The following is a 144,179-nucleotide window of genomic DNA, read 5'->3' as shown; positions in this document are numbered from 1 at the left end:
GATCTTGGGTTAGAGAAAGGTCATTTAGGCATGATACTAGATGTATAATATGAAAGGAAAGACATATGAGAAATGAATTTTACTGCATTTAAAACTGAAGTCTGAAGCAGGAATCATTAGAAGGTCTTATTAATAAGAGCAAACCTGGAGCCAGGTATTTGGGTGAACTGGAAGATCACAGAGAGAGAACAAGCCACAGCTAACCTCACCTGGCCAACTTCTTAGCTGATCTTGTTTCTTCAGACTGGAAGCCTCTGTGTCCTCATATCCGAATGGCTCTCAGCTGAACTGTGCTGCTCAAAACCTAAAAGCTTAACCAGCCAAATGCTTAACTAGCCAAATGCTTCTAGTTCCTGGTCCTCACACCTTATATATCTTTCTGCCTTCTACCATCACTCCCTGGGATTAAAGGCTCACTCCCTGCAATTAAAGGCGTGTGTCACCACGCCTGGCTGTTTCCAGTGTGGCCTTGAACTCACAGAGATCCCAGATGGATTTCTGCCTCTGGAATGCTAGGATTAAAGGTGTGAGTGCCAACATTTTCTAGCCTAAGTATCTAGTGGCTTTTCTGTTCTCTGATCTCCGATAAGTTTATTAGGGTACACAGTATTTTGGGGAACATAATACCACCACAGAAGTCCTACAGAAAACATTATTCAGCAAGTGAAAAGATAAACATGAGCCTAAGATGAAAATACTTGAAAAGCAAAGGGTTATTGTCTAGGATGCATGAAAAAATTCCAAACTTGACAAGAGAAAAGAAATAACTGATTTAAAATAGACAAAAGAGCTGATGAAATACTTCAAAGAAAGTACACAGCTTGCACATAAACCTATGAAAATATTTGACATATTGGTCATTGGAGGAATGAAGTAAAAAACCACTATGAGTTAGCAACACATACTCAGTCCAGCACCTACAAGGAGAGGAAGAAATCTGGCCATATGAGGTAATTGTGGGGTTGTAAAGGAACAGGGAGTCTTACAGGTTCCTAGTGAGAATAACCACTTTCGAAAACAGCCTGTTCTTCTCTTAAAAAGTTAAAGAGTCAGCTATTCATCTCCTAGGTACTTATCTAAATCTATTTAACTATGTATTTATCTATGTATCTATCTATATTCAAATATCGAGAGAAGATTTCTGAATAAATGCTTACAGAAAATCTATTTGTCCTAGGAACAACTTACATTCCTATCAATATGGAATCACATTCATAAGTTCTGTTATGTCCATGAAATGAGTTTATACTGAACAGTGAAAAATAGGACACTGTTGGTACATGCAGCGGCAGCAGCGATAAAGTCACTCTGTTGAGGGAAATGACACAGGGGAGATACATTGTATGTTAAATGATTTTATTTATCTAGATCCTGGGAATGCAAACTAGAGACCAGAGCAAGCAAGGCTGTCCTCACCTGGGAAGAAGTGGGCAAGGCTGATGGAAGGGATTCAAAGGAAGAAGTGACCCTTGTGGGCGATGGTCTCACTTGATGCTGAGAGTTTAATGGATGTACATGCATGCTAAAGTATGTCATGATGTGTACTTTAAACTTTAGTAAGGCAGTTTTTTAATGAATATATAGAGGAAGGAAGGAGAGAAGAGGAGAAGGAAGTAAAAAAAGGAGAAAATATCTAGAATATTTTAAAAGCCAAGAAAGAATCATGTTGCTTACAAAGGTAGATAAATTGATGATATATATAGATGACATGAGATGATGTCTATGTCATATAATAGATGACGGAGAATAGATAACAGACAATAGATTAATAGGTATTATATGATATATAGACAATAGGTGAATATGTATATGATTGATAAGTAAACAGATGTATAGATAGATGACAGATAGACAAACCAACAGATACATACATACATGCATACATAAATACATACACACATACATACATACACAGCTAAGTAGACAAGCCAGAAAAGGGATAGCTAAAACAAAGTGTCTGTCTTCTCTCTTGATGACTGTCAGCTGTCATAATAAACTTGAAGATCCAGGGAAGTCCTCTATCTCAAAGCAGACTAAGACATGGTGGCGGGTAAGGTCCTGCCTGAGGTTATAAGGCTCCAGGAAAGTTGAGCCCCTTTCTTATTATTTCTTCAGCCTGTGGTACACTTACAAAGGGCTGAAAAAGGATTCCTTCAGACCCTTTATGCCCAGGGCTTAGTCATCCCCCAAAGACACATAACGACAGCGCCATATTTCTCACTTAACCCCATACAGACTCAACCATGGCTGCTCAGGATTGTAACATGAATTTGTTGAAAGTTCAGAATGTTCTGGGCATATGATACAGCAACTCTGCAGGGAGATTTTAGTTCATTCTGTGGCACTTCTGTTGATCTAACAAGATATACAATGGCTCGGAGCTACTCAACAGATGATTTCCAGGAACAAAGCACTCTTCAGATCTATTAGGAAGTCACAAGGTCAATGCCATGAGCTTCTGTAGCTGGGCTGTGGGTCTTGCAGTTTTCCATTCTGGCCAGACTCTACAGGGAAGAATGAGGCTTTTAGTTTAGGGAAGGGGTGAGAAGAAATAGTTATAAAATCTCATAAAGGGCAAATGGCCTTTATCTTATGCTATTAAGCCTCCAGTTCTCTTGTCACTGAATCTCACACTTGCCTTTGAAAGGCAAGAATAAACAACTGGACAGCATATCCTTTTAAAAGTCAAATTTAACCAAAACTGAAAACAAAGGCCTGGAGAACAGAGAGAGTTTGTTACCTTTCAAATGCTATGACGAAACACAAACAGGTACAGGGAGGAAAGTTTGATTCCCAGTTTTGGAGGTTTGTAATCTGTGGCTCAGTTGCTTGTGGTCCCATGATGGGCTAAATATCATGACCTGCAGAAGTGATGTGGACAACTACTCTCTTCTAAGAGCTAGAAAGCCAAAACAGAATGGCAGGGTCAGGGTTCCACAGGGCACTCCAAGAGCACCCCACCAATGATGTAACTTTCTCCCACCCACGGGGCAGGCCCTGCTTCTCAAGGATTCAGTGACTTCCCAGTAGGTCCACACGCTGTTTACTACACCTTTAACAAAAGGGCCTTTGGAGAATGCTTAAGATCCAAACCAGTATAGGCTCCAAAGATGTAAACTGCCCAACACTCAATTCTTCCTTGGAAAAAGCAGGAAAATAAGAAAGTGAGTTAATTGTGCTTATTGGAATTTTGAATAATATATATATATATATATAAAATTTATATTGTATAATTATTTGTATTATACTATTATATAGTATGTAATATAGTAATTATAAATATTTATATTGTATTATAATTTATTATAAAATATATTCATATTACATATATTAAAATATATATTGAAAAGTTTGTTTAATTACTAGTTATTTTGTGTATGGTTTTGTTTTGTTTTCCTGCATGCATGTCTGTGCACCACTTGTGTGCCTGGTGTCAGAGGAGGTAAGAAGAGAGTCAGATCCCCCAAAGTGGCATTGTAGATGGTTGTGAGTTGCCATGTGGGTGCTGGGAATTGAACCCATATTTGCTGGAAAAACCACCAGTGCTCCTAACCTCTGAGCCATTACCCCAGCTCCCAAAGTGTATTTAACTATAAGAAGTACCAGTTAACAGGAAGGATTTTTTGTTGTCGTCTTTTTCTACTTTCTCCGCTTAGGTCTTTATACAAGGTAATAGCTCACCACTGAATTCTGAATTGTTCCGATGTATAACGATGAACAATTAAAATTATATTTAATTATAAACAATCAAGAAGTCACACATAATATAATAAAATTGAAAACATCTTACATTTTATCCCATCTCTCTTAAGATTGTTGAATTGTCAAGTTAAAAGTCAGCCAGAAGTCATTTCTCTCCATTAAAAAAGAACAATAACAACAAAACAAAAACCAACAACAAAGCCAGATTTGGAGACACTCTAACAATTAAGTTTCTAACAATGAAGTACAGATCTGGGAGTCAGGGATGTGCTTTTGAACCTTCTCTTCTTTCATTTTTAAGCTAGAGCATGCGCTAAGCATGCTCCCCTCCACAGACTCCCCTCCATAGACTCCTCCTTTCTCACTATCCCCCCCCCCCCCCCCGCTTTGTCCCCTAGATGGTTGTACTTTATTTCATGTCAGCCTATATCCATGACCTTATATATCTATGTAAAATCTAGGAATTACAAATGAAAGAAAAATACATTGTTGGTCTTTCAGAGATTGACTTACTTTATTTAATAAGATGGTCTCCAGTGGCTTTCATCTTCCCCCAATCATGATGATTTTATTCTTCTTTATGACAAATAAACAATATATATATATCCAATGACTAATGATTTCTCCATGTAACTGGGGCAAGTCTGTCTGCCTCATCCATAGATGCTCACACTCACTGTTTGCTTCCAAATGTAACACCTTAAGGCATCATTCTCAGGTATTCCAGTAACTTCTGCCATGAAATCATTAAAAAGCTACAAATCCATCCCACAGGTCCTTGATTTTATTATGTTCAAAAAATCTAGAACTACCATTATCTATGACTTTACCTAAGTCCACTAAGTTATTTATATATTCATTATCTTCTACCATTAGTATGATTCCCATGGTTCCTAATATGAACTTGCTCATGAATAATTAAGACATGAGGTAAGTCCTTTAATTTAAGATCTCAGTTAATTTTCACAGTAACTGTACAGTAGGTCTACTACTGTCTACTTTGTACAGTTAAACCTGAGACATTTAGGATAAGGGAATGCCCCAGGTTTAAGCATCCAGTTGACACTGGGATTACAGCCTGGACCCTGAGGTAGTGATTTTTCATGGGCAGCATGCTTCTTCCTTATCCTGTAATTCAGAAATAATTTCTCTGCACTGGCCTTCTTAAACCCAAAGAAATTTGTGCATCAATTATCATTATTTTACGAAAAAAAGTTAGATCCTTACTAAGAATGGTTAAAAAAATAGCTCAAGGGGCTTGTCAGCAATTTCAAGCACTTGCAGAGCAACCATGAGGTTTAGAGTTCAAATCCCAGGACCCACACAAGCAGTCTGGAATCCTGCAAACCCCTGTAACTCTGGCTCCAAGGGATTCAACTCCCTCCTCTGTTCTCTGAGCAGACACAGATGAACATACCCCCAAACATATATCTTCACCCCCCCCACACACACACACACAAAAAAAAAAATCATGTTTTAAAAAGATTAAAGGATTGCTCGTTCTCCTAAACAAATTATTTCTAGATGCAAATCTGACTTTTGAAAATTAAGCTATTTTTCCCATTTTCAGGTGCACGTAAGTATCATAATGAATTAGCATATGCAGCAGCTGCCACAGTAATGGCCTCACTGCCATTCCTGGTTTCATTCAAAACTTTGAAGTTCTGATAAACATTGTTGAAGTTTCACCAGCTCTGTTATTTTTGCCCATGCTTGGTTTGCCTCCCAGTTTCAATAGAACTTGAAATAAAAACATATTCCTTCAACTGTAACTATTGATAAAACTGGTAGAAATGACAAAAAAAGAAATCCTTGGAATATCTGTTGGATGAAGTGGCCTTGTCTGTAAAGATTCTGCTCTCGTACCTGAGACTGCTCGTGTCTCCTGGTTTCACTGTCTCCAGTTACACAATGATATCCACCCTTAGCAGGCTTCAGATCAGCAAATCGATGTGTGTGGTTCAATGGCTCCTCAAACTGTTTACAGAAAGTAACAATACTTTTCCCTGTGCATTGTAAGTGCAGACCTGAAATGGATGTAGTACCGTTGCATTTAATTGGAAGATTTAGTCAGGCAGGCAAGAAAATCCCCTAACCAGAAATAGCGACATGTGGGCTGGTATTCTAGCCACCAGTAATTGCTTAATGGTACAGAGAATCCCAGCGAAAAGCACAGGAGATACTCTTACTATTAGTGTAGACCAAATTCAAAGCTTCGGTTTGCTTGCTGGGGTATTACATGCACTTATGAGATTAGATTAATAATAGTTCAAATGGATTCTGTTATGGCAAGTACAGTTATAATGTCTCGTGGCTTTAACCATATTATTTCCGTGAGTCCTAGGTCTTAAATGAACCTCATTATTACAACTTAAGTGACTTTGAATGACTTCAAACCCATAACAAGATATGTCTGTCTCCTCTTCCATTTCCTCCCTTTTCCCCCATGATTCTCTATAACCCTACCCCTGACTCAGAACTTTGAAGTACTTGTTTCTCATTGTAAAGGCATGGGTACCGCTCCTCTCAGGACTTCTCAGGATCTGTTCAGATACTGTCTTCCCCATCATCATCCACATCTGGAGACCTGTTTGAGGTTTGGTTGACAGAGACTGGAAGCCAGCCATTAGGCACGTAAGATACCAGATTCCTGCACTTCCATAGGCTCATCAAACAGTGTACATATTTTCCCTCATTGGTGGTAAAGTATCTTAGTGATTCAACTGTTCCTGCCTTCAAATTGGAACCTATCAGCTTGTCTAATTAAGCAATTGACTTCAGATTCTGCCATTACCTGCTTATTTTGCACCACCACCTGAGTCATGGATCCTTATCCACTGTGATCCTGTAATGACGCTGCCCAATAGTGTCCATGCAACCTCTTTGGTCCTAACCTTCATGTCCCATAGTTGGAGAGCATCCTGTGCATCACTGAGTCCCACCTGATCCTGTTCTCATCTCCCTTGTCATTTGCACACACGCCTGTTGTGTCCATTTGATGTCAACCTACACCACAGTCCACACATCGCTCTAGTCCAGCAGTTTTCAACCTGTGGGTCATGACCCCTTTGGCAAACCTCCATCTCCAAAAATATTTACACAACAATTCATAGCAGTAGCAAAGTTACAGTTCTGAAGTAGCAATTAAAATGATTTTATGGTTGGGGGTCACCACAACACGAGTAATTATATTAAGGGGTATCAGCATTAAGAAGGTTGAGAACCTATAGTTCTCTCTGGTGGCTTTTCAGACCCATTTCTCCTTTATTTGTTTGTGGCTGCAAATCCAATCTTCCTTAGACAAGCAAACAAAAAAAAAAACCTGTTTTGAGCATTCAGGTTTTGTTGTATTATCTAAAATTAGTATATATATATATATATATATATATATATATATATATATATATGCAACTTTATCGTGTGTGTGTGTGTGTGTGTGTGTGTGTGTGTGTGTGTGTGTGTGTATACATGTGAGTGAAGCACATTTACATACACGCATACATACATGCCATCGATGTGGAGGTCAGAAAAACAGCTTCCACCAATCAATTCTCTTCATCTACTATGTGAGCCCCAAGGATAGAACCCAAGTTGTCAGCCTTGGTGGTAAGAGTCCTTATCCAGTGAGTCATGCCACCAGCCCTCACATTGTTTTAGAAAGCAGTTCTTCTCTATATGCAATGTGTGGCCAGGAGACCCATTGCCCACCATAGGGCACAGCCATTAGGAATAAAAGGATGCTATATGGATCAAAACAAGAGGCAAATACATTGTCACATGGTGTCTACACATGGCTACCTCCATATTGCATTTCTGTTTTCAGAAAGGCACAGCCTCATCAATAAGGTAATCTCTAGGCCAGATGCTTATAACTGTGTCTCACGCCCATGGAAAAAATAAAGCTTGGCATACTTGTCCATCAACGATAAACTTACCAAAATAAATAGTATCCCAACAGTGAGTCAGCAGAGTGAGCCATGGAAGATGACTTATTATCATGAAGAAACAGTCACGAAAGGATGCTTAGAAATGGATCTCATGCAGCTTGGAGTTACCACTCAGCATTGTCTGGGCACTTCGTCACTTCACCTACAAGCGCTTTCTAAATGGTCAGACCAAAACTAGATACAAAACTGTTCAAAGCTGGGCATGTTGGACTTGTTTGCCATTTTCCTAAACTTGGTGAATAAGCAGAGTTAGTATTTCAGAAAATATATTATTTTTTAAAAGCTAAGTAGTAATTCAAGCCCAAACATGACTAGGCATCTCATTTATATCTTGTCACTGCAATCTTTCAAGAGCCCTTAAAGGACGATGAATCACTTGTTATTCATTTGTCCACTTCACTAGAATTCATGCCCTTTATTAAAATGTGAGTTTCTCAGGGGAAGAGGTGAGTTCGTGTTTTAACACAACACTGAGCGTGATAAGCCCTCACAGAACATCCCTGGTAAGGACAAATTATTGCAGGCTGTCATGATTGGAAAAGGCTATATCTTTTAAATTTCTACAATGACCCTTTAACCCCACTGGTAGGCAGGGGGAACAAATCTGCTTCTTAATAAAAAAAAAAAGTAGTTTTCAGTGTGAGCTATGAAGAAGAAAACAGCCCAGTGTGCCTTGTGTCTCCATAAGCTAAATATTTTCAATATTGATGGTAATGATTAATATGAAAGAATGCAGAGGCATGATCAGAAAACCCAGGATGTCCAAAAGAAAAAGGTGGAAGACTCTCCATCAGCAGAGGCCAACAGATGTCACATGCAACCTGCACACATCATTTCTTAGGAACTTTGTGCACTCGTGAAGATATCAGCTCATTCAATCCAAAGGGATAAGTATATATCTGCGTGCTTCTATGGGAGACATAAGTGTGAATCTGTAGGCATAGTCAAGGAAAAATATGATGCACACATTAGAAAAAGAAATCATGTTATATATGCCATGGTGGGCTTGACATATTTTTTAATCATGTAACATACCGAAGAATCAGTTCTGTGTAGTTCATCCTGATTTGTTTACTCAAGTGCTAGAGTTCAAAGCTAGAGTTTTGCGTAGCCTAAGGAAACATTCTCTCATTGAGCTACATCCCTTTCCTTTGTTTCACTGAGGCAGAGTCTCACTATATAGCCCAGGCTAGACTCACACTCATCCCTCTCCCATCTCATCCTCCCAAACCCTGAGGTTACAGGTGTATGCCACCTAGCCCAGCTAAATTTATCATAACTATCATTTCTATATTCACAGATACTTTACTGCCATTAATATTTTATGTTTTTGTGAAAGAGTATATGAAAACATATATATATATATATATATATATATATATATATATATATATATATATATGAATGTTGTTTTTGTCTGTGTTTGGAACTGTAGAACTAGTGACTGATTCATTTTGAGCTGGAAATGCATCAGTCACTTGCTCTCTAGAACCTTTGAGTAGGTGACAAGCCACTTTCTCCTGCTTTGACTCTGAAGAAAAATCTACCTTGGCATTTATTTGGTCAGAGAGATGAAAAATGGGAAGGTACTGTTTTTCATTTGCACATTTTAAAAATTGTGAGCAAAGCTCTGAAACTAAATGTATTTATTGGGCATTTTTATTTATGTCTTTGAAAACTGTTAGTGTTCCATTTTTATTGATTTGTCAGAACTTTTATTAACTGAACAATAGACATTTGTCAAATTTCCCCTAGGTTAGCTTAGGTTTAGATTTCTAAACACTATTAGCACTTGTGGTTAGTAAGAATATTTTCAACCAAATACATGTAACATTTTCTTATACTATGTAAATCTTTTTTTTTTTTTTTTGTATTTTGGAGAACATTGGTCTGTTCCAAGATGATAAAAGGGTGTACTTACTCTTTCTTCCAAACATTATTTATTAACACACCTGGACTATTTTTCATGTTCTTCCATAGAATTAGTCATTCTTCATTCCCTGTACCCACACAAGTTACCTACACCTTTCCCTAAAATTACAGCTGGAAGGATGGGTTTTTTTTTTTTTGTAGCCGATGGATTAGATCAGGAATTTTCACATGGTCTAGGTGGTTCCTCCTGGGATCTGTGCTGCTTTCTTTATTGTTTGATGCCAAGCTTGGCTTCCTGGGGACATGTCTTACTCCTGTTGGAGGTACACTATGGAACCCTGAGATGATCTTGCTTGAGTGATATCATAGATAGTCATTTTCCTCCTCCTTTTTACTCCTCATTAACTGGAGAAACAAGGAATGTTGGCTCCCTCCATGCCTCAGGGAGCAGGTAGGAACATACTGGGATTTCCCAGGCTGAGTTTCTACTTCTCCCCAATCAGCAGGGCACAGGCTGAGCTCTGGGGCGAGCGGGGAGGGAAAATTCTGCTGCCTCTGCTTCACATTCTAGGTTGGTAGAGTCTCCTGGCCACAGTCCTTGCTGTGGTCTGAGTCATGCTGAAGTAATTCTGTCTTTGCTTGTTTGTTTGTGTTCTTCTCATGGAGAGACGTGGGTGGGTGGGAGTGGGAAGTGGTGGAGATCTGGCTTTACACCTCTCTCTATCTTAAATAACAGGAAGCCTAAACTCTCCTAATCATTTTTAAATCATCCTCCGGCATGGGAAAAAGCTTAAATAAATAGCTCACAGCATCCACTTCTGTTACAAAAATTACGGCTCTTGAGAAAAAAAGAAAAAACATTGAAATTCAAGGGAAATTTCAAGAGAAAATTTCTCTTCTGTGATACTGATTGATTCAGACTAACCTAGAGGAATTTCTTTATTAGGATTTTGGGAATAAACATTTTTATCAAGTTATCAACAGGCACTTATATCTGCAAAAGTCTAATGTTAATTCCTTCTTCTATGCGCCTTCTCCTGTCTCCATCCCAAAGGCTCTGTGAGAAACATCAGTGTCAGGAAACTAGGATCCTGATCCAGCAATGGAATCCAGGGATTGCTGTCCTCTCTCTACCCCCCCCCATGGACACTCAACAGTTCGTCCTCAGGTACCAAACACATCTTACCACTAACACTAACATAGTCAATGAATAACTAAATGCACAATTTACATTCTTCATTATGAGCTTTCTGTCCCAAATTAGATTTTAAGTTTATTTGAACAACTATTAAATAAATACAAAAGATTTAAATAAATATTTTCTTAAAATGGTACTGTTTGGGTGGGAGAGATGGGTCAGTGGTTAAGAGCATGGGTTGTTCTTCCAGAGGACCTAGGTTCAATTCCCAGAACCCACATGGCAGCTCCCACCATCTGTAACTCCATTTCCAAGGGCTCTGATACCATCTTCTGGTCTCCATGGGAACCAGGCACTTAAATAATGACACAAACATACACTCAAATAATAACACAAAAAAACAAGCAGACAAAACACTGGTACACATTAAAATTACACTGTTTCAAGAATGGTTTGAAAATATAGAATTTGCATGCCTTAGCATTTCCACAGCAAAGTCAAATCCAAATAACTAGGATTGGAGTTCATGACCTCTCTCCTTTCTCAGAACCGTTTCATCGATTTGTCTTCACTTTCAGAAGAATCACATTTTCATGAAGTGGAAGTACTGTGGTTCCTTTTTTGATTTTCTTTTTTTGAAACAGATGTATGGTCAACACTTGGGCCATGACTCCACATGAGTTTTGTGTATTTCACTCATACAAGGCCTATGGAGGATGCCCTCCAGGACAAATTTTCTTCTGTGCTTCCAAAGATGAAAGACTCCCTACCGAAAGGAATGAAATTTGCCTCCAGCTTTCAAAATGTGATATCCAAGTTCATTACTTGTGCTCCATTTCAGTCGACTGGAGTCAGATCCAGGGAGCAGAATCACCGCCGGAGACCTTGTCTGCCATTTAGAAAATGACTTCCCAAACCACAGAGGGTTAATTTGGAGCACACCTATCTATCCACTGCTTGTGTTTTCCTCTCCAAAGAGTCCACACCAGTCATAAGCAGGGTAATATCTTGCTGAACACTCATCTTTCTGCTGTCAAAAACAAAAACAAAAACAAAACCAAACAAACAACAACAAAAAAGAAAAACAGTGTTTTTTTCCCCCCAGCCTTCCATATAAGGTCCTAACTGCAGCCCTGAGCCTGTGGGTTCCTCAGAAGCAACCAGATTGTGCAATGTACTATCACCGAATGTCATATTAGAGTCCTGCCACAGTCCCATCCAATAATCTGGCATGAAGAAAAGTTAACTGAATTAGTGGCCAATTGGGACACTTTGTGACCTACTCTTTAGGAACCAAGTCCCCTGAACTTTTCCATTCCACATTGCCTTCATCCTTTAATAGGGACCGAATCCTCATTAACAATTGAGCAGCGACAATAAGTGCCATCAGGAAGAGGAAATTCAATTTTCGTGGGGGATGACAGCCTTACCTTTCCGCGCTTAATTGGCCGTATTGTCTCCAAAAGTTAATTGGTTACTTAGTCCAGGTAGTTAGTAAAATGTTTAGCTGCGTCAAAAAGCTCAGGCTCCCACTGTTAATGGGGCATGAAATGGAATGTTTGATACTGCAAATAAAATCAGTGATATTCAAGGATGTTATGGTAGGTAATGCGTTGAAACTGCCATTTAATGGGTCCTGGAAGATTAGGGTAGTGTCAGCCGGAACCGCCCGGTCTCTTTTCTGACATTGTTAGTTGCCTCTTCATTTACTTAACGGCTGTCTGCACTGATTACATAGGCATAAAACTCCCTACAAAAAAACAACAGAGACACGCTCTATTAGCAGTCCAATTAGAACTATTTGCATATTACAGTTCATTTCTGCTTAAGTGAATCCCTAATACAACTTCAGGAAAAAAAAATTCTATTGTGTCATTTGAAAGAAAGAGGAAAGAAAAGCCTTAAAGGTGATCTTCTCTTCCGTTCTTGTTCATCCCTCCTCCCTCTCTCTCTCCCTCCTCTTCTCCTCTCCCCCTGGATCTATCTCACGCTCATCCTCACTCTCACTTTCACTCTCCATTGTCCATCTCACATAATATTAGCTATGAAATTAACTTCAGACCTGGAGACATATCTTTGAGATATGTAAAGAGGAGGAGGACATCCTAGGGATGACTCAGCCGCTCTCTGACCAGCCAATGTTGGCCACTGTTCTCACACCTATATCCAGAGTAAGTGGCTTCTTTTTTTTGGATGTTCTCAGTTTTATTTAGATAAGCTTTGATATAGCATTTTAAGCAAAGAAGTTAATGTCTGCACCAACATCTCCAGTGAAGTAAAGAGCTCTTGACAGGATGTCACTTACCTACATGATTACTGAGAGCAGGAGACTGGGTCCTGGTGCCTGCCTCTGTGGGTCTGCAGGGGCTGACTACATACATCTGGGGGCAGTTGACTGCACATATTAACATGTATGAAGGCGGTTCCTTTTCAGACACCTGCCAGTGGGGGCTTAGGAAGTTAGGTAAGCTTAGTGTGCTCTTTATTTTCTCGCTAGATTTCTGAATCCTTAGAAGTCCACAAAAATAGCATCATTCTGCCTATTTACAAGGACACTAGGGATCTTTCCCTTACACTGTGTTTTATAGTCACCACATTGATGACACAGAAATCAATGGTCCTCTTGATGAAGCCAGAAAGAAGAGTTGCATAGCCCCAATCCATATGTATCTACATGAAGAAGCATCATGGTCTCTTACCCCATGCTCTAAGAATGCATGGGGTACTTTAAAATACACTCTTACCTTTTTATTTGTGTGTGTGTGTGTGTGTGTGTGTGTGTGTGTGTGTGTGTGTGTGTGTATGTGTTGTGATGTGTGGGTGCTGGTGCCAGAATGTAGATGTAGATGTCAGAGGACAAATTTTTGGAGATATTTCTCTTGCTCCAACTTTACTTTGATTTCTTGGCTTGTGAGGAGAATGTCTTTTCCTGCTGGGTCATCTGCCCAGCCCCACATAGAATGCTGTAAGATGCCAAGTGCAGTTGCTAACAGATGTTTTCATGATGCTGGAAAGATTTTTGTGTTATTTCTGAGTTTTCCTGAGTCCTGTAAATCTATGGGAGGTTGAGAGGTGTTGAAAGAATTCTTAAGCGGTCAGGGAGACCTTCTACTCTAAAGAAGGAATATATTGCACATCTATGAGCTCCTTCAGGTAAGAGAATGAGAATTGTGATGAGGCCTGGGTGTGATGGAAAAGTCCATTGGCCAGACTAGAAGGTGGCCTATATAAGCAATGGATGAAGAAGCCAGCCTGGAAGATACCTGTTTTCAGAATCTAATACCTGTCACTATTGCTTATTAGTGATGGCTTTTCATCTAATACTGAACATTTTTATTCATGGTAAAGAGTTTACAATTTCAAGTAAACAAATCCAGAGGAAACAGTGTTATAAATGGTCTTGAAGTACCAGGATTGGGTGAGAGAAAATTCAGGATGCTGGGGGAAGGGTATTTTCATTTCAAGGATTACTGTGATGTGAGCCTTGTGAGCAAAACCTGTGGTGGTACCCAACCTAGAACCCAGGAAAACCTCCACACCTAATACTGGATTGGTCCTCCCTCTAAGTTGGCCTGTGTGAATATGGTTGAACTGTAGGTATTTGCTGCCATTTGATGGGTACTTGGAATAGTCACCTTTGAGGGTCCAGGGCCACTCTGGTGTCTGTCTGCATGCCTTCACATGCACTGAATATTTGCAAAGCTAACACCACCCAGCTCCTCTTTTACCGGCCGGCTAGCCTACCCACCTCCACATTATCCAGATTTGCTGATTGCTAGATTCAGATGTCAACCCAGAAAAAGAGGGGGATAAAGTAGGGGGTTATTAAAGGTGACAGATGAACGATTCAGGAAACGTGAATGATTCTTCCCTGTCCCTCTTTCCTTTCCATGTCTAATCCATTATTTTATGGGAGATGCGTACATGATTGTAAGAAAAGCCAGAAGAGGCAATGAAGGCATTCACAGCCTCAGAACCTCAAAGCAGTGTAAACAAACCAAAGTACAACAAAAAAAGCCCAACAGAGGGAAAGGTAAAGCCCCCAGCCTGTCATTTTCAATTCTGTTCACCACATGAGCAGATCTCAGTGTGAAACGTGTTGGCTCTGCCTGCCACACGCACTGTTTGGATGCCCCGTCGGGTCCTTTGTGCCCTGCCTCCTGCTTTTACCAGACTCTCATTAACACCACGGCCAGATGAGCACCGTCAGAGACAGAGGCTGCCATGCCAGCCCATTGCCTCGGCGCCGTGGCCCTGTCAGGGATGGTTAGACAGGGCCAGGGATGGTGAGCGAGACAGCCTCGAGACACGCACTTTGCCCCTGGAAGCAGTCTTTGCACCCTGCCAGGAAAACAGCTCTCTGGAAAAGCATTGCCTGCTAGTAAAATGGACTGAATCAGTAAACAATGATTAAGGCTCTGGTTCTGCTGTCGCCACAGCAGACACATGGCTTTGCTTCTCTACACACATACATACACACACACACACACACACACACACACACACACACAGAGAGAGAGAGAGAGAGAGAGAGAGAGAGAGAGAGAGAGAGAGAGAGAGAGAGAAACAGAGAGACAGAGAAGCAGAGAGAGATGACATGGAGAGAGAGAGAGAGAGAGAGAGAGAGAGAGAGAGAGAGAGAGAGAGAGAGAGAGAGAGAGAGAGAGAGAGAGAGGAGTTGGGTATGGAGTTAGAAAGGAAAGTGAATTCATGTTCTCTGAAAGTGAGAGGCCCTGTTCTCAGGAAAAATAAAATAGGTATTTCGGGATGCTCATTTCCCTCCGTTTTATGTTTTGTGGATGTGTGGCAAGAGTTGCCTTTCCTAATAAAACTTCAAGCTGGGGATATAAGCAGTGGTTTCTTTAAGCCAACACGGACTCCTGTTTTTCAGGCTCAGTAATGTGTGTGACACAGTCTAAGGCCTGGAGCCTCCATGGGGTGAATCAGCAGGAGCAGGGCCAGCTGTGATGCAAGCTATTTGGTGGATACATGTCACTTCATCAAATGTCTTTCTTTTTTTTTATCAAGGAATTTTTATTCATTTTACATACCAACCACAGATCCCCCCCTCTTCCTTCCTCCCACCCCACCAGCCTTTCCTCTGCCCCAACACACCCCTATTCCCTCCTCCAACAAGGTATGGCCTCTCATGGGGAGTCAGTAGAGCCTGGTACATTCAGTAGAGGCAGGTCCAAGCCCCTCTCCCTGCATCAAAGCTGTGTAAGGTGTCCCACCATAGGCATTGAGCTCCAAAAAGCAGCTCATGCACCAGGGATGGATCCTGATCCTACTGCCAAGGGATTCCTTAGGCAGATCAAACTCACAACTGTCTCACTATGCAGAGGACCTAGTCCAGTCCCAATGAGGCTCCACAGTTGCTGATCTAAAGTTCATGAGTTCCCACTAGTTTGGTTTGGTTGCCTCTGTAGGTTTCCCATCATGGTCTTGATGCCTCTTGCTCATAGAAACCTTCTTCTTTCTCTTCGACTGGACTCCTGGAGCTCGGCCTGGTACTTGGCTATGGATCTCTGCATCCATCTGCTTCTATCATTTACTAGATGAGCTCTATGATAACAGTTAGGGTATTCACCAATCTGATTGCTAGGGTAAGCCAGTTCAGGCACTCTCTCCACTATTGCTAGAAGTCTTAGGCTAGGGTCATCCTTGTGGATTCCTGGGAACTTCTCTAGCACCCAGTTCCTCCCTATCCCCATGATGTCTCCCTCTATCATGGTATCTCTTTCATTGCTCTCACACTCCATCCCTGTTCCAGCTCGACCATCCCGTTCCCTTATTATGTTCTCATCCCCTATCCCCTACCTTCCATTGCCCACCTCTCATCCCCAATTTACTCATGGAGATCTCATCTATTTCTCCTTCCTAGGGTGGTCCATGCATACCTCTTAGCATCCTCCTTGTTAGCTAGCTTCTCTGGAGCTGTGGGTTGTAGTCTGGTTATCCTTTGCTTTACATATATTATCCACTTATGAGTGAGTACGTACCATGTTTGTCCTTCTGAGTCTGGACTGTCTCACTCAGGATCGTATTTTCTAGTTCTATCCGTTTGCCTGCAAATTTCATGATGCTGTTGTTTTATACTGCTGAGTAGTACTCCATTGTGTATATGTACCACATTTTCTTTATCCATTCTTCAGTTGAGAGGCATCTAGGTTGTTTCCAGGTTCTGGCTATTGTGAATAATGCTGCTAAATATTTTTCTTAATCAGAACAAATCTCTCCACAAATGTCTATACTCAATTTCCCTCTGCCCACCTATTTACAGATACAACAGACACCGAATAAATAAATAAATAAATAAATAAATGTATGTATAAATATATTTGTGTGTATGTATATATGTATATATGCATCAATTCTTTCTTTGATCTCTTATTATAGTTATGGTATTATTGTTATTAATATAACACTATAATTGGGTCCTTTAAAATAAAATGCTTTGACACTGAGGATATTCATATGCCTGTGCTTTGAACCAAACAGAGAAGGCTAACTGGAACTCCAGAGTCCAGGAATATAATTCAGGCAGCCTGACACCTTGGAGAAATTGTCAGAAAAAAGCAGAATGAGGTCTTCAGAGTGCAGGGTCACACACCATAGAAGAAGGAAAAAAAGGCATGCACTCCACAAATATGGAATCCAGGGCTCACGGCTGCTGACAAGTGGGTCATGAATCAGAAGTGTGGCCCCATGACTAGTAGATTCATGAGAAGTCAATGCAGAGTTGGGTCCTAAGGTTACCCAATTTGAGCCTGGGTCCTAGAGGAGCGTTTCAAGGCTGCTTACAATAGCCAAGATAGTAGAAATTATTCATTAAAGGGGGGAGCTAAAAACTGTAATATCTCACTCAGGTTGAGGATGAATCTTAATGAAAATTACCAAATATTTGTATAGATTATTTTCTTGTTATTACAGCTTATGTGAAACAAGTTAGTGTTAAGGAAGCTGTCAGCATGTACAAGGCACCTTCTTCACCCATGGTCCCAGTACCAGAAGGAGCATTGTTAAGAGATGACACCCAAGGATGGAAATAAGACATGTGAAGAGAAAGAGGGAATGAGGAGAGGGGAATGTGAACAGCAACTCAAAATGGGGGAGAAAAAGCAAAAGAAGGGGTAGGGGATACACAGTGGGGGGGACATGTAGATAGTAGGTACAAATTACTGTAGGGACCTTGATTCTTGCTATTTGGTTCAGAACTATTAGTGAGTGGTCATTATATAGTAAGGGTAGACAATGGTCACAGAAATGGAAAAAAAATGTTAACTGTCATTGTTGTCTCTACTTTAGCCATGAGGAAACCCAGTACTAGCGAGGCATCTAACTGACCAGTTAATCCTCTGTGTCCTGAGATTTTCACCCTCACTGAGTCTCTTCAATGTTAAGATCATATGGGATAAGGGAACTCTGTACACATAGGCCAACCACAGACAACTACAAGGTTTACTATTCCTTGGTCTCACTTGGTGTTTATAACAGGAGGGGTAGCCATCAGAACATGTACAGTTTCAGAGGCCCAGGGTTTTAGTCAGTGCTTGATGGAAGTCTCAGTGTGAGTATGCATGCTAATAGTGATGACATCGTTTGCAGGGCTCAGTGAACATTCTTAAATTGGAGTTTACCTGAGGATTTAAAAGTCCTCAAAAGGGTTGGGTGCTCTCACTCACAGAGGCCAACTCCCCAACTCCACTTTTACATTCAGTAGATTGAAATCTCTCTGCAAACCAAACTGGCTATCTAGCTTGATCCTTGAAAAGTTTTCCCCCAGAGTGCATCATGAAATTGCCCAAACATGCAAAAAAGGTTTGCATTTTTTCTGCCCTCAAGAAACATCCAGGCATGCACTTACCATAACTTAACCTAAATCTATACAACAATAATGTACAGGAGCTATGGGACAATTACAGAGGAGTATGACATCCTGTGGGCAAATCCCCATAAAGCTATGTGCGTGTTATAAAGAACCTGTCTTAGGAATTTAATTGTATTATTTTTTACACAAATTCAACATTGCACAATTGTCCCAGTAAATGCTATTCTAAACATCAGCTTCTCACAAGGCCAGAAATTATTTTGAGCAATACTTGAAGTAGTTCACGGCTGCCTCTATCATCCACATATAGAAGGCATATGATAGTTTCATTTTAGAAAGTCATAGCTTTAATTTACAGACACCATTGGTATTATGTATATGATAACTATATGTTTTAAGTGAACTATATAAGTGTTGAATTATAATTCCCTGTCATTCCCAAGAAAGAAACTTGCATTTCTTAGGAGAGGACTGTTCATTAATAGACACCACATTCCCTACCATTATTATAGACAAACCATTATTAGACACAACATGTTCCATTAAGATCATATGTTTGAGAAATGATAAATAATACTCAGGCTATCCTAAGGTAATAATTTAATGTGATAGAACAGCTTCAAATAGTCTTTACTCTAATCTGACTTCCCCATTACTCATGGGCAATCACAGACATGACTTTCTGTTTAGTTGGGTTTTTTTTTTTTTTTTGAACTAGGGAATTATTTTGCTTTTGGTAATACTTACGTGGAAATCTAGAATGCTACCTCAACTTAAAAGGAGGTTTCTTTTGTACAAAACTTCATATAAAACCTGTTCACAGACAGTCCTAGGAGGAGAGATAGATTTGAACTGCGGGTCACTCTTGCTTTCTCCACGGTCATGGTCTTCTCCATAAAGGTAGGTCCAGGCAGAGTATGACCAATATAGGAAGCTTCCTTCAAGAGGTTTCCTGCAGCCGGACGGTGGTGGCGCACGCCTTTAATCCCAGCACTCAGGAGGCAGAGCCAGGCGGATCTCTGTGAGTTCGAGGCCAGCCTGGGCTACCAAGTGAGTTCCAGGAAAGGCGCAAAGCTACACAGAGAAACCCTGTCTTGAAAAACCAAAAAAAAAAAAAAGAGGTTTCCTGCAACCTTGACACATAATCTATATGGGTCCATTCCACATAAATGAAATTTCAAAGGGATTTCCTTCCAATGACTGCCACTCTAGCCTCCTTATACACAGAGTTCCCCCCCCACATTATCTCCAGGTCATATATTCTTAGACCCCTAGTCAATATCCAAAACCCTAAATATACTGTAGTTCCCCTTACATGCATAGCTGTGATCAAGTTTAATTTGCAAATTAAACACAAAACATTTAACTAGATCAATTATGAAAATGTGTTATTTTATTATTATAGTATTATAGTATACTTACAGTAAGAGTTCTTTGATATATAGGGAGTTTTCTTTCCAGAATCTTCCATGTGATATTTTCAGATGGTAAGTGAGCAGGAGTAAGTCATAGAAGGTGAAATTACAGGTGATGGGATCACTGTAGACATCTAGAGTGACCTTGCTTCCTCAACTCCAGCAGCTGCTTCTAGTGTTAGAAGAGCAAACTCCTGCCTAATGACTCCTCATCCTCTGTCCCGACCTTAAGTATCAGCCAGGAAAATGAACACAGTGTTCACCCCTTCTTTAAACTTCTATTTAACCTAAATATCCATCTAATAGTCTTGTGCAAAGAGGTGTCTATGGGATCAGGCTCTCTGGTCGCCAAAGGTAATCTGATCAGAATTTTACTTTTGCAAGAGGAACTTCTTTTCGAAAGTACCCAACTGTAGCAGGAATCTTAACAGGTCTTATTAATAAAATCAAACCTGAAGCAGGTATTGGAGTGAACGCTGGAAGATCAGAGAAGCAGAACAAGCCACAGCCACCTCACCTCGCCAATTCCTCAGCTGATCCTGTTTCCTCAGATTGGAAGCCTCTGAGTCCTCATGTCCAAATGGATCTCAGCTGAACTGCTGCTAGAAGCCTAAAAGCTTAACCAGCCAAATGCTTCTAGTTTCTGGTCCTCACGCCTTATATATCTTTCTGCTTTCTGCAATCACTCCCTGGGATTAAAGGCGTGAGTCACCATGCTTGTCTGTATCCTTGAACACACAGAGATCCAGAGAGATTTCTGCCTCTGGAATGCTAGGATTAAAGGTGTGTGCTACCACTGCCTAACCTCTATGTTTAATATTGTGGCTGTTCTCTTCTCTGACCCCAGATAAGTTTATTAGCATGTACAATATTTTGGGGAACACAATACCACCACACCCGACAATTGCTAGTGTCATCAACAAGGCTCTGTACCATCTTGAAGGTGGCCAGGATGTGAACTTAGAGGTGGAGCTTGACCTCCCAGAGCCTCAAAATCTTCAGTCTAAGTCAGAAGTGCTAGATCACAGTGAAAAGTGAGATAACCTGTGTCTGCCATGCCTGATACATCTTTTTTTTAAGGACTTTTCAATATATGTAGCACAAAACAATTTTGCTGCATTTTGCTATGATCCACATCTTGGGGACTTGGAGAAGGACTGAATTTTGCAAATCTGTTGTCTATACAAAATGACATTCAGAGAAAGAGGAAAGGGGGTGCTAATGAGACATCCTGATCTAAGCTATAAACAACAAATATGCAGTTGAGGTCTCCTTCAGCTTAGAGATGAGAGGAATGTAAAAAAGAATGAAAATTAAAATGAGAAAGTAGAATTGACTTTTTGATCTGTCTGGTTCCAGTCCATTCCCACTCTTTAATTATCCCACCATAGATAGGATGACAGCGTTCTTCAGTATACTGCTTCCACAAAGAATGCATCCATCCCAGTTGGAAATATGGCTAGATATAACTTCAAGTCCTATATGCATCCCCGGTACCAAGGACATTCAATTCCTAGGATGGAGCATCAGAAAAGAATCTGGGTGGTGTGGTTGGAGACCTTAATAGGAACAGTAGTCTGAAATGGTAGCAAAGGATCTTAGAGTGAAATGCAAATCAAATACATGAATACACCCATGTACATTCCTGTCCTCCTTTCATCATTGATTAAGCAGCCACATGACCTTTGCAGTAAGAGAAATAATTGGCAGTTTTAACAAACGAAAAATTGATCCCATTACTCAGGATAGAATTTTCCACTTTTTTTATATTAAAGATGCTTATTAAAGAGGTCAGTTCCCTTTTTTTTGGTGTCTCAGTCGGGGTCATGCATATGTAAGTAAGCATGGTTATTAGGTGACATCTATGGAGAATGGACAGGCGAGCCATAAACACAAACATTCACACACGGCCAGGTCTGCAGTGCTTCTGCTCGCCAATTACGGTAATGCTGATGGCATATCTCCTTTAATGCACATGGCATTAAAGGAGTCCCCCCTTTTCTAGGAAAATCTAATTACACCAAACCCAAGCACTCAATCAAACCTGTTATTCTGTGGCTAAACAGCCTGGCGTTAATGCAATTTGAGGAGATCCAGGCCGTGACTGGAAACGTCATGGATTAACAATATCTAATGGGGGCTCCCGTAGGTAAATGAATACGCTAACAACCAAGATCACTGCTAAATCTAATATCTTTAAGCTGTTTAATTCCAAACAGTCCCTTAATAAATCAATTGACCGGGAGAGCTGATGCCCCTATCAATTATTCAAGAGGGCAAATAAATATTTCAGATGATTTGATAGGAAGGCTAGGGCTGGTCTTACGGAAAGCTTTGCATTTCATTAGCTTCTTGCTAAAAGTTTTATAATGAGCACAACACAGGTGGCATTCCCACTGCAGAAATGGGAAAGCGGGAAAAGGAGAGATTGGAGAGTGAGTCTCCTTTCGTCTCCACTTTATTCCATTAGCCGTACTTTACTTTCATAATGTGAAAATTGGAGTCAAGTCCCCCAAAGGATTGCCATTCTCTGCAATCACAAAGGAAATTAAAATGATCAAAAGTATGTCATATTGCATGAGTCTTAACTGTAATTCCTATTGGAAATGCAATTATCAGATACTGATATCAGGCATATAATTTATGCAGTACCACATCCAAATAGGCCTTCGCCAAATATTTAATATTATCTATTCCACTTTCAAGAGGAAGAAACTGAGTTCCATATTCATTTATAAAGTGCTGACTAGGTCACCTGTGTTTGAAAGAAAGCGCTCTCCCCTCCCTTCGTTGGAGACCATTATTGGAAGCATATGCTCCTGTTTAACATGATATCTGCCTTATGAATAATCTACATCCCCAGGTTCTGAGTGTATGGGGTGGGGAAGGAGGAAGAGCATTAAAGTGATTAGTGTCCTTTTTCTTCCTTTGGTGCATGTGCTTGATGTATGGTGTGTGTGTGTGTGTGTGTGTGTGTGTGTGTGTGTGTGTGTAAGGGGCTGTCTGTGCCTGTGTCAGTACAGGCATATGTGTCCTGTGTATTGCCTACATGTGGGTGTCAGAAGACACTCAGACACTGGCCCTAACCTTCTACTTTTTTTAAGATCGAGTCACTTATTTGATTGGCACCATGTATGTTGGAATAAATGTGTTGAGAGCTTCCGGTGACTCTCCTGTCTGAGCCTCCCTTCTCCTTTTTGGAGCACTGTGATTAAATATATGCACACTATTGTGTCCAGATTTATGTGAGCTCCGGGGATCTGAACTTGGGTCCTCACACTTGTATGGCAAAGCAGCCACCTCCCTAGTGCATATATCCATCTACTTTATGCACACGTTAATGTTTGTTTATGTGTTTGAATGTTTAAATGGACTTAGTGGAGAAAGACTGGAGAGAAAATTATGGATGAGGGTTATGGAAGTAGTTGTATTAGTGTGCTTACCGGACTTGGCAGAACCCTTGCTTTGATCCCTAACACTACAGAAAAATCAAAATAAAAAAAAAAATCACAATCATAAGGTAGCTGCTCCCGAACAATAGACAAACTGATGAACTATCATTTCTTGCTCTGTGTTGTTAAACTGGTGACCTAGACAGTCTTGGAAGTGCCTGACAACCAAGGAACCTAAGCTTAAAGACGCCGATCCCCGCAGTCTGTGCAATGAAGGTATGTGTCTGTTTTGTCTTGTGCTCTGGAACTGATCAAAGAGCAGCTTTATCAAATCTTGAGATTGCAGACTGTGAAACTAAAATGGCGTGTCATCTCTTAACAGCCTTTTACCGTTTACAAATGTAAAACCCCTGTTAAATTACTGTAAGCATCATTGTTATGAGAGGTACCTGCAGGAGAGAAAAGGAATTTAGATTATCTGAAAAATAAAACTTAATTGTCAGAAGGTTTGAATATAAAAACAGTTGATGACTATTCTTCTAAATAAAAAGATCCATATAAAAACCACTGAATGAAGATTTTTCTGCACAGGCGGTTATACTCTACAAAATACTCAATGAGCTATGAAGAGACATATCAGCTACAGAAAATCATAATTTAAATGTTAGGTTTGTTCATTTTCAGCTTCATGAATCAATAGAATAAATCCTTTACATTACTCTGTAAGTAAAATCCAGTCATGTTTAAAATCAGATTTGGAAACTTCTCACCAGAAGTATTTGTGTGTGTGTGTGTGTGTGTGTGTGTGTGTGTGTGTGTGTATCCGTTAAATTAAGTCTTTATTTATTTAATATTCAAAGCCCAATAGAAACCATAAATGAGTTGAAAAGGGTCAATGAATATGTGCAGCACAGCCTTACTCTACCTTGCCCCCAAATACCTAACTTCTACTGGAAGAAGCATCTCAAGATAGGCACAGGAATATGTGCCACAAATCCCAGCACTTAGAAATGTCAGACAGGAGTGTGAAGTCTAAGTTAGTCTAGGCAACCTTAAGAACTAATCTTATGTGGCATATTAAGGAGAACTAATATTACATTCAAAATCACACAGAATGCTTCTCCTACAGTTGGAAGTCACATGGCATTGGGCTAAAGAAGATGACAGCCACAAATCTATCAGTATAATGATCTCCTGGGCTATTCCCAGAAGAAGTAGCAGAAAGGCCACCTCTGGTAGTGATACTTTGGAAATTCTTTGTGGATGATTTTATCAGTCAAGTCTTCCATGGCTCTCTTTCACAAAGTGTAATGAAGTGGAGTACAATGATACCATCTTGGAATGAATGTCCCCACACTCAAGAGGTAAAACGTTGATTTCCTATGAGAAAGCTATTAATACATTCTGCATGTTTCCACCCATTTCTGGACATGGCATTTTTATTTGTTTAATATTCAAAGCCCCATAGAAATCATAAAAAATTGAAAAAGGGTTAATGGTACATGTGAAGCACAGTTCTCTCTCTACCTTATCCCCAAATACCTAACTATTAGGTGACTAAACATGCACATAACCCAAAGCACACACAAGATGTCAAAGACAAGAATGACACCTATATACACACACAGAGTTCACTTTAGAAAGCAGAATTCATGGAGAAAAATAGATCAACATGCTGAAATGAACAAAGTTAAAACCCTAGGAAGGATCAAAGGTGCTATGAAGACCACTAAAATGCAATTAACATTTTTTTGAAATAAAAATTATGATCACAAAGTATTATTGATATTCCTGAGAAGAAATAGTAATACATTTTTTACTTCAATGGGAAAAAAGCATAGTAAGTACAACAGAAGACCCATGACATAAATTAGAGAACTGCCTAACATTTATGTGGGTGGCTGACTGAACAGTCAATGAGAAATTCATCTATTGAGTATTACCAAAGGGTGCCCACAGATCTGAGACATTACGGAATAGTGGTTGATGACACAGATTAGCCGTCACTCTCCTGCTCTGGATGCCCAAGTTCTAGTCCCAAGTTAAATTAATTGCTGGACCACAGGTATGAGGGCAATAACATCTTCACTTTCTCAAGTAATGCCTTTGACCAGTTGAGATGTGACATCACACTGCCAGCTTTTGCAGTAGGATACTCTAGGAAATGTCCTCTGAAGGACTTCTTGGTGCTTTTGGAAGATCAGAGTTAGAGTCATCGCTCACTATATTACCTAATGTCTCTCCAATGAAGTTGTAGACAGTATTGTCACTCACAGAAATACTTAGCACCAGAAAAATAAATAGCTTTGCCCTCACAAAAATCTCTCTACCCCGTGATATGAAATTAGTAGATATGCTGTGTATTCTGTCTGCCAGAAAGCTCCCAGATGATTGTATCAATTAATAAAACTATTCCAAGTACTGGATGCATGCAGTTTTCTGTTCTTTAGAATATTTCAAATGCTTCTGTTTTTAATTTCTAGCCTAATGGGTAGAATGGGGTAATTTTAAAAATAAATTTATTTATATATTTGTTTTACAACCTGGCTGCAGTTTCCCCTCTCTCTTCTCCTCCTAGTCTCTCCCCCATACAGCAACCCTCTGTTCTTACCCTCAGTCCACTCCTCTGTCTCTGTTTAGGAAAGGGCAGATCTCCCTGAGTATCATCAAAACACACCATATCAAGTTGTAGTACAACTAAGCACCTCCCCATGTATTAAGACTTGGCAAGGCCACACAATATGAGGAGTGGGTCCCAAGAGCCAGTAAAAGAGTCAGAAACAGCCCCTGTTCCCTATAGATGGACATTTCTCTCCTATCTGCCAGTTCCCAAATAACCATGCACATATATAACATTACTAATAAATGCTCAGCCAGTATCTCAAGCTTATTTTTGGCTAGTTCTTATATTGTAAGTTAACCCATATTCTTTATTTATGCTCTTTCACCTGGTGGTACTTTTATTAGCATGGCACATTTATCTCCTGTTCCCTCTGCGTCTGGCTGGCAACTCCTAACTCTGCCTTTCTCCTTCCCATCATCTTTAGTTTGGACACCCCACCTATACTTACACAGTTCCCACTGTTAGGAGTCCCACGAGAGGACCAAGCTACACAACTGTGACATATATGCAGAGTGCCTAGGTTAGTCCCATGCAGGCTCCCTGGTTGTTGGTTCAGTCTCTATGAGCCCCTGTGAACCCAGGTATTTGAATCTGTGAGTTTTCTTATAATGTCCTTGACCCCTCTGACTTCTACAATCCTTCCTCCCCCTCTTCTGCTGGATTGCCTGAACTCTGTCTAATATTTGACTGTGGGCAGCATCTGTTTCCATCAATTGCACGATGGCACCTCTCTAATGAGAGTTGGGCTAGGCACCAATCTGCTCACAGGAGTTGCCAGTTCAGGGTATGTGTCTGCTATTGCTAGGAGTCTTAGCTGGAGTCGTCCTTGTAGATTCCTGGGATACTCGCTTGTGCCAGGCTTTTACCTGACACAGAAATGCTCCCCGCCCCCTTTTCCCTGTAATCTTTTTCAGTACCCCCACAACCTGATCCCTCATGTTCCTATCCCAACCTGCCCTCGGTCCACTCATGAAATCTCTTCTATTTCTCCTTCCCAGGGAGATCCAGGTGTTGGAAACGGAATAATTTTAAATACTTGATATATTCTATACAGTCCAATTTTTTAAGTGTCTGAGGGCATACAGTAAGTAAAATCATGAACAATGATTCAGGTGGTTCGGAAAGTTTCAACTAGAAGAATGACTTCCAAGTAACATATTTGGGGCTGTAAGCACGTTGTATTCAAATTTGCCTTATAAAAGATGTGGCAGCCATTCCTAAGCTCCAACTACCCTCAATCCTGGTCTCAGCTGCTTTCGCATAGCAACATTTGGTGAATTTTCCCCTTTGTCATCCTTCTGCAACAACCCAACTTATTTTTTAGCTTTAGTAGGTGACTCCACATCATCCTCAGTAGAAGAATCAGCCTGACCAAGAAATGTCTTATTTGCCCATTGCCACTGATGTAAATCTTTTTACATTCTCCATATCTATCCACTCTAGAATGACTATGAAAGGAAGAGGTTTGGGGGAGAATGTAGGATTTGTACTGTATGCTTATTTCATTATGTTTTCAAATAGACATCTATAAGGGGAGATGGGATTGAAGAGCATTATTATATTTAATAGAGACGCAGAAACCATTCTGCCAACGGGAGCAAGATACATATGTTTTCAAATGCCCCTGGAATTTCCCCAATTCGTAAGAATTTAAGTGATGCAATATATCCTAATCATAATAGATATTAGTGACTAGAAGGAAAGTAGAAAATGAAGAAATGTGAAATAAAAGGAAAGAGTAAGATAAGAGAAATAGAGAGTAAGGGATTTGCTCGATTGGCAGTGAGGAAACAGGGATATTCATTGAAAGTTAGGTTTAGAAGTTTCCGACTGTTAGCTGTAGAACCTCTTCTCCGTACAGTTTTAACAGTGCTTGCTTGTTCAGCTGGACCTTTGCTGTTTGGTGAGCACATGCTGGTAATTGGTGTATCTTCACGATGACTTAATCCTCTTAATAGTATGTAATTTATTTTGCTTCTTAGCTTTTTTTATTAAACTATATTTTACTGATAGCATATCTACTTCAATCTCCTTTTGCTATAATTTGCATGGAATATACTTTTATATTATCTAAGTGTTAACATTTCTTTAGGTCTAAATTGCATCTTTTGTAGGAAATATGAAGTGAGGTCATGTTTGTTTTATTTTGTTTCTTGTTTATTCTGATCTCTGTTTTCTCTTTTATTGTAGAGTTTAATCCATTTACATAGAAAGAAATTACTGATAAGGGAAGATTAACTTCTGTTTCATTGTTACTGGTTTTTTAATGTATGACAACCCCTAACTCCCTCCATTTGTGCTTTGTTGCTTCTTCTTATACTGATGAATTTTGTCTTCTCATTTATTCTTGTACATAAATATTGTGTTCATGATTGTAAAGTGTTTGGAAGAGATTTTCCTGAGTAACAATGAGCTCTCTCGTTCTCTGCAGATTGGTTGTTTTCTGGTACAATCAGCAGAGCCAATTCTAGTCTTTCCAAGCTGAGAGATCAGGCCAACTGAACACTTCATGCTTTTGTGGGATTTTCCAGAGCATTCAGTCTGCCTGGTCATGCTCTTAGCCTTCTAAGTGTCCCTTCAATGACTGCATTTGCATGCCTTACCATCTCAGTGGTTTCCAGCCCATCTTCATTTCTAGATCTTACTTGGTTCGATATATTAAACCATTTGGCCCAGGTGGTTGTAGCTTTTGCAGGTAGCATTTGGTGGTTTTCCACCAGAGTTCTCAGTGAGGAAAACAGAGATGGACATTCTGCGTGAACCTTTCAAGCATCTCTCAGACAAGTTACTATAGATACGCATTCTAATATTTTTAAAGAGGTCTACTTTTCTTCTTTCGATTCAAAGAAGAGAAGAGGGAACCAGGCTACTTCTATTTCAACTTCACAATCAATGACACTCTAGGGAGAAGGCAAGTGTGATTTAGAATGACATAAAATTCCCCTGTAACTTTATAAAATGCTTTTTATTTTAATGTAAAATTTTACATTTATTTATTTGGGGTATTGTGAGGGGGTATATACTTGTATGATATGTGTCTTGTAATCAGAGGGCAACTTGTGGGAGTCAGTTCTCTCCTACTTTGTGGACTCTTGGGGACTGAACTCATGGGGTAAGGATCGGAGGCAAGTGCCTTCACCTGGTGAGCCAGCTTACAAGCTCCCAAATGAGTTTTTCTTAATTACATATTCACTTGCTTGCTATAAACCTTTGAACATTTTCAGATTTCTGAAACATGTATTAGATGTAGATTTTGCTTTTTTTGGTAATATTTGGATGTTTTACAGTTTCTAACCCACCATTTTGTTCTCTGTGAACACTTGGAAGCTACCCGGTTGCTGGAAGCCTTAGACAATCCAGTGGAAAAGCTGGAGCATGATATTAATGAGAAAAAATAAAAGTTACAACCATTTAAAAGAGTTATCAGACTCCAAAGCAGTCACTAAATCAATGAATTTTTCTCATGCTCAAATTAAACACTAAGGACACTGACAGTCTTTCTTGTAGACATGTGTGAACATTTTTGCCAAAATGAGCTGCTTACAACTCCAATAAAAACCATTAGGAATAAAAAGAGACATAGACAACACAGTTGAACCAAGCAGACAAATTGACTCACTTATGCTTTCAAAAATGATTTCTGAAAGTGGACACAGCTATCCTGCTTAGAGACGGTTTCCTGCTGAGGTTAGAGACAGATTTTATGAAAACTGTCTATTTCAAGAAATTAGACTTATCTTTGGAAAAGTCAAAGAAGACTTCCTAAATAGTCGATGGATCAGGACAAGGCAAAGGTCATGTCGCTTTCTGGGGAAGGTGCCGGTTAACAGCATGGCATGCCATCAGGGGAGCTGCCTAGGGCTTCTAAGCCCCACTACAAACGACTTTCAAAACCACTTGGCACCTGCTCCTGTCAGTCTATCCGCCACACAGTACATCACCGACCCTCCCCATGCAGCTGAGGACAGTGGGGAGCCATACTTGCCAAACTTAGTTGGGTTAATCGTAATGCCTAGAGCAATTCTACCACTAACAATACAATAGCCCAGTTACTATGGACTCTCTGATTCAAATGCTGTCTGCCCCATATTAGAGAAGACGTGAGCCTGTAGCCTTTGAATCACTTCCCCCAGGTCCCAAAGCTACCATGAGCCCGGTAGATGCTAAAGCCAGTCTAGCTAGTTTTCAAGTGTGCGCATCTTGATGGAATTGGTACCGAGTACCTCCTCCCTCCCTTTCTCTCTCCCTCTTCCCCACTCCTCCATCCCTGTCTCTTACCCCCTCTTCTCCTGGGACTGGTCACTTAATACTGAATGCAAATGCCCATGCAGTTCTATTGTCTTATCCACTGACCTTCACTAACGTTCACATATATGGCGGTTGTCATCAGCCTTCCCCTGGAGTCTTCTCAACTCCAGGCCAGATGAACCCTGTTTTCACAGCTGTCTTCTGTAAGTGAGTCCGTAGTGTCTATAACAGTCAATAGCAGAACAGAGAACAGCCTGGCAGCTGGCAGCAATAGCTCTGGAGCTCTCCATCCCCTCAGCCATGGCCAACTGAGTGGTTGTGAGAAAGTCCTTTACCTCTCCATGCCTGAGGGCAAGCATGTTACTTCCCACAGCTGGCGTGAGAGACAGGGGAAATGATTTGTACAAAGGCTTAGCACTGATTTGACACACAGTTGGTAGTGGTTGCAGCTTCTGTAAGGGCTTTCTGTCTTTTCCTACAGAAACTTGGTACCCAGAATTGCCCTACAAAAATATTCCCAGGTATGTCTGATTAGGTGTGAGTGCAGAGGGACTATTCCAGACAAATGTTTTAGGGAGCCCTAAAAAAAAGTATGCCATTTTTATAATCACATCTCTTTAATGACTTAAATTATGTTTCAGTTTAATTTAAGTCACTAGGCAGTTCTCTCTTTAGCTGTAGATTAATGCATAAACAGACAGACTGGTAGTCATCCCAACTGTTAAGCCACATTTTCTTCCAACCAGTTTTTCAGAAATTGGATGTCTGCAACCTAAGTGTAAACCCTTACCTTTTTGTAATTTTTCTTCATAAATTTAGCTCACTTGGATGTCATATCTGGGGATAGGTTATTTTGTTAATGCACCAGAAAACTGAGATAGTGTCTTCCTTATAGCTCTACAACTGATCAATGAAAGAGTTTCCTATGAAGTGTTCAATGACTGTCAAACTGGAAGGTGCCTTCAGAGGCAGCTTAACATGTTGAAGGGGGAAGTTGTGGTGTGGTGTTGCTGACAAAAGCTGCATTTGAGGTAGTGTGTTGTTCGCTTTCCAAACACGAACTCTACAGGCAGCATGTAGGACTCACAATTGAAGAATGACCACCCCGTTTTCATGCAGAAGAAAGCCAAGTGACCAAGCTTCGCATCCTTTCCTGTGGCTCCTCAGGGAATCCCCTCTCCTCTACTGCAGGTGATGTGCTGTCCACAGTAAACATCAGGTGGAAAGATAAAACTAAACAAGGTGAAACCGGCAAAGAACAACTTTCCTTTTCTTAGATTTCAGACCTTGAGTCTCTCATATTTTGGACATTACAAAATAGTGGATTAAAGGTCTAAAATGTAAAGCAAGAAGAATCTTGCCATCTGTTTAGAACTGTCTTGATGTAGTCAGTACCCTAAGCATCTCTCAGAAGGTTGGTCCTCAGGTGATGCTACTGAAAGATGGTGGCAGCTTTGAGGTAGTGCCCAGGAGGAGGGCACTGGGTCATTGTGAGCATGCTCCTGAAGGGGACAGCAGCATCCCATCCCCCCTTTCATGTATTTGCCTACTGGCTACCCTGGTAAGTGGTTCTATTTATCAGTCCTGGAGTAAAACCTCCAAAGAGGCAAAGGAAAACCTTTTTCTTTTGGGTATTTGTTAGGGTGACAAAAGCTGGCTCACATACAACTGTTGCTATGGGGTTAGTTTCACATACACCTGTTGCTATGGGGTTAGTTTCTATTGCTCAGGCAGAGAGTTTTTCTGTAGTTACATCATGTGTACTGGGGGTCTTGAAAACACTGGGAAATCATCAAGTCTCTTCCTTGACAGACTATAATAGGTGTATCAGAGGCTTGCAACATTCCATTGAATTAAACACCTGGAGATTATTTAATTCATGATAGTTTGAGTATAAAATGCATATTCATTTATGTATTGAACATATTTGGTTCTCAACTTAATGACATGATTTTGGGGGCCTATTACTTTGAAAATTCATCTTGATTTCTATATCTCTATTTCTCTCTTTTGTCTTTTCCAATCTCTCTCTCTCTCTCTCTCTCTCTCTCTCTCTCTCTCTCTCTCTCTCTCTCTCTCTGTCTTTGGATATCTTGTGCACTGCTGTGCAAAAGTAGCTAACAGAGTTGCCCCATGAATATTAGTAATAGTATTTTAGAAATAATTCCCAAATACCACAGGAGAAAGCTTAGAAAGGCGCTATGATGTAGCTAATGTATTTTAACTAGTATCTTACTGCAGACATTGATTGAGCCTCTTAGGAGATGAGTTAGGTGTTTATCTACACATGCTTTCCTTCTCTTTTCATTAATTTAATTTAATTCCATTTATCTGTAACCTGAGAGTAGCATCCCCCTGCAGTATGCCCACTCCATTTGTAAACTGAATTGAAGTCATCATCCCGCTTTAATGGCTGTGAAGGACTGAGAAATTAATAGCTCTCTCTTGAATTAGTAAATTATATTTTTCCAAAGAGAGAAAAGTGCCTCGTAAAAATAAGTGACTAGAGTCACTTTTATTTTATAACAAGTCTTTTTATGCTATAGTTTTAAGCTCCCCTTTTACAATAACATCTTACATTTATATAGTGCTTTATACTTTCTGAAGCACTCACATGCACATTAGGCTTGTTTTATCTCCACAACAACCTTCGTATGTAAGTAGGGTAGATGCAAGGGGAAGCCTGTGCTGCTGAGTGAAGAATCACGATTCGAGGCGACTGTGTAAGTGGGCTGTGCATCAGGCACAGCCTACTGTTTGCTGATCCCTGGATGTTTTACAATGTTCTTCTACGCCAAGAGTGGGGAGCTATAGGGAACACTGAAGGAGACTTGTGTCTTCTTTATTTTTTTTCAGATAACTCATTCTTTGTTCTTTGCAGAAGCATGACCCAGTAAAGCTCAAGTTCCCCCAAGTATATCAGTGTTCAGTCTACCCGGGAATCTTTTTTATTTTATTTTTGTCTCAAAAACATAATATTTCATCATAACATATAGTCGATGCTCAGAAGGGCCTCAGGAGCTTGCACACCGGTCCTGCATCCTGCATCCTGTATCCACACTTCTCTCAGCTCTTCCAGTCTGAATCAGCCATGTGTTTGCTCACAAAACTGGATAGCACAGAGTTTAAGCTGAGAGGACATTCAGACAAAAAAATGCGTTATACTCATCTGCCACTGCCAAGGTGACAGTCTTAACAGGTAGGTGAGAGCAAACATATGTTCTCCCTCCTATTGGATTAAAATTCAATTCCCTTTGAGCAGTATCTCCCCATAAAAAGAGTTTCTTATGAAGCTGTGCATCTGACCATCAAATAATAATAACATACTGCCAAATACAGTCTATTCATAAGAATAAAGTAACAAGTGAAATCAAATCCTTAATAGTATGCCTACCTGGATTGAGAAAAATAATGCATACTCCTCATTTTAAGATTTTACATGAGCCTACATGTATGTACACAAAGATACATATAGATTTGCTTATGGTTTTGACAGCATTTTATTTCATAGGCCAGGCAGGCCTAGAACTTGTGATCATTCTACATTAGCCTCATGCCTGCTAGGGTCACACTTATGTGCCACACTGAGATAATACTCATATTTCATAAAAGTTCAAGATTGAGTCAATTTTCACTTTGAATAAGTAAATCTGTTTCAAAACTAATCCTTTAAGCTACACATTTTAAATAACATTGCAATTTTATGAGGAAAAGGGAAAATGGATCTACCTTGACTGTTGAAAATCTTCATTAACCTGTATCCTTCCGTTTTTGCTTTCTGATGCTCCTTTGTGTCCTCTATCAAATATTATCCTTCCATATTCGTATACTTCTGGTGATGAGTCTTGCCTGCAGGGTTCACAGGCTGTCACATACACACAAATAAATTACACATGATGCATGCTACCTACAGTCACAGAAACACACTGCAGGTTTTCTGAGAGCCTGTTATGACCCAGTTCTGCATAGCTACTTCCTCTGTATTGAAACATTCACTCCCGGAGGGAGGAGGAAGTCTCATGTGACTTAAAAATTAAAAGATTCAAGAAGCTCAGAAAGCTACTAGGTTTTCTCAAGTTCCATCTCTGGTCTTATACAAGCTGTAAACAATCTCTGGGGGCGAGGAGGGGTCTTTTCAATGGAGCTGTCTGCAAGTTGGGGGTTCATGAAGTATTGTTCATGCTAAATGGGGCTTTTTGATGATACAGCTGGCTTTGAGTCACACATGTTCCTATCAGTAATCCTTTACCCTTGCTCCTATAAGTAACAAATAAACTTACTGCTTCACCAAGCTAACTAGGGTAGAAGATTTTGTTTGGGCTATTGTTGGTGCCCTATCTGAGGTGAATAGACATCCAAAGTCATATACTACCTAAGGTACCTTCTGAACTGTTGGGTTAAAAAAATAAATAGCCCACAGCCTGTTTACTCTCTGATTTCAGGAGACGGTTACTAAATCATCTGATAATATGATAATAATACTAGGTAACTATGGAGTTCAGGGTGGCTACAAGCAAGAAAATGGTGATTTCTTCTTGAATTATTTGGAAGACACTACAGAGGAGAGAGTATTTTGCTGTGCTTTGAATTCAGTAGAACCTTGCCTAGGAGCTCTGGGAGCAGGCAGTATCATGAGACACACTAGAGAGAAGTGAGACTATTCAGAGTCCACATCCAGGAAAGGAAAGATGGAGGAGGCTGCACAGGGAAGAGGAGGGCATGACTGTTCTGGGGGAACACTTACTGTGTATCCCAAAGGAGAGCCTAGGGGCCTTCTGTACCACATGCACCATGAAATCTCACATGCAGTAAATATAAAGAATGTTAATGTTCAAGTAAAAATAGTGACACTTTGTCAATGTGATCAAACCTCCTACCAGTACAAGGATTAGAAACTCAATCTGTCTTAAGTGTGATGACACATACATGGTGAATCTCGTCCTATTCATTCAAGGTAACCTTCTGGATCTCCCTGCTCTGTCGTTCTCTTTTCCTCCTTCCCTCTCTCTTCTCTCTGCTTGTCATGCGTTCCCTGCCTTGTCCTCCTCTGCAGACTTTTCCAGGCAGCTGAAGTTGCTCAGAGCTCCACATTCCCATTCTGCATTTCTTCTCAATCTGAGTTCTGTGAGATCTCATTTTGTGATGGCATATAAAGACTGGGCCAGGTGGAGACAGTTGATTGCCAGAGGTCAGATGGGGGTCAGGGAACAAGAAGGTTTCTGACCCTCTCCACAGCTGCTGTGGTGAGGAGCTCTTTTGGTGAAGAGCACCTGTTGAATCTAAATTGTCTATATCCAAACCCACCTTCAACTTATTTACTCTTCAAGCTTGGACACTTGCCTCACACCAGGTATCACAGAGCATATTGCCCCATCTCATTGTCCTAAGACCACAGAATCACAGGGATTGAATGACCAGTACCATGTGGGAGTGTGTTGGGGTATACATTGGCAGTCTAACTCAAACACTGTGTTTTGGCCACTAAGAAATTGTAATTATACTTTCTAATTTACATAAGTAAGACATTTGAAAATATTTTCTATAAAACACACACTTCTGTTCAGGGCAGGATTTTTTTTCCTTTGAGACAGGATTAAATAAAAGCAACACTGGCCTCGAACTCACAATGTAACTGAGGATGACCTTGAATTTCTGATTCTCCTGACTCCATCTCCTGGGTGCTAGGATTACAGGCATGCACTAGCAGACCCACTTTGCGTGGTGCTTGGTGGCAAACTTGAGGTTTCATGCATGTTGAACAAGTAGTTGACCAACCGAGCCCAGAACAAGAATTACTAGTGATAAAACAACAGGGCTGTGTGTGGAAAATAAGGTACCTAGTGGTTAATTACAGAAGTATTCTTTGAGTGTAAAGGACATAACACAATTTTACTCCATCGCTTTCTATTTACTTAAAAAGCTTTTTCTGAGACATGTATCCACACTTCCAGATGGAACTTTCTGTGGAAGAAAAAATAGCCTTTAGTAGAATTTTGTAAACAACTTGGAGAGCAAATTCTTCTTCATTTATTTACTCTCTTAGTCTCCAGAAGAGCAGTGCACTGTCAAATTCTAGATCATTCTGAAAATATCTAGGCGGGTTTAATAATATTATTTATCTTTATTGCTGAAAACCCAGCAGGTGAAGAAAAATGAAGACAATTGGGTGAATAATGGATGTGGAGATGACTTATTGTTCCCCTAGATGAGAAATAAGCATAGTTTATTATGTGACCTTTTCTCAAGTGCCTGTCAAGAACTCAGGGTAATAAAGCTGCACTTTCAAACAGTGACTGATTATAAAAGGATAGACATTAAAATGTTGTATCTCTTTATCAAGAGCTAATAGTCTATTTGTGTGGGGGAGGATAACAGCTATGTCCCCTCCCACCCAAAACATTCATGACTCCTACTGACATATTGTCCTCCAGCTCACTTGTCTTTGCTGGTTGCACTTTGGGGTATACTTCAGTTTAAAGGCATTAAAACAAATGTATGGTTTTTCTTGTTATGAAAGGTCATCTTGGTTTTCAATCATATTTCTCCTTGGAGACCTTGAAGGGAGAAAATTCTTTTGATTTTTAAGGGTCCACAGTGTCTGGCTCCAGCCTTTTTATTTTCTATTTACGTCCTTTAGGTGAGGTGTTACCTTTTTTTTTCATATCTATCCTAAAATTTCAGCTAATGAGAACACATTAGGACTACTTTCTTGTAAGTCTTACTTAGAATGCTGGTTGATGTCATACAATATCTCTTCAGTTCATGCCAGAAGGGTCAGTGCTCGGCTCCTTAGTGCCCTGAATGTTTTCAGAGATCAGTTTTGTTTTAGAAGCATGTCATTCAACAGAATCCCTTTGTTGGGCCAAGTGCCATACAGGAACTGGGATGGAAGTCCTTCCTACATAGAAAGTTCATATTCAAAAGCAGAAGTACTCAAGAAATAAGTTTTAAGTTATTAAACACTGCAAAGTATAATCTAAGTGAAGTAGGTAAGGATGCTTGCTGCCAAGCCTGATGACATGGGCTTTATCTCCAGGACCTGAATCATGGAAGGTGAGAATCGACTGCTATAAATTGCCCTCTGACTTCTACATGTGTGCCATGACACCCATGTCCACCCACCCACTGGCACACACAAATAAAAAGATGTAATGTTTTAAGCAAATGATTGGCTAGAAAAAAAGAGATTGTTTGATCAAATGCACAGATACACACAGACATACACACACACACACACACACACACACACACACACACACTGGATATTTATACAATAAAATCTTTCCATTTTTAAATCTGTCAGAAAAGAAGGTATTATTGACTTTCCAGACAATATCATCCAAACCCTGCCTTCTCCTGGTGAAGCTCACAGTATCAACCGAAGAGAAGACTGGGTAAACCCTTGAATGAAATAGACCTTTTCTAGATGCAGTTCACTTTGGGTTTCCTGTGCTGACAAAGTCACTCGGCTTTCCTCTTTGTAAAGTCTTAGAAACTGCACTTATAATGTCTCCACTTCTTGGCATCTATATCTATAGCTCTGCTTGGTGAAGACAGAAAGAACTAACCCCTCCGAAAAATCCCAAATTAAATATTCCTGGAAAAAAAACCTGTAGAACTTTAGTATTATATTTATGTTTAGATATGTTTCATAGCCCTGTTCATGTCTCTTTAAAATAAACATGGTTTATATCAAATTCAATTATTTTAATGAACCAAATTCCCTTTTATTAGCTCAGAGGAAAGCATCTATTTCATTTTCAAACCCAGATGAAACATTTGAAATAAATAATTTTTCCAGGATATCCCAACAGCAATTAAAAAAAAAATGTACATACTCATTTACACTACCCAACTGATGAGCATTACTTAGGTATGCTTGCGCTGCTCCTAGAAGCAATAACCCTAAAGAGCTAAGGGTGTATATGTCTTTGTATGCATGTCTCTGTGTATGCATGTGTGATTCAGACAGAAAGAAAGAGAGGGAGACAGTCAGAAAGAAAGAGTGAATGAGAGGAAGACATGCACATGTTGTCTTCTGTCAACATGCTGTCAACTGACTTGTCCTGACATGGTGAAACATTCACCTCGCACACAACTAAAGAACAAAAGAACTCAGCAAATCAACTGGGAATGGAACACATGGAGGTCTTTCCTCTCCACATTGTGTTGTCATGGAGTGGATAGCTTGGTGGTACATTTTAAGACTTAGTATTTAGAATGGTGTCTTAATTAGAGTTTTATTACTGTGAAGAGACAACATGACCACAACAACTCTTACCAAGGATAGCATTTAAATTGGAGTGGGCTTAGAGTTCAGAGGTTTAGTTCATTATCATCATGGTGGAAAACATGTTGGTGTGCAGGCAGCCATGGTGTTGGGGAAGGAGCTAAGGGTTCTACATCCAGATTGGCAGGCAATAGAAAAAGAGAGACATGGACTTGGTTTGAGCTTTTGAAACCTCAGAGCCCACAGCCAGGGACACACTTCCTCCAAAAAGGCCACACCTACTCCAACAAGGCCGATCTCCTAATAGTGCCACTTCCTACGAGTCTATGGGGGGCCATTTCATTCAAACTGTCACAGATGGTAAAGGTTCAAAGATTGAAAATGAGGTGTTGAATTTGTTTTTGAAGTCTTCATCATTTAGCCTACTACACTGAGCACTTTCCACAGTAATAACAGACTGAAAGAAAAATAAGAATTAATATGAAAATTTAACAATGCTTAATGATCTATACTGTTCCTCTATTTTTCTCCTTCCTCAGTCTTTATACACTATTTCCTAGAAAAACACAAACACAAACATATCACATCACAATCCATTTTAACCTGACACCATATAAATACTGATAAAGCTGGCCATCCAAATTTCTTTTAATGTTCCTTTAATTCATCCTTTAAAGACAAAACGTTGGGAGAAACTGATGTATAATTGTATTGGAATGATCATCCAGCACATCCTAAGAACTATGTTGGAATAAGGAAGTGAGAGATAGAAGCAGCAATTTGGTATCGCCACAAAAGCAGTGTGTCCTGTGCCTTTAATATGTAAATCTATTGAAATCCAGCCCTTGACATGCTGAGGGGCTCCCTGTTTATTACTTTATGACATTTCCACACTGGAGGTGCAGGAGGGGCTCACAGTAATTTGCTGGATGTTTGACTAGAGAGGCTCCCCATCACTATTCTGGCCCACTTTGGGCCCATTTCATTTTAGAATTGTTGTCAGTCATTTGAGAGTGATATGCCCCGTGCCTGGGAAGAATAAACACATCACATATTAGGGAAAGCTTTGATGGATGGGGAGGGTTGCCGAGTGCCAACACCTCTTTCAGAGAAGAGTGAAAATCAGAACGCAGAAATGAGATGACAGGAAAAAGGAATGGGACAGAAAGGCTCAACTAGGCTTTCCTGATGGTCTCCGGCTCCGAATGAACCGCAGGGTGGGTGGGTGTGGGGAGAGAGGACAACAAAACTCGTGTTTGTTTTATTTTTCCTTTGGTGTGTTTTGTTTGTACTGACTGTTCTGAAGAGGGAATAAAGCTGGAGCACACATGATTTGTTTCTCTTCCCATTATTAAACACAGAAATCCAGCATCACTCTTAAGAACCACAGTATCACAAGTTGGTCTGGAACCTTTTAATTCAACTATTTCAACCACTGGTCAGAAAGTGACCCTAAGTAACCATTCAAATTGACTATTTTGCCTTCTTGTACTCTCAAATGCTGCACGTTACACAAATTTGGAAGTCGTTTTTAACAATAAATCTGCATCTGGTTTGGGGAGCAGGGAAATAGTGCTTTCTTTCAAGCCATACAAATCCTTACCTCTCCCAGCACCCCAAGGCTGCAGAAGGAACTGGACACAGGCAACTACACTGTCAAGGTGGGAAGTCAACATGTTTAGCATTATTTAGTGAAAGGTTTCTGTGTTTCAAAGAAAGGCAGTTGATGGCAGAGGAATGTGTTTTCCTTCCCCATGTGTTACCCATCAGCTAGCTCTGCTTATCTCTGCTGTATTGTGGAGGGCTTATGTTAGCATGATTTGAATACAGGCATTTCCAGTCAGGCTGCAGCTGGCTTTCGGGCCAGTTCCCATGATTCTTCTTGAGGACTAATTATTTCATACTGCTTTAAGATGTTCAGGGTCCCCCAACTCCCAGTGAGTACTGATGGCCTTGTATATGACCTCCTCATGGGTTAGAATTACATGGCAGATTCCCCATTCTGATCTAAGCCACTCTGCATTCACTGGATCCAGCACACCCAGGAATGGTTTCCTCTCCCATTCTGCCATTTGTCTAAGGAAAGGCCTTGTCTGATTTTTCTCTCTTGTGAGTGAACTGAAGATTCTCCTTTAATTAAAAGGAAGTGTCTGCTCAGAAAACTACAAATTGCATATTAAAATCCCATCTTCCTCTGTGCGAGGCCCTGCCTCTGAGGTTTGACGAGGAAATCAGCCTCTCTGGAAGGGAATCCAATCCCTTCCCTGTGCTATTTGCAGCCGTCCAACAACACATTTTGATTTGGCTAAAAAATAATAATAAGTAGAGAAGAAAGGTAAGGTGAACTTAACGGTGTCAGTGATCTACATTATGTAAGAAACAGAGATGTGTATATATGTTTCAAGCCATGGATACTGATCTCCATGCATTTTAAATATCTTCAGCATAGCATTGAGACACTCTGAGAAAAACATTTTAACAGTTACAGTAAAGAAAACAAAAGAAACCTGTTTCTAGCCTGGAAGGGTGGTGGGAAAAAAGACAGTAAAATTCCATGTTTCCACATAAGCTTTTATCCATTTTTTGTATGGATGCTGGAGAACTAGCTACTAGAAAATTTTCACTTACCACGCTTAACGATTAAACGACATTCTTAACTTTTTCTGTGTACTTCCTCACACTGGTAAAAGTAACACTAACCACATGCCTGAAAATACATAATTTATACTTAGGTGTTTGGAGGACTCATGATAGTTTAACATTCTTTTACTGTTTAAATTCTGACAATCGCCTGGTAACAGCTTTCCCGAACTTTCAGGAAACTCATGTGTCATTACTAAATTACTAAACATCACATGTCATGTCTTAAAACTTATATGCCACTACTTTTTGAGGTATCCACTTGGTCATCTAGTTTTGAAAAGTTAGGAAAAACAATAATTAAAGTAAAATGAAGATGTCCATGCATCCCGGCTCCTCATCCTGACATGTTCTTATCGACATTGCCAATAAGGTTTATCAGCTGGGGGCACGAGGCGAGTCTATCTTATTAGTGTGAAAACTAATGAAAGATCATCCCGACAATGATAATTAATTGCAGTTGTTGACAAGGACTCTGTTCTGTGCTCCCACTTTCCGATGCTCTGTCTTGGTCTTTCAGCTCTCTCTCTCTCCTCTCAATTAGACATATGAAAAGTGAGGCCCTCCCCCTGGAGAAAGAAGCTTTTAGATTAATCATATTATCTTAAGGTTCCAAATCTCTGTGCCTGCATGACCTTTCTTCCGTAAGAATCCATTATCTTAAACTATCACAATAATCCTGGCTTTAGGGAGGGAGGGAGGGAAGGGGAATCAAACCTAATAGATGGCAAATAAGATTAATCTATGATCTAAGTGCCGATTACACTTGGCCCTGCCCTTGAACACCCAGGTGTAACCTTGAAATTCACATCTACTAAGGCTTTGCAATTGGATTGAGTGTCCCTCAAGGCCTCCGGGGCAGCTGGCCAAACTTTACCCATCAGTCCCCAGTGCGATCCCGAGCCCGGCTCGGTGTCCGACTCTTTTTTTTTTTCCCCCCTGTGGAATTTGGCAGCTGAGTCTTTTTGTGTTTGTGTTGGGATAGCTCACATTTTTTAGATAAAATACTTATTTTGGGTTCTTGATATTTTGTTTGTCAGAAGCACCCGGCCATGGAGGGATTGAACTTTTACGTGGACCTCACAAGAGGAAAACAAATGATCCAGTCCCTCAAAATCTGATAGCTGGACGCAAATAAATTCAAGTCTTTGCGTCTCTCAAAACACTGACATACTGATCCCTAAAGCTACATATGTTTCCGAACAACCAAGGGGAGGGGGAGAATCCTCCTGGAAACATTTGTCTTCTGAACTTTGAACTGATTATTTTTCTTCCGCATACCCTGGGGTCTTAGAAAGGACAGTCCTTGGGTAAGATGGAACAGGGTACCAGGAAGTCGGAGCTACTGAGGATGTGGACAGAAAATCAGTTTTGCTCAGAGCAATCTACCACAAACCAGCATTACGGGAGTCAGAGAGCAGGGAAACAAAGCCGTCTGGAAGACACAGTCCAAGTTAGCAGGTCTGAAGCTGGGAATGGCTAGATGGTCGTACATCAGAAAATCTATGCAAGACACAATAAGCTTTAATACAAAGTAAGAACGAAACGGGAAGTTAGTTCTGTAAGAGGAAACGCCAGTGGACTCTGAAAAATACAGGGGGTAAAATTTGGTTCTCAGGAGACCCAGCCATTTCTTCCAACAAAAAGTAAGTCAAAACTCCAGGGACACTAGTTAGGAAACTGTATCTTAAACCGTCCTCGGCCTGTTAAACTGACCCCAGGAGTGTGCCCCTGTGAATTCTGCAGCACAAATGCATTTTAGAAACAGAACAAATTTGGGGCTAGAGTGTAACTGAATAGGAAAGTGTTACTCTGGAGTCAGTCCCCATCTCATTACCAAACAAAAAGAACAAAGAAAGATGGGGTAAGTTTAGCAGTATTTATTCTTAATAGATTTTTTTGGGGGGTGGGGGGATGGCAGGGTTCTGGGGTTGGAACCTAGAGCCTCACTCATTCCATGAAAATACTCTACTGCTGTACAACCGGTAGGTTTTCCTTCCTGTTTTGTCTTTGAGACAAGGTCTCTCTAGGTAGTCCCGATTGGTCTCCAGAAAGAGGCAATCCTCCTGCCAGAGCCTCCCAAGTGCTGGGATTACAGGCATTAGTCACCATGTCATCTCTTTTGGTGTTTCCTAACTGCTGTTTTGGCAAAACCTATACTCATTCATAGTTCAGGAGCCCTGAGCTCTCTGTAGAACAAGGACTCCAGCTCATCCTTCGCTCATGCAGAATTCTCCCGTGCTTTTAATCATGAAGCTTGGCTCCCAAACTTGCTACTCTTTGTGTCTTTTAAGAGTGCAATAGAACATTTGAACATTGTCTTCCCCTGTAACTGGTGGAATAAAGCAGGGCTACAGAGGAACTTTCCCAGAGTCTACATTTTGAAAACTGAAATCTTGTGTCCCTACAAAACAAGACTAGCCAGAGATCCTGGATAGAAAGTGACTGTGGGACCTTGAGACCATGGCTTCACCTCCTGACTTTCCGTTTGTCCACATACATAAAGGATATGGAAAGACTTCAGCCTGGACAGGACCAAGTATTGCATAGCCACCCCCATATGTGTACGACAGCCACTAGCTGACTGAGTTGAACCCCAACTCTGCTGCTCACTCCCTGTGTGATCTTGAGTAAAGTTCCTTAAGCGCCCACCTTAATGTCCTCATTTTCTAGTGGGGACAATATGAGGACTTAACTTGGTAGAATTCTGTGAAGTTTAAACACAGTAAATATGATCAAAGTTTAAAAAGATATGAGAGCCTCATAAGACTATTATTGTTGCCTTTCATTATTTAGTTTTCAGTCACATGCACGTACACACGCGCGCGCGCACGCGCACGCGCACACACACACACACACACACACACACACACTTCTCCTTCCTCCTCTTTCTTCCTCTTCCTCCTTCTTCCCCCACCCGCCCCCAGCCCCCTCCCCCCACTTTTACTATGAACTTGAGAGCTCTGGAAAACAAAACTAGAGGGTTTTTTTTTAGTTTTAGTTTTAGGTTTTTTTTTTTTTTTTCAAGGCTCACAGCTGAAAAAACATTAAGGAAACGAAGAACCCTGTAAGTGCTGGCAAAATACAAAGGGTTCTTCCCTTTCCTTTGTTTTGTGTGGTAGGACAGTGGCCTTTTGATGAAATGTCGGAGCCCCCCGTCAGCTGTCCAAGGAGGGTTAACTCTCACCTCAGCGGGAGCCTCATGCCATTAAGTCAGGGAGAGTAATGAAATTTCATTTAATTTGTCAGGAAGAAAGTGCTAATGTTAAAAGGCATTTAATAAAAAAGGAAGAGATTCTTTGAAAGGGAGCCCTTAAGTAATTGCTTCAAGTATCCTAGGCCGGCTCACCAGAATATTTACATTAGTGTCTTACAGCACTGGTGTGTAATTAAATTAGTGCCACGTTCACATCCCCTGCTTTTTCCTCTTTTACAGAAGTGTGATTTTATTAATAATCCCCCCTTTTTAAAAAGAAAGAGAAAATGGCTTGATCCAATCAAATCAGATGTTAGTGTTTGTTTGAAATGTTCTTACTGAATAACTGGGTTAAAGGTGTGTGTGTGTGTGTGTGTGTGTGTGTGTGTGTGTGTATGTGTGTGTGTGTATGTGTTCAGGTGTGTAGGGGTGTTTATGTATATATGTATGTGTATATATGTGTGTAGGTGTATATATGTGTTTGTGTGCATGTATGTTTTGTTTGTGTGTGTGTGTGTTCATGTATGTGTTTGTATAAATATGTATATGTGTGTTTATGTTGGAAAGAAGAGCTGGCTCCAGGATTGAGAAGCAATGTAGCTTCCTCATTCCTACCTGGAAAAAATGGCATTGTTTATCTGCCATGGAGAGTCGAGTCTCAAACTAATTGTCAGCAGTCAGCAGCCAACACCCCCACCCCACCCAGATTCTCCTTTCCAAATGCCTGATATGCGTTCAGACACATAAGGAAGCAGCAGGGCCATGGGAGGCAGGTTCGTCACTCATCCCTCTCAGTGCACAGGCAAGCTCAGGATGCCACCAGCACTTGAAAGAAGAGATAACTGATGTGCCAGAAGTAGGGAGCAAAGAGGGACCAAGACAGGATGCTTTGAGCTTTGGCAAGCAGGTGACGCATTAGCAAAGGAGCCTGAAGGATTTCATTAGAAGTAACCTGCTGCTGTTTTCCAAGTTGTTATGTGTAAGTTTCTCGTGAATGGGTCTGAGCACTGATGTATGAATGGTTTATTTCAATCTGACTTGTCTCCCAAAGTGCAGAACTGGGGCATTGGCAAGAAAACAGGTTGCTGAGTAGAGGACAAAATAAAACTATATAAGAAGGAATACAGGCTTCCATAGATCTATCCTTCCCACTGATTATTGGGAAAGTCTGTAAGCTACCAGGTGCCAATGATTCTAGCTAGCTATTCTTATAATTATGGGAAGGGTTAAGGGGGTGGATTTTGTTAAAGTGGGTCTGATTGCATCACCCTTTTTCTAGCCATCGTCTCCAGGTTTCCCTAGCCCCAGTCAAAGCCTGAACTTTTCGGAAAGGTCCATGTATCCTCAGGTAATTTTCCAGTCTTGCCCTTCATGAATCCATTCGGCTCTACAGTAAGGTAAAACTTCTTCATCTCTGCTCTTTTGAGCCCATTTTTCTCTCTACTTAAATCTGTGATGACCGCTACATTAGCCACTCGGCTTATATTGCTATTAAAAGGACAAAGGAATTAAACGGATATAATACTATGCATGTATTAGCTGCATTTCCAGCTCTCAACATCTGTACATGGTAAATGACCCACATTTGGAAAGATGCAGTTGTAGACCTGTCATCCCTTGGCAGGTTTGTATTGGACATTCAAGGATATTTCAACAGTCAACTCTGACTTCTGAGTTAGCTATAGACTTTTTAACGTCTATATTACTTCCTCAAGCAGATTTTCCTACTCATGACCCATGAGTTCACAAAGAGTTAGTTCATCAGCAAGACAGAGCAGTACATGCCTGAGATTCCAACCATCATTTCTACCACCCCACCCTCTCATGCAGAGGTCACTGTATGATTATCCATGTTACCTAATAACCATCGTCTTAGGTAGCCCAAGGACTTGACTTCTGGGTGAGTCAGCATCATATTGTACCCACAGGAAGCAAGCAATGTCAAAATCCTTCCTTGAGTGTTTAGTAAACACTTTAGAAGTATGCTCTCACTATTGCTGGAGTAAGGACTGTTTATCTCAGTACAGGGATGGGTATTGAATGCTATCCTACTACAGCAAATGTAAACCTGAAGCATCAAGAGGTTGAACTACTAGCCAAGACCTTCTGGCTAGTGAGGACCAAGAGAAGTGCATAGGGCCAGGCAGCCCAACACTAACCCATGTTCTTCTTCTCCCTGCCTCTGGTACTCAAACAAATTAGTCCAAAGAAAGTAAGTTAAGAGTGCCTTTGAGCATGCTCTGAAGCAGACAGTGGTGACTGTTCCACCATCTGCTCTATTTTAAAATCACATTGATTTTCCCAATAGCCTGACTACATGATGTATTGTTTTTCCTTTGATAAGTACAATCTAGTCTCCCCTTTTCGGTTCCCAATTCCCCAGTGGGAATCAAGAAAGGACACTATACTTACTCAAAGTGAGAAACCATAATGGCTGGGGAAGTAAACACCACAAAAAAAAATAAAAAAATAAACAAACCCAAACGAACTATAAAGTAATGCATTACAGCTTTGTTTGTCTTCCGGAGACAAGGGGCAGGGAGGCTACGAGATCCAAGCCATCAACTTTTCTTTCCATTGATTCCACTAACCAAGCCATGTTAATTAGCACTATCATTTCATTCTCATAACTGCATGTGTTACTAATATTTTTTAGAATAAAAATATTAGCGTCTTTTCAACAAATTAAGTTGTCTATAAACAGGTCCCCCATCAGACATTAAGCCTCAATGCTACCAAATCACTATAGTGATTAATAAATCAATAATACTGTGGTTATACTTAGACACTATTATGATTGTTGTTGTTTCAGACTGAATGTTAATCTTGGGAAGAAAAGATTTCCTAAGCCAAATTTCTTCAATTCAGCATTTTGGTTGAGGGGAACGCTCATGTTTGAAACTCGAGCTTCTGGTTTTCCCCATTAATATTGTGGTGGATGTGAAAGCAGAGGGATTATTGAATCCCCTCTGGGATTACGTCCCATTTTGTTAGAAAACCGCAGACTCATGTGAGAAGCATTCTGTTCTCTCAAAAATCACAGCTCCCTCAAACTCCTAGGACCTCATTCCAGGCAAATGATAGTCTACGTATTTGGCAAAAAAAAAAAGAAGAAGAAGAAGAAAGAAAAAGTCAAACTGACTATTGCCCTCATCATAAGGGAGGGAGAACTGAGCATAGGCCTTACAATAATTCCCAGTCAGTCTTAGTGAATGACAGCTGTGATTTGAACAAGTGCAATCCAATCCCAGGGCCTACTCATTCAACAGCTCACTGTTTCTCCACCAGCAGGGCCAAGTACACTTACCTGAGTACATACAGAATTCTAGAAGGACTCCGTTAAAGTGGCTGGGGATTTACAAAGTTATTTTCATGTTTTGATCAAAGGATGCCATCTAACTAGACGATACATTTCTGATTGTTAACAAATTTGAAAAATGAAGACAGGCACCACATTCAAAAAGGAAAACACAAGAAAGTGTATCTGGTAAAGTGAGTTTTTCAATCTGGTTAAATAATTTGCCTACGTAGATAAAGAAAAATATCAGGGAACAATTATTTAAAGACATGTTTCCCTCTGATTTGCAATATAATACACATTTTGTTCAGTGGGAGCTGGCGGAATCATTTGGTGTTTTAGACATTTTCTGTTTGCTGTCCCTGTGAACTTGACACAGGACTGTACGCTCCTGCTTGCTATCTAATGTTGGTCTGTATAAAACTAAACTCTCCATTTCTTCTCTTAAACACAAAGGGGAAAAAGGCAAAGAAAATAATGTAGCTTTAAAAAAAAAATGTATCCACAATGTCCTATTAGCAAGAGCGTCAATCAAAATCCAGATGTAATTTTTCTCCCAATCATAATGTGTCGCTAATGGCATTTTACAAATAAATGGATTGTACTCTCTTTCTTGAGAGCTATTTATACAGCGTGTTCATTCTAGCAGACGTTCGTGTCAGTTACTTAGCAGAATTGACCAGACCCGATCCAGTCCACTATGATCTGTCCTTCAGAGGAGAAGAAAACCAGAAGCTACCCAATAAGTAAGTCAACAACTCAAGAGGGGAAAAAAAGCGTCTCTGCTTTTAAGGACCCTGAAGTAGCTGGAAAAAAATGGTGAGTGTTTTGATGCTGAAGTTCATCCTAAGGCTGAGGAAGAAAAGAACAACAGAGTACTTCGCTTTCTGAAGAATGCTTCTGGAGCAATACACAGCATGCCACAGAAGGGCGGAAAAGAGCTACGGCTTCTAAACACAATTAAAATAAGCGCTCACATTAGTTAGAGTCAAACTACCAACCAAAGAAAACACAAAATGACCCCAAATCATGTTTACAGCATTAAAAAAATAGATATTGAAATGGGGGCGGGAATGGATTGAGTAGAGATGATTTGTAAGGATGTGGTTAAAACTGTTTATACACCGGGTTCTATTTGTTTTACAGCGAGTGGTACAGGGACAGCACGAAAGGTTATCTTTGACAAGGTTTTAGCGATTATTTTCTTCCACCGAAATGGTATTTCTTGAGAAAAAAAGGTCTTTGGAACAAAATAACAATAAATCCTGATTTAGATACATAAACCTGCCATTGATATCACATAATATCAGTGTTCTTTCTCACTCGATACAGGCGTTTTAAAGATAAATGGTAAAACTGAACTGGAAATCCATCTGGCCGGCTGCCTGCTCTAATGAATAACCCCACTTTGGCTCCTGCGATGTAAGCAGAAAGTTCTCTCCCGGCCTCTTTCGTCTGTCATGAATCTACAAGACAGCCGACATAATATCTGGGCGACAACGGCGCGCTAACAGTACGGTGACTTCCATTTTCTTTGCTTTCTATTGATTTTCACTTAATAACTGGCGAAATACTAAACGTCCGCCCTGAGTACCTAATAAATCCTGCCTGAGCTTTTTATTGAGGAGAATTTAATAAAAACAACCATTGCGGCTGAGGGATTTTTCTTCTGGACAGAACACAGGGGTAGGGGACAGTGGGGTTGGGGCAAAAGGAAGCCATTTAACTTTTTTTTTCCCTCCCGGTATAGAACTTCACCCCTTTAGACAAGATGGCAGCAATGTCAAGGATGCATGTGCCTTTGAACCAGTTTCCCCTGAGAGCAGCTGTAAGGTCTCCAAGGTGGAACATCAGGCCACTGTGAGAAAAGGGTGCAGAGAGCCTGAAGGGAAGGTTCAGCAAATTCCAACCGTCTGGTATCCTGTGGTAACTGGTTGCAAGTTTGAGTCAAGGATCTCTCTTTTTGTAACGCTGGTGGTCAAAACTCTCCGAGGATATACTTCACTGATAGTTCAGGGTTGGTCCTGGGAGCATTAAAACAGCTTGACCATTGATTGCCTCTTGAAGACTCGCAGGATTTTGAATAACTGGGAGGGGGGTAGTACTGCACTCCCTGCACTCAGACAGTGGAATCAGATGGATCAGGAGTTCAAGGTTACCCCCAAGTACACAGACAGGTTGAAAGAAGCCTAGTCTACATAAGACCCTATCTCAAAAATCAAACGAAGAATCATGGAAATGAGTAATAAATGTCTTGAGGAGAGGAAACTTACAAACCATTTTCTTCGGTGTTACCTTGAGTCTTAGGATTTCAATTTTGGATGCGTGGATTTTGGACCTCACACATTCTCATCAGCATCAATTTCTGGTCTGTTGTGGGTGTTTTAGAAAGCCTCCTGTTCCGCAGTGAGGGCTTTTCAAAGCATTCCACAGCTGATGGCTCCTGCCACTCCTTACACTTTAATTGAGCCAGAGACTACGTTTAAGTCATCAGGCTTAATGATAAGTGTTCCCGGATTCTCTCTACGTGCGTATACTCCATTCCATTCTCAACAAAATGTCTAATGAAGAAGCCACAACATTCAAAATGAAAAAGAGAAGCATGTTACATCCTTAAAGTCATGGGAAGTCCTTCTCCAGGGCTTTTGGACCCCCATTACCCTAACAAAGCTATATAGGACTCAAATACTCAATGCCAGAGCAGCTTTTCCTACCAGAATGTGAGGTGGTGGCAGTGTGTCAAAGACCTGTATTGAAACTGGAATCTTAGCTTTACCTACTAAAACATATGGCTGCTCAATCTATGAAAATGAGACATCATTGCCAAACTAATGTGTTAGGTACTCTTTTACTAAGAATCAGTAAGTAAGCTAATATGGTAGGTGTCTTCTCATCAAAATCCAATAACTAAATTCACAGATGTCCAATAAATGCTGCTGATTCCTTCACTGGGGTTTCTAAATAAATATGGTTTATTGACAGACCCAGTGAGGGGGGAATTGGCGACGTCCAAGAGCACTCCCTTTTCCCTGTATAATCTACAAGCATTTGACCTCTGGTCTTCTGTTCCTCAGTTTCCCAATCTTTAAAATGGAATAGTTACCTATGTTTTTGTGTGAAAATTTATTCTGTTAAGTGCTTAAAAGATATCTTGATAGGAAGTTTGGACTTTGGGTAATAATATTTGTGTCCAGAGGAGACCATTATACCCCATTCTGCATGGAGATCCCAGACAGGGAGAAAGTCATTCACATGTGAGAACAGGAAGTAGGTGAGACATCTCTGTACCTGCTATTCCATTCTGTCAAGAACAGAGAACTGTTTTAGTAAATGAAGTCTTCATTCTCCTGCATGTAGAATCATGCGATAAATATTGGTTTTTTGTGACATATAAATAGTGATACAGAGCAACTGAAGTTGTGACCCTTCCCCAAGAAGAATCTGATCACTATTCTGGTGAAATGACTCTTTTTATCCCTCTCCCTGTGTGTGTTTGAGGTGTGTGTGTGTATGCATGTGTGTGTGTGTGTGTGTGTGTGTGTGTGTGTGAGAGAGAGAGAGAGAGAGAGAGAGAGAGAGAGAGAGAGAGAGGCTTTTCTCCTTTAACTTTAGGTTAACCCTTGTTTATTCTTTCCTGGGCACAAGCTTGTGTTTCACGCTAACACTGGCAAACATTCAGCCGGCCCACTAGCTGAGACCTGGGGAAGAGTGTTGGTGAGTTGACTCTCAGATGTTGCCCAGGGTCCCTCTAATCACTTCCCCTAAAGGTGTATTGCTATTCAGATAATGTCTTCCCTGCTCCACAGAAGGCTGTTGTACTGAGCGGTGATTGTGACAAATGATTTACTATTAGGGACATTCTGTAATTATTGTTCGGTGGGACCGCAGACCGATACATCATTAACATGATAGACGGGCTTTTATATCAGCAAAAATAACTAAATTAATAAAAATGGCTTCATTCCAAACCCTGTCAGAAAGCCAATACTCAGAACAATCAAGTAGCAGTGGTACCTGAGAATGCCATGCTTTATATCCCCAACAAATCATGTTTTATGCATAAGTAATAAAATATTTGTATTTATAATCTCTGTAATATGGGACTATGTAATATTGCAGATTTTTATAGAAATCAGCACTAAACCAAAAACGTAGGAAATTTAAATATTTTGCTCTCTCAGGATTTAGACTTGAAATTTATGCTGTTATGCACTTGGGTAGAAGTTTGAAAATACTAAAATTTGCCAATGACATTTTTCCTCTTAAGATCTCTTGAGTGGTGAGAAACATTTTAACATAGACCCAATGGACCAGGATATCCTTCGTTTCCTCCTTCTCTCCCTCCCTCCCTCCCTCCTTTCCTCCCTCCCTCCCTCCCTCTCTCCCTCTCTCCCTCCCTTTCTCTCTCCCTCCCTCTTTTCTTCTTTTCCTCCCTCTACCCTCTTCTTTTCATTAACAAAACCCTAATCATTAAATATTTAACCTCACAAGTTTTACTTTTATACCCACAATAAAAGGAAGGAAAGATGTATTTTTCTACATACTCTTTGAAGCCCGCTATAGAAACAAAATGTGAACCATAGACACTCATGCTAAAAATCATTAAAGCATATCTAAGTAGGAATTACAGTTGTATCGCTAAATTCTCCCTTTTTATATTGACAATAAATTTCAATGAGAAGTGACCATTATAATAATGGAAAATCAAGGTGATGACTGAAGACATAAAGACAGGGATAAAACAGAGTATAAGTGGTTTTTTTTCTGTTCTATTCTTTTCTTCTTCCCTTATTTCACATTATTTCAATGTACTTGACCCACATTCATTATCCAAAAGTCTTGGAGTTGATATAAGTACATATGCATGTGCTAGCCACCATGGCCACCACTAGTGGGGTCTAAACGGAACTCTGCCAATGGTTGTTAAGCACCTTTGAACAGGGCTGTGAAGAGAGGAAATAAAAGACTGCACACAGCGCACACCAGTTCCCATCTCATTTTGCTACAAATCAGTTCAAGCTGGGTGAGACCGGTTTTCAGGTATGCCTAACCACAGCCTGCTTCCTACCGATTTGTAGAATACGAATTTACAGAACTGGGTGTGGCGAACTGTCTAAACCAACCTAGCCTAGAATCCAGTTAATTTAAAAGCAGCCTAAGTTCATTTTGTGTGATCCTATTTGGATCTTTAAAAACATACCACCTTTCAGAGCATTTTTAGTTTTATAACATAATTGAGATGAAAGGACATTGCCATTCCCTACCTTTTCTCAACATGTGGTCCCATCATCAATATCTGGCATCCAAGGAGTACATTTATGACTTACATTGACACGAGGTGCATGGCCATAGTCCACAATTGATATGCATGCTCTATCCTGGCGCTGTGATTTCTGTGACTATTCCACATCCTGCTGTGATTTCTGTGACTATTCCACATCCTGCATACAGGATCCTGTACACATCCTTGTCACACTTTAATAGGCTTTTCTACTTTTAACAGTATCTCTAAAGATTAAAATTCACCCTTTAGTAGATGCTCAGTAAAATGCAATTTGTTACTGCAGCTCTTGCTACTGGAATACCGTAGACCTTTAGGAACTGGGTTCTTGTTACTTCTTAATTATACAGAGGCTTGAATGACCTAATGCTTTATCCTGGGATAAAGCCAGACACAGCAGAGATTGTTTAGAAAGGTGTTGATGGCTTTGTGGAATTGCTATCAATGTAGTTACTAATTGTCTACATGCTGAATGCTTTTATTTAGGATGCTGTTTTTAAAAGCAAGATCTCTCCCTAAAATTATTCGGAGAAATGCTGCTGTAACAGTTGAGCCCTTCTGCTGTTCCCTGCACATGGGAAATTAGTCTCTGGTGCAGGTGGTGATGGGGAAACTGTATACAGTATAGTTTGAAGACACTAGGAGGAGACAAAAAAATTCACAAAATTCTGAAACCCAAGGGAAGCCAGAATGCCATCGCCTGAAGTATCCTGCTTAGCAACGGAAGACAGGCAGCTAGAAGCAACCTTCCCAGGGTAGACAGCGACACCCACACAATTGATTTTATGGCAGATGCTTGATTGAGACCTATTTTAAACCTCATCTTCTCTGCTTTGGACTTCTCTTAAAGGAAGACAAACGCCCTTGAAAAGGAGTCTTAAAAGTATGATTCACGGACTCAGGAAGAATTACAGGATGCAGACGGCCTAGCGAAGTGCCTCCCCCAAGGACTTCACATTTCCTTCCCCTTAATCTGAGTGAGCCATTAAAAAGTTAGCCTGTTCCCTGGAGGCTCCTCCCCAGGATTCTCCTCAAAGGAAATACTCACACTGGAAAGGTAATTTACCTAGACAGGGTTTAAGAAGCAAGGCTCCAGTTCAGAGACTGCCAGTGCCATCCTGCAGGCTGGGGTCTCTTTTCAGGCCTCTTCCTAAAGTTAAGTAACAAAGAAAGATGCAGAATAAAAAAAAGCACCACACGCCAAACACACCACCCACCAAATACACCACCCCTGCACCCTTTAGTATTGTGTGTAATTAACTCCCAAATACGACAGCTTCATAGTTAGTGTAGCATCAAAAGGTGCAGTCCACCGCCCCTGAAAACAAGCTCCTCTTCTCCAAATTTTGCATTCTGTTCAGAGAATGTTTTTAATTATTTGAGCTTCTGGTGGGAAAACTCTTTTCTGAGGGGTTGGCATGTGGGAGGGGAAGGAGATTCTTTGCTCTGGACCTTAGGGAGTGTTGTGGTCATTCGGCTTCACAGGACTTCAGGAAAATGAACTTGAAGGCTGATTCCCTTTTATGGCAAAATAACTCATATGAATTTGCCTTTTTCAAGTCACTGGAAGCAAGGCGTGTGTTTACAGAATGCTGCAGCTGTGTCTACAAAGCCGCTTGGATTCCCATCTCACTGAGTCCCTCCACGCCACACCCCTACCTCCAATTGCTGTCCTCTAGTCCAGAGCAACATGGCTGCAAAGAAAAGCTAGACTATCTTGGTTGCCATCTGTAAACTAATTTCCAATGTTTTGTGGGAAGACACGTGAGAAACTGACAATCACACAACATTTATTAAGGACTTTCACATTTTCTCAGTCCAGGGTCACAGTGAAATTTTAGGGGTGGTCATGAGAACCGTCACAATTTTGCTGCTCCAGTTGTGTGGGGACACACATTCAGCGTCTGCAGACCCTTCAAAGGGTTACTTGACCGGTAGTTGTGAGGAGAAAATGGAGAGGAATATTACATACAGAAAAATGTAGAGAAAAACAATTGTGATACTAGAGATGGCCTTGGATAATGAAACCCCAGCCTATCAACACAGCCCAGGAGGCTGATCCGGACAAAGCGTGACACAGTCATCCTGCTCCATCTTCAGAAATCTGAAGGATTTGCTTCCTAAACACTGGTGGATTAAAGGATTCGAGCACACAACCATCCTGTTGCTTCAAAGAACTCAGTGTTTTATGGCTGTAGGCCTGGATCCTGGCACTGCACCTTAACACAAGATAAGGTCCAGCAAGGAAGCTTTGGGAATTCTTTCACTGGCCTGTCTTTAATATACACAATTCTTCTAGTATTTGCATAAAAGTCAAATAGTGAGAAAGGGGATTTTTTTTTTTTATTCATCAAATTTAAACTATCTGTTTACAGAGAGAAATTAGGAGAAATGGTCAAAAGCATCCCTTTGGTTGCCTAACATGCCACCATACATAGTAAAGCCACTCAGATTTGATGAGGATTCACCTCATTATTTCTTGTCCTGTGAAGTAGGAAAAACGGGGAAGAAAAATTCCCCTTCTTTGCTTATTCGCTTTTTATAAAACTCAATCCCCAGGCTTGCATATTAGCTTCACATTTTTCTTGTGCGCTTCCTTCTGTGTGTTTTGGCCGTGTGGGTGGAATTTTCCTTGATAAGAGGACCACCAATCCAGGGCGCACTGCGTGGGGTTGGCCCAGTTGAGGGGGCCCCACTGGGCCCCCGGGGAATAGGGCCAGGAATTCACGGGGTCTGATTACTGCCAGGGTTATTTTTTTTCTGTTTCTAAGTTATGCTCTTCCTGGTAAATCAACGCCTGGACTTGGGAGGCTTAATATCCACTCTAAAGGAACCCAGTCTCTGTAAGGATGGACCAGTAGAGACGCTATACCCAGGCGTTTCCCTAGGCCACTTTGAAGAGCAACATGAGCAGGCGAGGGAGGAAGGGTCGGCCTGTGTATCCTTATTATAAGGGCTTGAAAAGTTTTAAAGGAACTTCCTTAGCAAGATATGTGGACAGGCATAGTGAAACTATTTTTACTCATTAAAGTCAACACTTCACATTTAGCGTTTCACTTTATATCAATAACACATTTGCCCCCCCTCCCCCCCGAGAATATTGTCTTTAAAAAGTACAGAACACTAAAGTCAACAGGGTTTTTTTCCTACTGTGACTTTTCTAAATTTAAAAACATACTTCTTATTGTGTCTATGTGTGTGGGGTGGGAAAGCCACATGTGTGTCCAAACACAGGTGTGGAGGTCAGAGGACAAGTTTGTAGACATGATTCTCTCTTTCCATCTTTGTGTAGATTCAAGGGATCAAATCCAGGTCTCTAGAGTTGGGTGGTAAGTGCCTTTTTTCACTGGCCCGGCTATGATGAAATCCAGTTTTATGAGTATTTATTTATGGACCACATTCAAGTCACTGGCTTCTGTATTGGTAAAATGAAGGTGAAAAACTAATATTGATGTTATCATTTGGTTTATCGAGACAGGGTTTCTCTATGTAGTTTTTGGTTCCTGTCCTGGATCTTGTCTGTAGACCAGGCTGGCCTTGAACTCACAGAGATCCGCCCAGCTCTGCCTGCTGAGTGCTGGGATTAAAGACGTGCACCACTGCTGCCCAGCTGTAAACAAATATATTTTATCTTCTTGTGATTATCAGCGTTTTCTTCTCAGTAGGTTTATTTATTACTGTAATCCATTTGCTGTGTATATGTATGTATACATGCTTGTATGTGTATGCACATATATGTCTATATGGTACGTGCTCATGTACGTACAACTGAGGATGGAGGCCAGAATTCACATTCAGTTGTCTTCCTCCATGACTCTCTACTTTATTTTTTGGGATAGTCTCTTCGACTGAACCTGTTTCTCTAGACTGCTACGGCACACAGCCCCAGGGTCCTCCTGGTACCACCTTCCTACTTCCGGTATTGCAGATAAGCATCACTACCACAACTTCCTACATGGTTATAGGGATCTGAACTCAGGTCCTTGTGCTCATATGGCAGGTACAATAGCAACTGAGCCATATCCCAACCCCATATTACTGTAACCAACTTTTCATCACCCCTTCGTATTTATTTTGAGAAGTGGTTTTTGTCATATGGCTGAAGGACAAGAATATATAAATTCATCCTTTGATCTAGGGCTTCCCCTATGACTTGCTGTGACCAATAGGAAATAGTAGAAATAACATGGCTTGAGAGGTTTTGTAAGTGCTGTGGCTAAAAAGAGACAGAAAAAGAAAATACCTGGACAGTATTTTCTCTCCCAAATGAAAAAGTAAAGAACACATACGGGTGAGTCTCACCAACCGAGCCAGCATAGTCAAGCCTAGCAATGGCCAGCAAAAGACCAGCTAACCTACAGAAACAGGGTTCTCTAAAGCTACGAAGGTCTAGGATGGTTGACTGTACAATAGAAGTTAATTGAGGCAATGATTACATTCATTCAGTCAGTCAATCAGTCACTGGTTCTCAAACCTCAGATGTTCATCTGATAAACCCAAAGGTATGGCTGAGGCCCAAGCTGCACAGTTCAGACTTTCAAAGTACAGGGGGTAATGTAGTAGTAAAAAAAAAATGGACACATAAAATGCTGAAATTGAAGTTTGACCGGAGTACAATAGTGAGTTCTCAACGGGGGCGTCACGCAAGTCTGGAAGGGTAGGGGGGGCTCATGTTCAGTCATAAGCAGAGATTAGGACGGCAGTAAAGTCCAAGGGAAGATCTACTCAACAGCATTTCAGAAAGTGAAAGCACACAGCATTTGTAAACACTGCGACACAGAGAAAGAACCTTGGAGCGCATGGCTTGGAAGGTGACAGACACATGCAGAAACCGTGCCTTGAACTTCTGTGAAATGTACGTGGTACTTTCCATAGATAGCAAAGTCAAGCATAGCTGAAAACATCTTAACACTTTTTCTTGGTCCTGATCTAGAGTGAAAAGCAGATAGGGTATTTGCGTAGATTCCCCTTTAAACCGTACATCTCCCAATCTAAACTCTTAACGGCTTGAGACTGTGAGAAAGAGGCAGGAAGCCTTTTGATTATTTGTGGTGTTTCTCTCTGCACTTCCTGCTTTCATCTCAGAGCACAGGAACCAAAATATTCTTAGAGAAGCTACTTACTTCCTAGATATTTTTGGCATTCCTTGTACCAGGAAGTTAGTGGAAGTGTCAGGGGTCCCCCTTTTCCAAGAGATTTTCGTTTCAACCGTGGATGGGGGTTGCAGACACTTCCTGAGCACTCAAGGATTTCACCATTTGTGCTGTGCATATTTTCACCGTTATATACAAAGCCTTGTAAGAGAAAAAGATCAAGAGGGCCTTAAAGGGCCCACAGCCATGTTTTGTTTACCGCCAGAGTTTAAAAATGCCATTTATACAAAGCCACCATTAATCAGAGAGATCTGGGATGTGTATGTGTCCCAATAAGAAGGCTGTTCTGAGGTAGTAACTGGCTTGCTGGTTCCTCCACTACAAAACTAGAAGGGCCTCTTCTAGGGACAAAGAAATGACCCCTAAACTGGCCTACTTCTTGAGACAAGACTAGAATCCAGCTTCTTATCTGGAGTTCAGGGGCTCAACACTGAGCTCCTTCAGTTCTTGACTTTGTATGCTGTTCATACGATCTAGACTCTAACACATGCACTGTGGCCAAACTTAAGAAGAGAAAGACACAAAGGAGAGAGACAAAATGATTCCGATGTTCTAAAACAAAAACTAACAACTACAACGACTTGGAAGGTAAAAATGGCTCCCAGGTAGGTTGCTTATTTTGAGGGTACTGAAGTCTGGTTCTCTGTGGGAAAGGTAGTGGTCTTGGCAAGGAGGTGTGTGAAGGGACACGGCAGGAAGCCAGAAGAAGAAAGACACTACATCTTTAAATTGAATTGAATGTTCTGTGACTTTAAATAAAAGCTCTTCTGTTGTTGGGCAAATAAATTTAAACCACTTAACATGGCAGAGAAGGTCAGGCAAGCTTATTATAGCGATCATAGCGTTACAGCTATTGCGATTGACCGCTGCTCCCAGGAATCACCAATAATCAGAGACCGCAAGCTGTGTTTGCCGAGAAAGGTCATCATTCATTTTTTTCAAAGCATTAATATCTTTTGTTTGTTTGGCTCAACATGAAACAGGAATCGATAGAGGTAATTCACAGAGCAATTAGCCCCTCATCTGTCAAACGGCATCTGGGTGTATTTAACAAAAAGACCTTTGGAAAGGTTTAAAAAGAAGGAAAGTGCCTGTATGATCAACAATTTATATTTTCTACATGACATGTTGTGTATGTATCTGTGAGGCGGGGGGGCTTGGGAGTAAGAAAATATACATAAAGCGTGCTATAAATCTACACTTCAATGTTATGATGTGACTGTGTAGGGACAGACCGAAGCCAGCTCAGATTACATTCTTGAGCCGTTCCCACGAAGACAGCAAGTAGCAATAGAGGTCTTTGTATCATGGACTAACACAGCTGTGATACGCAGATTTCTCAGGAAGGAAGCCCTCTAGGATAAACTTTAGGCGGACAGTGTAACAGATTGGAGAAGGTCAGGCCTCAGGTACAAAGGGTCCCATTTGGCATCACTGCCTATGGTTTCTGTGCAGGGCTGGGGTTCCTCTGAGATGGGTCCTAGCACTGCTTTGCATCCATCCCATCAGCTGGCTTAGGAAGATGTCTGGGTAGGAACTGACCAGTGTTGTAGAACTCTTGCAGGACATCTTTATAAAGGAAAGGTGAAATGTGAAATTAAACGGCAAGTCCTTTGTATTTGAAAGAATGAATCTTGATTAGGATCTATGTTTCTCTCTAAAGTTCCGAATGTGTGAGCCACAGAATGAAGGCAATGCATTGCCGACCTTCAGACCTCTGAAAATTTTAGCTTACAGACTTGTCCACACATTCACATAAATGCTATTACTCACAGCAGGACCAGATGTATCCCGGGAACATGGTATTTTTCTTTTCAATCCCTGGTTCTTCCTTCTATCTTTTTTCCTTGTCTTTCTTTTTCTTTTTACCACAACCCCTCCCCCTTTCTTTTCCACTTTGGTCTTCATCCAGACCAAAGGATCACGGCCAAGAAAGAAATTAGAAGATTAAAAAAGACAGTCATAAAAGCTGTACTTATTTTATGATTTGAGAAAACACACATTGGGGCTTGAGTCTTTTTTTCCTCTCCCTATCTGAACTCCATGACATTCTCATCTGTCTTTTAGGCTGTGTCTGCAGAATTAGAAATGTTTTATGCAGAAGTCCTGGAATAAAGACAAGTGAAAAAACAAGAGGCTGTGATAGACTTTGAAATAACCACAGTAGAGAAAAAAGATCACAGCAACGTCTAGGGGCAGGGCTGGCCATAGTGATGCCCACCTTCAACCCCAGCACTTGGGAGGTGAAGGCGTGATGATCTTCGTGAGTCTGGGGCTAGTTTACTCGATGGAGTGAGTTCTCCAAGTCAACCGTGGCTGCCTCATGAGATCTCATTCCAGAAAAGGAAAAAAAGTAAATAAATAAAAGAAAAGAAAAAGGAAAAGCTTTGACCAAACAGGCCTTCTGAATAATATCCTTGAGTGGGAGGATTATGGGGGGTATCTTCACCTCATTCATTACCTTGATTTTCAACCTTTTTACCAGAAACATGCAAATTTTAACTGGAAACCCCACAGCATTATTTATGCCTACTGCGGTCACTCTGTGTTTTATATAGATTCACAGATAATCAGATGATGTATACTATTTGTATGGACTGCCAAATGATGTATATGTTTCCATAGAAATGTCACAGATTCTGGAGGTCCAGTACTAAAATCAGCTCTTACCGTGCAATCTGGCTGTAAGACAAGAAATAGAACACAGTGCAGCTAACTTTCCAAAATACTGATAGCCTGTGATGCAATAATTTCATGTCAAATATGTGAGTCCATCTCACACTTCTGAACGTGCTTTTTAATCCTGAAGGATTCTTCCTCCTCACAACTTTCTTTTTTGTTTATGTAAAGTGTGTTAGATGTTTCCAATTTTGTGTAACACAGCTTCCTTTAATTAGATAAGGTCTCTGCAACCCAGAGATATGGGCTAATAATTATTCTTCAGACTCCAATAATAAAACAACAGTGCAGTGAGCCTGGGCTTTAACTTGCTTCCATGAAGATAATATACTTGAGAAACAGCTAAATCATCCCACTTTCCACATGGTGTCCATAAGCCCCCGTCACTATTTTCTTGCTAGACTCTCTGAGGGCTAGATCTGGCTTTCACGGGCTTTGAACGGTCTTCTGATTTGTAAGTCAAACCTGAGTTAGAAGAATGGACTGCCACCTCCTCTGGGCTCTGCTTCGTGTTACAGGGTACAGTTCATCAGACAAACACCTCATAAGCATCAGTTCTGGCAGGCTTCCAGGGAAACCCATGTCATGCCATTGAATAACACGTAGGACCCAATCTCTCCTTCTCCTCTTCTATATCTAAATAAACTGGGGAAAGGGCTTGCCCTGTCTCAAGATAACAAGAAGTTTAAAGGACTTACTAATGTTTCATGCTGCAGCCACAGAGCATTGGGGGGGTGAACCGAAACAAGATGGTGGCTTGCCCACAGTTCAAAGGAGGCTCTGCCAGCCAATGACGACTGACAAGCTTTTTGTCCCTCGATGTGTGCAAATCATCCTGCTGACAAATCTGAGGGACGCTGGGGCTGAGAGACCAGAGAAAATGAATGCACATGTTTCTGATGCTGTTCTACACAGGTCCTCATCATCTGTAAGAGAAGAGCAACAGCATTTTCTACATATGGCCAGAGTCACTTCCTGGGCATCTGCTGTATTCTGCTGTTGTAGTATGAGAGCTACCGCTGAGAGCCATGGGATAAGCAAGCATTGAGTGCTCACCAATAAAACTTTATTGGGAACGCTGCAATTTGAATTTTTATAATCTTTTATATTTTACAAACCTGTCACAAAACAGTCTTAATTTTTTTTCCATTTCTTTACAACGTGAAATATGTTTTTAACTCGCCACTGATAGGAGACCTTCAAGGAAATTTAAGTTCTGGTTAAAGAAGATGTCCCCGACATGACAGGTTCTGCTCACTGCCTGTTAACTTGGGGGTAGTGGGGGTGGGTGGGGTGCATTTGCGGAACATGGCTATTGTTTCCTGTGTACAGAGTATTCTTTATAACCTGAACCTTTCTGTTTTCTCTTCCTTTCTTTCTGCAGGCAGAATATTTCAGAAGGACACATTGCACTTTGTAAACTCCTTGGATTTAAAGGAGAATCTTAATTGGGTGTGAGTCATACATTAGGGAGAGGGTGTATAACTAGACCAAATTAAACTGTCAAACCACGTTTTAAAAAAAAGGGATGCTTTTTCAGGTAAGACTCATAATAATTTAAAATGCTATTGAAAATTTTAATTAGATTATTATTTATTCAGGTAATGAGTGCAAATAATTTTCAAATTATTTTGTGAACTATTTGGTAACAAAGAAATGTTCACTTTCTAATGCAAGTTTAAATAGAGCTCAAAGCTCTGCATGTGCATGTGTATATGCTCTTATCTATCAGAAAGATGTAAATCAAAGTGCTAACAGTGTTTACAGAGATGGAAGGGAATCAATTGTTGAAGGGAATCAATTGTTGTGCTTTCTGTACCTTTCAAATATTTTCCTATCTGTATTTTTTTATAATTATAGGAGAAACCAATGAATGTTTCAGGGGTAACTTTTGTTTCCAACTTCCAAAATGTTACTACAAAGACTTCAGCTTCACCAGGAAGCCTGAGAAGGGATTGTAGAAGTATCTGGATGATACATTGGCCATGAGAAGACTTGAGATAGCATTGATGATAACCTCTGGTGAGCTTGGAAAAATAATTACGTGAAAGTTGCATAAATTAAGAACTTTGGTGACATGCAAATAAAGAAAAAGAAAAAAAAGGAACAGGAGAGAATACAAGTAAGATTTCATAAAAGAGACATCAGTGAATATATGTAAGAAGAAATAATGGATGTTACTAAATTCTCTAAAATTTTTGGCAGGTCAATAGAACTGAGTAAGAAAGAACCAACAGACCTCCCTTCCTTGCTATTCAAACAAGAACAAAGAACATATTATTCCCTGACATTCTAAATCCCTATTTATATTTATGACCAAAGATTTCTTAAATGCTGACCTTTCTCTTCATTTGCTACAATAAAGATAATAATAATAATAATAATAATAATAATAATAATAATTGGCTGAAGCAAAACAATTAAACTTCCATTGATGGGGACATTGTAATCACAAAAGAATTTTTTGTGTATTCTTTGATGTTTTTTATTTAAACTTTAAAAAAAATTATTTATTTATTATGTATACAGTGTTCTGTCTGCATGTACAACCTTTTTTTGATTGCAGATCTCCACCCACAGACCAACGCAAAATTCTTACACACGTTTGTTCCCAACAGACATTGCACATCATGTGAGAGAGATGAATATGAGAATTTATTTCCTCCTAGGTTAACAGGATCTTGCCAGGCACTCTGAGAAGAACACTGTATTGGAAATACATTACTGCCCAGTCTGGAAAAAAATCAAAGATCAAAATACACTTATTGATGTGGGTCAATGCTTGGAAACCGAGTGAGTACAAAATCATAAAACACTTGTGGCTTCTCAGAAGGAAATAAAGGCAGGCCAGGCATTTGCTGTTTGTTGGCGTAAGAGCATGGATGGGATTTGATAGTTAAACCTGGCACACCAATAATGTCAATACCACCAGACACACTTGAAGGGAAATCCCTGCATGTACCTTCCCCTTACTTCTCTGCTTTCCTGCTTCCCTCCCGTGGAAACCTGGCTCCAGGGTAATTTTCTTGACTGATGGGCCTGAAGGGCAAGGACGGTACAACATGGGCCCATCGCTTTCACTACTCCTTATCAAATGCACTCGCCAATTGATGTTCTTGGCGTCTTTCCACAGTCTCACAAGAGTCAGGATTATTCTGGGGCTTTTTTGAGCCCTCTTGTCTTTTGAGATGGTGACAGTCTATCTTGACAACTCAAATCAAGTCACCAGGTACCACCCACAGCCTGCTGATACAGCCTTTCAGCAGGTTCTAAGGGGACCAAGAAAGAATAAGATTGCAGACTCCAGTTCTCATTCGACCCCGAGCCTATTAAGTTTATTGCCGTATTCCAAACTCCTCTCAGAAAGATGCAGCTCTCCATCAGCCAAGTTAAAAGTAAATGAGAGACATCGTGGATATCTAAAGGGCAGTGACACATCCTGATGTATACAGTGTCCTCTCTGGTGACTTCAGTTCTCCATAGTTAACGGAATTCTCAGAATATTAAATTAGAAAATTCCAGAGGAAGGGAGAAAGAACACATCAGTTATTACGTTGCATTTTATGATTGCACTGTTTTTATGTCGTCGTCAGTTTCTTACTGTGTCTAATTGTAAGTCAGACTCTGTCATGGAAATGCACGTATGGGAAAAACAACACAGGTAGGGTTCAATGTTATCCAAGTTTTCAGACATCCAGTTGTGGGGGAGCTTGGAGAATACCAGCTGCCGATGAGGGAACCTATGTATTATTGAATTCGTATCATTACATGTAAGCACTAAGTGAACGTTAGGGACAAATTGTTAGAAAAAAGGAAATATCGCAAAACCCAAAATGATTCATGAAAAGCTACAACTGAAGAACAGAACATAAGTTGGACTTAGAAGTGTCGGCGAGTTTAGAGGGTGCAGAGAGGAGAAGCCACACAAAGTAATATCTTGCTTATTATCACTCTAGCTACAGCTCAGGACTTGTGCTACCTGTTTTTTTATATGCATTCAGTTTGCATCAGATGATGATGATGATGATGATGATGATGAACAGATAATGTAGTTTCCAAAGATTACACAGCTAAAAGTACAAAAAAAAAAAAAAAATGAACACAAACCTCAACCTGCCCCTTCCTGGAGCTTATGTTCTTTATAACAGCTGTATGGAGGTTGCTTCTCCAGAGGCACATCTACAGGAACAAAGTGACAAAGACACAAACTGAGTTTCCACTACCAGGAATTGGGAGACAGCAGATAATGGAAATCAAAGGAAGATTTCTAGGGAAGAGTTACAAGAATCCATCAATATGAGAGATATTTGTTAAAAATCTGAATGTATTTCTTGATCAGCAGGGTAGTAAAGTCACAAACTGCAGAGATCATCACCTGGTCTCCATCTTAGCTGAGGATTGCTAATACTCTGTTAAACTGTCTTCCAATCTTCTTATAGTTCTTCAAATATACACCTACTTGTGCAGATAGAGTTTCATGACATTTAAATTTTGTCTTTTGTAAATTTCATAAAGCTAATGTGTCAGTGAGTAATATAGTCGAACCATCTAGTACTGCACACACACTTACAGAGTACTTTTTAATGGAAATGGTCACCATACATGCTACCATTATTTATTAAACTTTTAGCCTTGCATGTTGAAGCTATGTTTCCTTTTTTAATTGTGAGGCATGTCTGATTTTTGTAGAAATCAATTTATTTGTTTATGACTTCCTTAAAAATATGTATAAAACTTCTAAATCATATTAAATCTTTAAACTGTTAAATATTTTATTTCAAATTTCAGTTTGGTTTATTGTTTTAATTATTTCTTTTAATTTTTTTTTGGTGATTATAAATACATCATTTCCCCTCCCCCCTCCCCCTGTCCTTCAAAACCCTACCCAAATTCTGCCTTTCTCTCTTTCAAATTCATGGCCTTCCCCACCCCTAATAAATTGTTGTGGCATGCATGCAAATGTGTGTGTGTGTGTGTGTGTGTGTGTGTGTGTGTGTGTGTGTGTGATGTATTTCTAAGTATAATCTTCTTGGTTTGTACAACTTTACTTGAATATGTTTTCAGAGCTGACTACTTGGTATTGGATAACCAGTTGGTGTGCTCTTCCCCAGGGAAAACTATTTCTCCAGTTCTCAGCATTTCTTAGTTGACTGTAGTTCTTTGTGTAGGGTTGAAGTCTCATAGTCTTTCTCCTGCCCACTTTGAAGTGTCTATTCTGTCCTTCTTCAGTGAATTTTTAGGGAGTCATGATGATGAGACTTCACAGGTGTTACTTCTGGCATTCTAGGAGACAGTCTCACAACAAACTCTCTGATCCTTTGGCTCTTACAATCTTTCCACCCCCTCCTATGTAAAATGTAAATAGACATTCAAATCTTGAGCCATCCTAGGAACTAAAGACCTGGTTGGACTCTTGCGAAGTAGTCTAACATTCTAACTGCAGCTTGACCTCATCATCACCACTTTAGGAAAACAGAGAAAGAGGGGGAGGGGGAGAAGAGATTAGAGAAAGTGACGGCGAGAAAAGGAGATTGAATGAACACCGGCTTCCTTCCCTTCCCATTCTTAGGAGACAGATGCTTGTTGTCCAATGATTTGGTTTTAAAGATGGCTGTTCCTGGTGGTCACGAAGGATGCTAAGGAAAGGCCAATGTTAGACAATGTCAAAGTGGCATTTTAAATTATTCTCATGTAACATTTCCACATCCCTCTGCCAATGGACTTCACTTGGAAGCATCCCACAGTGAAGGGAACTGCCTATATTTCCACCCAAGCCACTATGCACTGTAGCCCTGTGACTAGGGACAGGTATCCTAGGTTTCCTGAAACTCGGTGTCCATGGTGGAACAAAGAGATCGCAGTGAAAACTGGGACTGGTTAATAAATGTGACAACAGGCAATTATATATAATTGTCATTTTCCTATTAGGTAAGAAATTTTTTTCACTTTTTTCAGAAGAACAAAGTTCATTCATACGAAAAAGGTTTGTTTGTGGGCATTGTGAGTTCAATGCATCAACATGGTCTCATAGTGATTGCTGTCTGATGGAAAATCGGTAACATGGCAATGAATTAGTATGTCCAGGAATAACAGTTGGTGCATAAATGTGCACCTCTAGATAACTAAAGAATAAAATCACTTTGGAGAAAGAGATGCAGGGCAAGAAGCCTTGATGTGAGTCTTGCCTGATGTGCAAGCTTGCCAGACAGGGAAAGGGAAGTGTCTGTCATCTGTAAGGGTAATTCTTGGTCCTGTGGTAGTGAGGATATTGTTAGTGGTTGGTGTGAAAGTCCCACACGAAGGCAGATGTTATTTTAAAATGCCACTTCCTCTGCGGAGCCCTTTCTGGGTCCTCTATACAGGAAGCCCTTGCCGCCTTAGCGCTGTGATTGCACCACATCTGTGGGTTTCTTTGACATTTACTACTTCCTGCTTTACATTAGTGATGCTATATTTGCGTGCATGTTTTACTTTGATTACACTACTGACAGGATGATGGTCTTTTGTAGTGTGGCACTCTTCATAGTTCCATCAATTTGAAAGTACAGACTTGTGCATGTGTGTGTACATGCAGCATACGTTTATGCCTTATACAGGCATATAGACATTTGGACAAAATTCAATGTACTTCACGTCACTTTCTTTATAACAGTGTGCTGTTTCATCCTTTTGCTGGTGCACTTGATGCTGAGGAAAGGGCACATCTTTGGGTTCACATGTCATCGCACACCAAGCATTAATAGGCGTGTTTCACCTCCCACTTTATCCATGAAAATCACTGGAGTGGTTTTTTGATATTAAAGAAATGGATTTCTCTAACACTATTAATTCTTCTGGGACAGAGAAATGGGGATATCTTGTCTAGAAGGCCCATTCAACTTAAATTTCCTTGCGAAGAATCTAGGGCCAGAGAAGAAACTAGAAAGCATTATGATTTGCTGATTACCAGCTACCAAAAGGAGTTCTATTGAATGAAAGAGTAATCTTCCCCTTCATGTCAGTGGCTGACAATGTAGTCACACTTTCGTGTTCTAGCTTGTAACTTGTAGCGGTACAACAGATGATCCCTAACAACCCAATTAAACCTTCTTAGTGCTCATAAGAAGGAATTCAACACGTCATAAAAAGCACTTGCTTTGATCAGATTGGCAGGTAGGATGAACTCTTAGACATCATGAATGGGTCATTGGTCAATTCAAGATTGGGGACACTTAGACTTCTTTCAGTGAACAAATAGGGGCAAGCCTGGTTACCCTAGTCAGATACCAGAATCTACTGCCAAAAGCCTACTGTGGCACATGCAGCTGTATTCTCAACCTTCTTACAGGGAGATTGAAGGTGGAAACAGAAGCCCATACATGCTTGAGGTCCAGCTCATCTAGCATATTCACTGTGGCAGAAAAAAGAGAGACCCTGCCTCCACAAAGGGGGAAGGTCAAAGCTGACTGCTGAAAGAGAAAACCTCTCCCCTCCTAAGTTTCTTCTGTAAGGTATTTGGTCCTAGATGTCTAAAATTAATGAATACATCCTCCATATAAACTCTGACAATTGGAAGGAAAACCAGCAGTTCCAGGGAATTCAGCCAAGCAATATGGTTCTATTGAATGAAAGAGTAATCTTCCCCTTCATGTCAGTGGCTGACAATGTAGTCACACTTTCGTGTTCTAGCTTGTAACTTGTAGCGGTACAACAGATGATCCCTAACAACCCAATTAAACCTTCTTAGTGCTCATAAGAAGGAATTCAACACGTCATAAAAAGCACTTGCTTTGATCAGATTGGCAGGTAGGATGAACTCTTAGACATGTAACTGGTTTACTAAGTGTCATGGCTAACCTTGGTTGTCACCTTGATAGTATCTAGAATTGTTCTGGAATAAAGTCTCTGGGCATGTCTATGAAGGATCATTTGGATTAGCTCATAAGGCTAGGTCAAAAGACTTACCCTGAATGTGGCCATCACCGTTCCCTAGTCTAGGATCTCAGACTGGATAAAAAGGTGAAAGAGAGCTGGGAACCAGCATTTTCCCTCTCGGCTTCCTGACTCTGCCGTGTGAGCTACCTCCCACTGCTGCCACCACGACTCCAAGGCTGTGATGAACCCACCCTTGAACTGTTGGCTCTTCTTTTCTTGAGCTGGTTTTCTCATTTGTTTTCTATTGCTGTAATCAAACACCACGACCAAAAGCAACCAGTTTATTTGACTTACATATCCCAATCACAGTCCACCCTGAAGAAAGTCAGAGCAGGAACTCAAGGCAGGAACCTGAATGTAGGAACTGAAGCAGAGGCCACAGAGGAGTGCTGCTTACTGGCTTATTCATCATGACTTGCTTAGTGCTCTTTGCAACCTAGGAGCATCTGCAGTGGATGGATGTTGTGGCTGCCCACCATGGTCTGGGCCCTCTGACATCAATCATTAATAAAGAAAATGTCCTAAAGATATAGCTAAAGGCCAATTTGATGGAGGAAACTTTTCAGTTGAGGTTCCTTCTTCCCAGATGTCTGTGTTTGTGTCAAGCTGGCAAAACCTAGCACAGCTGCTTTCATTGAGTATTTTGTTGCAGCCTGAGACAAGGAGTTAGTACACTGGGAAGCTTAATTTGGGTATTACACAAAACACTTTCCTTTGGGTTGTGGTCTGCAGTTCTAGTCATCATTCCAAACCTGTCATTCCCTATGTTATGTCAACATTTATGTCCTCTATTCTTTAAAGTTAACTTGACAGGATCCTCTAGCTTTCCATCCCTGAGATATAAAAACTTACTGCTATCGTTTGAATGAGTCTGCCAAACTTCATGTGTTGGAAACTAAATTCTCAGTACATAACGGTATGAAGAGTTGGGACTTTCAAGAGTTATTTCACTTATGAATGCTCTGTTCTTAGAATAGACTAATGGTGCTATCTCAGGAGTGGGTTAGTTATCACAGGAGTGGGTTAGTTACCACAGGAGTGGGTTGGTTATTACAGGAGTGGGTTAGTTACAACAGGAGTGGGTTGGTTATCACTGGAGTGGGTTAGTTATCACAGGAGTGGGTTAGTTATCACAGAGGTGGGTTAGGTATCACTGGACTGGGCTAGTTATCACAGGAGTGGGTTGGTTATCATTGGAGTGGGTTAGATATCATTGGAGTGGGTTAGGTATCACAGGAGTGGTCTAGTTATCACAGGAGTGGGCTAGTTATCACTAGAGTTGTCTAGTTATCACAGGAGTGGGTTAGTTATCACTGGAATGGGTTATCACAGGAGTGGGTTAGTTATCACTGGAGTGGTCTAGTTATCACAGGAGTGGGCTAGTTATCACAGGAGTGAAAGAGTTATCACAGGAGTGGGCTAGTTATCACTGGAGTGGGCTAGTTATCACAGGAATGGGTTATTTATCACAGGGCTGGGCTAGTTATCACAAGAGTAGTTAGTCATCACAGGGCTAGGCTAGTTATCACAGGAGTGGGTTTCTGAGAAGACAAGGAATTTGGATCTCTCTCTTTGTCTGTCTGTCTGTCTGTCTGCCTGTCTCTCTCTCTCTCTCTCTCTCTCTCTCTCTCTCTCTCTCTCTCATTCTCTCTCTCTTTTGCATTTTGTGTTATCTTTCTTCAGAACAAAGACTCTTGCTACATATGGAGCCCTGGATGCTGTGGGATGTTCTGTATGTTGTGAATGTATATTGCTATGATTGATTGATAAATAAAACACTGATTGGCCAGTAGCCAGGCAGGAAGTATAGGATAGGAGAGACAAACAGAGAAGAGAGGCTGGGAGGTGGAAGCTGAGAGAGATACCAGCCTGTCGTCCAGGGGGCAAGATGTAAAGGCAACAGGTAAAGCCACGGAACAGGTGGCAATATATAATTTAACAGAAATTGGCTGAGTTAAGTGTAAGAGCTAGTCAATGGTAGGCCTGAGCTAATGGCCCAGCAGTTTAATTAATATAAATTTCTGAGGATTATTTTATAAGTGGTTGCTGGGTCTGTGGTGCTGGGCAGGACTGGAGAAAACTCCAGCTACACCTGGACCTTGGGCTTCTCAACATCCAGCATAGAAGAAATTCATTTCTTTTGCTTATAAGTTTTCCAGTGCGAGGTATTCCCTAACAGCAAATCAAAATTGATGTTTTGCCAGTTTATCATATTTTAAAACTAGAGAGCTTCATGTTGATTTTGCTCTTTTCTTCCTCTCTTCCACTGCCCTGAGAACAGACAAGATCCTTTGTGTTTGGGATGTAAAAGAGAAGCAAAAATCTCCCTTTATACTCTCATTCTCTTCCCCTCTTTGGTCAAGCTTTTCCAGCTTTCCTGACTGTCCTAGTTTGGTTTCCAATGCGGAGACAAAACACTGACCAAAACTAACCTGGGGAGGAAAAGGTTCTGTTTCAACTTATGCTTCCAGGTAACATCTGTCACTGAGGCTAGGGAGGTGTTTACTTTGCTCTCTCTTGCCATAACAAAACACTGTACCCTAAAGCAGTTTTGTGAGGAAAAGGTTTGTTGGGCTTATACTTCCTGAAGACAGTCCAACATGAAGGAAGCCATGGCAAGAACTCAAGGCAAGAACCTGGAGGCAGGAACTAAAGGAGAGACCGTGGAGGATTGCTGCTTACTGGCTTGCTTTCCCTAGGTTGCTCAGTTACCTTTCTTACACAACTCAGGCCCACATGAATAAACAACCAGGGCAATGCCTCACAGTCTTGCACATAGACCATTCTGATGGAGTCAATTCCTCCTGTGGGATTCCCTCTTTCCAGGTATGTCTAAGTTGGTGTCAAGTTGACACAACTAACTATGACATTGCTTGATTCTGGCCAGGAAGAACCGAAAGCCCCTTTCACTTCTCCATCTTTGACTGGCCATCTGGTGTTGGGAGAAGGATATGGGCAAGAAGACAAAAAGAAAGACTTAACTGAACTGTTAGTACTTTTGTCTGCATAGTCTTTCCCTTCATCAATTCTATTTGTTAGCTGCTTGATTATTATAGGTCAATGGTGAGCCACGTGTCCAACTAGTGTGTAGGCTCAGTATCCTTCACCAGTGTTCATTTTGTTCTTATTTTCCATAAGATGATATAGTTTACCCCAAAGCAGTGTTTTGGAAGAGCCTACTCACTCCTTTAATATCTCCAGAGGTTCTTATCGCTTCTCTTTCTGAATTGACCAGGCAGCCTCTTGACCTCTCTCTAGTCTCCACACATCCTGACATAAAGATTTAGGAGCCTCTGTGTCCTTGCACTCTCTGAGGACCAGATGGACTGTGTTGGGAGGTAGTAGTTACAACTTCTTCCTCAAGACAGGATATATCCCAGACCAGTCTCACGTTCATGAGCTACTGCAGTCAACTTCCTACTACACATCCCAGTCTCCAGGATGACTTTGGGTACTAGGCCTTGATAGAATTCTAATAGGCACTCAAAATTCAAATAAACATGTGCCAAGATCACTCAAAAATCTCTCTATGTCTCCTATCTCTGTCATGATAGGCTTAGAATACATGACATTTTCTCAGATCCAGCGAGCACTTAGCTGAAGAATAATGAGTCAGTTCTGGTTTCTTAGCATTATCCCTGGTATATAAAATTTGTTCCTTGAAAGTCTCCATTCTGCCTGGGGACTCCAATTAACTTTAGAGAGGAGAGCTGCCTTCTTCCCTTGTCTCTGCATTCTTCAGAGCCAAGAGTTTGTCTTTGCTAAGCCCCTACTTTGTCTTTGCTAAGCCCCTACTGTCCATAGAAAGGGAAGGAGGGCGGTGGTCACTGGAAGCAGGTTTCCATTTACATCACTTGAGGAATGTATCTGGTTCCACCTCTTGATAGTTCATTGGTGGCTTGAGATTAAGGAGAATCTACAATTTGTGTCTTCAATTATAAGTTTTCACTGTCTATTTAAGAGAAATATAACTCACATGGCGTACAGACATGAGCTAGCCAGGATGGGTTTGGTTTGTGAGAGTAAAATGAAGCCTTCAGTCTCTTCTATTCCTGCTTTGTTCAACCTCATGTCACATATGGAAAGACAATGCACTTAGAATCTTGCAGATCAAAATTCCCCATTAACAGAGATGTTGCCATGCTTCCCTCCTTGTTTGCACTGAGATTTTTTCCAGATGTAGTCATGCTTTTGACCACAGCATCTATGTATAACCTTTGGTTTGTCCTTGCTCCTTGTATTTGGGTTTCTCAGGAGACGATAGGGGCAACTGTGATTCAGCAGAGAGGGGTCTGTTTGCAAGGGTCCACTGGGCACATGCCACATCCCTAACTTCTGTCAATTGCATCCTCTCCTTCAGGAGCCAATGCCTTTCTTCCTCCTTCCTCTCAAGTGTCCTTTGGGACTGTCCACAATATGTCTTAGGCAGCACAACTCTGGTTTTTTGTGCCTTACTGGAAATAGGCTCAGTGCTGACGGGATCTGACCTATTGGTGGGTGGAGGGGAATGACGGGTCAACGCTGCATTTGACCCTTTGTTCTGTAGACTTACTTCATAGCTGAGCAGTCAAATTTTGATTTAAACTTGCTTTTTTTCTAGGCCTTAGATCTGTCCCTTACCTTGGAGCATGTCCCTTTCGCTGATCTCATACATTTTTATTTTATTTGATACTTGATGTTATGCTTGGATTATAGGGCTTCCATTCGGTGAAGGTTCTGTAACAAATTGTTCTTTTGTACGATTGCCAAATAACTCAGACTCAAAACATATTGGGGGGGAAAAAGTCCAGATAAAAAGTGAAATGAAAGCAAAATTACAGGTCTGCTAATAAAATCAAAATTTTCTTGACACTTTTAGTCAATGCAAAAATAATTGTGGGAATATAAAAGGATTTTTATGGTCAATTATTCTTCTCTTAGTTAGTATCTATAATCATAACCCTCCTCAGAATAGGCAATAATCTTTACAGAGAGAAGTGGGACTTCCCATAGAACCATAAAGAAAGTAAAATGTTATCACATGCATGCATAAAATATATTAATATTGAAATGTGCTGGCTGTAAGGTCAGGTGGGTAGATGCCTCTTTCTTTCCCCCTACTCAAAAAAAAAAAAAAAAAAAAAAAAAAAAAAAAAAAAAAGAATCTCCTAGCTGACTTTACTGGGCTGCTGCCATTCAATTGATCTGCATTATTCTTAGCTGGCTAGAGTCTATGTATCTAAATGCTTCAGATAATAGGTATTACAGTATTAGGTAAAAGCCTCCATGCAGTCTCCAGCAATATCAAAAAGGTAGACTGTGTAGAGAAAAGGGGTTAAGATGACACCAGAGAGCTTTGAATGAGGTGTCATTTTGCATTTAGAGAGACAACGAGGAAAGTTAAGACAGAAGGAAAAAATGCCCCTTTCACACCAGCTGCCCTTAAAGGTTTACAAATGATCTGTTAACAGAAATGAGTTTCTCTTGGGCTTCAGACACCATTTATTATGCCGGGAGAGAGACAAAAAGGAGAATGGAAAAAATGGCAAATTATGCTTATTTGAAGGCAAACTGCTTCCCATCAGCAGCATGATGAAAATATACCCAAGGTGTCAGCCAGATGTTGACATGTTAACATTTTTCATGAGGTCTTTCACGGGGGAATGAGTACCAAGAACTTTTTGGGTGTTCTTTAGAATATGGATTGAAATGCATTGCTAGGCACCATGCCTAGCCTGGGAAATCACCAATCCAAACTGATGATGGAGAGGAAGAGGAAGTGTGTCTTAAATAGGGGGCTTGAACCTCGATTCCCTGGCTGCCTCCCAGACGTCTTCAGCTACGAATGGGCTCATCTGATCTCTCCCAGTCAATTTCATCCTGGAAAGTAGCCAGTGGGCCTAGTTCACGACCCAGTGATGTCATTATAATTCATTCTCCCTCACCACAAAGACTTCGGAACTTTCCAATTTACAATGGGCCTTTTTAATAAAGAAGGGTGTCATGTACAGAATTTTAAAGGGTTTCTAATGATTTATCCTTTCTTTCTTTCTGTTACAGCCTCGGAAAGGCTTATCTTATTCGTAAGAAGACTGGGCTATCAAAACCATTTAAAGAATTTATATCTTTGTTAGAGAGCATGGTATATTTTATAGGTCAAAAGAGGGTAGCTAAGGGCTAAGAGAACACTGTGTCCAAACAGAAAATCATATTCATAAATAAGGGAAGGGAATCTGAAGTGTAACAGGACTTATTCAATGTGTCATCCTGAACACTCACATAGGAATTCTGAGCAGGGAAATGACGTTCTTAGCAATGCCTTCTGCGATTTGAATCTGGTAATTTACTAGAAGAGGGAGGAGCTGGAGGCTGATAGAGACATATACGAGTCCTTCCAGAGCATGGGCTCGGCCATCTGTGTTTTCGGTCTTTTCAACACCTCTTGTGGACTGGAAGGAAATCCTCACTGAGGACGATCGTACATCACTCGAGTTCAACACCGAGCAGTAAGGGCCGGGCCCTGACCTCACCTCCCTGAATTGGGTTAGCCCACCTTGCTAAAATGAACTTAGCTGAGATGATTTTGCTGATCCTAAGCATAGATCTTGGAGGCCCGGGGTAGTGCAAGCGGAGTGGATGATCAATGCACTTGTGGCCGGCATTGTAATTTAACTTACTCTGTCTGACAGGAGATGTGGAATAGCTAAAGAGGAGCTTTACTTGTAATCTTCTTATCACCTTGTCCTGGAGTGTCTGTGAAGAGCGGGGCCTTCCTACGTGCACTCCCAGTTGAGGGTTAATGCTACGAGAGAGAAATTGCTCTTTTGTGTGTCTGGCAGTGTGACCTGATAAAGCCTTCTCTGGTCACCTTGCAAGCTCTGGCTTCTCACAACCAGGGTCTAACTTTCTTGAGCTCCAACCTAATGTCTTTCTTCTAGAAGCTCATTAACAAAAATAACTTGCTGTGACTATAACACACCGGGGGGAAATGTCTATCTTTTTTTTTCCCCAGCTTTATTCTAAAGTGTGGATTTTCCAACCAGGCCTCCATCACTGGACTGTTATTAGGAAGAATCTGTAAGCAAGATGCAATGGGTAGCCTGCTGCCTCTGCAGCTGGACAGATGGGGAGCTGGACAGGTGGAATGGCATAGAAAGCATGGGTGAAAGGGAGTTGGGGTGAGGGGAACAGAAGACAGGATGGGGAAGAAAACAGCAAAGAAGGTGTTTCATGAGAAATGAAGATGTTGAAAATTCCCAGGAAAAAAAAAACACATCTTGAGTTCTAGTAAAATTTAGGTTTGTAGAAAGGGGACCCCCAACTTCTGATGTAGGCAATTTCTGTTTTCCCAGACATCTGAGGAATAACAGTCAGGATGTTCCCTCAGGATTGTCCCAGTTTAGCAGGAAACAGTGACAACCAAGGGGACAAAATACTGTCATAGCTGTTGATTAAGCGTTGAGGAGAGCCAGACAACCTTACGGAAAAAAAAATCAAGTAATGATGATTGTAACAATAATCATGGAAGCAACCATCTCCACAACTAAATTTATAGTAGCTGCTCCTGTTTTTTTTTTTTTAACTCCAGTCACAGGTATGTGTCTTCTGCAGACATTTTTAGATATGTAGGTGTGTAGGTAAGTAGATCCATATGTACAGACCATCTAGCCATAGAACCTGAACACACCTGACCTCATGTAAGCACAGGTAGAACTATAGATGTCTATTGTTTATGAGTCCCTCACAGAAGTATTACTACTATTTCATTTATACAGCTGAGAGTATTTCTCAAAGTCAGGTAGCTTACAGAACTTATCCATGAATATACATGCACATACATGTATGTCAATATCTACTGGGGAATTGGTTTCAAGACTCATCACAGACATGCAAATATATACATAACCAAAATCTTTATAAAAGTGGCTAGTTCACATAGAACTTATATGCATATTCTATCCCACAGTTTAAGTCATCTCTAATTATTTTAATACTTAATTCAATGTAAATACTATATTGTTTAGGGAACAGTGAGGGCAGAAGACTTTATATTTTCCATATTGGTTCATTTTTCCCAAATACTTTTAATTCAGGCTTGGATGGATCCACAGATATTGAAGCCATGTACAGGGAAGGCTGACTGATTAATGAACTTTGATCATGATGCATTGAATTAAAAACATGCAGCGCCCTATAGAGTCTATCACACATATAAGCATAATGAAAATAATGAGAAAGGAAAACATATTCAGTGAATGGAGACATACTTGTTAAAACTTATTAGAAACAAGCTCTGCAAATGCTTCCTATGCTGCTTACAGGAGAGGGTATTCTGCTAGATAGGCCATAGAAGGACAATTACAAGGCAATGAAATTAGACCCATGTTGTAAATGGAAGGTAATCTACCAGTGGAGGAGGAGATTTAGATTGGGATTTCGTGAGATAAGATGAAGGATGCTGAATTAACCAAAGGAACAAAGTTATAGGCTCTTTCCTGAAGCCTGGCAGAGTATGGATAGGATGGAAGGATGTTATGGTTTCACAGGTAATATGGTAACAATTAATCAACCTAAAGAGATAGATGGAAATAGTTAGAGACCTTTTGTGAAGAAGCTGTTGAGGAATTGTTCTGTTGTTTTCAGTATTAAATCCCAATTCACATATTTGTCTTTATTATACTGAACTCAGTCAATAATGATATTATAATGCCCAAGTACTTGTGTTTGCTAGCCTAATATAAATGACACATTTAGGTCTAAGGCCTTACTCAGTTGCACCAGGACAGCATGATCTGGATGAATGGAACTTATGGGCATCCTGTGACTATGTAAATGAAAGCATAAAGTTGATCTTAGCTAATTAAGATATAACTCACCTCAGAGCAGAGGGGAGCAGAGTCCTGTTTCCTGTGAGCTGTCTTCTGTCCACCTGCAGGAAAGAGCTCTGCTCAGAACTTGCAGAGGACCATCAGGGAACTGACACACAGAAGGTCAGCATCGTGAGTGTTGCTTGGCAGAAATGTAACTGACACAGATAAAATAATCATCTACTAATTGTCACTTGTTTGTTGTGTGCCACACTGGACAGCATTGCTAGGGAGAGTTGTGACAGCTTTCGCTGACTATTAGGAAAAGCATTCTAATGGCTGGAAGCCACCAAAGAGAAAATGATTCTCTCTAGGAGGGAGGGAGTTCCCTGGACCAGGAGTCATTAATCTCAGCTCTAGGTAAAGGCAATCATACATTACATTCACGGAGTGAGATTTGAATATCGGGTTCATAAAAACAATAACAATAGCAGAGAGTTATTGAGAAGTTACTAAATACCAGGAACTGCTTCATGTATCTCGTGCGCTGTCTCAAATAACCTAATGCCTGCCCTGTACAGCTACAAAGCTGAAAAAAACTGCAAGGAAATGCCACGGCCAGGATTCATTTAGCCCCTTACTTTTAATGACCACTCTCTACTGCATCTTACCTTAGCCTCAGTAAGAGACCTCCAAGGTCAGTTCAAATTCTAATGAGCATTGATCCTGGTTGTTACACTTCACGGGGTTAGAACAGTTGTTTGGAATCTGACCAGGGTTCAAATCTGTATTCTTTCCTAGTTACTAATTCAGACCCTTAGGTGATATATTTATTCTCTCTGAAGTTCATTTTCTTCGTTTGTAGAATTGGGGTCACAGTGTTTCATTTATGGCATTTTGAGGATTAAATAAGGTAATGTATGCAGTGTCTAAGCATGACACATAGCACTGCTTATGTAGTTAACAGGGGGTAGCTACCACTTTAATGTCCCGAGTCATAAAATGTTACTCAAGTAGCATCTTGAACTACATGCCACACTCCTCTGCACTTTCATCAGAGGACTTTTGAAAGATTATTGAGCTGAGACCAAGTTTGAATCCTCTGTGATAATAACCACTTAATTTTGTGCTTAACCTCTTAGGCAACAAGCAATCAATTTAAAAACTAAGGACAATTTGGAAAACTTATTTGAAATATACATAAGAGGAAAAAACATTGAGAATCAAGAATGAATGGAGGCAAACACATCCTCTAAAATTGGCCAACACCAGGCAGCTCAAGGAGAGGCATAAATGGTGAAAGAATAAGAGAAAACTTATTCAACAAGGTATTTATGTCAAGCCACTGGAATCACCGTCATTATCATCATCATTATCATTGTCATCCTCCTCCTCATCATCATCATAGTCATCATCATCATCAGTCTCTTATAATCCAGACAGTGCCATAGTTTTATGCTACCTTCAGAAGAAACTCTTGAAAATATTTTCTCATAAATCACTGTTTGTACGTCCTAGCCTACTACTTTGAAAATCCATCTTGATCTCTATATCTCTATTTCTGTCTTCTGCCTTTTCCAGTCTCTCTCTCTCTCTCTCTCTCTCTCTCTCTCTCTCTCTCTCTCTCTCTCTCTCCCTGTGTGTGTGTATGTGTGTGTGTGTGTGTGTGTGTGTGTGTGTGTGTGTGTGTGTTTGTCTTGTATTGTTGCTGACTGGATTGTTGGATTTTGAAGTCATGGATGATGCTGATTCTATGTAAGTCAGATCACAAAATTTGTAAGGAATCAGTTCTTTAGCTAATAATTCAATATAATTTTGAAACCTTTCTACCTCTACATCTTTCTATGGACATTTAATCGTTAGAATTGGATTTTCTCTTTCCTAGAGTAGACATGGATTACTAGGCTAATTGGTCTGACAGAGTATAAGGATGATGGGGAGGGAATACATGGTGTGATAAATAACTGGCAATCTTCAAAAAGGAAATTTCCAGAGACAATAGCACACAAAGTACCAATAAAGGCTTGCCTTACAACCCACAAAATTCCTGCAGATGAGCAGCCAATAATTACAGAATAATCCAGAGGTAAGTTAAGCCAAATCAGTGAGTGATCTACCAAGTTCCAAAATGAGTTGTAGAAACTTGAGTCATATGCTGCTAGAGACATTAAGAAATGGTTTGAAATAAAATGTGGTGTCTTTGGTACATACCCTGAATCCCAGAACTTGGGGAGGCAGAGGCAGGCAGATCTCTGTGATTTCAAGGCCAGCGTGCTGTACTAAGTGAGTTCCAGGACAGCCAGGACTACACAGAAAAACACTGTCACAAATTTTTTTTTAACATCGTTTTTTTCTGGTTCTAGGATTCAGTTTAAACTGATTTTAAGTCCAAGTTGGCCAAATTATTATTGAACTTAACGAAAGTATTCTCAAGCCCCTCCTTCAATTGCCATAACCCATATTTAGCTATGGCTTCCGTGAGGTGCTGGTCACAGAGAGCAAAGGTGCTCCCCTTGTCCTCATCAATATTGCATACCATGATGAGGAGCCAAGCATGAGCCACACAGGGAAACCACGACAAGCTCATCTCTTAGGTCCCATCTTTAAAAGTTGGGTTAAAAGACTGTAACCTTCAGAAGTGAAAGCCTTCCTCCCGGGTTTCACCATGACCATTAGCTTCTTTAGGATACATATCAGCTGTTCCTCCCCCTTCTGACCTGGTGAACCGAAGTAAGAACAGTGGGGTTGAGAGAACAGGAGCCATTGTTGGGAACCAAAAGGAACCTGGGCCAGGGGTGACCAACAGATCCCAATAGTGCTTGATTCAAAGTGAACCTATGAGCTGCTTTAGTTCTAACCAAATGAACTGGTGACATGGACAGTTACCAGAAATGTGGCTCAGTAACCCTGTCTTAGACATTGTCGGGGGTAATGCTCAACTCTGACTTTGCCATGGTCTCTGTTTTCTGCTCACTGTATTCTGATATCTATATATCTATATATCTATATCTATATAGATATATATAGATATATAGATATCTGATATGTATCTATATAGATATATATCTGATATGTATATGTATATGTGTGTGTGTGTGTCTGTGTGTGTGTGTTTTATCAATTAGAAGGTATACAGTGTTCTTTTAAAAATATTACATTCCTCTCCAAATTATGCTTTACATTTGTTAGACGACTCTTGTACACTTACATAATTTAAAATTGTAGGTTTTGTCCGACATTTTGATGATCACTCATCAACCTCTATTCACTCAAAAGATATTTCAACAGTACTGAACTTTGAGAAAAGTATCTTAGATACTAAAGTAGGCAATGGAGAAGATCTTTGCTTTTAGAAAAACACACAACGAATTGTTTACAATACTTTTTAAAAAGTTTCCGTCACTGAGAATTCCGTTAGTATGTTTTAGAATGACAGTGAAGTTTCCTGAATTGAATTCAGCTCTTTTGCCATAATTTGATGCTTTTGTTTATTATAGTCTATAAATTCTTAAAGCCTACATTAAACACTTGTACCCAACACAGAATAAGACAAATGGTCACAGCACACGGGGTTATCAATACAGTTGAGTATATTTATGTTTGGCAGAGTCAGACATCCTGACTGCATGTTTATAGATACTCATGTTTATGTTAAAATAATGTATACACAGTAAGTGTATGTGTATATGGAGAGTGCTTCATTACGTCTTTTATTGTACATGGGAAGATTTATTATGTGAAAGGGACAACTTCCTATCACTTATTTTCTACCATTTCAAACAAGAAAATTGTCATCATTATATTCACTAATATCTTCAAACAAATTTATTCATGAGGACTCTACAAGACTTTGAGTGAAAGATTTTTTTTTAAGTAAAACAATTAAAAAATAATTTCTATGTCCCAGAAAAAAAAACACATTTCTTGAAGAAGGGCTCTTAATGTGCATGTAGTCTGTGTGTGCAAAAAAAGAAAAAGAAAAATTAGCCATACAGAGAGTGTGAATAGCAAAAGGGTGTTAGAGCTGGTGAGGAGAAAACATTTTAGAAGCAGGAGAAGACTTCTTAGTTTTCTGTGTATTTGTTGTTTGATGAACTTCATAGAGGATACAAAATTGAATTTGATTTTAAGGAATGGTAGATATCTGGTTGTGGCGTAAGGAAGAAATCTCTAGAGAGAAAAAAAGAGACAAAGTCTAGGAAGATGCCTTGCAAACATGAGTACCTGAGTTCAAGCCAAGAACTCTGGTTTAAAAAAAAATAAATAAAATCAAGTACGGTAATGTACACTTGTAATTTGAAGTGGCTGAGAACCTCCACATGCCCACAAGTGCACATGAGTATACATTCGTATACATTAAAATAAGAGAAAGAGATTGAACAGAGAGAGAGAGAGAGAGAGAGAGAGAGAGAGAGAGAGAGAGAGAGAGAGATAGGAACACAGAGAAGAACCAGATATAGATGTTTCTACTGGTCTGTGGGCTTGTCTGTGGGGGACTGTCTTGATTGTTAATTGTCATAGTTCACTGTGGGCAGTGTCATTTCCTAGGAAGGACACCCTCAACTATCTAAGACCAGAGAAAGCCAGGAGAATATGGAACAGCAAGCAAGCAGGTAGCATGAGTGTTTTCCATTACTCTCCTCATGAATGTGGGTGTGATATGAGCTCCTTCCTAGTGTCACCAGTGATGGACTAAAACGTGGAAGTGTAAGCCCAATACGGACCATTCTCCTTTAAGTTACTTGGGCAGGGTATTTATCATAGCAATTGAAATGCAACTAAAACAACTACCTGTGATGACATTTTTATTTGTGCTCAAACAAAGCTTGCATGAAGATCAGAGGAAAAAGCCAGCCACTATATTAAACATAGAGGCCAGGCAATGGTAGCACACACCTTTAATCTTAGCATTCAGGAGGTAGACATTCATCTGGATCTCTGTGAGTTCAAGGCCACACTGGGAACAGAGCCAGGTGTGGTGGCAAATGCCTTTAGCCCCAGCGCTAGTTAACCGTAGTGATCTGGACGTCTGTACAGACCGACAGGAAGTGATAGAGCTGGGTAGAGAAAAGGAAATGATGTAGCTGGGCAGAGAGAGGAAGCAAGGAGGCAGAGCACAACTACCTTCAAAGAAAAGCTGAGAAACATCCACAAAATCATATTTTCATACCTTCCTTTCTATAACAAAGAGATATAGCCACAGAGAAACAAGCAGGACCAAAATTGTACACGGATGTATTTTCTAAGAAAGATGAATAGAGTATGTTCTAATGTAGTGATTTACTGTGAACTTGGACAAATCATCTGATGGGCAACGCTTTCCAAAAAACATTGTGTTTTCTTAGACTGGAAGAAATAGCTAGGCATGTGATGATTGTTAGGGGTTGTGTAAAACAGCAGATTTAGAGGCATCCTAAAGGTACAGATGACCTCTAAGCCTGACTGTGACTTAGGTTACTGGGCAAGCAGAAGGGGACTAGGAGATTTTTTTACCATCACTTCTTGCACAGCTGCCAGAATCTCAGAGTCTCGGTACCTACCTGGATGCCCCGTCATAGAGCATCTTGGTCCATAGTCTCATAGCTCTCAGGGCATCAGAGGAGTGGTAAATAGTGTTGTTCCTGAATATCCATGGAGAATTATTTCCAAGATCCCTTCAGATATTCAAAACTTGTAAATGCTGAAATCCCCAGTATAAAAAGGCCCAGTTTTCACACCATATACACACTTCAGGCTTTACACATTAACCCAGCCCTAGGCAGTTCATCAAATCTGCTACAGTGTAAACATCATGGGGACAGTTGGTATGTGGTATTCTTGAGGTACTACTAACAACAAAAATATTTCTGTCCCTCATCAGTTTAGATGCAGTTTAAACAAAGATGTAATTATTTGCTGGACAGATGAATCTGCATATGTGGAGGTGATTATAGAGGGACCAGTACATAGGCTGTATTTTTTCTGAAGTTCCTTAGAAAAAAGTTGTCAGGAGACAAACAAACAAACAAACAAACAAACAAAGCAACAGGAACGGGGCTGGTCCATCAACTCCTCCTGGTGGTGGAGAATCTAAAATTTCATTTACTTTAGAGGTTGAGGCAGGGGGATCACAAGTTCAAATTTCAAAGCCTGCCTGGGCTAGAATGAGGTAAAGGCCAGCTTGGGTAGCTTAGGGAAACTCTGCTACCGGGTACACAGTGGAAGCTTGGCCTGGAGCTCAGAGGCAGAGTATTAGTCTAGCCTGTGCAGGTCCTAGGCTCCATCCTCACCAATATATATGTGGTTTATAACATGCAAATTGAATTATAGAGTAAAGCTGGCACATAAGGCTGAAGTGCAAATGAAGTCGTGATACGGCAGACAGTGTGAAACTAAGCCAAGCAGATATGGATAAACAAGCAATGATTGCTGCAGACTAGAGCAACTACCAATCAACAACATTGAAGACTGACTACATTAACCTGGGAAGAAAACAGCCAAAGAAAGGAAAATGGACTGCAAAAGTTTGGGAACAAATGGCAAACCAACGACAAAATAGTAGAAGGACAAATCATGCAAGTGAGTAAAGTGTATCCCATGTTAAAAAAAAGCAAGGATAAATTTTGAGAAGACCCAAGGATATGCTCATTATAAAAAATATGCTTTAAGTACAGATTGAAAGTAAAAGCTGCTCTTACACCTGAATTGCTGACAATACGTTATTCATAAAATTCACCAGAAGCCGTGCAAATTTATTCCCATAACGCCTGACTGAGTAAGTGGATTCATCAGATATGACCACACGACGATGGAGATGCTCGAGTGTGCTGCCTGACATAAGGGGAAATGTACAGGAGCCCAAGAGGAAACTGACAGAGGTTTGAGCCCATTACATTTCCCACATGCTTTGTGAATTAGGCCAAGTCAGACAGCCATGTGAATGCCGAGCTGGGGCCTCTGCAAAGCTTACCAATGAGAGATCCCAAGGCTTAGGACTCAGAACAGCTTCTCCTCCAATCAGCCTCTGATGTTGCCTGTATCTATTTTCTTCTACATTGTTATCGCAACACATCTAAAAATGCATATAGATTTCCATCCATATGTATGCTCCATCAATCCTTTCATAACCAGCACAGTATCTTTTACCCAGAGTAGTTTCTGACTTATGGAAAACCAAGACACTAGCTTTTCAAGTTTGTTAGGTTAGACTGAATTTAACCAGCAGAGTATAAAAAATTTAATTGGGTTGGTTCCTATACGTTTTATTCCTTGTGGCAAAACAAGAAGAATGCCGTGGGCTTCAGAATTGCTCACTAGTTTTTGTTTTCTTAATCTAGAGAAAGTTAATATCCTGACATTATATTCTAACCTGCAAAAGCAAACAAATGATGCTCTCAGAGACTTCTGACTGAATATTAAAGAATGTTCATTGTTGCCGTGTTTTTTCATTTAGATTTTATATTTATTTTTTAATCATGTAGACTTATGTGTGTTTGTGAGTAAGTATGTGCACATGAGCACAAGTGTCCATGGAGGCCAAAAGCAGCAGATGCCCCAGGAGCTAAACTAACATGCAGCTGTGGGCAAGCAGCTTGGCATAAGTTCTGGGAACTGAACCCAAATCATCTAGAAGAGCAATGCTCACTCTTTACTGCTGAGGTATCTCTCTAGCTCTTGCTTCTTTTCTAATAAAAAAAAAAAGTCTCTGGTTGTAGCTTGGTACATGGCTGCCCAGAGTGAATACTTCAAGGTCCAGTTTCTCATATAGATAAATAAAATGACTGAACTGCCAAAGTGTGCACGGCTAATTCTCACGCACTGTGTCTTGCCTGGAATCCACATGAGATGCTGGGGCTTAACTTGCCATCTATCACCCTACAGTATGTAGAACAAGTGAGCCAAAGGCTGCTGTGGGATGTTCTGTATGGCAAATGTGTAGCTCTGATTGGTTAGCAAATAAAACACCGATTGGCCAGTAGTCAGACAGGAGGAAGTATAGGCGGGGGACAAGGAGGAGAAGAATTCTGGGAAGTGGAAGGCTGAGTCAGAGACACTGCCAGCCGCCGCTATGACAAACAGCATATGAAGATGCCGGTAAGCCACGAGCCACGTGGCAAGGTATAGATTTATAGAAATGGATTAATTTAAGCTGTAAGAACAGTTAGCAAGAAGCCTGGTACAGCCATACAGTTTATAAGCAATAAAAGTCTCTGTGTTTACTTGGTTGGGTCTGAGCAGCTGTGGGACTGGCAAGTGAGAGACATTTGTCCTGACTGTGGGCCAGGCAGGAAAACTCTAGCTACAAAAGTCTCCTGATTTAGTAAGACTTTAAAGAATAAAAATGTAGTGTGGGCACTTTGGGTACATCTATTTATACCTCTGTCCTTTTTAGTTTCTCCTATTGTCTACTAGCAATAATGGGAACCTGATGAGTTTTCTAATAACTAGATATGATAGTTGCCTATGACAGTATCTGCTGCAGCATCTCTGCTAAATACAAGTAATGGTCCAATATTTCTTTTCTCAAATTTTGACTTACCCCATGAATCTCCTTCAGCAATATTGTCATATTCCCAGTGCTAGTTAGAAAATATCTTCATTTCATATTTTAAAGATGAGGCTTATTTATGACATTTATGCATTAAATTCTCTAGGCTACTGTCTTTTCAAACCCTCATGATGGCTGGGGTTAACTTTTTTCTACAGGCTCTTCTGAATATACTTAACTGTATCCCCCAGAGCACTCTTTTCATTTTGTTTGCTATTTTCATTGTAAATTAGAAAATATAGTTCACTAGATACTTAGAGAAAGAAAAGGCCATGTCCTTAAAAATCATGGCATCGTATCTCTATAACACAGTTTATGAAATGACCAAATTTTTCTTTTTGTAATCAAACTGGACAAAATGAGAAGTATAGATGGCCTATACCTGAATATATATGAGCCAGTAGGGAAAATGTTATTTTAGTCCTTTAAAGGATATTATTATTATTATTATTGTTATTATTGTTATTATTATTATTATTATTATTATTATTGTATTGGAAGTGACTATATGTTTTTTCAATTATTTATTTATTTAGTCATTCATTCTCTCATTTGAGACAGAGTCTCACGCAGCCTAGGCTTGCCTGAAGCTTACTATTGGATAAGAGTGACCTTGAACTTCTGGACCTCCTGCCTCCACCTCCTGAGTACCAGCATCACAGACAGGCAACACCACATGCATTTTATGCAGGCCTGGGGGTCAAATCCAGGGCATTGTCTGAGCTGCATCTACCACCCTACCCATTTTTATTTCAGCTGTTCCTTATCTTATTTGGGATGGAAGTTTTCTTTAGTTTCTATGCAGCACAGACCATTTTCTTACTTTTGAACCCCCCTCCCCTTTTTTTTTCTTTATCTTCATTATCCTGTCCTTTGGATCTTGACTTATGGCTCTTTTCCACAGATGATGCAAAATGCAAATAAAGTCTAAAACAGCAGAGTAATTGCAAGAGTGGAGGAATTGGCCACAAAGCAGCTCCCTGCCTCAGGGACTTCATCTCCAGCCCCTCCTCTGCCCTCCTAGGGGCCTGTGTGGTGAACTTGTTAAGGAACACACAGCATAGAAGGGCCCTGAAATTAATCTCCCCCAGTACATTAGGGAACACTTCGCTGACACATACTGTCCCTGTCAGCCCTAATAAAGAGATTTTTACCTGTATTTGCCTATTCAACACTTCAGCCCCTCAGCCAATTTTGGAAATTATTTCTGATTTATGGCTCTCTCTCAAGCTGGTGTCACCTTGCCTGTCAATTATGCCTCAAAGCAAATGCTAAGTGAATGCTGGCTGGTGAAATTAATAAGGGAAACCTTTACTCAAAAACCTGGAAAGACGCTCGTACAGGGGATCAGTCAACCAGGCAGTAAAGCAGAGGCCGCCTGTGGTATTTGTAAGTGGGACAGAGGAATGTGGATAGTGTGGTGCCACACAGAGCTCTGAGAATTGTTGCCCCTTCAGTCTTTAAAACTCAGCCCCTTAGGTGCTCAAAGACCATCATCAGAAAAGGCCATTTGCCCCAGGACTCTGAAGTGGGACGTGTAATAATGTTTTCTTTTGCTAATAAATATAAACTGTTCAGTTTCAGCAGAGAACCAAGAAATGCGAAGTGGGTGGTGACACTGCTCTTTTTCTTTTGGTAACTATAAATCATAATCTTTACCATATAAATAGCTATCACTTAGTATTTCTTTGGAGGAGCTGCAATCATGTGGTCTATACCAGGTAATAGAAACTTCCAGAAAGGGTTTACAAACTGCCTTCAATAGTGCTGGCCTCTCCTATTCATCCTGCCATTGTGTGTTCTGATATGTGCAGGTCACATGCACAACAGACACGAAGCCAACATCAGGTTCTTTCTCTGTCACTATCCACCTCATGTTTTGAGACAGGTCTTTCATGGAGTGTGTAGATCACAGATTTCCTAGACTAGATGAGCAGGCCAGCAAAACCAGGGATCTGTCCTGGTCCCCAGTGCTGGGATTACACCACAACACTCAGGTGGGTGCTGGGAATCAAACTCGGATACTCATGCTTGCAGAGAAGGTACTTTCTGATTGGGCGATCTCTTCAGACTTCTAATCATTCATTTTGAAAACTTCAAGAGATAATGGCATAACCAGCGAGCAAAAGGCAGAGTAGCTTACCGGTGGTTCAGGTAGAGAACTAAAAAGTGTAATGCCTGATTCTTTCTGTTATCCCTAAATATGTGGCCTATGCCTTTCATTTCATGATTCTGTTCTGTCATCGTATTTACCAAAGAACTAAATATATTCTCTCTGTAGGAGGAATTTAAACAGAAACTCGCAAGTCTTCCTGGTTAGAACAATTGCCCCACTCCAAACTTATCTGGATTTGAAGAGTTTTGTTAATAATGGACGCGTTTTTGAAGGGAAGTAAATTTGGGAAATAGATGTATAGAAAACAAGGTAATGTTATACAGACAGCATTCAAGTTGTATAGCTCATAAAAGCAAGTTGACATGAGCAAGGTGGGCAATGTTAGACTTAAACCAACAAGGTCTTGTTCCTCTTCACAGTCCCTTTTGGAAAATTCTTCCTAGTCCTTCAACCATAGCCCTCTCCGTCTGAGGATAGATTTTGGATCAGAGCATAATTCATTGCCTGAATAGAAAGGTCAGTCTCGGCCGGGCAGTGGTGGCGCACGCCTTTAATCCCAGCACTCGGGAGGCAGAGCCAGGCGGATCTCTGTGAGTTCGAGGCCAGCCTGGGCTACCAAGTGAGTTCCAGGAAAGGCGCAAAGCTACACAGAGAAACCCTGTCTCGAAAAACCAAAAAAAAAAAAAAAAAAAAGAAAGGTCAGTCTCTACTCTTTGGAGAAAGGAAATTTTATATAGTATATTTGTGGTTCCACAAGTGTCCACCCGAGTACATCTCCAACATTAATTTAATCCTGCTGTTCTAGAACCACTGGGAATTGATGTGAAAACTGAACAGCTAATAAGCAAAGGTCTGCTAGTGCCACAGAATGTTCTATTTCTGTATATTACTGGAATCACAGCTTTGGTTTCCCTTAGAGAAGACTCATTTGTCTACAAATAGAATGTTCTAGGGACACTTCCAGGACAACTTCCAGCTTCCATGCATTGTGAGGCTAAAATGCCTTAACTTTAGTGTGGACACTAGACTTGTGGCAGAAGAGAGCGATAAAGGATATAAGACTCAAAATTTCACGGAATCTTAAATCAGAATTCCCTTATAATCCTCAGAAAGTTCGGTCAAAGCCTCAGTTTAGTGTAGTTTTATTTTAGCCAACGTTCACGCCTTTGACTAGATATTTTCTCAGCACTCTAAAAATGCCTTGGGAAGAGTTTATTTTTTCATCGCTCAAGAGGTAACTGGGAATCAGAAGGGTTCAGTCATAACCAGGGTTCCCACAGTTACAGAGCTGAGTCTAGATCTGAAAAGCTGTCATCCTGACTCCAATGCCTGGGTGGTGCTTAGTGTTAAGTGTCAATGTGACAAGACCTAAAATCACCTGGATGCAGGGGATGCTCTAGATTACATCACGTGTTTTAGAAAGACCCATCTTAATTGCCAGTGGGACCACTCCCAGGGGCAAAGGATGCTGGACTGTGAACTGAATGCTAGCTTCCCATCACCCCTCTCTGTTTGCTGATTGCGAATAGAATGTGATCACCTGCCTAAACCTCCTGCTGCCTTGACTTCCACATCACAATTGCCTACATATCGAACTGTGAGCTAAAACAAGCCCTTTCTCCCTTAAGTTGCTTTTGTCGGGGAATTGTATCACAACAGTGGGAAAAGAAAAGAAGACAGTCTGAGTAAACACAGAGCCAGAATACTCAGAGCATGAGGACCCCTCCCTACAATCTCAAGGAGGAAGAAAGGATAAAAGAAAGTGGGGAATGGAAACAATGAAATGATAGTCATGGCTACTTAGTAAGGGGTTAAGGGAAAGAAGACATACACATAGCATCCCATGAATTTATGAATGAGGTATGTGTAGTTCAGGGATAATGATTCCACAATCCTTTTAACCATTTTTCTCCATGCCCCATGCTACCTGTCAATGGAGATATGAAAGCGACAGATACAACCCTTGAGATCTCACAGCTTTCCACTTTAAGAGACCAGCAACCATTCTCCAGTTATCAAAACTCAGCGTTTATTTGAGTGACAGATGTAACATCCTTCGAAAGGACCCCACTGAAGATAGAAAATACTGGTAAAACTTGAACTTTTGAAAATCAAGAGGTCGGTTTTCACGTGCTTCCAAAACTTTGAATGTGCACTTCCGACGGTTTCCCTTTCTCTAACAGGTTCCTTGGTACCCTTGTTCACTGCCCCACACTTTATTATTCTTCCCTGAGATTTACAGTGTGTTAAATTGGGTGGCTGTCTGTAGAAACAGTGAGCTTCTGAACCATGCCTTTATAACTTCCACCCATTCATACCAGAAACAATGTCCACGCTCGAGAAAAGGTCTCTGGGGATGGCTATTTCCACCACTCTGACAGCTTCAGTTTGGGATGTTGGTGGGTTCCCTGTCTCTCCAATGCTTGTAACAAGCCAATCTTCTACTTACAAGTTCAGTTTTAGTTACAGATCAGCCATGCCCTGGTTGCTAGGAACTCAGAGAGCCCCAGGCACCAGCTGCAATAGAGCATCTCACAGACCTTTTGCCTCATGTCCAAATGTAGAAAAAGAAAGGGAGGATAATAAGAAAGGAAAGTGATACAGAGACAGGTATAGATCATTTCAATCCCTGTTCTTCAAGCCATGATTGCTCCTGCCTTAGGGATCTTGTACTCACTTACTCCTGCTCTGCTTGGAACCGATTACCTCTCACCTCTTGGGTCTCAGGTCAAGTGTGACTTGTGCTGAGAAGCCTGAGCTGATCACCTAATCTAAAGCAGCCCCAGGTCTCCAGGTCTCTTCACCAACACATCCTGTCTCATGTTATTCTGGGATTCCATCACAACTTAGAATCACATTTCCGCTGGGCGTGTTTTGTCAATTTCACTACAAGGTAGACTCCCAGGAAAGAAGAGGCACACCTAGTTTGTAAATGTGAAGACAGCACTCAGTTTGTGGACTAAGTGATAAATACTGCACCAGTCACCAAAATGGCTCTTGTGCCCTTTCTTGTTCTTAGGTCTATTTTTACACACACAGAATAAACATGATGATTATGTAATCACAGAGTACATGGGGCCATGACTTAGGGTCACAAGTTTGTGCAGTGCAGCTGCTGTCCGGTTATTTTGCAAATTCCATGACCTTAAAATGACAGTGTTAGGAGGCATCTCAGCACCCAGGACAAAGTTAGGAGCCTGTTTCCTCTAGTGTGTATTCTTAAACAATTGGGTCACTTTGTTCTCGGTTTGCTAGCGGAGTGGTCTGATGGACTCCAGACCTGCCTCTAAGAATCAAAGTCTGAGGTGGAAGGAATATGTATTCTTGTGTGCCCTTCTATATCCATATCTAGTTTGGTGCTTGAACTGTGAAGGGTATGCACCTAGAAGAGAATTAGAGGTGAGAATCAGCATTGTGCCAACGTCCAACCTTCACCTGGGTTCCTATTTTTCACCTCTGTCTCGGCTTCCAGAGTCCAGCTCTTTCCTAGCTGAAAGGCCTGAATTAACTTCTTGCCTGACATGTGGAGAAGCGATGTTTTGTGGATGGAACCCCACTGCCCACAATGCAGACTCCAAGTTTGTAAACCAGCTTCCCTGGGCTTCTATGCGCTGACTGGCTCCTCTGCAGTCATGGTGACTATCCACCTTCTGCCCTCCAGAATGGCGAAGACAAGTCTCATTTGAAATATTTCTGTTGCAAATGTAAAAAAAAAAAAATACAATTTCTTGATATTAAGAAACCGAAATACTAATGCAGATTTGAAAATAAAACTGTGAAAAGCTCAGTGTCAATATTCTCTAACCAGGTCTTAAGGAACCATTCTTACCAGTTTTTAAAACAGTATCCATGACATGAGATTGTTTGTTTCTTACAGATATGTTCATTGTAAAAAAAATAGTTAAATACATATGCATATATGTCTAAAGGATGTGATAACAATGAATAGGAAAAAGAATTTTGCACAGCAGCCTATCACTTCACAGACTTGTGTGTGCACCCTCAGCACTGAGCCAACCATCCTCCACGGTTTCACAGTCAGAGGTACGATCACACAGCAAAGGTCAAGGTGCCTTCGTGTTGTTGCTTCTGGAAGCCACTGCGCACAATCACATCACACTGCAGCTCCTGAACTCCTAGCCAGGTGATGACCCCAACGAACCTGTCTGTGAGATTACAGAGGGATTTACAGAAGCTGACAGCTCTGAGGATAAATAGTTTTAACAGTACACAAATGAAGGAAGCTCTGACATTGTTCTTATTGGATAGGTGGAGATGCCCAAGCAAAGTGTTGCTTGAAGAATGAAAGAGACTCTGTGCAATGACTGGTTGTCACAGGAGATATCCGATACTTTCCTTTCTGTATAAACACGCATGTGTACGTGCATAATGGCATACATGTGCATGCTTACACACAGTGGACATGGCTGGCTGCTCATGAATAAGCAAGGCACACTTCGCAGGCAGCAAGTGTTCAATAAACCATTGTACACCCTCCAAAATTCAACCTACCAGTGATTTTCATGGGTTGTGTCAGCCAATGTTGTTAGAAAATTGTGTAGTTAACCTCATGCAAAAATTTTATTGCAACAGTATTATTTAGTACTTATATATTGGAAAGCTTGTGGTATTCAAAACCCAGTTTCTGCTAGGCTTCTGAAAAAAAAAACCGGAGTTTGAAAGCATGTTTACAGTGAACTGGAATTATCACCCATCAGTTTCTTTTTTAATTAGCTGTGAAAGTGAGTTGGTATTTCTTTATGTTCCCTCCCAAGAGGGAACCATGAACAAAGATCTGGTCCATCATACCAGTTCAGAAACGTCATTTTTCTCCTTGAGTAAAACTGCCTCCCAGCTGCTCCTGTCCTAAAGCCAAACAAATCTCAAACCGTTAAGAGCAGCGAGAGGAAGCCGTTCCTATCCGACATTCTGGTACTAGTGTTAGACTAAATGCTCAGGATGGCATGAAATAGCCAGTGAGAAATGGAAATACCACCTTGACAACACAAGGACAGAGTGTCCTCTCTGAGGTAGTGACTGCAGAAGAGGAAAACACTAGACCTACAAAGTGTGAGCTTCACTGGGCTGCATCGCCCTTCAGCAGACAATTGCAAAAGTGGGATTTCATTTCCTGCCACATACCATGCATCCAGTAACAGCCTTCAGAATCTCACAACATGAGTCTCAGATATTCAAAGATAAGTTAGGTATTATAGGTCAATGAAGAGTCCTGGAGTTTAGTAAAAGAAATATCAAAGACGTTTGAATTTGAGCATGTGTCCATTAAGACCCCAAGGTTAAGTGGGCCTTCTTCTATCCACCATATCACAGTCATCACACAGGGTTTCAGATGTCTTAAAGAAGATACTTTTTTTTTTACATTTATTTGTTTATTTGTTCATATGTGTGTTTGCACATGCTACAGCATGCACATGGGGTTCAGAGAACAACTTTCTGGAGTTAGAACATGAATTTTCCAGAATCAAACTCCAGTCATCAAACTTCATAGCAAGCACTTTTACCCACTAAGCTATCTCACTGGTCCAAGCAAAGCTGTTTATCTGCATGTATGCCTGTGCACCAAATGCATGCAGTGGCCGGAAGAAGGCATCAGGTCCACTAGGACTGGAATTATCTTCCTTATAATTTCTCTACCTTTAGATTTTTAAATAATATGATGTTAGTATGAAAACATAACTTCTTTTTTACAATTTTGACAACACACAATTCTTGAATGAAGAGATGATATTACATAGACTATGATATTAGTTGTTATTTGGGTGCCAGTTCCCTCTTCCAATGGAAGAGCAGCCAATGCTCTGAACCATTGAGCTATCTCCCCAGGCGCACGCACACGAATTTTAAAGAACATTTTCCAAATACATCTGGAAAAAAAAATCAATGAAATAGTTCTTAATGATATTCTGCTATACTCATAGATTTGTGCCTACCCAATCATCATCAGAGAGGCTTCATCCAGCAACTGATGGGAGCAGATGCAGAGACCCACAGCCAAACAGTAGGCAGAACTTGGGAAATCTTGCAGGAGACAGGGAGGAAGGATTGCAGGAGCCAGAGGAGTCTAGGACACCACGAGAAAATCCACAAAAATCAACTAACGTGGGATCAAAGGGGTTCACAGAGACTGAACTGACAACCAGGGAGCCTGTATGCTATTGACCCAGGCCCTCTGCATATATGTTACAGTTATGTAGCTAGGTCTTTTTGTGTGATTCTTAAGGGTAGGAGCAGGTGCTTTTCTGACCCTTTTACCAGCTTTTGGAACCCTATTCCTCACACTGGTCTGCCTTCTCCGATTCTCAACTTGATATGCCATGTTTGATTGATATCTAAGGGAGGCCTGCCCTTCTCTGAATAGAAAGGGAGGAGGAGTAGATAGGAGTGTGGAGGAGGGGAGATAGTGGAAGGGACTGGGAGGAGATGAAGAAGAGATAACAGTGGTCGTGTTGTAAAAGAAATAAACAAACAAGCAAACAAACAAAATTATATATATATATATATATATATATATATATATATATATATATATATATGAACACTTTCTATTCAGCTGAGAAATTAGTTCTGAAGCAGAACATACCTGTGGAAGCTGGTAAAGCATAACCTGTTTTTCCCTTCCTGCTGTCACAGGGTAGGCTAAACACATGCATCTGTACCATCCCAAGATGTACATTTTAAAATGGCATTGAATAGTTTGACTATTTATTTTGTCAAAACACTAGAAAGGAAGAATACTGTCATCAAGTAAGCTTAGAACTTAGAATGAGACAGCCATCTACAAATGTAATTGAAGTGTTAAGATGATGGCTCAGTTGTTAATGTGCCTGAGAGCCTGAGTTTAAACCCTCAGTACTCACGTCAAAAAGGCATGGTCTCTGTTTCTGTCACCCTAGTGCTGGGACAGTAGAGACAGACAGACCTCCAAAGCCCACAGGCCAGGCTGTCTAACCAACCAATGGGGTGCAGTTTCAGTGAGAGACCCTGAACTTGTTAAAATAAGGTATAGTGTGACAGAGGAAGACATCTGGTGTCCACCCATGGTCTCCACCTGCACCCGCACACACTTACACGTATACTCAAACACTCAAGGGCCCAAACAAATATAGTACACACTGAAAACTCTCCAAAAAGTTATGTGCACTTTTTACATCACACTTATTTTTTTCTTCAATGTACAGGACCTTTGACTATCAGCCATTGAGATGAAAAATTGTATACACACATCTCTATATTTACATATCATAGTCTATGTAATATCATCTCTTCATTCAAGAATTGTGTGTTGTCAAAATTGTAAAAAAGAAACGATGTTTTCATAGTAACATCTTATTATTTAAAAATCTAAAGATAGGGAAATTATAAGGAAGATAAAAATTATACTTTACCACACCGCTTACAAACACCCCCTATCATTTACTTTTTGACTCAGGCAGTAAAACTATGTTTATCAATTTTCACCTCACTACCACAGGGTAAGACTCTTGAACTTAATCATCAGTTTATAATGCAAAATCTTGTAGATGTGATATAGTTTAATTTGGTCGATATGTGACAGTGTGCATTTTTATTATTTTATTTCACATTTTCCCAAAAGTCTTTACATGTTTTCATTTTATTTCTGTGTGGGCACCCAGGTGCCAGGGCAGACATGTAGAAATCAGACAGCAGCTTGCTGGATTCAGTGTCTCCTTCTACCATGCTGGTCCCTGGGATTGAACACAGATCATCCACCTTGGCAGTGGCCTTTTCTGATAGAGTCATTTTACAGGCCCAGAAATTATTTTACAAACATATCTTCTGTCTGTAGTGTAGATGTTGCTTATGAAAGACACCAAAGATGCAATAGCTTTGCCAAAAATTATGAGGACTTTTGAGTCTGTTGATTGATAATGGTAAATTGTTTATAATAGAAACATAATTTCATGTACAGAATACTTGCTTGATATGGAGACACTGTAACAAAAATATTTTAAAATTACTTAACATAATGCTTCTGCTATAAAACAGGGACCCCTGAAGACAGAGGATTGCGAGGAGAGAGAGGAAGAAGATGCTGGATTGAGGGCTCAGTGGTCAAGGTCATCTGCAGATCTTCCACAAGAGTTCAGTTCCCAGCAGCAAAGTCAGGTAGCTCACAACCACCTGTAACTCTATCTCTAGGGCATTCAACATTGTCTACACCATCTGCAGTACCTGAACACACAAAGCTGGTACACACACACACACACACACACACACACACACACACACACACACACACAAATAAATCTTAAAAATAAAGGAGAGTCTGAAAGTCTTTGCCTATCTATCAACTCACATTTCACTGAAGTCCTCTCTTTAAGGACCAGCATAGTTGTTGGCCAGTTAAAATTCTCAATGGAGGAGCAGTATCAAAATGATTTGATGGCATTACCCAATGTCCTAATCAGCTTTACCTGTCAACTTGGCACAGCTCAGAGTCACCTGAGAAGGAAGTCTCGGGTGAGGGATTACAGACTGTGCTGTGACAGTGTCTATCAGGGATTGTCATGATTGTCAACTGGTCTAGAAGGGCCCTGCACACTGTTGGAGATCCCATTGGTGGAGGAATGGATTTGTTTTCAGCTTACAATTCCAGGTTACAGCCTATCATTTAGGGAAATCAAGGCAAGAGTTGAATGCAGGAACCAGAAGATAGGTTTACTTACTTCTCCATACAACATTACCTGCATCTAAGGAGCTTTGAGGGATGCAGATGCTCCTGGTCTTTATAGAAGAGAGCCAGGTAAGCAAGAGCTGTGTGAGCCAGCAAGCTGTGTTCCTCCATCATTCCTACCACATTTCTTTAACTATAAAGGATCTCCTTTTTTTTTTTACACCTTTTTGGTTAAGAATTCCTGATCTCTAAAATATGATTGACTCGTCTTCAAAATATTTTCAATCAGAAACAGATGCCAGGAACATTTAAGTTGTATCTGAAGATATTCTTTCTAAACGTACCGAGTCATCAAACTCTACCATTGGGGAAAATTGTAGAAACAATGAATCTAAAAGGCCTGCACATTTTCCAGAGGCACAGATCTCTCCAAGAACTTGACAAAAGGGAGCAACCCTTCCCTAAGGAAGAAAATTATTCAGAAACAATTAGATACCATAAAGTACAGCATGTCTAGGTTAGACAGGTGGATTCAAGGGGCCCTATGAATCCTTTGTTTAGGTTCCAAATAAAATATTTCAGTAAAATGCCTCAGAATTCCAGCCCCACCACCACTTGAGTTTATATCTGGAGATAAAGCACACTGTTGTTGAATGATGTATCTCTACTCATCAGTGTGGTTAGCCAGGCCGGCATGGTAATTATAGTTTTGATTTGCTACTTATTCTTTTAGGCCAATCACAGAAAGTAAAGCCCCTGTGCAGGGGAGTGAGAAGCCATGCTGTGTCAGATAGTAAGCAGAAAACAGGGAGAGCTGCTGTGCTTCTAGACTCTTGTGCATACAAAAAGCTCTTTTCTCTCCCTTCTCCCTGCAAAGAAAAAAAAAAACAAACAAACAACAACAAAACACCTTTATGTTTGGGACAGTTCAGTTAAGTGGTCAAGTTACTTAATTACATAATGTGTTTTCTGTAGACTGGTGATTTACTATAGAATATCCACCTCTAAGATCTAAACAGTGGTATTTGCATATATAGGTAGTATTGGAGCGTGGACATCAGTGTTGGTATGTTTATCGGATTAGCACTGGAAACTGAACAGTGTTCTCATGGAGAGCTTTGCCTCTGCACTGTAAATTTTGACCTTCCAGTTCCCAGACTGACAGTAATCATCTGGCTTAATTTTAGAGTGTGTGATGTCTACAATCAGTTCAGTTCTTGAAGTAAATTGAATACTTTCTTTGTAATCCCCTCAGGCCCACTCATTGGGAAAACACATGAAAGAGAGATGTAACTAGGCCCCAGTTTTGATGAGGTCATTTGCATATCTTCCTCGCTACCAATCTGGTGACACAGCAGCACAGTATCACAAACTGTCAGAAGTTCATCTGCCTGAAGCCAGGGCGTCCGTACATATGCAGACAACCAACGGGACGCATGGCATCACAGGCCATCGCCTGCTAGCCATCCGATCATTCAGTTGTTCTCCCAACCTTCAGTGATCCCACGGGAGTCAAATGGAAGCCTGACATCAGGTTATTGCTCCTAGATCCACTGGAAAAGTAAGGGTTGACACACATGAAGGGAACGTCTCTATGCATGCTGATGGCTCTGCAAATTTTTTTTGTTCCCAGTATCATATGTTTCCAGAGAAGGCTGCACTGGGGGCCAGGAAATCAGGTTGCAGAGGGATATATCAAAACTCAGAACTAAATTGGGGAAATTCAAGGGTTTGAACTCAGGCTGTGAAGCCCAAGCTATCATCAGAAGCTTAGCCAGGCTCCCTTTTCTTTGTATCTTCTAGTTATCTGTCAGGTGTGAGAAAGAGCTGGATTTCCTTACATGGTCACTTTTTCCCGTCTGTGTTGTGTCAGTCTGACAGTCCTAGTGTTGGGGGCACAGAGGTCCTTGTACTCATAGAGAAGCACTCGGAAAATCAGGAATGTTAATCACACAGGGGTGTCTCCTCAATAGAAGGGATACAAACTAAACACCTGTGTTCCATCCAGAAAGCTGAGAGCGGAAGTTGTTAATAACCAACCTGGTGACCTTTTTGCTATTTGCGGAGGTGGGCATCACCCAAATTCCCCAGAACAATTATCCTGAACTTTTCCTTCCTTAGACTATTACCCATCCTTACGCAAGATTGTAGTGGGTAGCCATTCTAGCTTCGATGTGGAAGTTCCAACCCCCATAGAGGCTTCGGTAACTGTCACGCCTACAAGGCGGGAGCTGAGAGAGGACCCTGAAGACCCGAGATCCAGATGTGCCAGCTCTCCTGGTGGTCTAGTGGTTAGGATTTGGCGCTCTCACCGCCACGGCCCCGTTTCGATTCCCGGTCAGGAAACAAAGAGAATTCCATTTTTAAATCCTTATTTTTCCTTTTTCTTTTTGAGTTTTGGGGTTTCTCCCATTTGGGATATAAGCCCTTGTCAGACACATGGTTTCAAGCATTCTCTGCATTCTTCAGGGTCTTTCCTGTCTTTCAGGATTATTTCCCTAGTGCTGCAGAAGCTTTCAAATCTGATGAAATCCTATTTGTCTATTTTTGTTGCTTGGTTTTCACTATGCTTTGAGGATCTCCTCAACAGATTGGGGAACTGTAGAGGTATCTGAGTAGTTAAGGATAGAACTGCTATTTCAGGGAACCAGAGTTGAGTTCCTAGCACCAGTGTGGTGATATTTGTGATCTAAGCAACAAAGCTTGCCTGAAGATCAAAGAACAGAACAAGCCATTAGATTAAACACAGAGGTCAGGCAGTGGTGGCACACACCTTTAATCCTAGCATTCAGGAGGCAGAGATCCATCTCGATCTCTGTGAGTTCAAAGTCATCCTGGACTACATGAGATTGACTCAGTCTAGGAGAGAAACAGAGCCAGGCAGTGATGGCACACACCTTTAGCCCCAGTATTTGAGAAGCACACACGCCATTAACCTGAGCAATAGGACGGTTGAGATAGGAAGTGAAATGGCTGGGCAGAGAAAGGCATCTAAGGAATGAGAAGACAAGAGCTAGAGAGCTTTCAACTGAGGACACAGGGGCACTCAGTCATAGGATTCGTGGAGTTAGCAAGGTGAGATGTGGCTGTGGCTTGTTTCTTTGTCTCTCTGATTTTTCAGCATTTACCCCAATATCTGGCTCCAGGCTTTTATAATAAGACCATTTAGAACTTGTGCAACACACCCATGTTGAGCAACCACATGTAACTCCAGATCCAGGGGACCCAATGCACTCTTTTGGCCTCTGTGGGTATGACACTCACATGCACCCACAGCTCCGCCTCTCTGGCACACATATGTACGCTATTTTAAAAATTGTCCACTCCAGTATCCCCAGATTTCTCTATATGAAATCATAGTAACTTCATAGTCTCGGGTCATATGCTTAAGTCCAAAAGATATTTTCAATTATTTTTATAAGTTGTGAGAGAAGGGTCCAGTTACATTTTGCTACATGTCAATTCCTAATTTTCCCTGTAGCATTACTGAAAAGCTTTTCTTTCTCTAGTGTATGTTCTGAACACCTTTGTCAAAACCCAGCTGACTGTATACTCATGATATGATGTTATTTCTGAGCATTGACTGTCATTTTATCAACTTGCATAGCTACTTCCATTACAACACCATGATATTTGGATTACTATGGTTTTATTTCAAATGCTGGCATTTGGGAGTATAACGTTTTTCAGATTTGTTCTTTTTGTTCTAGTCATGTTTATCTTTTAGCTGTTTATAGACCCTCAGTCTTCACTTCATATCATGAGTGTGAAGGTCAATGTGGGATTCTGGAAAAATCTCTGAAACAATACTGTCTTAGAAAGTAGTTCTGTTTAAGTTCTTCATTCTACATCAAATAAGTTTTGAAATAAATGCAGAAATTATCTTAGTGTATGGACATTCACAATTTCCATAGCACAAATGTTTATATATATATATATATATATATATATATATATATATATATGTAATAGGTAGATATATAGAGCAAGCTATTAGAGCCAGTGAGGTTGTCCACCTGGTGAAATTTCTCTCACCACCAATCCAAATCACCTGGGGTTGACTCCCTGGGATCTACATGGTGGAAAGAGAGAACCAACTCTGGCAAGTTGTCCTCTGACCTCCACATGTGTGTCATGGTGTGTATATGCCCACATGGACACATATACACACACAATAAAAAGTAAAATATAATTTATAAGTATAGCTGTAAAGAAAAGTTGACCCCTTATGGATACCTTAACAGAGAAGTAAAAAAAAAAAAGTCCACAAAGAAAATGTGCAACATATTCTTTCATTTCAGCGATTACCCAAGGTGACAAATTATTTTGATATAACAAGAAAATGTTACCTAATTTCTCTGAGAAAAATAGAAACCTATAATCTCATACATTTAATTTCTAGAAAGCAATTTTTCACTCTTAATGAGCTAATCAAATACTAAAGTATAAGTTCCAGAAAGAATGTCTAAACCACAGTAATAAGCTGCTTCAGCCCAGCATATAAACACAGTAACTAGGCCAGTATCTTCTTTTATAAGTATACAGCTTAGTTGTTCAGGTACTAGTGTATGACTCTGTGTATATTTCCACATGCTAATACAAGAACTGTAAAATATGATTTAAGCCATATGTCTTTTCTCCTTTTCAAATCATTACCTAAAATAAATTAGAACATGGATTTGTAGAGGCCTGTATATATTTTATTCAAGAGAACCAAAGTTAAAATATCCAGGTGACACCTGAAACAAGAACTTTATAAGACCCCTGGGAGATCCAAGTTACCTTTGTGTCTAGCCTTATCAGCCCTAAGGATAGAAACCATGGGCAATCTAACTGGCTCCTAGCACAGTTGCAGAGCTGAGATACCCAGTTAGATGAATTTCTCCATATGTTTGTTAGATGATTGGTCTAGACTCTTGGGCCGTAATGCACATGATGTTTGTAAAGTAAGGAATAAAAATGATACTTTGAATAATTCAACAAAAAAGTAGTGAAAACTGTGACTCCTTCATGACTCAGTTTTAATTTGTCAATTTATTTACATAAAGCCTGTCAAAAAGTTAAGGGTGATTCCGGTTAAGAACTACAAAAGACACTTCTGTGCAAATACCTGCCTGTGCTGTGACAGCAATGTCATTTCATCAGTTAGAGTTCTTCAGAGACCAAATGGCACATGTGCATGGACAGGCTGATAGATATATGATAGCTGTTAAATTACATATGGTAGAAGATAGATGAAAGATAGATAATAGATTAAAAGGAGAGAGATTTAGACAAATAAATAATTAGTATGAGCATTGAGTCCTGTGATTATAGAGGTAGCGAAGCCTATGAGGAGTCATTTGCAAACTGAAGAACTGGTATAATCAGTGGTAGAATTGAGTCTTTGTTCAGAAGTCAGCCAGATACAGTCTCCAGTCTAAGGTTGAAAACCTGGGAACCTGCAAGGCAACTGGTATCCCAGAGTCTGGGCTCTCTGGGAGCTCCAATGTCCAAGGGAAGGTTAAGATGGGAACATTGGTTATGAAGGAGACATCAAGCTTGCCTTTGCTCTGCCTTTCTGTTCTTTCCAGGTTCCTGACTGATGGCAGACATTCTTCCCTCTTCTGAATAGAGAGCAATTCTTTCCTGGAAACCTACAGACACGGGCAGAAATGGTTCATCACTTGTAACGGTATCCTTTTGCCTGTCAAGTTGACATCTGAATATAACTACTGTTATAATATAACTACTGTTATCACTGTCCTTGTGAGTTCTCTGCTAGTGCTAGGCTTTCCTCTACATCACATGAATTAGATCTCTAAGGAATACCACTAAATCTACAAAGAAACCCATTCACCAAGAGCTTCCTTGTATTTGACAGTCTGGCATAAGTTGGAGAGGATGTTGTCCTGTTCATGCAAATAGAGTCTGCCTCACTTTATCAATTGTTTCGTAGATGTTTATGAAATGCCTTCCACTTATAGCCACTGTGAAATGTGAAGAAGGACCTCTTAGAATATAATGAAGCAGGTATAACTCCTCACTCTGTCTACTACATGTCTCCAAGTTGATTTTGAGCATATAGCTGTCTGATCTGTCTGACTTTTATGTCTCCCACTCTAAGGCAAGAAAATGATCACCTTTTTGCTTGAATAAACAGTGCTTAATGCAAGGCCAGTGTCGAAACAATCAGTTTTGATGTACTCCCACTTTCTTCCTTTCCACTTCAGTTTCCATCCTTTGAGTGTGACCTGGCTCTCTTTAAGAAAAGAAATGCTCATTGACCATCCTGGGAATTTTTGCACACTAAAGTTGTCCTTATTATTGCTTTTTAAAATTAACCTGCTTAAAAATAGTAGCCACATTTTACTTATATGGTATCTCTGGCTTAGCTTGTCTCTAAATCAACCCACCCAGCTGTATTAGTTACTTTTCTTTTGTTGTGGTAAAACACCATGACTACAGCAACTTATGGAAAGAAGGGTACATTTGACTTATGGTTCCAAGGGGATAAGAGTCTATTATTCCATGGAGGCATGAGAGCAAGTGGAAGGAATGGTGGCTGGAACAGAAACTGAGAGCTCATACATCTATAATGGCAAGCACCGAGCTAAGGGAGCATGTTGGGAATAGCAGGAGGCTTTGAAATATTAGAGCCTAACCCCAGTGACAGACTTTCTCCAGAAAGGCCACACCTTCTAAAACTACCCAAAGAGCGCCACCAACTGAGGACCAGGTATTCAAACATCTGAGCCTATGGGGGACATTCTCAACAGAATCACCACACCAGTGCTCTGAATTTGCCCCAGCACAAAGGTCAGAAGGCATAAGTGTGACTGGTCCAGCAAGTGTGGGCAGCATCTCTACCCCTTAGTGTCTCAGTTCCTGAGAACTGTCCTCACTGCTTCTCTATGAATCTTCCCATTTCTGGCAAACAGTGACAGATATTATTAATATTTATGTCCTCTGAGGGAGCAAGCAAAGTGTCCGTTTGAAGGTTTTTAAGGAGGAAAAAAAGAATATTTTTTTTTAAATACATTTTTGCCAATTTATAGTTAGGGAAGCATAAACATATAAAAGGGACTTTCCTGTTCTTTAATAATTTGAAGTAAAACATGTAGCTTTTGTAGGGACACATCTGCTTCAGTTTTTCAATTGTATATGTAAGGAAAAGCTGCCAAAAGACACCATTCCTTTGGTGAACTTGCTTTATGCAGGAGTTCTTGCTGACTGTGTTATGTATGATCTCACACAACACCTTGTATGCAAAGTATTCCTGCCATTTCCATGCGATAACAATAATTTAATATTTTGCTCATATTTTATGGGTAATAATTCTACTTGTAAGTGACTGCGTTTGTATTTAGTTATGATTTTGATTTTAATAACAGAACATTTGGTCCAGCTCTTCCTAATTTTAAATGTGAGAGAACAGACAGAAGCCCAGCACTTCAGTCTGTGAGATGGAGAACGAATACCCAGGGACACACAGCCGTAAATATTACTGACAGCCCTTTTGAAGTCTGAATCCCATCTTTCCGCTGTGCAATCCTTATCAGTGAACATCTAGCCTGTTCAAATGTTTCTATCTCCGTAATTCAGAAAACATGAAAGATGCAAAATAAATCTGGTTGTTATAAATTTGGTTGGTTGTATCAGTATCTGAACATTCTTGGTATGCTTTGCAGAAGGGTGTTAGTGGGATATCCAAGGGTTATAATGTTGGGCTCACACTGGATTTATGAGACCACCAGTATCACATTTTAGGATTGGATGGGGCTTAGAGGTTCTGGACGGCCACTTCATTTCATCTTGGATTATTTTCTGACTTCAAAATTCTATGTTTCTTCAATCATGGTTAGCATCATGATAGATGCATTGTTTTATTCTCTTGTGTCAGAATGACTGTTATCTAATATTTCTCTGGTGCTCTTTTAGCAGAATATCTTAGGATACTGGGATACTTAGGAACCTGGGATAGACTTAAGAACCTTTATCTACTTTACAGATGACATAGATTTATGATTCACTTCACTCCTGGAAGTAAAGCATCCTTCTCCATATGCTGAATCTGGACATGGTGGCCTGGCGTCTGCAGTTTTACTTACTTGAAAGTTAAGATGTTTGACAAAAGCCATGGCTGAAATGTATTTGTGTGGCCGGCTTATACACTTGTACCTCTGTCATCTGCAGCAATGGATGAACATTTTTTTTTTTTTTTTTGCCTTGTGGGTGAAAGTATTTGCATTGCAAGCATAAGGTCCTAAGTGCAAATCCCTAGAACCCACATAAAACCTGGGCACACACATGAACATCTATAATCCCAGGGCTCCTATAGGGATACAGGAGAATCATGGAACGCTGTGGGCCAGCTGGCTTGGTTCATAGGGGTAACAACAAAAACAAAGAGGTCCTATCCCAAATGAAGTGAAAAGTGAGAGCCAACACCCAAGGTTGTTGTCCTCTGAATCCACACCCCCCAGTAGCAGAGCACATATTCCTATGCATGAATTCACCACACACACACACACACACACACACACACACACACACACACACACATTCACGCACATGCTTCCTCCAGGCAGGATAATGTAAACAGCAGACCAGGTGTAAGCCTTTAAATAACAGGGAAACTTAACCTGGCTGAAGCCACTGTTCGAGGCAGGGCAACCGGGATGAGCCCACCAGCCAAGAACTGTAGACCCCACCAGAATCAAAGGAAGAAATTGCTGTTGAATCCTCACGCTTATGGGAACAGTTGTTCTGCAAAATATGTGATTGATGCTGCTGTGAAATTAATTTTTGATGATAAAGAAATATTGCCATAAAAATGTGTAACTGCAGCAAAGTCTAATGTTTACAAATGAAAGTATTTTTTAAATTAACAAATCCCAGGATATATGCCATTATTCTTCTGTAGAAATTAAACAAGGCTTAGAAAATGAGACTTTGGGCTAAGGAGGTAGATAGAGATGTTTAAGAAGCACTTACTAGGACACTGGTAAGTGGTTCAACCAAATACTGGAAAACCATCTCATTTGCTCATTAATTTATTCAGCAACTGCCTTTTAGGCCTGCTGTGCAACAGATACCTGCTTTCTCGAGATGAAAGGCCCAGTTGCCAAAGCTTGCTCACAGCTTAAAAAGGGGAGGATTCAGACGAGCCATTTGGTGTGTAAGAGGAAAATGTGGGGGACAGAACATGGAGAAGACTTAAATAACAAAGGCTGAAATGAATCTTGAACTTACTGGAAAGGAGCTGCTGACCTGTGTTCTCCAGCTGGATTTTTTTCTCGTCTTCAAAATCTTTTGCACGAAATAGAAAAGACTAATGTTGTCCTTCTTTTCCAGACAAGGCCGCAGAGATTCAAGGTTCAACACCTTGTCCTGCCTGGGTTGGCCATCTCAGAATAACAGGGGTTGGATTGCAAATGATGCAACCAAACTCTTCACCAGGTTAGGTTATATCTTGTCTGTTCTTTATTTCTTTGTTAACAGAAGATTAATATTGCTTTTTCTTTATGTGGATTGTGTGAATCTGTCTGTAGATGTAGGCATGTGAGGGTAAGTGGCTGAGAAGTTCAGAAAGGATTGTTGGATCCCCAGGCACTAGAATTAGAGGTTGTTGTGAACCACCAAGCAAGAGCATCATGTGCTCTTAACCACTGAGCTATCTCTCCATCTCCAAACCCAATTTTTAAATGATAGATACTGCCAGATGACCTGACAGTTATGTTGTTTGTGTGGTGAATATACATTGAGTTAGTTGATCAAACTCAGCATTCAATGGGGCAAGACCTGTCTTAATTCATGGTCACGTTTATTGCACAGGGTCCTCAAACCCTCTTTCTGAGAAGCAGGCCAAGTTACATCAGTTATTGCCCTTTATGTCATTTCTTCCTACTCCCAGAGAGCTCTGGATCACTCTCTAAACCTCTATGTCTGTATGGACTATACAGCCAATATCCTGACTCTGTCTCAGGTCTTGACCTTGACATCAACGGAATCCATACCTCTTCTAGCAGGTCAAATGATAACCATAACAATGCCTTCATTACTCTTGAGATTGGTGGTGGCCATTGAAACTAAACTACTTTGTTCTCTGACTGTGAGCCCTGGTCATTATGTTCCTCTTTGTCCCCCATTGTTGTTAAATCTGCACATGGTAGGAACAGTTTCAGCATCTCCAGTTCATGACTTGTGATCCAAATCACCACCTTGATCTTGGGTCTCTGGAAGGCTCTTATGTTTGAACACGTGCTTCCCTGCTGCTGGCTGTTTTGGAAGTTTGATGAGCCTTTGAGGGCAGAACTTCACAAGTCACTGAAGGCAGTTTAGGAGGTTTTTTTAAATTATATAGCTCAATTCCACCTCCTGTCCACTCCCTCTTCCTTCTGTCCAATGAGTAGGGGATGCAGTGTCATACTCCTGCAACCCCATGCTCCTTCAACCCCATGCTCCTGCAACCCCACACTCTGTAACCCCATGTTCCTACAACCTCACAGTCCTGTGACCCCATGCTCCTACAACTCCATGCTCTGCAACCACATGCTCTGTAACCCCATGTTCCTACAACTTCACATTCCTGCAACCCCATGCTCCTGCAACCCCATACTCCAGCAACCCCATGCTCCTGCAACCCCATGCTCTGTAACCCCATGTTCCTGCAAACTCACACTCCTGTGACCCCATGCTCCTGCAACCCCATGCTCTGCAACCACATTCTCTGCAACCCCATGCTCCTGCAACCCCATGCTCTGCAACCACATGTTCCTGCAACCCCACACTCCTGCGACCCCATGTTCCTATGACCCCTCATTCCTGTGACCCCATGCTCCTGCCAGCCCTCGTTCCTGTGACCCCATGCTCCCACAGTTCTACTCTCCCTGACCTCTCCCTGATGGGACAGGCTGCTTCCATTTGTAAACTCTAAGCTGAAATAACTGTCTTTTTAAAAGCTGCTTCTGGTCAATATTTAGTTGCAACAATAAAAATAAATAAATAACCAGTGCCAGTCTCTTTCACATAGACTAGCCACTTCAGCCTAGTTCTGAAAGTGTTCTGTTTGTACTTTGTTTCTTCCTGCATAATACACTCATACAGGTTAGAGGGGTACCTTAGAAACAATCCTGATCACTGGGTGGAGGAAACCAAGCTTCCATAACATGCCTTACCTCACTCCATACCTCCCTGTCTGTGAACTGGAGGGGTATGCTTCTGCCTGTGTCGGCACAGCAATCACCATCCATGTGCATCTGATTGAAATGGTTGGAGCTCAACTGAGATTCAAGGCTCCTTCCTCAGTCCACTGGAGACATTTCAAAGTTTCTGTGCTACATCTACCTACATCTAACATATCAGAGAGCACGAAAGAGAGGTTAGAGCGGGAGTGCTCCTATTGCCTGTAACCCCAACACTAGGGAGGAACAGGAGTTCAAAGCCAGCCTCAGCTATACAGCAAGTCTGAGGTCATCCTGGGATTCATGAGACAGTGTCTAAAGCAAACAAAAGAGCCTTCTCTGTGAGACCTCTAAGTCAGCAAACAAATAAACAGACTAGCATAGCAAGGGCTTCCTTTGAGTGTCCTCGGCCGCTCAATGTGATATCCATACTGTGCCTGATTGACAAGGTTGTCCTGGGTTCCAGAGTATTCCCTACCTCCCCGACCTGAAGTCCTCACAGCACAGGATGATGGAGCCAAACCTAACTCCACCCAACAGCTGGTTCGAATGATCACTCCAGTCCTTATTTGCTCCTGCCAGACAGACTCTCATCAGAGGCTTTTGCTAGGACACAAGTCAGCTGAAGTAAAAGGAGAACACACATTAAAACTCTCCTAAGACTAAATACTCTATTTAGAGAAAGTCAAGATTGTCGTGGATTCTTCCAATCTTTTCATTACATTTCAACCATTTTGTAAATGATTTTTATTGAAACACCTCTTCTTTTCCTTCCACTTTTTAGAGATTTATTTACATTTATTAGTCATTATTTCCCACCATACGATCTAAAACATCCCACTAGTTGATTTAATTTCGTAAAGTAAAATCACACATAAATTCACATTTTAGAAAGTAAAATCCCCACCCCTCCCCGAAAAACCCCAGCCACTAATGTCATGTAGTGGCTTTCTTATTTTTCTATGTTTATGTTTATTCACTTCTTCTGAATATTTTATCCCATGCATTCATCACACTGTACTAAGAGAAATAAGAAGAGAAAAACCTGTCAAGCAGTCAACAACTTGTAATGGATGTTGGAATTTACATACATGTTCTGTTCACATAAAACACTTGGAGGTAAGTGGCAGTAGATGCTGATATGGGGACACCTGCCAGCTGAATGGGTTCCTTGGCACAGCCCTCCTGCTGGTTTTCTGACTCTTTCCAGATGTAACTTTTAGATTTCCCCTCCAGCCTGAAGAGCACAGCCATCCAGGAAGCAGGGGGTAGAATCCACCAGATGACTTCCAAAGTCCCTCTGAAGCCGTGCTGATAGAAATACGTTTGAACTCTTTTTAACAAGATTCAAGGAATCTTCCCATATCTCAGGATGCATTAATGGGAAGTTCTTTATTTTTTCCTCATTCTTGGCTTTAGGCTCACAGGATTTTTCTGATTTCCCTTTTCCCAACAAGTGGCTTGTCTCTGATTCCACCTCTTCTATTTATCTACTGCTATGCTTATAGTGGCGGTGATAGGACACAGACCAGGATTTGGAAAGAGTGGCTGGGACAGGGTTGACTTGGACGGACTTGCCCTTTAGGAACTGCTGTAATTTCAATGTTTGCTTCTGCCTTTTTCTAGCTTGGGGTCCCCCATCTTCCTCTATGTGTGAATTCCAGTTGCCTAAATCATCCTGACATGGGAGTTCTTTGCTTCTTCTACTCTGCAAAAATGTGAGAAGATGAAGAGAGAAGGGCCTCATTCCTTGTGGGTTTTCTAAGCAATCTTCATTTTTTCCCATAGTTAAGGATGAGATTTTCCGATGAGAAACACTGCACTTATGACATAAGAGTTCCATTTCACAGTCCAATTTGTGCTTCTTGGATTTTTCCCCCATTTCTCACAATTCAAAGTAAATCCTGAGATTACTAATACAATTAAGGGCCTGGAAAGAGGAAAAACAGTTTATTATGGCCTTGATAACCCTGCATAGAAAACAAGTGACTCCACTGTCACAGATTCCAATTTTAGGGTTTGATATAACAATAACAGTGAATAGAAGAAACACAGGAAAGCAGATATGTGTTAGAAAGCCATCCACGACCAGAAATGTTTATCTAGAAACACGGGGCTCTAGCAAGATATCTATCATAGCCTCCTTGTATAGATTTCAGCTTGGCAGAATAGCCTTATCTATTGTCTAAGACTTTTGCAGCCTTAGTTTGGAAAGGTCTTCCCAGTCACACGTACCTTACACTAGAGAGGAAGGCAGCTGATTACATATTTTTTTAACCAAAAGAATTTCTGTAGAACAATGCAAACTGTATTTATGCCATGCCCTACAAAGATTAAGACAAATGGATTTGTCTCAAATACTAGCTTGGGGAAATACACACATTTATCCATTCACATAAAGCAATATACAAAAGTAAGGTCTAATTGCTCACATACATGGACTGTCCACAGGGGTTAAATAGTGTGAGTTGAAGTGAGTATATATCAGGAAAGCATGTCAAGTATATAAATGCCAGAAATGACACCGTCACTATGGAACCTCATAGTTAGAACTTATATTTATTGAAAGAGCATAACAAGTAATATTTGATATCTATGCACTGTTATGAAGTCTAAGATGGAAAGGAGTGGACTCCATCAAAATTATGCTCAGTAGAACCCTTCCCCCAACTCTAAGTTCCAAAGTTGCTCTAATAGATAGTCCCCCATCCCAATTCCACAAAGCTCCTTTTAAGCAGATAAAAGAAAATTCTCTATGCTGTCCTGAAGAGCCTATAAAACAGCCATTCAGATTATAGTATTTAATTACTAAGTAATTTGAGATTATTTCAGATTTACAGATAAATTGTTTGAAAGAATAAGGAATGTCCACACAGTCCCCTCCTCTGTGCCTTTTATTAGTGTGCTACCTGATGAACCAATATTGATAAATTTTGTGATTCTTTAAAGTTAATGTTTCCATTAGGGCTCACTCTGTACTTTATAGCCCATGGACTTTCACAAATGCTGGCAAGTATCCAGCATCAGCGTACCATACACCATGGTCTCACTGCCCTACTTACTCTCTGGTCTCCATCTATCTGCCCCTCACCTCCTCTGCAGCCCTACCTGTGACTAGTAATTTTCATTGCTGTGGTCATGGCTTTGCCTTTTCCATATATTGCATATTTGCAATATCTACTGTGTAGTTTCTGAGATTAGCCTTTCACTGTGCTCTGCATTTGCATATTTCTCTTTATCTTGTCCTAGTTTTATAGTTCATGTTTTTTTTACCACTGAATGCATATCACACTGCATGGGTATACCACAAATGATTTAAGCATTCATCTACTAAAAGGAATCATGGTGGCAGTCATGTTTGGCTGTTCTATCTACAGTTCATCTAAACACTCCCCTGCTGATTTTGACAGGAACAGAAGTAAACTCACCTGAGTAAATGTCACAGCAGAACATGGCTATGTACCATATGGTAACACTTTTAACTTCCTAAGAGGTTACTAATCTGCTTTGTAAAGTAACTGTATCAGTTTGCATCCTCAGCAGCAAGAAATGGGAGGTGCCGTGACTTCAAGTGCTGCTCGACATTTGGTGCTGTTGACCCTATAGATTTTATCCATTCTAATAGGTATGGCATTGGCAGCTTAACATTCTTTTAAGATGTAATTCCCTGACAACATACAATGTTGAACTTTATTTCTTATGCTTATTTGTCATCTTTATGAGTACATACATCTATGTCTTGGTAAGATGATGTTGAGCTATTTTAATCATGTTTTAAATCAAGCCACCTATTTTCTTTCTTTCTTTTTTTTTTTTCTTTTTTTTTTTTTTTTTGGTTTTTTGAGACAGGGTTTCTCTGTGTAGCTTTGTGCCTTTCCTGGAATTCACTTGGTAGCCCAGGCCAGCCTTGAACTCACAGAGATCCGCCTGGCTCTGCCTCCCGTGTGCTGGGATTAAAGGCGTGCGCCGCCGCCGCCGCTGCCGCCGCCGCCGCCGCCGCCGCCGCCGCCGCCGCTGCCGCCACCACCGCCGCCGCCGCCGCCGCCGCCGCCGCCGCTGCCGCCGCCGCCGCCGCCGCCGCCGCCACCGCCGCCGCCACCACCACCCGGCCTATTTTCTTATTGTGGCGTTCGAAGTGTTCTTTTTATATTTTACATAACAATCCATTTTAAGGTTTTTTAAAATAATTTTCTCCTAATCTGAAGTATGTAATATCATTATCAAGATGGGCAGTGGTGGTGCATGCCTTTAATTCCAGCACTCGGGAGGCAGAGCCAGGCCGATCTCTTTGAGTTCTAGGCCAGCCTGGTCTACAGAGTAAGTTCCAGGACAGGCTCAAAACCTATACAGAGAAACTCTGTCTTGAAAAAAATAAAAACAAATAAACTAACAAAAAGCAATATTATTCTCTGAATAGTGTCTTTTGTAAAGAAGAAGTTATAAATTTAATGAAATCCAACTTGCTGATCTTTTTCTGTGATTGTGCTTAAAGCGATACGCCCCCCCCCCCAAAAAAAAAGCATCACTAAATTCAGTGTCATTAGGTTGTCTTTGATGTTAGGGAATTGTATAGTTTTGTATTTATATTTGGGTCTATTTTTGTGAAAGTGTGAGGTTTCTATAGAAACTCTCAACTCACTTTTCTTCTTAATGTGAATTTCTGGTTGTTGCAGCGTAGTTCATTGGAATGAGTGCCGCCCCCTCCACCACCCCTTGCCTTTCTACATAAGGTCAGTGAGCATGTCAGCGTGGATCTATTTCTGGACTTTCTATTGTGTTCCACTGAATTTCTACATATTCCTTTTCTAGCACCTTGAGGCCTTGTTTACCGCAGGTTTCTGGTGAGTCTTGGATCTACCATGTCAGTTCAACTTGGTTCCTCTTTGCTGTTCTTTTCGGTGTTCAAAGCCTCTGTGTCTCCATTTAACTTCAGAGCCAGTTTGCCTGTTACGCAAACCAAAGAAAGAAAACTATTGGGATTCTGAACACGATTTCGTTGAATCAGATTCCCTTGGAAGTGAGGTGAAATCTCACCTGCAGTGTGTCTTCTGTCCACACACATGAAGTCTCTCTCTTTTTATTTCTTCCATCTTTGAGCTCTTTCACCAGAGGGTAAGTCTTCCTGATCAGATCTGTACATAGCTTGCTCTATGTGTATGTGTTCCATTTTTTTAATCATAAAATGTTAGTGGGTTCATGTTTTCAATTTTCAGTTTTAGTTGTATAGGAAAACAACAGACTTTTTGATATTTATTTTATAACTGTCTACCTGTAGCACATCTAAAGGGCTAGTTGGAAAATGGGAATTATCATTTATAACTCCCAAGAGTGCCAGCAGAGTTTTTAAGACTAAAATTAATGATTTCTAGCACCATTTTCACTGACCATCGGGGTGAAAAATTATACATCTCTTCAGTATTAATATTCCTTGTCTTTTTGAAGTGAGGTCTAATTCTGCAACCCAGGCTGGCCTGGAACTCAGATGGCCTTACCTTGTGGCAGTTCTTCTCAGCCTCACTAGTACTGGGATTATAGACAGGGGCCACCATGCTGCACCTTGCAATTAAATGTTCCCTATTTTAAAGAATTGATTCTAAATGTTTAGTAATAGCTTTTAGAAGCCATCAGGGAAATGTTTGCTTCATCATATTAAATGGAATGGTTCCTGAAGAAACACCATTTTCGCGGTTCAGGAAGTCTTTCGCTGGCATAAGATGGACCTGTGGACTCATGGTTAAAAGGGTACTTGTGTGAACCAGAGCTCAGTCTCAGGCCTTGGAACTGATGTCGATAGACTGACAGCATTTGAGGAATGCAGTGTCGTAATTGACATATTTAGCCAAACTGAGATTTATCTCTCCAACCGTGGAAGTCTGCATCCAGCAGTATGCTCATTCTTCTTACCAGTGTCCTTTGATTAGCAGGAGCAGGAAAGACTCCATCAACAGGGGGAGAGGCAGCTCCTTTATAAATGGCAACTATTAAGCCTTTGGCACATAGATGCCAGCCAGTGTCATCTGTAAAGTCAGGGAGCAAAGTCTCCCAAATGCTTGGCGACATGAGCCCCTCTGTGGCATCACAGGGACACTGTGGAAGGTTATTTTAAGAGGCATAAAGAATACACTACAGAGCAGCCAGCTCTTCCAGACAGGTGTACTGTGAAAAAGAGAAGTTAACGAAGTTTTCCAAACTTCCTTGTGCGTGTGCTTCTTCATAAACCATCAAGAACAACGGGACGATCTATGTTGTCAAACACAAGATAATGGAGTTTCCTCCTGGGTTTATGATGGCCTGTGCATCTTCAGGGAGTTTCACTCATACCTGAATTCCACTGTAGATACTTCTTTGTATTCAGAAGTCTTGGGGAGACCTCCCAATGATATATACACCCAATGCTTCTTGTGATGTGATTAAACTTTGAAGTTTTATTGGGCTTTATAAGATTAAACTTGGGCCCAGCGGCAGTGGTGCACACCTTTAATACCAGCTCTCAGGAAGCAGAGCCAGGCGGATGGCTATGAGTTCAAGGCCAGCCTGGTCTACAGAGCAAGATCTAGGACAGGCACCAAAACTACACAGAGAAACCTTGTCTCAAAAAAAAAAAAAAAAAGATTAAACTTGGAAATGTTAAACACATTAATCTCATTATCTGCACCCTGCATCAAACCCTGTCAGTCATTTCTGATCTAATGTATACAGGTTTCCCTTGACATCCAAAAGAGTTCGATTCTTGAGCCTGTGGTGGCTAGTCTTGCTTGTCAACTTCACTACATCTGGGATTAATTAAAACCCAAGATGCCGGGCATACCTGCAAGGGAATTTTAATTAATTGGATCCTTTGAGGTCTGAAGACCCACCTTAAATCTGGACCACACCCTCTCATGGCAGCTGATATGAAGGACAAGAGAGAAGGAAGCCTTTACTATTTGTCTGCTTGCTCTCGCCTTGGTAGCAAGCCCATCCCTTCACTGCGGCTAGAACCCACTTCTTTGGGATTCCGTCATATACAGAAGACCAGCTGGAACATCCAGCCACATGGACTGAACAACTACTGGATTGGTGGCCTTTTCCTTGGTAGGCAGCCATTTTTAAACTCTCTCGACATCAGTCTGTAAGCCACTCTAATAAATCCCATTTTTATATAGACAGACTCATTTTCTCTATGATTCTCCAAAGAACTCTGGCAAATACAGAGCCGCAGCAGGGACCAACATCTGAAGATGTTCAAGGAAATTATATAGAATGACGTAGTATTTATGTGCAAGACTCATATCTTGTTATATACTTTCAGTTGTCTCAAGATAACATAGAATGCCTAACACAAGGTAAGTTCTGTGGAAAGAGCTGTTACTCTGTGTTGCTTGGTGCTGAATGGACACAAAAATGTGCCCACTACTAATTCATTCTTTTGAAATGTGTATGCATGTATGGTGTCTGTGTGCATGCATGTTTCCTTGTGGTGGGGGGTAGAGGTGGGCAAATGGGTGGCTGGGTGTATATATGTAGGTCTGAGGTTGATATCTGGTGTCTTCCTCAGTTTTTCTCAATATTATTTAGGGTTTCCTTCTTGAACCCAGTTTGCCAATTGCAGTTAGTCTAGTTAACCAGTTTTTCTAGACAGTTCCATATGTCTCCCTTCCAAGTGTTGGGATTATATTACCCATTTTTTGCTTTCATGTGGGACCTAGAGATTCAAATTCTGCATACCCACATCACAAGAGCTCCAACCTCCTGATGCCTTATTAACAAGCATTTTCAGTCCTTGTTTGGTTGAAACCATGGATATAGAAGGCTGGTCATACTTGGAATTATAGTGAACATGTTGATACGAGGCATTTGAGTGGTAAAACAACGCCCTTCCCTCTCAGAATGTTCATAAACATGACAACACATAATTCTCCTCTTCTTATACTTCTCAGTATGTTTTAGAAGTGGAGGGGGGGGTCTGACATGGGTTACCATTTTCTGGCAAACATTCACTTATAAAGAACATTCCCTCAAAACATACTTCAAAATTGTATTATTTTTCCTCTTGAGACTCATCTTCAACTCAAAATAAAAATGAAGTTTTCCAGCTGCTACGCATAGAATTTTCAAAGCAATCTGGGTTTTAGAGGGTTGTATTTTTTCATGTTGAGTTGTTTTAAAGGTCACTAAAGTCAGGCAGTGGTGCCTTTAATCCCAGTACTTGAGAGGCAGAGGCAGGCGAATCTCTGAGTTTGAGACCAGCCTGATCCCCAGAGAGAGTTCCAGCACAGCCAGGACTACAGAGAAACCATGTCTCCAAGAAGGAAAGAAAGAAAGAAAGAAAGAAAGAAAGAAAGAAAGAAAGAAAGAAAGAAAGAAAGAAAGAAAGAAAGAAAGAAAGAAAGAAAAGAGAGAGAGAGAGGGAGGGAAGGAGGGAGGGAGGGAGGGAGGAAGGAAGGAAGGAAGAAAGAAAAAAGAAAGAAAGAAAGAAGTCATTGAAATTGAAAACATTTTGCATTGGCTGTCAATATCTAGTAAGATACTAGTAGTCACCAAGTATTATTATCAAACTAGAACTGTAGTGATGTTTTCATGATTTTATGAAAAGAATTAAATGTGTGTGTAGGGGTATGTATTATATTGTATACATGACATTAAGTATTTGCTAGTATAGGTGTATGCATGTGTACATACTTGCACATTTGTTCAAATGTACATAGATACCAAAGGCAGAAGTGTTGGTTGTCTTTATTGGATCACTTTCCACCATTATTTTTTGAGACAGGGCTTCTCACAGAACCCGAGGGCTGGTAAATGAGCTTTAGGGAGCAATCTGTCCCCTCCCTCTTCCTCATAGGGCCCAGGACCCACCCCACTGTGCCTAGCTTTTTATCTGGGTTCTAGAGATCTGAACTCAGGTCTCCATGCACCTTATTGACTGAGCTATCTTTCCAGCCCAGTTTAAGTTTTTACATAAAAGTAACTGTTTGCACACAAGCAAGTATTTTACCTATAGGTTAATCACTTTAAGGAAATCAATCAGCAACCATCACACCCAGATCCTTCACTAAAATACTCATCTTCATTAATGATGAATATATTCATGACATGGGCTAAAGTAGTTCTCTCCACTCAAAGTCTTGCCTGGTACAGATGTAGCCAGGTCCAAAGCTTCATTCAGCTGCCCTTATGCTTAACTGAGAATTTGGGGGTAAATCTTTGTGGATCTGATTTGATTGATCATCTCCACCCAGATGAGTCAGAATAATACTCACACTTCAGAACAGTACTTCAGAATAGTGTCATGTAACTTGCTTTTTGTCACCAGAGACTTGTCTCTACAGAACAGCAGAAGAAAGGCGAACGTATAATAAGATGTACCACAGCTCAAAAGCTCCCAGCTCGATTCCCATGTAGACGGGGACTAAGTTTTCTGGTTCTCCTGTGAGACTCCAGTTTATGCTCAGTGTTCTCATGGAATTGTTAACAGCACTGTTTTCTAATTTTAGAGGGCATGTGAGAGTTTAGAGAGAGAAGTTTGCCATTTGTGAGTCATTGTGTAGTCCAGGCTAGACTAAAACTCCATGCCATACTCCTCTCAAGTTCTGGATTTACAAATCAGTGTTCTCACATCTGGGGTCTATAGGATTATAGTTATTTTCAGACTTTACTTGCTTCGTGTACAGTTACAGTAGTCGATATATTAAACTCATGGATCACTTTGACTCTGATTTATTATTATGACCTGGTCATAAAATTAGATTGTTTCTTGAGTTTGGGAGTATCGAATACCTGGGTATGTATGGACATGTTAAGAACATAGACGACATGGTGACACATCCCTCTGATCACAGGCCTTAGGAGGCTTTCTGATTAGAGGCCACCCTATGCTACATAATGAGTCACTGTCTAAGAGAACCAGGGGTTGGGTGTGGAGCTCAGTGATAGAACACATGACTAGTACAGTGAATAACCTGGGTTTGAATCCCAGCACTACCTGAAATCCTAAAGCTCAGGAAGCTGAGGCAGGAGAATTGCCAGAACTTGGAGGCCAACCTGATAAACACATGAGCTGTAGGCCAGCCTAGACTACAAAGTGAGACCATTACTAACAACAACAACAAAAAAAGTTAGATGATCAGGAAAAATATAAACCTTGTCTCCCAAAGAATCGGTATATCTACATATAAATTGAAATGAATAGTTACTTGGTTGTTAAAAACAGCTAGAATTCATAATAAAAATATACAATACAGAAATTCTGTGTGATATTTTTCCCCATTCTCTGTCTCTAGGTGAGCAGGCTGAGTTTCTGATATGGGCTGTTAAGGGTCTTTATAATATCTCTTCCTATTTACACAGCAAATGTCACTTGAATACATATACAGGCAAGGGCTAGAGATCCAACTGCCCTGGTAAGGAAGCTTCAGTTTTAAGAATAAAACTCTTATTTTTCACGTACCCTGACACAGCATGACAAGGTTTAGTGATAGTAGTCAATACAAAACTGGCACATACATGAAGTTCAAGGAGAAAGAGGAAGGAATCCAGACCCAGTTTTATCTAAGTCAGCGGTTCTCAACCTGTGGGTCGCGACTCCTTCAGGGAGTGCCTATCAGATATGTGCATTAAAATTCATAACAGTAGCAGAATGACAGTTATGAAGTAGCAGCAACAAAATAATTTTATGATAGGGGGTCAGGACAATATGAAGAACTGTATTAAAGATTTGCAGCATTAGGAAGGTTGAGAACCACTTCTCTAAGTGGATGATTTTTAGAAAATTATTTATCAAACTTTGAAAGAGGAGGCAGCAACTTCTGACGGATGCTAATAATCAAAGCTGATCACAGCCTCTCTCTCTCTCTGCCTATGAACATCATGTTCAGAGACTTAGGCTAAGAAAATTCTAGAACTTACAGTGATAAATGTGTCTCATTGACCATAGGCCATAGGTACAGACCACTCTGATTTCATTTCCATCCTAAAATTTGAAGAGAGGAGAGACTTAGATATGAAAATTGGACTAAAACTATAAACAAGGAGTCAATGCTATGCCTTGTACTTAAGAGGCTGGAACCTGCCAAGAAGAGAGGACATTTATGAATCCTCTATGGCAGAAGCTCCAATAGAGTTTAGCCATCCTTCTAGAAAACAAAAATTAATTTGCTTTGGCCAAATTAAAATTAATTAAAATTATGCAATGTTGCCCTTGTGTTAATTTTAACGGTGAGGTTGTTGTGATTTAAGGCTACAATTAGTTCTAGTGTTTGAAAGAGAAACTCTGTAATCGAGACAGGACATTTTAATAATCCTGGTTATAAACATTTAATACATCATCTTTAGGGACTCACAAACACATTGTAATTAACTTTTACAACTGAAATAAATCAGATTGCATTAGCATATTGCAAAGGAAAAAATCATTTGCATGATTGAAAACAGCTCAGAAAATTATGTACAGCAGGCTTCATACAAACACCAGCACTCATTTTTTTTCTAACCAGGTTTCTTCTGTGGGGAGTGTTTCAGATAAGTCCAGTTTTAGGATCTCTAAATAATTCTAGCTATTGTCAGAAAAGAAAATAGTCCTGCTCTGAGGAGACAGCAATAGCCACCATGTGGCCAGTAGCAACTATGACTAACTATACTGTAAAGTGATTAGGGGATATAAATAAAGGCATGGCATGCACTTGCTGCTTAGCTATTATCCTGTGAATAAGCAACAGAACCAGGGGAAGGGAGTTCTTATTTATGCATCATTCATGTGTCTAGGAAGGTTGATACTAGATTTATAATGTATCTCTATGGCCAGTACCCAGTCTGCCTGATAGAACACCAGCTCCTTCCTTAATGGTCCGTCTGTGATTCACAAAATGGCATTTTCCATGCTCCTTTCACAATGAGGCAAATGAAATTCCCTTGCTTAATTTGACTAATATTTAAGCAAAAGGATTTTTAAGCACATGGAGCAGATAGGTAGACTTCTAACATTTTGTTTCAGGCATCTGGGCCACACAAGGTGATTTTTTTTTCTTTCCTAGGAGTCATGTGCATAGGACAGTGGTCAAAACCACTGATCCTGTTGTGTTCTGAGTTTAAATCCTTAGTTCCATCATTTAGTTACTATGTGACATTGGGTTTCCTCCCTTAGTTTCTCCATCTGTAAAATGGAGATATAAAGTTTTATTCAGGAATGTTTTGTGGGGATTCAACAGTATAATGTGTACCATTTATGTACAGTGATATCTGAAACAGACTAAGGAGTGGATAATCATTAGCTATTGTCACTGCCAAAATGATTTCTCTTCAATCACTCTCTAGTCAAGAGAAGATAAAAATCACTCACAGGATGTTTGGGAGCTGGCTCTTGGCTGCTTGAATTCTCTCAGAACCTTTTCCAAACATACAATTCAGCCCCCGACCTTACAGTTATTGATTCAATAAATAGTATTCATCTATTACCTGCAAAATGTTATCAGCTTTGCAACAAAGCAAGACCTGGGAACTGAAGTCAGAGTAGACAACGCAGAATCTTAACTCAGTCAAAATATTGTAACCTCGTCAAATTAGGAAGCTAGAGTAAGGAGCCTGTCCTAAATCTAACAGGTTCCCAACGATAGCAATTCAACACCTTCATTGCATTTTACTAATACCACAAAAGGAGGGAAGAAAAGAAGTGGGGAGAAAGGAGGGGGTCAGAAAAGAAACCTAAATCGCCAAATAAACAAAAATCACAAAGAGGAACTGACGAGAGTCATCACTTATGAATCCATGTTCACTCTAAAGTTGCGAAGCAGGATGAGGCAGGATAGACAGCCAGCCAGCATGGCCGACATTTACCAAAACTCTCTTTCCAGGATGGTTTTAAAAACAACCCTGCTCCCTTTCTCCCTGTCATGCCGCATTCATAGTTAACACTTAAATGGCAGTGATACTGTTTTCATGGACTCATGGATGCAGATGGGTAAAGGCACATTAAATGCTGTTTCTGTGAAATCACCCAGGGCAGGAGTGGCTGAAGTTTTTCTCAGGTAGTTTCCATAAGCAGGAAATGAAGAATTCGTTTTTAATAAAATACTCCTACTCAGATTTCAATCCCAATTCTAGACATGAACTGCAGTTGAACTGGACATGTCACTCACTCTTACAATCCTCATATGAGTCTTACATTCTGCCTCCTTTTGAGAGAGCACTTGGACAACTCTAATGGGACTCTCCCCATTTCTCTTGAGACTATTGTTTATCGACACAAAGGGGCAGAAGCTTAATTAACAGAAGAAATAAAGCCTACTGCATAATTAACTAGGCATTTACCTAAAATCAATAACCTAATTGCCACACCTAGGTAGAGGATAGTGGGATGCAACTGAAAACAATCCATTTGTATCTACATGTTAAACATGGTGGTTGTTAGTTTGCCTAACAGACTATCCAGATCTGTAAAGTGATACTTTATTGAACAGTCAATTAATTCTTTCAGCACTGCAAATATAAAAAAGCAACCAAGAGCCACTAGTGTGTAGGCTAATGAAAGATCAAGTTGAGCAGACTGTCGTTTTGAGTTCTTTCTCAATAAGCCTAGACGATGAACAAGTTTTAATGCATGCTTTTGGACATGGGCCTTCCACAGGGAATAAATACTATGCAAAACCTTTGTAGACATGGAAACACCCAGTTAGACCTGTGGCCTGTCTGTGCAATGGAATCCTCAATTGTGTTTCCTTACTGGATGACACACATCTGTCTCTTTCAAATGGTGCTTGACACAACCAGCTATATGCATAAAATACACTCTTTTAATTAAATAATGTGAAAAATTGGTTCTCATCTAGAAGAATGTATTATAACATTTGTCAAAGAGCATGGGACAGTCTCAAAAAGGCTTAAAGTTCAAGTTGAATGAAGTATGTTTCCATCTGCAACCTTCCCCAGAGTGGATTTTCATCTTCCCACCCTGCACAATCAGATATGAGGTTTCCCAAGACTGAAGTCATTTCCTGCTTCACAAAGCATTTCATTTCTAAAAAGACCTTCATAGGTTAGTATGGTCTCTCTTATATCTAGGTACATTCAAACTTGTCTATAATCTACATTTTAACCTTATACCAAGATCCTGAACATTCTAAGAACGTAAAACCTGTAATAATGATGGCAAGAGCTCAAGTCCGGGCAGGAGTAACACTGGGCTCTCACACACAGTTGTACAGCACTGGGGTTTCTTTCAAGGCAACTATGAAGGTGCAAGAATGAGCACTAAGTGTTTCTCAGCATTCAACAGGAGCTTCTCAGCCTGGCGTTACCCAAGAGACTCTGTTTCTAGAATTCTAGAGCAAAGACAGCATGATATGGAGTAGGTAAATATTTCATTTTCACTGAATTATGAGAGAAATTTTGGTTTCATTTCCATATGAATGTGGATGGCACAAAACAACAGCCTTACCAGTTCCTATAATCTATCACCAAAAGCCATCACTGATGCGCTCCTGCAGCTTTACATAGCCACACATTTCAAAACAGCATGATTTTCCACATGTCTTTGAAGGGTTGACAGCCCCAGATTTACCTCAAGATCTTACTTTTTATTGAATTAATGAAGAGAGATGTATTCGTGTATGTTTGTATATTCTAATGATTGTACTTCAGCATTTTTTTATATTGGTCATCTTAAATTATTCTCCCGTGACAGGTTCGTTGGCTTTCTTGGGTTTCCATAAGAGTTCCTGGACAAATGAACTGTAAGAACCTGTATCATGGATTCTGCTGAGAAAGGTGTGCTGCCCTTCTTGCTTGGTGCATAGTGCACATACTGCTCATGTGTCACAGCCTTACCTCTCAAGGGTGAACACAGATTCAGTCTTTCGTAGGAGTGCACTATTACCAACTGTTAAGACAGCTATTACGAAGATGCTCCCCCGAAGCCTAAGGGTTAAAGTCTTGGTTCCCCTTCCTTTGGTACTCCAGAGGTTAAGACTTTCAAGAGGTAGACACCAGTGGAAGAAAGGTAAGGTTATTAATGGAGTACTTTTCAGAGGGATTTTGATATCACAACCACCCCTAGCTTGGTTTTCTTTTAGTTAGTTTTGCTTCCTGGCTACCCTGAGGGGAGCAATTCTCTGCCACAGACTTCTACCATAATGTGCTGTGCCACACAGGCCCAGGAGCAGCCACATACTTGACCCTTGAGAAACCGTGAACCGGATAGGCTTCCTCCCTATAAGTTGATGTCTTTCAAGTATTTCTCACAGTATAGGATAGCTGAGCAGCAGACCAACTGACGCTCACTCTAAGTCTGCCCTGCTTGGCAGAGCCCCCAGGGTGAAGCTTCTGTCAGTAGCGATCATAATGATAACTATGGCTTACGGAGTGCCAGGTTCTCTGCATATGTTTCATCACTGAGATTCTTCCCCCCACCCCCACCCCCGCATCCCCTGAGCTGGGTGTTAACTGCTACTTGGAATAGCAGAGACCAGCTTAGAAGGCGGTAGAGCTAGGTTTCCAAACTCGCTGCTTCTTCCCATTCAGTAACGTCAACAATTGCATTTTGTCGGACTAAGAAATAATAAGGTCACATATGTTCATGGATCCCCATCGTCGCTAGCAGATATAAACATGAACGTCTTGCTGTTGTTCTGTGTAGCGCTTCACATTCGAATCTCCATGTGGCTTCATGTGTACTTATCTGATGGTTTATTGCTACTGTTAAAAAAGAAAACAAGATTAAGAGGGAAAGCCAAGGCATGATGTTGAAAGCAAAAGGAATGTTCTAGTCGGGATTTTTTTTTTTTTTTTCACAATAATGTCAGCTCTTACCAATGAGATGGCATAGACACGCTTGAGATCCTGTTTTAGGCAGAGTTTTTGTGATGTTATCCTGAGATAACCGGAAGGTAGCTGAGACTATTCTTGCTCCAAAGCGTCCACTGTTGTGTGTGAGGAAGATGCTGTTGACAGAATTATTTCCCCAAATAAAAGGAAAAATAATAATTACAACTCATCTATCTGTTGTATGTTTTTCTAAATGATTTGCATGTTTTTAATTTTAAAATTTTTTTTTGATTTTTTTTTTCCCAGACAGGGTTTCTCTGTGTTGTTTTGGTGCCTGTGCTGGATCTCGCTCTACAGACCAGGCTGGCCTCCAACTCACAGAGATCCACCTGGCTCTGCCTCCCAAGTGCTGGGATTAAAGGCATACCCTAGCACCGCCTGGCTAATTTTTAAATTTTTAACATTGTCATTTATTTTATTTATTTTTGGTTTGGCCACTGTACAAGTAGGTGACCAAGGCAGAGAGAGTTTAAGTAAATTGCCCAAAGACACACAGCAGTGGTAGCGTAGCTGAGACTCCAGGAATGGAAGTGCACCAAGCCGTGGTGACAATTAACTAAATGAGTCTTCTTGCTGTTCTCCTCTGAGGCCATGGCTGCCATGATAAAAGACCGATGGAAACCACAGGCCACTTTCCCTGATGGTGGAGGAGATGTATTTGGAGGCACATTGGATTGCACAAACATGTCTCTATTACCGTGGCATTAGCTGTTCTGAGTGATGCATCATTCTGCATTTAAGGCACTCTTTTTAACCACTTATCAGCTGAGCCATGGAAGCAAAGAGCCAGTGAGGAGAAGGATCAGGGGCCATTTGGCTTTTATATAAATATTAAAATTTCCATGAATATTTTCTACTGAAAAAGTGGCCATAGTGGTCAAAGCAATTTTCTTTTTAAATAATGAAAGCATCGTAACCCAGGAGCAGAAGTCCCCAGTGAGTTTGGGAAGTATTTCAATGTGTCTGTTGTCGAACCCATGTCTGTGTTCCTGTAGAGCCATGTGTTGCCTGATTCTGATAATATGTTACTATGTAATTTCAGCACTCTGTGAACATCATGGAGTTGCTTACACCAACAGAGACCTATGATGTCACCACGGAAATCAAGCTAATGGGACCTGGTTTGTATATGTTGCCATTGTTAACTAAAACATTCTTGTGTCTGGGACTGTGTATTAGTGTATTTTTTTTAGTTTCCTTAAACTCAAGAGGTACATTTGGGATAAAATGAGGCTATTACATGATTTAATGATTGACCAAATTTTGCTTATTCAGGTGAATTTTTCCTACATATTTTCCATGATATAGGTGAACTTCACTGATATTATACTGCATTCAATGGCCAGGAGGGTGTATGTATTTAAAATAATGCTGTTTTACTATTGATTTTTCCAATCAGTAATTATTTTTCTTGGGAACTTGTTTTAGTCTGTGCTCTTGTAACAAAAATATAATAGATGATGTATTAGTTAGTTTTTTTTAGAGTAGCAGAACTTATAGAATGAATATATATATATATATATATATATATATATATTCAGATTCAGATTTATTAGAATGACCTACAGGCTATGGTCCAGCTAATCCAACAATGGCTGACGATGAATGGAAAATCTAAGAATACAGTAGTTGCTCAGTCCATGAGGCTGGATGTCTCAGCCAGTCTTCATCAGATACCTGAATCCTGAAGAAGTAGTCTCTAATGCAGTGAAGGAATGGACTTGCTAATAATGCTAGAGCAATAAGTCAAAGACCAAAAGCATCCTTCTTCCATGTCCTTATGTAGGCTTTCAGCAGAGGTATGTCTTCCAGCCTCAAGATCTGGATTAGAAGTATATCTTGCTACTTCAAATTAAGTAAAAACTGTTCATAGGCATGTTCTCTATTATTGGTTTGAGTTAAGTCTAGATGTAGTCAAGTGGACAACCAAGAATAACTATCACAAATGAGTAATTTATAAATAAGAGAAATTCTTATCTTCCAGTCTTAAGGGATGAGAAATTCAAGATAAAGATGGAGCAAACTTTATCTGGTGAGGATCCTTTCCTGATTTAACAGATGGAATCATCTGTGTGTTGGTAAAGCCAACAGGCTACTTCAAGCCTCTTTCTTCCTCTTAAAATTTTTATTTTTAGTGTATGGGTGTTTTACCTACATGGATATTTGTGTACTACTTTTATTCCTGGTACCTAGTGAGGCCAAAAGAAAGCACCAATATCTCCCGGAACTGGAGTTAGAGATGGTTGTGAACCTCCATGTGGGTGTGGGGATCCAAACTCAGATCCTCTGGAAGAGTTTCTGGTGCTTTGAATTTGCTGAGCTTTCTCTCTAGTCTTCTCTTTCTTTTTCTTAAATATTTGTTTGTGGTGTGTGTGTGTGTGTGTGTGTGTGTGTGTGTGTGTGTGTGTGTTTGTGTGTGTGTGTGTGTGTGTGTGTGTGTGTAGATGCCATGGTGTGCACAGAGAGATCAGAGGACAACTTGTTCTTTCATCCTGAAATATGGATTCTGGGATGGTCATTTTGGCAGCTTTACCCCATACACCATTTTGTGTACCCCAAAGCCTCTTTCTTGTTATAATTCATGTTCATGAAAGGCCTCACCCTCCTGATCTAATTATTCCCCCAAAGGCCCGACCATTTAGTACTACTGAATCTTGGATTTCATATGCTTCTTAGCAGATGAATTTCTGGGAGAAGATACAAATATTCATAACAAAAGACATTGCTTAGACAGATAGAATTTATTTTCTTATGTCTTACAATTTTTGAACAATTTTATTTTTATTTTAAAACTATAAATTAAAATATTTAAATGATTTTCAAAACTTAATACCTGTTTAAAATGCCTTTCGTCTTTTCATTGGATTTCTGAGATCATCTGGGGCTTTTAGTCAATGTATAGATGTTCTTATTTGAAAGAAGATATCCAATGGAATGTGCTACTGACGATGGACAGCTACTTTTATCATTTGGCTAACAACTCAGATAAGCCATTACAGATTTGCATCTATGTTGTATTCTTTGACTAAGAACCACTACAATATTCAAATATTAGAACAGAACAAGGCTTGCAAGTGGCTGAACAGAAATCCAGTCCTGAGCACAGCAGAATGGGGGAGGGGGACTCTCACGGTGCAGGAACACAGTTTGTCTGTAGTGGTGGAGGCAGGCTGAGACCGGATAAGGACGGGTCACAAAGTGGGAGATCCACCGTACAGACGGAACAATGACCAGACACACACAGAAAGTCAGAACTTAGAGTGGGAGATCCACCGTACAGACAGAACAATGACCAGACACACAGAAAGTCAGAACTTGGAGTTGTGAAGAGTGGGTCAGTGAAAGCAAGACATGGAAACAAAATACTGTCTACTAGAGCCCTAAAAACATTTTTCGAGACAGAATTCTGAAATAATGAAGCTGTTTCTAAACAAGGAATTGTGTTATGGCAGATATGTAAGATCTTGGTATTAAAAGCTATCAACATGCCTGCGTTACTTTACTTTTAAATCCTCATTTTCAAGATTCACTACTTTTTTTTTTTTTGCCAGAAATAAACACTCCAATTTTTGCTGATTCTATCAAATTGGAGACATGTTGTGTTGTGATATGATGGGGTCTGCAATGGGAGGACTTCAGAAGCTGAAGAGGGGGCCTTTAGGTGGGCTTTATGGCTTTCATCATTAAAAGGGGCAGGTTACAGCCATCTCTCTTTTTAAGTTCTAGTTTTTCCAATTGTATGCCATTCCTCCAACTACTCTTGATAGTTTACTTCATGATAACTGCTACTGTGTATCCATCAGCCTTGCCTTACCTGTCCCAAGAGAGGCTTTCTGTCTTTAACCCTTTGTGGGTATTGGTTCCCCTTGCCGGGGCTTCACTTTTATCTCATTGGACTTTAACTAGCCACACACACACACATCCCAGCTAATCTTTCCAAATTAGCATAGCGGCCGCTCAGGAGGTTCTCATTAGCTGAGCAGCTGAGATTTATCAGACCTCATTTGCCTAATATGGAGCCTAACTTTGGGCACCTGGCCCTTGCAGTAGGGGGTAAGGGAGAATAGGAACAGGTCTTTTGTCACTGTTATGCAGTCTCACTAATTTGCTCCGCCTAATAAAATTACAAATGGATACAGCTTTATTCATATTGCCTTTATAGGTTATAATAACCTTGCTACCCCATAACCTCCTGCTAGCTGAATTAATCAGATCATATTAATATTTCTTCCCACTTTCTTTTAACTGGTTCTTCTCTTAATTAAAGGGGCCAAAGACGTAAACAGGGTAGGTGACTAGAAGCATGGCGTCGCGTTATAAACAAGGCTCATTAAAAAGATGGATGTGCAGGCCGACTGCAAAAATTGCTTACTTCGCAAGTGTACATTTTGTAATTTCCTGACGACTAAAAGAACTAATGCCAGATCACACCCCCTCCCTTTTTCCCATGTATAAAAGATGATAATTTTTGAATGCTAGGGTGGGGATGGCAAAACCAAGCAACCTATTTATCAACTCACATAAGGGCTTTCATATTACAAGACTACTTCCTGTTCCATGAGCCTCCAAAGCAATGTCTGTTTGAAAGTGGACAAAAAAAGAAACAAACAAACTGGGAAATGATTTCAATGCAAAAGAAAACCTCAAAGATGAGAAACATTTAATAGAAAGCATCCAATATATTAAACAACAGTCCAGTTTGAAAGCAAAACTGAGGGTATACTTAAAATGTTAAGTATTCTGAGCATACACATGTTCCAGGTGCCTAGGGTGAACACACATGGTCTCCTGCACAGAGTTCAATAGAGATCTGCGTCTCTGCATGCGGACAAGAACTGTCAGGGTGGACAATCCCCAGTCTGAAGCTTCCATGCCCTTAAAACTACAGCAACATAGCAGATCTGAAAACAACTTGATTTAGAAGTTTAAATTCAGATGTGTCTTGCATTGTTCAGGACACTACATCCAACTGTGCACTGAGCTGGTAATAGAGTAACTTTATACAATGTTGGTGCATAAACAATCTCAGGCATATAGAACATATATTCATATTACATGTGTATTATAGAATATATATAAACCCATTTATATATTACATGTTTATAATATACAACTTATATTACATTTTTATTCGACACTTTCCCATGCATATATGCTTAGTACTCATTCCAGCAATCACAAAGTTTTGCTCACACTCACTTAGCTGAGCAAGTGGGTTTTGTTCATTTGTTTGGGCAAGGATTGTTTTGTTTTCTTCTTGCAGCAATTGCCTCCAAAGCCCAGGCTTGTGCTCTGTCTCCTCCCATCGCCTTTCTCAACAAGAGAGAAAGTCATCCTGACAGTGTGATGCACAGCCGGGCCAGGGAAGACCTGGCTCCTTCATGAATAAATTAGAGATGAAAGTTTAACAGATCCCCTTGCATGTTTATGGAGGAATCTTGTCCTAATTTACCTAAATGCTTTGAGTAGAAGGAAAGGAAATAGAAGAGGCTAAGGTGAAAAGGTTAAAATCCCTGTTTAAATACAAGGCTTTTTTTTTTTCTTTTTCTCTTTCTCCTCCACATACCACAACCCATGGGTGTTGCAGTGGAACTATTGATTTCTCCGTCAAATATTTAAAGGAGATGCCAAAGGCAGAAAGAGTTCTTTCTTCCCCCACCCCTACTATAAGAGACTCGTGTGGTGTGTGTGTGTGTGTGTGTGTGTGTGTGTGTGTGTGTGTGTGTGTGTGTGATTTACCATCCATCTATCTATCTGTCTGCCTGTACATCATAAATACACCAATGGAGACTGAACAATATTTGTCTAAGGTCTTTCCTTCCTCGATGGTTCTCAAATTCCATGGAAATGGCATTTTTCTTCAAGTACTTCAAGGCTATGCTCCAGTAAGTGACCTATTACTCCATGTTCTCCATGAGTGCATTTCTTAGTGCCAGGCAAGCATGCCATGAGATGGGAGGGGTGGTCAAAATACTAGGTTTTTCATACAGGATTTGACAGCTTGGAAAATGGTTTTGGAATCCTGCCTGTGGCCGAGCCTATTACCTGATGCTTCAGAAGCCCAGGATGAATTTACATGACCCTAGCCCGTAAGACATCCCCCTGTGCAAAAATAGGGAATTGGCAAGTAGAATCACTTTGCCCATGTGCTGAGGCTTTGGGTTCCAGAGGTCTTTGACTTCTCTGCTCTGGTAAACTCACCAGTAATTGCAGCAAGAACTGTCCCTATATGCAAGTTGCTCGCTCTGGGGACACTAGGCAGGAGGTCTCACTGTGTCTTTTTCTTCCTCCTTGCCTTTGGCCATTGGGGAAGTTGTTGAATGCCATGTTCTGATGATATTGGGGCTGAAGCAGAAAGCTGTTGTGAAGAGTCTAAGAATTCGTGAAGGAAGTTAAGTCGGTCCACTCCGTTGTTCTTATCTAGTTTAACTTTTATTGTTGTTGTTGTTTTTCATGGTAATTTTATTCAGCCATAAAAGTACAAAGAGAAAGAAAAAAGAAACAAAAATCAAAATGATTCTGTGCATTTTTTTTATTTTATTTTTCTGTTTCCTTTAAATTTGAGCAAAATACCCAAAAGGATATAAGTATGTTTTCCTTGAAAGAGAGGCCACCGTGACAGCAGATTTTTCTTACTCTTAACAAGGAAAATTCACAAACTTACTTTGCGGCACACACAATACTCACCTTATTAACAAGCATTTTAATTTTTCTTGAATTTCCCATAATCATTGTATCAGCTCTTCTGGTCAACTTTTGAGAAGTTTTCACTATTTTTACACCTGTGTGCCATTCCTTGTTTTAGGAACCACTCAAGTTGAGTGTTAAAGAAAGTGGCCAGTGGGACAGGAGACGTCCAATTTCTTTCATTTAATTGTGTTTTGTATGCTTGTTTGTTTTTATTAGAATGCATGGTTGCAGAGACACCTACAACCCACCATTTGAAAACTCACTAGCACTTAGCACTTGGGTGTACTAGAGGCCATTCTTTTTTTTTTATTAAAAAAGTATTTTTCCAAATAATTAATTTTGATCCTGATTGCCCCCCCAACTCCTCACCACCTCTCTACCCACCCAACTTTCTTCCTCTGCCTCCCTCCTTCCCTCCCTCTCTCTTCTAAAGAGGAGAAAAGCCAGATTTTTTTTCCCCAAAACTTCTACAGACAAGCTATGAATATTTTTGGAACGCTAAAACCCCTTTATTTCCTGTTTGGGGATTTTTCTCCCCCTTCAAACTGATTTTCTCTCTTTTCCTCTCAGCGTTTGTCATGAGAGAAGTGTGTGATTTCATGAACCTCTTTTTTTCAGCTTGCAACTTCCTCTAAACAAAAGGACAATAAACAAACGAGGAGATAAGTCAGCCTCTCTGCCTGCCCATCCCCTTCCTCGGACTGGGGCCGCCAGAACACTGCAGTTCTTCAAACACTGTCCTGAATTAGTATCTGTGCGAGCTTACTGAGGCCGGAGCGTGGGTGATAATAGACACCAAACAGGAGGCCCACCGACACGTGTGGATATTGATACATATTTTTTCCAGCACTTTTGGCAAACCTGTCTTGCTGACTACACTGACAAAGGTTGCGGGTAATTGTCTATGCAGTTCTGTGGAAGATAAATGACCACCTTCCCAAGGACACTTGGCCAGGCCTTAATCCTGAGTGTGCCCGCACGTGTGCGTGTGTGTGTGTGTGACTGTTTTCTGAAGGTCTGACAAGGCATCTTGATCATTTCCTGGTTCTGAGGCCGACCCTCGGCCATGCACACAGCCCCCCTCTCCGAAACGTTATTATTCTGTCGTGAGGCCTTCTTTGGCCAGGATGTTGCTTCATTTCCACCTTTTGTCTCGGCCTGAATGTGAATGATGCTCTTTCAGCAATATCCAGCCGTTTAAACTCCCTGCTGTTGCCTTACATAAATATACAACACCCGTCTCGCCCTATAACTCACTTCAGGCCTGGAAAAATAGTGACTTCCTTTATTGGTCCGATTCTCTGGCAATTCCCAACAGCTGTATGTTCGCACCTCAGAGGATCCTTATCTTCGGCTTTCCATTTGTCTCAGCACTATTCCCGGGGATTGCCAATAAAAATGATTCCCATTTTTATAACCCCTGAGAACACAGGAGCCAGCTTTCCAGAAAAACCATGTCCTTTCGCCACCCCCCAAATAACAAACAAACCAAACCTCGGGACTACTTAAGAAAAAGGCACGTTTTGTCTTCAAGAGAGATGACCGGAGGAGCCCAACACATGGGGGACTTAGTAAAACGTGGAGTGTGGTCCCTAAACACATTAATTACGGTCAAGAAAATCCGTGTTGATTTCCCTCCACATGAGAATAAACTGGAAGCTACAGAGTGTGATTGTTAAAATAACACGTGTTTAGAGGTATATTCAGTATCCATCTACAGAGGAGGCTTATGTCTACACAGGATGTCACACATTCTTCCTCTCTAGTCTCTATCAGTTCATTTAATCATTTTTTCTGTACATCTGAGTTCAGGGGAGTGTAAAACATGTCTTTGGGACCTATTGACTTTACTCTGTATAGGAAATATAGAAAAGAAAGAAATGTGTTTTTGAAATTGAAATTACTGTTCATTTTAGGATAGTCTCATCAATAAAGAGTCTTTATTAGAGACAACTGGTCTGAGCTTGGACTCTGCAACTTACTGATGTAGGGTCTGGGGTAAGTAACATCATCATAAGCTAAGCCTCAGTCAGCCACATCTACGAAACAGAAACTAAACCCCTTCCTTTCATATTCATTGAAAATTAGAAATGAAACATTCACTAAAAAGTGAAAGGCTCCAAGGCTCCTTACAGATGGGAATCGCATGGTATTTCTTTTCTCCTTCATGATAGAGTTAGGATCCTGATGGACAAGTCTGGAGGAAGAATGTTCAGAAGGGGTAGATGTGTGAGAATTACAGAGTGTTACAAGACTGTGCACAGGATGAAGGAGCAAGGACGTGAACCACATCCATACCAAACTGCATCTTCAAAAGATCCAACAGGAAGAAGAGGACACAATGACAAACACCAGTCAGTGTGTCCCTCAGCTTTCTGGTTTTTCAGTTCTCCATGGGAAGAAAGAGGCCTGAGGATGACTGATCATGTGAGCAAGAAGGCTTGCTTGGGAATTTACTGACAATGCTTGGCATCTCACACAAAACTCTGAATGTGAGCTGTTTGCCTGCATCTCCTCCTCCTACCTGACTTTGCTCCAAAGCATGGATGATAATCGTGTGATTCACTTCAGCTGTGCTCCACACGTTAAGCCTGCCCTCCAAAGCACTTTCCAAACAAACAAAACCATGCGTTTAGCCTGGGTGCAGACAAAAGGGTACAGACTCTTCATTCTAAGCTCTCTCGGCTTGCATGTGTGTAAACAGACTGACTTTATACCAGGTCTCCTCTACTCTTTCAAATGGGAGCCAAATCTCCAAAACTGTCCCCCTGAACGAGAGGTAATGTCATTTTCCACGAAACATCATTAATGGCAGCCCAGAGTATTACACTGTCATTACTTCCAGCAGCTGTGGAAAGAACTTAACATTTTCTCAGGGTCAAACGTTCCCTTCTCAGTGGGGAAATTTTTCTGCTCTAAATGAAATGTTACGAAATACATTTTTCCCCCACCAAGCATTGCACGGAGAGCTGTTTTATTTATCTGACTGTTGTGAGTGTTGTAAAAACATGCTGTTTCACATAGTAACATAAGCTCTTCGTAAAAGTGTGCCCTGAGTATTTGCAATTGTTATCAGGCCCAGATGTATCCTCGTGTCAGCCTGAAGCTTCCCTAGTTGGCTCCGATACACAGAATATAATTATCTCAAAGGCCTTCGTGCTTAGTGTGCAGAAGCATCATATGACTGAGTATAACCACTGGACCTCTCTTTCCTGTCTTCCCACTGTCCCCAAAGAACTAGTGACGAAGAGTAAGAACTACTGTTTATGGATTTCAAAGCTATTCTGAATAGTATGTTTTGATAGAGTTTTGAATGAGAGAGAGCCAGTCACTGAGCTGAGGAAAAAAAAGAGTAGAAAACCTAGGACTGAAAAATGGGTGAGTTAAGAGGCCCTCTGAGAGAGGGTGTGATCCTCAGCTACCTTTTAAATCTGATGGTGGAATACTGGCCTCTGATGAGTTGTTTTCTTCTTTCTTTCAGACTCACAACTTTCCAAACTAAGTCCACAAGAAATCAGATTCACAATAGACAACATTTCTAAATCCGTGGTTTGCTCCGGAGACTAAATTCTTAGGCATCGTGAGGAAACAGAACCCAGATATGAGGTGACCAAGGAAAAGTGTGGGCTCAGCTGACCTGACTTCTTGAGAACACTGATCAGTATTTGAAGATGGGAAAAGGGTTGAAAAGAAACAAAACAAGGAACAGCACACCCGGGTGAAGGCAACGTAATTCCTTCCTGACCCTTGCTGGGAATCAGTTTATGCCCTGAAGCATGAAATTTGATTGTAATTATTTTAGCTTGCTTGGCTACATATGTTATTGATGATCTTTCCTCAAAAGCAGCAGCCTTCTAGAAACCCTGCCACAGTACTTGACTCAAGAGCCTGTAAGGTATCTGTAATAGAAAATAAACTGTGTGGGCTATCTCTATCGACTGCCCCACGGAAACTCGCTCATCTTAAAGTGTGCATCTCCAACTTTCTACACCACTGGGATAGAAAATCAGGTCATACTTTCAAAAATCTAAATACTATACAAGCACTTTGTTTGCCGCTCTGGAATTCCATGGTTTAGAACATATGAATCTCACGTAGACATTTTAGCCCATTGATTATAAATATGAAAACTGGTTACTTTGCATATGTAAGAGATGAGGTCAGACAAAGACTCAAATGATATAAATGATGGACATACATCTGGAAGAGTACATATGAGGATGAAGGCCCTAACCTGTCATCTATGTTTGTCTTAGTTAAAAAAAAAAAAAGAGCAATTCTCCATTTTTCCTTCCTGCTGTACAAGTGAGTAGACATACCAAGTATGTCCATTAATGATAAATCAGTCAAATAATCCGAGTAAGACAAGGTAATAATTTCCTAGGGCACTCACTTTCTGAATTGCAAAATGAAGGCTTGTAGTATGTATGATCTTATATGTATAAAGCATTACCTTTAGTTATGTCTTAATATGAAAGAGTTTTCCTGGGAGACAAAGAACATTCCTTTTCATAATTCCAGAAGCCCATGGCACTATGTCTCTGCTTTATGCCATTTGGGCCTTTGGAAGTTTTTCACTCCCATTGAATGGAATCCTAATTGATACTGAAATCAACCTTAATGATATTATGGATCTCCCTCTAGTTGCTCTGACAAAAGAGTTTAACCCAGAAGTTCTGGTGGCTTTGGGCATATTTCCATATTTTCCTTTCTATTTGCTCTCTCACTACTTAATGCAAACCTACTCTGTGCTGTGCCCACAGGAACAGCTCTGTGCACAAACATAAATCCCATGCACTTGCTAAGCTCCATACTATTAGATTGGATCAATGTTTTAAAGACAAAAATTCAATTAATTCTTGACTGTACCTCAAAGAAACATGAACAGGGAAGAATGAGAATAAGCTCTAAGACTATACCCAGAAGACAAGGCTCTGGGCAAGGGTTGGGAGAGAGAAGGGAGTTTCTGAGGGGGAATTTCTGAAATGGCTTTGGGGCCTCTGTAGGCATTGAACAATCTGTTCAGGCAGAAGGCATCTCATATAGCAGATAACTCTGTTTGTTAGTGGCATGCATTTGAAATGGTTCAAATGTCTGAAGTCTCCATTTAATGAACAGTAAGAAAGTAAGATCATGAAATGTAGACGAGTCCTGGTTCCCTGGGCCTTTATTTCCAATAGAGGCAGGCAGATCTCTGAGAGGGAAAGGAAGCCTGGTCTATGCAACAGTTCCAGGACACCAAGGGCAACACAGTGACTTTGTCACAAATTAAAATAAAATTAAAATAAAAATTTAAAGCACTGGAGGAAATCTGTGCGTTGTGGTACACACCTTTAATCCCAGGACTCGAGAGCCAGAGGCGGGCAGATCTCTGTGAGTTTAAGGCCAGCCTGTCTACATAGTGAGTTCCAGGACAGTCAGAGCTATGTGAGAGATCCTGTCTCAAAAATAATAATAATAAAAAAAAATAGAGAAAAATAAATTTGTTCCCTGAGTTGTCACATGAACATTTCTGATCTGGAACTGGCCCTCCCTTGACTCTTTTTGACTCCACTGTGATTTTTTTTCCATTTGTAAGAATTATTTATTTTATGTGTATGATTGTTTTACCTGCATGTATGTGTGCACATGTATGTATGTGGGCCCGGTGCCACAGGTATGTTGGCCCGGTGCCCTCAGAAGTCAGAACTGAAGCTCCAGGTATCTGTGAGCCACCGTGTGGGTGATAAGAGCTGGGCCCAGGTCCTCTTCAGGAGCGAGTGCTCTTAGTCCCTTAGCCTGAGTCCAGTCCTCCACTGTGGTTTTTCTCCAGACTTCATTCCACAGCCCAGGAGATAGCACTGCAGAGGTACTGAGCAACCTCCCAGGCATGAGCTATGGCACTTCAAAGAGACATCTCACACCAGGTTAATTCCAGGGAAACGCACTGAGCTGTGAGTAAACGGCCAGGAGTCCTGACCTAAAAGCATGATCGTCAGGGGAAAGGATGGAAGGGAAGTTCGAGAACACAGAGGAGGAAGGAAGGATATCCTTTCTGAACATGTTTCCTCGATGAGTCAAAACCACAAACACATAAGAGGCATGGGGTGCTTAGAGGCAGGACCGCAGGGAAATAGTGAAGAGGAAAGTGGAGAAAACACCCGCATCCTCCTCTGCGCGGATGCCCCTGCCTCCTTTCCTTTCCTCCCGTTCCCACCTGACCGGCTGGAGCAAGCTCTCACACCACCTCTTATGAGGTAATTTCCCCCTGTAGCCTTTGTTCTGCGGAGTCAACACGGCTTCTGGAAATCAAGTTGTATTCTGTATATTTAATACATCATCTCTAAGGATAATCATCCTGGAATCTGAACTTGTTTCTGTTATCTGGCTCCACTTGACAATGATTTATGAACCAGACAAACAAGACAGCTTCATTTTCATAAAGCCAGCGGAACCTTCTGGGCCAGGCAGAGCTGTGAAACTTGTTTTGACTCGGAAACCGAAACAAACATGACATAAAAGTCAATACAACGGCACCGCTGGGCTCTCATTTTACAAAGTAACTTTTCCCCCACACACACTCCAGCAGGATGACAGCTGAGATGTTGCATTCTCGGATAGCAGTTTTTAGCTTCGCTAATTACCCGCCCGGTGCGATGATGAAGGACCCTGGAAAATGGAAATAAGCACATGACAATCATCCCTATAGAAGTGTCACAAACATTCTGCAGTGGGGAACTTCAAAATACATCGAAGGTAGTATTTTATAGCTTCTACTAAAAATCCTTAATCTCTTAAAGAGATGACAACCTGATTTGGTTGATGTGTGGGCATCATTCACCATCAGAAATGGTAACCCAAAATGAAAATTTACAACACAGTTTAATAATGGGCATGAACCAGACTGACCAGTGTGAATATAGACTTGTATCCAGATACACGTTTGACCTATGTACATCATTACAAATACCAAACCTTCGCCCATTCTTAGTATTGTGGGTTGAAGACAGTACAACAGAGAGTTCATAAAGACAGGGCACAATTCTCTACACAGCCATCACTTTGAGTAAGTTCTGTCTGTCCCAAGCAGTTCTCTCCTCTGTATAATGATGATACAAGCCTTCAGTTTTGCGGAGAGAGGAAATTATGGGATATTATGATTTTAGTGCCTTCCATTGTTTTTTAATGGCTAGCTCAGCTTAGCAAGGGACACGGAGTGCTGCCACCTTCTTCCAATTCTTGTTGGGAAACAAGACAAAGGCACAAACTATACAAATACTATCAACTACTCCAAGACGCAGAAAAAAAAAAGATTTCTCTAAATCCACCCAAGTTATACAACTACAGTGACCTTGCAGTTCTGCTATAATACACCTGGAAGACATGGGACAGTGGTGCTTTATGTATCTCATAGAGTCTGAGAATCATCTTACAAGGAGACAGGGACATAAAACAACGGGTATTTTAATGGACTGCATTTGGCTAATTTAAAGGTCTGAATAACTGATTTAAAATCATAATCTTCATACATACTGGTAACTATTAAACTTGTATGGAAATATTATATATAAAACACATGAGGATTGCTTATCATGTCCAGATTTATTTTATAATCACTGCATAACTTTGATTTAAATCTCATGCTACAGGGATACATTTTTTTTTTTTTTTTTGGTTTTTTTTTTTCGAGACAGGGTTTCTCTGTGTAGCTTTGCGCCTTTCCTGGAACTCACTTGGTAGCCCAGGCTGGCCTCGAACTCACAGAGATCCGCCGGCCTCTGCCTCCTGAGTACTGGGATTAAAGGCGTGCGCCACCACCGCCCGGCGATACATTTTTTATTTGCAAAATAAAATGTACAATTTAGAGAACTGCCCATTTCTGCATCTAATTCTGCTGTTATTTCTTAACAAGAAGAGGATGGAGCCGATGTTTTCTTGGGCATCATGGCCACCTCTTCTCTACTTCTATTAAACTGATGGTTATTTTTTACATTCAAAAATTTATCTAAAAGATGCACGAGTTACATATGTGCATTTTAAATAATCTGCATTTTCAAAGTGTCGTTATTCTTATGTTGCAAGATTAATAGAAAGCATCCTACCCATCCATTCTGGAAACTCTCTGTAACTGATGATTTTCTATTCCTTCTCTTCACACTCACAGTACCACTGGCTTGAGCAGTGTGATTGACAACTCCCTTTGTTTTATTTTTTTTTCTCCTTCATATAGTTCTGCCATCAGTATGGGGTTTCAACTTGCTGGCTTTAAGTGTGATGTGAATTGAAACATGCATGTTGCTTCTATGGCATCCCCCTTCAACAGTGTTTGCAGATGCTGACACACGTATCTGCCCGCATCTTTCCTCCAGTGTGCAGTTCTCACTCCATCTTACTCTTGTCCCTTCCATTCTGCTATAGGTGAGTCTGTGAGATGTTCCAGCTGTAGTGAGATTTGAATAGTGCTGGGAAGACACGTACGAATTTTTGCCCATTTCCATCTAGAGAAGTCAAATTGACGTATTCGAAGGGAAACAAATTTACGAGTGGTTAGATAATATTAAACTGTTGTCCAAGATGATTACATCAATTCATTCTCTATTCAGCATCAGATTTAAGTCCCCTTGTCCTCCATCCTTGCGAAGTCAAAATAATGAGCTTATTCATTGAAAATAAAAAGGAACAATCCAATCTATGGGCAATTAGTCATCAAGAGGATATTTTGATTCTAAGGAGATGGTTCAGTGAGTAAGTGTTCTTGTGTGAGCGTTAGGACCTGGATTCAGATTTGCAACACCCACATAAAAAGCAGGGTGTGGCCATGCACATGCCTGTAACTCTAGTGCTTTGGGGAGCAGCATGTGGAGACAGGCAACTCCTGAGGCTTGCTGGCTGCTAGTCTCAGGTGAGCTACCTATCTGAAGGTAATAAGTAGAGAGTAACCCTGCAGGACACCGAGATGTCTCCCTCTGGCGCTCCTCAGTTAACACTCATGTTTTTGGTCAGGCTTGAAAATCAGCATCAAAATGCACTGACTGGATTTTGCCCAGAACCATCCATCTTTGAGAATGTCCACAGTCTCTCAAATCTTACAGTGCAAGTGCAGAGGTAAATTAAAGCAAACAGAAGGCAAGCTGAGAGCTGATGAGTGCTTTCCTGCCTGAAAGCTCATCTGGGTTTTGGGGAAAAGGAATCTGACAATACTTGCCCAGGAGGGTAGAAAGCAGGGCAGTCTGAGGGGACAGAAACCAGCAGTGAGGGGCAAGCTTGGGCCAAAGGCTTTACAGAGGTCTCTGTGGCTAGGCAGCCAGGGAAAGTGAATAGTTCAGGACCAGCTAGCTGAAATAGTCTGTTAGCCTCTGAGGGACAGACAGGAGTGGTTCCAAGCTATCGGCTTCCTGGCTTTTGGATGAGTAAGGCAGAAGGAAGCAGCCTACTGGGGTGAGTGTTCTGCAGATAACTTATATATCCAAACACCTGCTGGACCAGGCTTTCTCTAGACAAAATAGTGCTTTCCTCCTCTTTTTTAAAACACTGAACAGAAGCAACAGTGAGAGCCTGGGATACCTTAATGTAGGAATGCTAACCCTTGGCCTGGTAGGCTTTTCATTCCGTTTAAATTTTTCATTGGTGGATAATACAATGTAAAGATCTGCTATATAATGTAATAGTCATGACAGGGTAGCTAATATTTTCATTTTTTTAAACATCAATCACTTCTTTGTATTGGAAATCTTCGAGGGCCCCTCCTCAAACTCTCTCAGAATAATACATTTGACTATTGAGTGTTCTCCATATACTTGTTGGTCATTTGTGTAAACTATACTCATCTACTGGGCTGCAGTATAGGATTTCCTCATCCAATGCAACTGTCTTTCTGTCTGTGTGATCCAACAGTCCTGGGTCCTGCTCCCATGCCCCTACATCCTCTGGAGGCCACTATTCTGCTTCTTCCTCCTTTCAGAGCCTTTTTTTAGCTTCCACATAGGAAGTACTTGTCACTCAGTGCCTGCTTATTGCATTTAACATAATACCCTCCCATGAGTCCATGCTGCTGCCAGTGGCAGGTGCTCATTGGTTCATTGCAGCTCCTCATCTTTTGCAGACATTTACACTGTCTTCTTTATCTATTCATTGTCAGTGGACATTGCTGGGCTGCCAACTTGAACTGCAGTAAATATTTCACTGCAGTTGCCTCTCCTACACTCCCTTAACTCTCATGGCATATATGACCAATGGTGAGAAAGTTGGTGATCCTGGGCCTACCTCGGTGCAGAGCTTCCTTGTTCTCCTTCATAATACCTACACTTGTTTATAACATCCCAACATTTCTTGGTATCCTCACTTAAAAGTTTTTAAACCATTGTTTATTATCATCATCATAATTACCAACCACCTTCCCTAGCCACTCAACTTTGTATTTTTTTAAAATTCATCATGAACAATGTGCTGCCCAAATATTTTCAGATACATGACATTGCCCTAGAGCATGGTTAGCACATCAGGAGCTCAATTTTTAGGCGGTTTCTTCCTCTCCCACCAGATAACGATTTGTCACCTGTCCCATGGCTAAGGGTGGGGTTTCATACTCAATTCCCATCTCTGGGCTGGGATTTGGTCGAACTTGGTTTTGCACAGGTGTTGTGCATGTTATTGCAAGCTCTGTGAGTTCCTATGTGCAGCTGCCCTGATGTGTCCCCAGAATACTGCTCCCTTGTAGTCATCCAGCATCTCCAGCTCTAAAATCTCTTTCTTCTCCTTCTTCTGCAATGATCCCTGAGCCTATGGAGGAGGGTGTGTGATAGAGATGTGTCCCATTTAGGGATGAGCATTCTTTATTATCTTAGTATCTGCACGATGGCCAGCCATCGGTCTCTGTGTTAATCACCATCCGTGACAAACAGTGATTTCTCAGATGAGGGTGGAGAGAAGTGTTAGTTCCTTGTTGGTCTCACTTGTGATTGCCTGATAGTTAGTAATAGATGAGTATTTTCATTGTGCGATCTGATCATTTATTTTCTGAAAAAAACTTTTCAAGATATTAAAGCATCTTCATAAACAGAAGATTGTATGTATACCATTTTACACACACACACACACACACACACACACACACACACACATATATGTAATGCACTACATATTTTTAAGTGGCAATACAGTGGTACAGATAAAAATACAAAAATCCTCAAAGACAATGGCAGTTGTTTTCCGTGCCAAAAAACAGAAAAAAACCCTTGAGACTTAAGAGATATTTTCTCACATAAAAACAATTGTTATAAATATACAACATTGAGTCAAATTCATAATGAGTTCTGGCAATAAATAAATGGAATGATTTTAGGAGTAACCCTGTGACTGGTGGAGAATAGTACACATTTAGAGGACAGATCCTCAGTACACAGATTAATGGCATCCCTTCAGGAAGCAATGTAAAGTAGTAAAGGGAGGTTGCTTTAATTCCTCCTGTGGTGGCCAGACCCCACTGAAAAATACACAACTTTATCACTCGTCCAAAACAGAAAAAACCGAAAAGCCTTGGTTACTCTATAACTAATCCTTCCTAGCCAGTTGTCTTGACCATAAGAATAGAGAAAAACATGAGTTTGATCTCCACCTGTCTTCTACTTCAGGTGGATGGAGAGATGGTCCCAAATACAAATTGTCTTTTTGCCCAAATTGGGCAAATGCAATAAGAATACAGGATTTGTTAGGCCATTTCTAAAGAAATCAAAACAGAACTATTAAACTGAAAAATCTAAGCTGACAGTTCTACTTTGTGAAATATATCTTGGGATATTTGTATCACCAAGGAACTAAGGGATCATATGCAGAGATGAAGAAGAAAAATGTCTAGAATCTTCTTCCATTGTTATTAACTTCTTATTCCCTTAATAATAGTGTGTCTGTGAGAGAAAGACAAAACATTTCTCCGTGTTTAGGTGGTGTGTGTGTGTGTGTGTGTGTGCGTTGTGATTATGAAGGTTGCGGTGGGTACAAATGGACAGAGGATAAAGGACAGCATCAGATGTCTGGGTCTCTCTCTGAATCTGGAGCCACTGTCTCCAATCACAACGCTGGGGTTACTGATAAGTGCATGTCCAGGCTCAGCGTTTTTCATGTGGGTGGTTTCATGCGGGTGATTTCAGTCCCTCATGTTTGCTTAACAAGTCCTTGACTCATGGAGCAGCCCCCACCCTGTTCAGACATTCTGAATAATATTTTTAAATGACTAATGATAAACATTGTACACGTAATAAAATAAGTTCTCATCAGATACTTCGGATTGCTGAGTGGTGGCCACTTCCCGACAGAGAACTTAGAACTGTTGTTGTCTTGAGGTTTCCACACAGATTTATTCTGTGAATATAGAACTGCAGTTGTATGGGTGACAAGGGAAGTGAAGGGCTGTGATTAACCCCAGGGTCACATCTTTGTCCTTCTACAGGTACAGGTGTGTTTCTCACCGAGTAGCCCATTTGGTGGCTACGGGCCACCAGAAAGCTATCTCGGTGTCAGAAAGGGGACAGTACACCCTTTTGTTCGTACTTGTCCCAGATATTTTCCGATTGCCCACTGTTTCCTGGGCTCTAGGTTTGCTGCGATGACTCTTTTCGATCTCCCACTTGACATGAGAGAGTCAAAGTAAGATGCACCTCCCGTTAATTAGAAAGATACACACTCGGAGTGATGGTTGCTAAATAATTTGGTCTGATAATACTGCACGTGAAGAAGGCCTGTTTCATCTGATCTCAAGCACACAACTATAGTTTGCACCTGACGCTATCCTTTAAAAATCATAACACAATCTGACTAAAATTTTACTGAAGGCGATACAGTTCCTGTGTGTGTGTGTGTGTGTGTGTGTGTGTGTGTGTGTGTGCATGCATGCACGTGCGCACATGCCCGCACGTGTATGTATATCCATAACCCCACTGGTGTAGATATAATGCTTTTGTTTTGGCAGTAATTAAATTTTTATGATCAAAGTCAGATATGAGATTATTTACAATGTTAACAAGGTCGATGTCCTGCTTAAAAATGTGTTGGAAACCAAGTTTATACTATTACAACATTCACAAAGCAGAGGAGGTATGTTTTTGAAATTTCAGACACTTAGGAAACTCTTGTACTGTGAGGGAACCCAGAGTTTTTGCCTCTGGGTTTACTTAAGCAGTATAGACAGACATTCTCAACTCAGTGTGTTCATCATGGAAAGAGGGGGAAAGCCGGGCAGGGCTTACCCAGAATAAATGTGAGTCCTGTTTAAATGCACCATGGACTGCCGCCTTGTTTATAATTGGTGCCAGTTTACAAATAGAGCGAGGTGGAGATGCAGACATTTCAAAGGCTTCTGATTTAGGCCTTGCCTGTCTTCGGTGTCATTGTAGAGTTTAGATTCTGACCTCGGCCTCTCCCTTCTGCAGGTCGGCCTCGGATCTGTGGTAAGGCAGGTCTCATAGAAACCCTAGAGCACCGAGCAGATAACTGAAGCGGGCCAGCAGCAAAATTAACCCCCAAAGCCATTCATTATGTGTTTTCAATATCCTCTAAAAGGGTTTCCCACCCCTAACTGCATATTTATACATATTTACTTACTAATCAATAAAGGAAAATGGCTGCATTATTTTGATTAAAATATCAGACCTACGTGTTACTATAAAATCACATTTAAGAAGCCAGAAAAAGAGGAGATAGCAGTCCGTGTAACCCTCCAGCCTTTGATATATGGTATTTCCAGGCTGCGAGGAGAGCAGACACATTAAGAAAATAGTGCTAATGATATTAAAGTACTTTACAAGGCTTGTTACTAGGAGCTGACAAACCTGTCAAGTGTATAATGTAAGAGGCTATCGTAACGTCCTCAGAAAACCATACCTCTACCCCATTTCAGTGCAATCTCCTAATA

The 144,179-nt window shown here is 40.6% G+C and overlaps 1 long non-coding RNA gene across 1 annotated transcript in view; it reads right to left on the bottom strand.

Annotated features, from left to right (window-relative positions):
- Nucleotides 1–136,799: 136,799 nt before the first annotated feature.
- The window catches only part of LOC131902301 (uncharacterized), a 24,788-nt gene continuing 17,408 nt past the window's right edge, over nt 136,800–144,179 (bottom strand). The window contains exon 2 of the long non-coding RNA XR_009377055.1: nt 136,800–136,942. This is a non-coding gene — a long non-coding RNA (uncharacterized LOC131902301). The remainder of the gene's footprint in view (nt 136,943–144,179) is intronic.

Source organism: Peromyscus eremicus, chromosome 1, assembly GCF_949786415.1.
Source record: "Peromyscus eremicus chromosome 1, PerEre_H2_v1, whole genome shotgun sequence".
NCBI lineage: Eukaryota > Metazoa > Chordata > Mammalia > Rodentia > Cricetidae > Peromyscus > Peromyscus eremicus.
The sequence above is the reverse complement of the archived record's forward strand: the minus strand, read 5'-3'. Positions and strand labels throughout refer to the sequence as shown.